This window comes from Camponotus vicinus, unplaced genomic scaffold (genome assembly GCF_025532165.1).
Source record: "Camponotus vicinus isolate PSW18456_S1 unplaced genomic scaffold, iyCamVici1.0 SCAF_3, whole genome shotgun sequence".
Lineage (NCBI taxonomy): Eukaryota > Metazoa > Arthropoda > Insecta > Hymenoptera > Formicidae > Camponotus > Camponotus vicinus.
The window spans coordinates 22,723,144-22,834,598 of record NW_028141967.1 but is presented as its reverse complement, the minus strand read 5'-3'; the positions used below and the strand labels follow the sequence as shown (position 1 = coordinate 22,834,598).

The 111,455-nt window shown below is 38.2% G+C and overlaps 1 protein-coding gene across 2 annotated transcripts; it reads right to left on the bottom strand.

Moving 5' to 3' along the window:
* Positions 1–12,245: 12,245 nt before the first annotated feature.
* Positions 12,246–86,826, bottom strand: LOC145967849 (uncharacterized). 2 transcript variants are annotated; one of them, XM_083092860.1, is made up of 4 exons: positions 86,380–86,826; positions 68,428–68,486; positions 24,185–25,152; positions 12,246–23,338 (listed from the first exon to the last, which is right to left on the bottom strand). In XM_083092860.1, the coding sequence occupies exons 3-4, from the start codon at positions 24,913–24,915 to the stop codon at positions 22,618–22,620; spliced, it is 1,452 nt and encodes a 483-aa protein (XP_082948986.1). In that variant the 5' UTR covers positions 24,916–25,152; positions 68,428–68,486; positions 86,380–86,826; the 3' UTR covers positions 12,246–22,617. The 2 variants fall into 2 exon arrangements, with proteins under 2 accessions (XP_082948986.1, XP_082948985.1); XM_083092859.1 differs by lacking the exons at positions 68,428–68,486; positions 86,380–86,826 and adding an exon at positions 49,717–50,990.
* Positions 86,827–111,455: the final 24,629 nt, after the last annotated feature.

The following is a 111,455-nucleotide window of genomic DNA, read 5'->3' as shown; positions in this document are numbered from 1 at the left end:
AAAGATATACAAGAACAATGACGAGCGAATATTTGATACTTTCTTTTTTTTATGAATGCACAAAACATTTTAATATAAACTTAAAAATCCGTACAACAATATGAAAAATTATAGACTATTATACACATGTATATAGATATATATATTTATATTTATATATGCGTCGTACTTTTTATATTTTTTCCATTTTCCAGGTTTATCAATATATATATATATTTTTTTTTATTTATATATATTATTTGTGTGCTTACTCCTTTGCTATATATCTTCTTTTTTTATCAACGGGATGGAAAACTTCCGTCTCTCACTAAGTATATGTATATTATATATATATATATTTATATATAATTATTTTATTATATGTATAAGTATGTATATATATATATATATATATATATATATATATATATATATATATACATATATTAATGTGTGTAGAAATATAAAGTAAACCGTTGAACGGTCCCGCATCGCGTCTCACACATTTAGAGTGTGTCAACTCGCTAGAAATTCAGAGATAATAATTTATGTATATCGATAATCGTACTTTTTTTACGGTAACATTACGCCGACATGTAATCATAACAATGACAGTAATGTCGCGTGACAAGACGCGCGCATAGTTTATCTCGCAACAATACGTTTTGTTAGGAAGATGTCTATTTTTTTTTCTTTTCCATTTACGACAGAGGATGGCGAAAAGAGATATATGAATGTCGCGCTCACACACATGCTCGTCGAATCGCGGACGCTCCGAATCTCCCGCTAATGTTTCATATTTTGTATTGCAACGTGTGCATACGTATGTGTATGTATGTGTGTGTGTTATATTGTGTAAGAGTGTACGTGTCGACGAGAATGTGCACGATGTCAAATGTCAAATGTGTCCATATATGTATATATAGATCTGGTATAGAGATGTAGATTTTGTATAAACATTTCTCCCTCCCCTTATCCTCCTCTCGTGGGGGAGTATTATACCGCTTAATATGTGTATCGTACTGACATGGGTAAACATTAGGTACATAACACATCGATGGAGACACAGATTAGGCCAAATTGCTCTTTTTTCCTCGTAATTTCTCTCTCTCTCTCACTCTTTCTCTCTCCCTCATTCTCTCTCTCTCTCTCTCTCTCTCTCTTTCTCTTTCTTTTTTTCTATCGTCATATGTTATATAGCCATTGCGACTTGATATGCGAGTCTCTCTATTCCAATCATTATTCTGTCTCATAATCGATAGGTGTATCCTTTCGAGATAAATTAAATGCTAAATTGCACGCTTCTATCTTAATGCTTGACTCTTTAATGGAGAAATTGTGAGAAAAATCTTATAAATCTTGGAAATTACACATAACATGTAACTCATGTGCAAAATAGAGAAATTAAGAATAAAATTTGTGAAATTTGCAAAATGATGCACTATAAATTTATTGATTCATCATCCGATGCCAAGAAATTTATCTGACATTTCCGATTTACATATTTTTAATTTGTTATTATATATTTCTTTGCTTTTCTTTCTATTAAATTTTTTCCAAAGAGTTTACTCGAGGATAACAATAATATCTGAAATGACTTGATCTGATTTAGCTCATATCAATTACAGGTGGTTGATGATAAAAAGGAAAGATGAAGATGTCGAAGGAATACACCTCTCGTTTTCGCGGTGCTGAAAATTTCACTTTCTCTCTTTCAACTCTCCCGAGAATACGTTAGAATACAAAGAGCTTTACGTAGTAAAGAGAAGAGGTATGTCGTTGTGTTCGTTATCAGGCTCGGAAGGAAATATGGAAATATGAAGAAGCGTGAGTTGTATTTCTCAAATGGATTATATTTGATTAGAGATGTACGATGTGAGCAAGCGAAACGTTCCCGGATGGATTCTCTTGTTGAGACGAAAAAGAGAAAGATATACCGAAAATAATAGAAATAAGAGAAGACCTTAAAAAAAAAAAAAATACGAGAAACGTTCTCCACGTCATATTTCATATTGTGAAATAACTCGTATCGTAAAAAAATAGCACGATTCCGATATCTTTGGCGACACGACTTGACCGATATTTTTAGCTAGCTGCAGCAAAATACAATGCGACAACTTCTAGAACGCAGTAGCTCTTTTTTTCAAGAATTATGAGCATTATCATAGAAAAAAATAAACTTCTGCAAAAATATTTGTTACTAAAATTTATAAATCAAGATCAAAAATAAATTTTATATTGTGACAAGCAAAATAATCTATTTTCGAAAAAATTCATAAATCTAAATTTAATTATAATAAATTTATTTAAACAACACGCACAAATTTTCGCTTTTTCAACATTCAAAATATCTTCAGAAAACATTCTTATATTTTGCCATCAAAATTATCGGAATCTTTCCTAAAAAAATCGTTTGTAATTACAAATATAAAAATAGTTTGTAAGGAGAGTTTATAAAGAGAATTAATTTATAAAGTTGACAAGCGGGCCCCTATCCTCCCTTACAGCGGTGACGTAACGCGAAGCTAGGAAAATAATTCGAGAACGAAAAGGGAGTCGTTAATTTTCACCTACATCCACCTCTTTGAAATATACCGTGTTTCTATCGCGGTTGTCGCAAACGTCGTCACCACTGTTCATTCTAGCATTCATTCTTAGAATGTCGCAGAGAAGGGACCTTTATCGCGAATTAATTATTCATCATACGGGAGTTGGGTCAGAGGCGGGTCTATCGATCGGCTTTTTAACTAGCTCGCCACTCATATGCTCGTCGGAGAGCCGGCTTTCTAATCGCGCGACCGCGTTCCCTTTACACTTTGATAGTTTCCGGCCCACTTCCGGTTACCCTCCGGTGATATACGCTTATAGCTATATGCTTGTCTGTCTTGTCTCTGCTAAAACCAGTTAAGTACAATCGATAGCGCTCTGTGCATGAGAAACAGTTTGACAGATCTCATTTATCTTAATGGGAACGTTTGCACTTGACGTTTTCTTCGATCAGCCGAAGCAGAACGAGTACATATTCATTTGTACAAGAAAGTACATCTAAGAAAGGAATGAGAGACATATATATATATATATATAAATGTATATAGTATATATTATTTTTTTATACACCAGAGAGACAGAAAAACGTGTCGTGATGATTTTTGATGATTTGTTTTTTTTTTCTCGACTATGAATTTCTTCAATTTTTTTTGTAACAATGTGTGTGTGTTTTTTTTACGCGCATATCCTTGCTTTAAGAAAAAGGTTCAGGAGGGAACGCGGTTTGCGCATACAAAGCGTCGTTGCGTCATTACTGACTGATCGTGTCGAGGTTGATTCGCGATATGTTACACAAGAGAAATCTCGTGCAACGAATTGTAATAGTTTCTCCCTTTTACTCCGGAAAAATTCGGTATCGAACGAGTCTTTCCGGAATTCGATTGGTAAACTCGCACGTAATGTGTTAAACACTTAAAAAATGCATATAAATATAATGAAAAAATATAATATGAAATAATTATTCCATATTAATAATAATAATAATTATTATTATTATTATTTTATATCATAAAATAAATAAGAAAAAAAATTAAACATTGAAGAATAATGTCAAACAATTATTATTCTGCTTTATAAAAGAATAATAATTATTATTATGTATCTAATCATAATAATAATATTAATAATTATCATTAATTTTTGCGTATCATAAAACAAATAAAAAAAGGGAAAATTAGTATTGTAGCTCTTGGTAATTTATCGCGATCTCTCCTTTCTCGACAATCGATCCCGACATCGACGGCTATTTTTTTTACGCAAATTCACAAGTATATTTAGACGGTCGATTATCACGAAGAATCAACCTCCGCCTAACTTTAATCGTTACACTACGGCGTAAGTGTACTTTAACCCTTAAGATCATGTACGAGGTGTAGCTGCGCTGTTCGAGACTGCCTGATTAATCAGGCGCCCTTGAGTAATGCGTCGTGTGTCGCTGCTTAATTAATTGATCGACGTTATACCTAGCTTTAATCTTACGTACATCGCCCTTGAATCTTTACTCCGATTAAACACTTCGCTTCGAGAATAAAGTGGAGAATCTCTCTTCAGCCTTGAATAAAAAGTTTAAAAATATATTCGGTTCCAAATTTTTTTATATATTTATTTGTTTTGAATAATCTTGCGTTAATTAGAAGTCATTTCTGATCTAATAAATTTCGTCGTAAATGAAAAGATTGCCGCAGGAAAGCAGCCGACACGACGATTTACTCAAGTGTAATATTTTTTGTCGCTATTAATCATATAGCGCTATTATACGCTAGTAAAACGGGCTATCGAACATTATTACGTCACATTCATTAATTCTAAAGAGATCGTAATTTTAGACGTAGGTAGATACATCGATATCGAATCAACAGTAGTCACTTTAAAGATACGATATTAGCTGGTATAAGTGTAGGTCTTTTATTAATCTGTCCGCGCTCTTAATTCGCGCTATTTAGACGGGATCGTAATTAAATAGGTGTCGCGACACTAATGCGTGATTGATCGAATGAGAAACGATCAGATCTCGCCCGGGGTAATTAAATATTAATCACGACGCATCTCTTCATTTTTCACTCACGATAACGTCGTGCATCTCTCTTGCTCAAAAAATTCACGGGTGTGCGTGTCGTGAAATAATCCTAGTCTCATAATTTCAAAAAATGTTTTCGTACTTTCTATTATAAAAATTATTATACATTACGTATCTTATATTCTCTCTCTCTCTCTCTCTCTCTCTCTCTCTCTCTCTCTCTCTCTCTCTCTCTTTCCCTGTTTCTCTCTCTAATCAGATAATTGCAAAAACCATTTTTTAACAACACAATCGAGAAATAGTAGATTGATTATAAAAAGAATCGTTTGATTCGGCCCCATGAATTCGACGCCATTGTGCCCGTGACAGGAAAAAGGGCCGCGGGGCCCGACCTCGCCATACTTCTGACGAGTCTTCTCGCATTGGAGAACGTAGAAACTCGTCGGTCCCCTCGGGCCGCTTCGATCGTTCGCCGTTTCTCTCTCTTTTTTTTCTCTCTCTCTCTGTCTCTCTTGTTCGCTTTTGCCATCCGATACTGTGACAAGGTAAATGCTGATTAAACGCAACATGAAACGCTTGCGACACTGTCCGCACGTGTCCTGCGGGTGAGTTGAGATTCCGGACGAAGGACGAGCGGATTCGATCGAAAAATGGAGATCGATTTCTCTCGCGTGATTTATTTCCCCTTCGCGATTTGCACGCTCTTTTCATTTGTCTCGATATGAATAACGAGGAATACTTGTTCATCAAAGATTCGACGCGAAATACGCATCTGTCGCGGGAAAACGGGCGGCTAATTGGCAGAAACGACGAGCGGGAATTGAAGGGTGAGTCGGATCGGACGCAGAAAAATGTCGGGATTCTGTCTGGAGCGAGTGTGTAATGACGGGGCGGAAAATTATACCGTTTCTTCCTCGCGGCGATAATTAGCGGTGTAAGATGAAGCGAGACGGAAACTGATCGCAGAGTTTGTAACTTAAAAGTTCGATCAATCTCTCGAAGCAATTCGCGGACATATGCACACATACCTCCCATTTCCATAATAATAAATTCGCGCTATAATTATACAAGCGAGAAACGAGTCGCCGAGATATTTTCGCGATTTATGTAAGATGCGGATAATGATCGCGTCTACTCGATGTTACGTATGTCGCAAGTTGCTTGCAAACTTATTTACGTAAGGTATTCGCGCATAATATTTAATTGTTAGTAATACTGACAATCTTTCAACTCCGTATATCCAACTGACAAACGAATTCGAGATTCTCCTCGCTCTAAGCTAAGATTATTGAATTTGTTGCAACGGATTTGCGTTCGAAAGCGAATGCAAATCTCCTTGCAAATCGATACAAGTTCCCGATATTCTTTGAGATTTAATTAATCGCAACAAATGCGAAGAGAATGAGAAAACTGTATACGAATCGCTATTTTAAGAGACCGAGTTTAGAATCCTAAACAACATTTTAATAAAGCCATGCATGTATAAATTAAGTATATATGATAAGCAAATTATCTGTAATATTTACAATTTATTACAATATTATGTGTACGGCTTATTTAAATAAATATCGTAGTTTCAAACTTTATTCTCATCTCTCATCTCTTCTCTTCTCACGAGCGGAACAAGCCGCCGTCTCTCGAGAGATCATCCATTCAAGTGATGCTGTTGCAGTCGCGGATGATTAACGTCAAGAGCATTCGCGCATACATTCGTCAAAGAAATCTTCCGATGAAAACGCTCTCTTTTATCTTCTATAGTTCGCCGATAAAAAGCCGCGTAAAAAAATGCCACGAAACGCTTATCTCAGCTGTAGCAATCGATAAACACCTGTTTACAATAATACAAACGTAAAAATACATCGACTTCAATGATATATATCGAAGCTATAGAAAACGACATTTCATAATACATGTCGTACTGAACAAAAGTATCGATAAGAAAATCGCCACTGGATAAATTTATGTGACATCCGGTTCATTCAGATATTATTTCCGAAAATGTTTCACATCGTGAGCCTTTCGATCGACTCTGTTTTACGAGATTAAATCTCGAGAATTCCTAATTCAGATTAATTACATATTGGAATACATGTAATTAAAGATCCGCAAAATTTTACAAACACACACACACGTACATAAACAAAATTTAAATGCTTAAAATAGTCGAAAAAACGAAGAATAATTTTCTCCATGTTTCTGACGATGTTTGGGAACGTTCCTTTTAAGTCGCTCTTGCAATTTTTTGGCACTTTAGGGTCTTCTGAAACTTTGCACGTTTCAATTCGTCTGCTTTTCGCACGCGACAAATTCCTAAAAAAATCACTTTATTCTTCTCATCTCTTTCTCCGCATTTTCTCTACGAATGTTTTCGTAAAATGTACATGATATCGGGTGATTCTTATCGAAATAATTTTGCGAGTTTCGTTACGTTATGTGGATAGACGCTTGTTCTAAGAAATTGAAACACACCGCGTTTCTTCTCTCTTTTCTTTGCCCAAGTTGCATTTTAGACAAGTATGCGAAAATCCTTTCTACAAAATTATCAGCTAAACATCTAGGTCTCCATAGACTTACAATAGCGTAACAATATATGCGATTTATTAATATTCATCTTGTTTACTTCTCTTTATCTTAAAGGTGTAGTTCTTAAAGCTACGTACAGCTATTAATAAAATCCGTGAAAAAAGTATCTAGCCGCGCTTAGAGAGAGAGCCACGGCTATCTATTATAATCTCTCCTTTCTAGTTTCGCCTCCTCTTTCCTTCGCTCTACCACTGTTCTCGTGTAAAAGTGTGCATGTATTTGCATGCGTGTGTATATGCGTTTGATATTCTGTCGCTTTGCGATTGAGAGACGCATATATATATAAAATACAATTTTGTCACATATATAATTAATTATAAGATATATCCTGAGAATTAAAAGAGCGCAGAGACACGCGATGTTCGATTAGTCCAGCAACTCTAAGAGACAATGTGTGCTTGCTCTCCTTCAGAGAGTTGACTTTCTATCTAATTAATAATATCCAGGTATAAGCTCCAGATTCTAATAAAATGTGTAGAAGAAAAATACTTTTCAATTTGCATCTATTACAATAAAGTACACGTAAAAACACGTAACAGTATGTTATAAATCATATACTTTATACACAATATTTTTAATCTCTTACGTAAATCTCTCGTAAATATCGTTATTTTCAGAAATCACAACACATTTCTCGGAGTTCCTGGCCTGGTCTTCTTCCTTCAGCCAACCTCTTTGTCCGGTTGATTTGCATTTTGATTTCGTAACGACACAAAAACACAGGTATGCAAATGTGCGAGACTGATAGGCGGATAGATATAGGTACATAGGACACAAACACGAATACGGTATAAATATCTTATGCAAGGGATACGCTTGTGTCGCGCAATCGATCCATCGATTTTTTAAAATCGTTTTGCTCGGCTCTGATAGCCGTGATCATTATTTTATTGCATACTATGTAGAAGATATATATATTATATATACATAGCCTAATATAAAATAAACTCTCGAAATTCTGGAACTCTAAATATCTATCAAAATGCCTGAACTAATATCAAAGAGAATACTTTTACCTCTTTAAAACAATTTTATATACAATTCTCTTTTTATATATTTTGATATATTTCAAAAAAATTTGTTTTAATCCCTTTAACATAGACCATCTATTTATCTATTTTAGACAATCTATTTTTAGACAATTAATTATCATCAAATTCATTACAAACTTTTCATGTCGATGCTGAGAAAAGTAATAAGTAAACTTTCAATTTTTGCGGAAAATATGATTTTTTTCTTCTCTTTTCTCTTTTGTTATATCAAAACGGAGAGATTCGATAGACGCTACGCTGAAGGTATTACATAGTTACTTCACATGTACATCTTACTTCACATATACATCTAAAGATCTGCCCATCTACGACGTAAAAAGTATGCGTCCCGTAATGTTATTTTAGAATATAAAATCGAATATAATACATGTTTACACTGTAATTTACGAGGATTTTGTTGGAGCGCGACATAAAATAGATTTCCTAGTACATATTTATGTTATATAATTATTACGTGAATGTGTATATATATATGTAAATATTTTATTATAAAATAAATTATAATATAAATAAATACATATATACATACATATTGCATATGTACATACATACATACGTACACACATACATGTTGCACAATCATTCTAACTAAATGATCACTTTCGTTCATTTTTTTATCACTTATCCCTCTCTTTTTATGCTCCAAGTAAAAAATAGAACTCGCTGAATCTCGCCCTCTGTATTCCTTCACACATTCCTTCAACGCGCAAATATTGATATAATTAAGTTTTAGAGATATATAAATGTACGCAAGAGTAGGAAAGAGATGAAAAACGCGTTTCCTTGACCGTTGATACTTAATTATTCTTCCTCTTTTATTTCTTCAGATGATAAGAACAGTATATATATACTAATTCTTTTTTTTTTCATTATTCGTTCGTGTTCCCTTTTATCTATGTTTCTTTAGAGATAGCTTAACCATCTTCGAGCTTTGCGTATGAAGACATTGCATAATCACAAAGAGTCGAACGAATGTTACGATAGAGAATGTAAACCAGGTTAACAGCTATTATGTATCTCGATTATATCCACTTATATTCATCTATGAAAAAATCAGGTGCGAACAATAAAATTTTAAATCAAATATGAATCTGAGAGTACTCCATGTTACGTATTCTGCTATGTTTTGCTTGTTCATATCTAAAAAAAAATGTAGATTCATCGAGTCATCGAAATTAAAAAATACAAGCATCGCACTGCAAGACACAATCTCTCGATTAAATAGCATGCATCGATTACAATAAATAATATCTGGTCTTTTTTTATGATGTAATTTTAAATTACTTTTGATTGCATGCTTAAAAATACGAAACGTTATCGAGTGTAGTTATGCCGAGAAAAATGATAACTTTTAAACTATTCAAAGTTTATTTTAAAATTCGTAAAAATACATAAGAGAAAAAAAACATTTCAAAGAAACGACTTTATATTTCAGCGTCTTCCAATTTCAAATATATATGTATCGCTATAAAAAAGATTACATTAAAAATCGATAATAAACGGATAATAAATTAATAGATAAAACTATATATCTCGTCGTATAAATATTATATACAATCATTACATGATTTTAATCACCGATAAATTTTTAAGACTAGAGATACAAGTCCCCCGCTTTCGATCAGCAACGACTTTAGCTCTGATTTGTCTAATTCTTCTTCGAGAAGGACGAGGAACGATTGCTCGACAAATAACTCGACAATAATGACTCGAGGAAACCGAAAAGGAGGATAAAACGCGCAACGTTCGTATATAAGCCTTACAGCTGAACACACCGATAGATACACAGAATAATAACATCCGCCGTCTACATCCGCCTTAAATAACAACAGCATGCAGCATATTTTTATTCAGTAGCTTTTTTATTGTTTTAAGTATAAAGAAGTAACAAAGAGAATAATAATTTTATGATATTACCGTACATGTTCTCTTTCGCTCGCATTCTCTCTTTCTCTCTCTCACACTTTCTCTCTTTCTCGCTCCCTCTTATATTCAGTAGATATATATAATATATATTCATTCACATATTAAATATCGTGGCAAATATATAGATAAAGTTCTCGTCGTAGACAGCGACCCTGCGAAGAAGACTCCTTCTACACGTATCATATCCTTATTTACCGATCAGCCGTTCGCGATGCACCCCCATCGTTTCCCTCTCCCTCCTCCTCTCGAAGGGAAAACTTTCAAAGAGCGAGAGTACCTTGTAGACTTTTTCGCCTCGTTCTTTCGCAAAGGGCGACAAATATCAAAAGGCAAAAAATATCAAGCTCGCTTGGAAAGTTTTTCTCATCGAGAAGTGTCGTCGGAGCTGAGCGAAGGCTGTTTGTTCTTTCGTGTGCGACAATCGATATTGTTCAATCACAACTCTTGCTTTTTTTTCGTTATCATATCACGTACACGGTTATCGAGTGCACAGGTAGAAACGCATTGGTCTCATTTTTCCTTCCCATGCCGAAATATATAATTTATTTGACGGAAATCGGAGACTCTTCGAGCGAAAGTCTCTCGCTTCCCAAGCTCGAGATTGTAAACCGAATACGTATTGGTTCGTCCAGCTCCGCCGTGAGGTGACAATCTAGTTTCTAGAGATGAGCGATCTCTCTCGCCTTTGCTCAAAACATCCGCGACTGAACATTGCCGGAAGTATTCGCTACTTCCGACATTCTTCGCTCCACTAATGATTAGAGACGTTCCATCATAGCGTTCTCGAGTGAAACAGGTTTGAAAGCAATTAAAGCCAATTTGTCATAAACATATATTATTAGACCGAAAACGGTTTATGAATCTAATTAATATAAATAATAAAATATTTTCTTGATGCTATTTTGGCTTTAAAGCACGAAATTCTTTACCCTGATTAATCAAGCGAACGCTTATTTGAATGTCATTAATTATCCATTAATCAATCTAATAATTCCTAGTAATCCAAGACGGATTTTATGATGTCATTAATCACTATTAAATTTGCTTCATTCGAAAACGCTATTAGTGATTCGAAAGCGTCGCAACTACACTACACATCGCGATAACGAAGAACGCGCCCGAGGAAAGCCTGAAAATGTGCCCTCTGATTTTTTCACAGGACGATAAGGTTCAAAATTGCTATAAATCGTGTCGTCGGGAAGGAATTTCTATACAAGACCCTTGAAGAACCGTCTACTCTTGTAAAAGGGCCTCGTGTGCAAAATGCTCTAAAAAACAATATTTTAATTTTTATATCTCTTTTCCTCTTTTTCAATAGAGACTCTATATAAACATTTATGTTTCTTAAAAAAGCGGGATTTCAACAAAAGTCCCTCTGTATCATATTTACTAAATTTGCTATTAAAGTTTATAAAGAGATTTCCAAATTAATAATAAAATACACGCGTATACAGTGTACGCCATCACGATATCGTTATCAATTTTTTGACATCGCTATAATTCCATAAATATTTCCATTAGCCAATATTCGCGATAACGTGATTTATAAATATATATTTCTATTAGCCAACATTATTTATCACGTTTTGCTCCTGTATCTTCAAAGTCATTCTTACGCAGCTCGGACGATCTTCTCGCAATTACGTCGCTCGTGTCAGATCCGTTAAAATCGCGTCTGTTCTGGAGATGAACGCCGGGCAATTAGCTCGCTGAAATTTACGGCACAATAAACGAGCCAAGAGGAACGACGCGCGCGTCCGCGCTAATGTTTTATCGATACCGAAACGGTTTCGAGCGACGAGTACTGATATTACCGTTTCAATAATTACCTTCGACGCCGTAAAATCGAAGCCTCGTATTTCCGATAAAATTTCATTTCGTCCCACTCCACGCGAGACGAAGGGGATATCGCCATTTTTTATAGAACGCTCTCTTTCTCTCTCTCTCCTCCCTCAACCCCTCTAATCATTTCGATATTTCGGCAAATTTCAATCATTGTGAGCCATGGTATTAAATTTTCATCAAAATTCTACAGACACTATATATTTCCAAACAACTGTATAAATATTGTGAATTTTTGATTGCTGGGCAAAATTCCGGCTTTCCCCGACGCACTCTCTCTCTTTCTTTCTTTCCCTCTCTTTCTCTCTTCTCTCGCCACGCTCAACTAATAGAAAACTCGACAACATTGAACTATACTCGAGAATTATCGTCTAGACTATAAAATTCCAACAACTAAGTGGGCGCCCCCCTCTAGCCAAGAAACTAATGTGTACTAATACCAGGCGCCCTGCCCTTTTTTTCACTTCACCGACGATATCGTCCCGAATCTCGTCCTCTGATCCTCGTCGTTCGATTTCTTCTCCCTCGACGTCGCTCGATCCATCGTCATTTAATTCATTAGATTTATTCAAGCGCGAGGAATTTTTTATCGTATTTTTTTTAACCCTACCTTATAATTATACATCTTCGTTTCTCTAAATCGTTTACTAATAAGAAGCTAATTACAAATTCAAAGAAGGTTGTATATCTTCTTTTAGCGGAGATTTTGACTTTTTATTTCCTTGAGAAAAAAAAATATTTTCGACGAAAAACCAAGTGTACCTTGCTGTTTCGCACTGTTTGACAATCTCGTCGATCGAGTTAAATTACGACAGGCTCAACTATAAAGAATCAGATCACGGGGAGAAATTTTGCGACAGTCTCGTCCCAAAGATGCGACATCGAAGGAGGGCGAGATCGATCAGCGACAACCCGATTTCGATCTCCAAACGATCGATATTCGTTCGGCAACCACCCTCGTCCATCGTGCTCGCATGAGAAACTAAGAAAGAACGTTCACGAGAAAAGCACACACTCTTTTTCTCTCTCTACATTTCTCTCACACGTAGACACGCACGTATGCAACACGAGAATCAAGAAACCGCTCTCTCGCTCTCTCTCTCTTTCTTCTTCCTGTTCTCTCATGCATGAAGCGAATTTTCTTGAAACTTGTCGACGGATCTTCTACAAAAGCCCACGGGTCGATTCAAGAATGAGGTGGCGAGATGCGACAACGTAATAGTGAATTTTGTTGTCGCCCTTTTTTTGATTACTTTCGAAATCTCACGCTTGTGCCGTGCCTCCTTTGCTACGTGCGAAAAGAGATCTATCTCTCGCCGACTCGTGATAACGGCGTGTAAGTATCGCTATCGGTCGCAAAAAAGAGATGGTCGGCTGAGATTTTTTTTTATCGAGCACACCACCTCTTCTTCGTCATTTCATCCTCATCCCGCGATCGAAATATACTTTACTTGTCAAAATCGATTAGGCGACTATTCCGAGCTTTGCGAGATATGAGGCAATTATCTGTCATAATTAATCAGACTGCGTTACGGTTCGAATGGGGGTTAATTTACATAAGACCGATAACATCTTACGCGCCGCACTTGGGGATAATCCGAGACCGGCGGGGACGATAAATCTTTCCTCGTGGATTCAACCCTCGACCGCCCTTGGTTTCCTCGATTGCCGATCCTCGACGTGGCAAAATATTCCAAATTATCAGTCGCATCGAAAATAATCACGCGCTAGGCGATAGCCTGAGAGATATCTCAGTATCATTTATAGCGAAAAGCAGACGTATCCTCAATAACCCTTTCCCACATCTACTTGTTTTCGCATTTTTTTTTACGAGCAAAAATATACGTATATTCTTGTCTGTAAAAAAATAAAATGTGAAAACACAAGTTAATTAGAAAATAAATAAGTAAAATAGTAATTTAGTTGAAAAATAAATTAATACAGCATTTCATACATACATGTAACGTCGTAATAAAATTTCGTCGAGTGGAAAGGGTTAAATAGTTGCGGTCGAGGGAATCCAGAACATGCTTTTCTATTTATTCGCTGTCCGCTTGATGCTCGAAAAATAATACCATATCTGGTTACGCTATTGTAATTATTTCTGCGAGGTTGCCCAAATAATCGCGTCCGAGGCCGCGCTCTCTTTGGAATTTATTATCTATTCACTAAGGATTGAATGAATAGAGATGAGAGTTCATCGCATTTCTCGACGAACAGAGAAAAGAGACTGGTACAAAAAGACGAGGTGATCGATATTTAAAGTATGTAATAACGAACAAAAAGCACTGACAAGCTGCAAAATACATACAGAGAGGTACAAATATAATCGGAAACGAGTAATCATAATCTTCGGAACTGGCGTGTGTGTCGTATTAAATTAAATGTTGCGCGCATGTGTACATACATGCGCATTGTGTGTATATATAATCGTATTATTTTACAAATGTTTTGCATTTAAGCGCGGATATGCCATTTCACATAATCATATCGATGATAATAATCTTTATCGGCGCTGCTCTCGATCAACGAAAGGACTGTCAGCAATCGATTAAGTATCGTCAGTGTTAATTAATGCGTCGCGAGATTTTTTTGTTTCTTTTTTTTCCACCTTAAACGGATTTCTTTTTGTCGCATTCTCTCCCTCTCTCTCGCTCGATTTGTCTATTTCTCTCTCTTTCTCTCTCTCCCTTTCTCTCTCTGTCGAGATTTCTCGCTGTACGCATAACACTGTTCCGCGACTCTCTTTTGTATGCTTTCGTTATTTATATATATGTATATATATAAAAATACAAAAAATAATTTACAAAATGATATTATAAGTTATATTACACGCGAGTTTTTTCGATATCAATATTTCGTGTCGGAGCCCCATACAAGTCGCTCGATAAATTTCAAGAAACGCCTCATCGTCGCTTCGTGACACTGTTAAACAAAATATAATGTAGCAGTATATATGTATATATATATATAATCAATATTTATATAAGTGTATATACATATGCATATACATACACATACATACATACGTATACATATATATATATATGTATATATTTCACGTATATGCACGTATGTGTCTATCTATATATATTCACGGGCCGTGACAGAAACAGAAACAAATCCATCATTAACAGGCTAATGTAGTTATCAAACCACTGTATTATATATTAACAAAAATATATATTATATATATAATATAGTAATATATATATATTTTTTATATATTATATTTTTGTGTCACGCGCGACACGCGCTACTAATGTAATCAAATATCATACAAAAACAACAATAACAAACTATATCAAAAGAAAAAAGTTGAACAATCTTAAGCGAGCTACAATTATAATATTCATATATATATATATATGTATATATATGTAGGTAAAATCGACGTCATCGTCAATGTCGTGTCTTCGTACAAAAATAAAGGAACAAAAAATCTAAAGCCAACAGAAAATACATCTCTAATATATATATATGTATATGTAAAAAAAGAAGAAAAAGAAAAATAAAAGAGACAAGGAAATGGGTGAGATATGAGAAAGAACCTATATATGTATAGATAGATATATAGGCGCCCAGTATGTCCGTCTCTCTTTTTCTTTTTCGCGACTAAAGGGTGGAGAATTAATCATAATCGTAATAGTATAATATAATCGTAAGTAATACACGTACACACACATATATATGTGTAATATATATGTGTGTTTTGTAACAATCATAGGCATGCGAAAATAATTCCAATTTTTCTCATTCTGCATCGAGGAAAAAAGTAATTAAGACGAACGAACGTGTCCTCACAGTTGTACATACACATACACTCGTATCTACAGACACACACATACACACACACAAAATCATTCTTTCCCATTCGTACGATCTTCTTTTTTCTCTACAAATTGCGTGGATGGGGGGTATTGGAGTAGGGGCAATTAACAGTTACATTTAGGATTCGCTTACACGTAGTGTAACGTACTTTTTTTCTTTTTTTTTTCGACACCGAGAGTGTGACTTGGGTGGGGTACAAAAAGATTTCACAGAACTCTTCCGCCTCCTCGACGAGGAAGGGTTCGCATTTCCGCTCGGCATCGATATTTACCACGATTAATCTCTCCCCTCTCCTCTCGTGTATTTCCTCTCTCGATTCTTGTGGCTCGCGGCCGAGACGGAAACGAGCAAACCGATCGAGGGACGCTCGCCGAGAGTCTTCCGGAAGACGCCGAAAATCAAAGGACGATTGTTTTAGTCGATTTTTCGCAAAAATCATTGCATATCTGTGTTAATAATGACCTTCTCCTTCGATCTTCTTCTCGCGTTTCCTCGCGAGACTTTCCGCGAGGCGGCCTTCGTCGCCGCACCCTTCTCTTTCGCGCATCCTGCGCGCATTAAGTGTGTGTATGTACAATATATATATTATATATATCTATAATTATATATATAATATATATATGTATATATTTATATATATGTATATAGTTTACATTCAGCAAGTAGTTAAAGTATTGAAAAATATATATGTAATTAATTACAAATCTAATTATCATCCTCTTGTTTAATTCATTACTTGGTAGAATAATCGATAGTTTCTTTTTTTTTTGGAAATCTCTCTTGTGTGTGTGTGTATGTATACGTGTCGTGTGTATCCGTGTGACATCTCGATGCACATTCGACGATATCGAAATACACTATCCTCTTCTCTCCTCTCGTTCGGGATAATTTTGGCGGAAGATGGAAGAAGATTGATTTTTTTTTATTCATTCGCGTCGTTCGATACCTCTCGGATGCGCGGAGATCGCACGGTCTTTCGGGCTTCCCGCAAACTGCTCGTCCCACATACACTCCTCGCATATGTGTGTTTCACCTTTATAAATGTAAGAATATATATTATATATATATTATGTCATATATATATTGCAGAGTGTGTTTGTTTTATCGCTACTTTACACGACGTTACCACGGTTATTTGTATTATTTTTTTTTGCCATTTATGTAAGAGACAATATCGATCTCGCTATAGTTTATAGACACATGATACTTTAAAGAGACAGATTACTGACTTCTTTTTTTTCTTCTTATAAACTCTTATGTGTACCCGAGTGACTTTGAACGAATGTGTACGTGTATGTATGTGTGTGTACGTGTGCGCGTATGTGTACACTTACTTATATGTGTGACTTCTGTCTGAACGTTCCCTTTCAACGAATTAGTACATCCATTTTACGGGGTATGGAAAAAACTATGCGTAACTTTTTTTTTCTCGCTTACAAAGTGTTCATTACAATCGTATCGTAAACGTATAATACTATGTTTTTTGTATCTCAATTAATATATGCTCTATCAGTATTAATTAGATTCGCTTAATTTTTTCCTCTCGTTCTTTCACTTTCTCTCTCTTTCTCTCTCTCTCTTTCTCACTGTTGATTCGTGCCGCTCTATTCGCGCCCAATTGCGCATTTTATTGCGCGCATCTCCTATGTATTTAGTATATCCCCGTTTTTTTATTCTCTTAGTTTCACTTTTGTTTGTTTGTTTGTTTTGAAGAGTATACATCATGTTTGATTCTTCGCTAATCTGAGCCTCTCGTCTCAAGCCCGAGATCCATTTGATTCGCGACTTATTGCATTGTGAGTTGCCACTCTCGTTCTCTCCTCCTATGTCTCGTCCTATCCCCGTAATTTCGCACTTTGTACTCCGTCGTTCCTTCTCTCTCCTTCCTTTCCGTCGCCCTCGCTGGATCGTGAAATTTTCGAATCGCGTACACGTCGACCGTAAGCCGACGTCTTTCATATAAATGTCGTGTGTTATTCGAGTGCCGTTCGAAAGCCCGAAGGCCCGAGATTCGTTTAAAGTCTGCAAAGTTTCCGCGGACGCGATGATTTCCAAAAGTTTTCCGTCCGCGCACAGATTTCTTTTCAACCGTCGTCTTCGTCGTCCGGCTGCTTGAAATGTCAGTAGAATGCGACGTTGAAACTTTCGGGATCTCGTGCCGGGAGAGAGAAACAACTTTTCTCTTTCTCTCTTTCGTGCCCGGAATCTCCTCTTGCGCAAAAAGTTAGTCGTGCCCAAGACTCGGATGTCAACGGATTTTTCTTCGATTTAATTTTCGTGAAAAAAACCAAAAAAATTATGCCGCTCAAGGAATCACGGTCGAACCGTTGGAAAAATTACCAAACGCCGCATTCTCTCGATCGTGACGAGGCGACAGAAAAGAGAAGCGCTCCGAGTTAAAACTTTGCTCCTATTTTTACTTGCATTTTTCTCATGATTTTTGAAAGATTTCGATATTTAATTTATATAGGAATTAAGCTACCTATTTTTGTATTTCAAATAAGCAACGAATAGTTTTCCCACTTAGAGATTTAAGAAAGGAGCTTTCGACATAACTGATTAAACACTTTCAAAGGAAAATAATCTTGTTTATAAAGTATCAAATAGATATTGGATTGAAAATTGAGATCAAAAATAGGAGAGAAATTTTAACTCAGATCCATTTCGTTGAGAGATGAATTCTCTTTGCGTCATCGTTTGCGAGACTCGTTGACGGAACGCGATGCGAAACTGATCTCGATGCAGAATGATACTCGAGTGCGTATCTAAAAAGAAAATAAATTTATCAGATGTTATCAAAAGTGATTTTTACATTACTCGCTTGGAAAATCGACATTAGTATTCTATGAAAGAATAATTTTAGAAATCATTTTAATAAGTTTATATTTCATTTTAATAATTTTGTGATAACGATTAAATTTTCGAAATCGATAAAGTGAATCATAGTAGGAAATATTTATAGATAAAGAGGCTTTATTTTCCAGATATCGAGTCGATCAATAAATCTCGAGACGCACCGAGACATCATGTTGCAATTCGATTTTTTCCAGCGGCATTTTTCCCCCTCCCTTTCTCTCTCTTCATTCATCATCTTTATCTTACTCGCATCTTCGTCAATTTCTCTTTAACAATAGCAGGTACTAGCATAGCTACCACAGTCGTACGTATCGTTAATAGTTACAATTAAGTTTAGATATTACTAAAGGGTTCTGTCCTTCATCAGCGTCCACCCTCACGTCTACTTAGTTAATTTCGCGGTTAAAACTTGTTTCACATCCACCGGGCCCGCCCGGAGATCACCGCCGATCAGCCCCGTATTTTTTCTATAGCCAACGCATTTATGACTAAATTTGTAACTATGCTTTGGATCAAGATGTCGTGTAAAAAAACGATTCCCTTCGTTTCTTTAATGCGGCTCCCGAAATTCGCGATCGCAAGTTCCAAGGACGAGGTAAGTCTATCATCTGTGTCTTACAAAATGGACCTTACGAAGCACGAAATGCTCCGATTCTTGAATCGACGCAGCAGGGAATATCGTTCATTAATTAGGGGGATTAAGAATAATTCGCTACGAGTTCTATACAAAAGTGCGCGTAAGAAAGAACGACTCAATCACACATCTCGTCCCTAAAGATCATGTTGCCGTAGAAATTAGTCTAAGGAGAGGAGATGCGTGGCCTAATCGGTTCGGCACCTCCGGCGATCTCCGGGATTCCATTCCCCGGGCCCGTTCTCCTCGATTTTGTCCCACGACCACAGGATTAAACACTTTTGAATACTTTTAGCACCTAGTGCGCGCGGCCCGCGGCTCGTGGCACCTCCGCCGCCGTTACTGTCGGCTCTCGTCAGCGAGACTGTCAGTCGCGATTGTCGAAAGAAATCAAACACATGTTTCTCGCGGACAATGAAAAATCCACGTCATCAACACCACGAAACTTTCGCTGAATCGAATTTCTCAAGTTGCGTATATACCGAACGTTATTATTATTATCTTGAAAGATTACAGTTATTTTGAATTTTTTTTTAGGTCCAATATTGATTCGAGGCACGATCTCGAGAATGGATGGAATATACAGGCTCACTTTCAAAACGTGACTCATAATTGCCTCCTTTTAATAAACGAGTTTAAAAAAGAAGACGCTTCCGATCAAGTGAGAGGGATTTTCATTACAAAGTATCACTTGAAAGTAGTCGTTTGCCATTTATATCAAAAGTTTATAGTAACGTAACAGCAAAGTGAAGCTCCGATAACGTTTTAAAAATGACAAATTAAAAATTTAGCTGTTAGACTAATTTACAGCAAGAATATTAAAACATATTTTTCTTTAATTTCATAATAAGTAAAATAATAATTGTGTAATATCGCAATTGAAATGTTTTAAAAGACGATCGAATTTCGACGCAATTCTCGTGATCAGACGAACTCGTCGACAATAACGCGCGGCCTTTTTTATGTAATCACATAATTAACCTCGTGAACACTAAGCGACAACTCGTTGCTCTCGCGAGACTGCCCTCCGCCCGCCCGATCATTCTTCTTTTGGATTGGCTCTCTTTTTTTGCGCTATCTTTGTACTTGATATTTTTTTTAGCACCGTAAAGCTCACCGTTCGGTTTGATTAAAAGGACGCTGTCACAAGAACTCAACTTCGATGCTAAACTTTGAATCGCGCTTTTAATTATTGTATTTGAAACAATTTATTTTGATCAACAAATTACGTTTTTTGCCCGTCTACGAATAATTATTTACATAAATAGAGTACTATCTATAATGATTATATAAAATAATAACAAAGGAATTTCTGGATTCGTTCAAACACATAGCGGCAAAGGGGCTGTGGTTTAACAATTCGAAGAGGTTTTCTCCGACAGCTTGGAGGGTCATCGACTCCGGATGTCAAATCGAAAGGCAATATCTCGAAAGGAAATCGATTCCCGATGGTTTTTCTGGGGCGGGCGGGGACCGGCAACGAGGCCACTCAACGTCCCTTACGAACACACCGGCTGGCTCTTTTTCTACTTCTTCCTCTCCTCCTCTTTCTCTTTCTCCCATTACATATCACTCGCCACACACTCTCTTGCTCTCTCTCTCTCTCTCTCTTTCTTTCTTTCTCTCTCTCGTTCTCTCTCCTACGTTCTACTGCATTTATTATAAAAATAAAATGTAAAATCGTACCGAGGACGAGTTTTCCGAACGGTATAAAACTGCGAGCAGTTCTTTCTTTCCCTACGCTATCACTATATTCGTGGAAGGTTCGATCCTTCGTCCCGATCGTGTTGTTCCTCTTCATACTATCGTACCGTCTCGTGCGAATGAACAAGCCGTCATTAATTTTATTTAGGTTCTTCCTTTCTCTCTATTCGAAGGTTTTCTGCGGGGAAGCTACCCGCGATCTTCAGATTCGTTTACAGACGCACGCTTTACGTATTTAGTGCCTGAATAGCTTCCGCGTTGCAATCTGAAATGCATTATCCGGTCTGCGCGAAACGCAAGCGACGTAACGATGCGGAGAAAGCTTGGAAGACACCTTTGCTTTAAATCGATCTAACATCGAATCTCGTCGGCGGTTCGCTCGACACGAGTCGGGGATAATTGTTGTTGTAGTTCCTACACCGTTTCGCGAGAACCCGTGAAGAGTGAGTGTGCATATCTTGAATATAATACATAGGCTCTACAGATATATTCATTATTCAATTCTTTCCGACTATATACCAGTGAAAAAATAAATTATTACACATTGGTAATATCTGTGTGTGGGTTAGTGTTGGCGTATATATGTGATTTCTCTCTCTTTCTCCTCAATACGTATGTGTCTCGCGTGTGACGTGTGGTGATCTACGTAGTGTGCCCGCGTGGGTTCGTATCGTATAGGATCGTTTAAGGGAAGATCGGTATGTATACATCTGCATATGCATGTATGTGTGTGTGTATGTATGTGTTTCACGTGTATTTCTATGTGTAATGCGTCGAGTGTGGCTTTACTGTCCCAGATGTCGGCGCTCGACGCATCGTTCGAACATCCGCCGGTGCACCATGTATGCGTATATCTTTGGGTGCATGTATATGTGGGTGTGTGTGTGCGTGTGTGTTACGTGTGCAGTAGTCACACGGCGCGATGCGGTTATCGTCGAACGAACGCCTCGCGCCTCGCATCGCAATCGAGTCCTTATCGGGTGTTTTAACTTTAACACATATACACGCTCTCGTTAGTCGTTTTTAGCCGTTTCCTTTCTCCTTTTCCTCCTCTTTTCTCCTCCACGCCTAAGACGTTCTGCACGCACACGCTATCTCGCAACCAGGCATTATCTCCACACGCACACGCTCTCCGTCCTATCGCGCCTTCTTTCCTCGCCTCGATCGCTTCCGTGATCATCATCGGTGTCGATCGCCGAGGCGGCTCCTTTTCTCTCCCCCTGTCTTTGCTCGCTCTCTATCTCTCGCCCGGTCGTCGATAGCTACCGATGATAGTGTGTATATACAAAGTAGTTTCTTGTATTGGCAAAAATCGAACGGAAGAGCGTCCTGAGAAAGCGTCTGGATGGGAACCGCGGCAGAGGACACATGAATCTTATCGACCGTTTGCTGGCGCGATCCGGGAAGAGAGACACAGAGACTGGGACAGACTCCAGTTATCAAGGTACGGAAGCCGGACTCTGGACGCCGTCTCGGCGACGGAGCCTCGGAGACGACGGTCTCCCGTTCTCCTTCCTGCCCGCCGTCGGACCAGCGGCACCGATGACGAGGGCGGGACCGCGCGCGTCGGGACGCCGATGCTGTCGGCGTCCCACTGCGGCAGCATTGCCGACATTGATGGTTTGATGAGCACGCGCGGCGAGGTATTAGTTGGCCACGAGCAGATGCTGATACTGGCTGGCCGGATAGGGCGCGACCGAGCCGAGGCCGAAGTTGTTGAGGCCCTCGACCAGGGCGCTCTTGTCCTGTTGCTGTTGCGCCGCCGCTGCCGCGCCGGCGTTGGTCGTCGCGGAGCCGATCGGGCCGAGGTTACCGCTGCCAGTGCTCTGGGTGCCCGCGGCCCCGGTACCCGTGCCATTTACGCTGCCGCCAGTGCCGTTGGCGCCGGTGCCGTTCATGCCACCGCCGTAAAACTGATGGCCGGCGAGCGCGGTCGGGTCGAGATACGACGATGGGAACTTGGCGCCGGCGTAGAGATCGGCCGGCAGGTAGCCGCCGTGGTTCGACGAGTCGAAGATGTTGCGATGAGGGAACTGCGCGTGATACGCCGCCGCCGCCGCCGCTGCGGCCGGGCCGTGCTGAAAGAAGTACGCGCTCGGGTCCGTGTGTTGCTGCGGGGCAGCCGCCGCGGCGACTATGCTACCGGGTGATAGACTGCGACTGCGCGGCGAGCTCTGTGAAACCGGCAGACCCGCTGCGCCGGCCGCGGTCACCTGTTGCTGCTGCTGTTGCTGCTGCGGCGGTTGCTGTTGCGGCGGCTGCTGGTGCTGCTGCTGCTGTTGCTGCTGATGGTGGTGGTGATGGTGGATCTGCTGCTGCATCGCTGCGCGCTGCTTTATATAGTTTGAGAACTCGGTGGGCGACATCCTGAAACCGAGCGGTACCGTGCGGTTGATCAGTGTCTGCGCGTGTACATGTGTATGCGCGTTTGCGCGTATGTATGTCCCAGGGTGGTAGATCGTCTCGCGGTCCGGTTAGTACGCGCGGGCGACTAAAGTTAGTTAATTCATCGTTCCTATTGGCAATGTACAATCGTACGTTTTAATAACAAACTTTCTCTATAAGCTTTGAACAGGCATGCTTAGTTGCTTCTACAATTATTTTGTATCGTAGCGTGATATTGGTTAATTGTTCACCTAAAGGCGGTCCCACCGTGCAATTTGTCTTCTTTGTACCGCGGGAGCTGAATAAAGCTAATTTTTACCGGCGGTAAATGTGAGAATATACCTGAGACAATTTCAAGCAGCATTCTATGAATACATGTAGATTAGATTATATAAAAGATTTGTGAAGAATATTGAGGACAAATACAAATAATAATTTCTCCAAATTGCATTATAATTTACTTGATATTTTTTATATATTGTGGTTAATACTTCTCGAATAGCAACAAGCTTCAATTGCATCATGATAAATCTTCACCAGGATAACTACTTTCATACATCATTATGCGAGAAAAATATCTATTATACTGTCCTTTTCTTGCAAAACTCGTAATCGTTATATAATTTAGAAAATTAATCTGTATTCATGACTAACGCTGATTAATCATACGAAACGTTTTTACCGAACAATGTTTAAAAAAATAATCAAATAAATTTTATTTCTACGATGATAAGCCAGTTAATTATCTCTCTAAATATAAGCTTCGACAATTAAACCTGAATTAGTGAATTAATCGAGAGAGGGGAGAATATTGCCTCATATACTAACCTGTTGGCGCGTTTGCTGCTAGTCTTAAGCTTGGTGCTGCCAAACTTGGTCTGGGCAAAGGTGGCGGTGGTGAAGGTAAGCGGAGCGGTGGTACGCGGGATGAAGGCCGGCACGGGGCTGGGCGAGCCCTTAAAGGAGCTGGTGATGGGCGTGGGCGAGGGTGCCGACGAGGAGCCGGACCCGTGGCCGTTCTGCTGATTGTTGGACGAGCCGTTGCTGGCGTTGCTGCCGAGCGAGCTCGAGAACGGCGACGTGGACTTGGGGCTGAGGCTGAGACCGCTCAGGGACGTGCTGACGGCTTCGATCGGCCTGAAGCACTGCGCCTCCGGATTGAAGGTCTTGGTGACCTCGCGATCGGCCGAGGTCTCGTCGTGCGGGTCGCCAGTCTCCGAGTACAGGATCTTCACGGCGTTCAGCTCGCCGATCCGGTAGCTCACCTCGCCGGGATCCACCCAGACGGCGAGTTCGGCCGGCAGGTTCTCCAAGATGTCCTGGATCGGCACGCCGCTCTCCTTCGCGGCGCGCTCCAGCACCGGGTCGACCGGGTCGCCGGTCTTGAGGCATCTGAACGCCGAGCCCTTGAACGGCTTCTCCGGATACCAGTGGCCCTTGAACTTGTCCTTGAGCGCCTTCTCGAGCTCCTCGCCGAAAATGTTGACCCGTCTGCGCGGCAGTTTGTTGTAGAGATACGATATCACGAAGTTAAGCGCCACCTGCACCTCGATATGCATCTTGGCCTTTGGTGGGAGAATCTTTGGGCTGTTGTCGTCGCTCGCACCTGGATAGCACCGAGGACGTCTGCACGATCGGCCGTTTTGCCACCGGCGGGGAATTGTTCCGGAGATGGTAGTGTGTGTTATATACACGTGCGCTCGACTAACGGAGCTGCCGGATGTGGTGACCGTTGATTCTTTACCGCGCGCGAACTGTCGTCATGCGAGTCACGATAGTCGCGAATATCTGAGGATCTGTAATCATATGTAGAAAGAAACATTATGAAAAATCTACCGTAATAAAATGATGCAATAATAATTGCTGGTATTGTATGCGATACCTTGAAAAAATATTTATACAGAGCATTCCATATAAGATTAATATTTTTATTACACGGTGGATTTTAATATGTACTTTATCAGCTTTGATAAAATTTCTTCAAATGTTTTTCATTATTAAAAAAATTATTGTATTGGCATATTACTTGAAAAACGAGATCTCGATGCATTTTGAAAATTTTGTCAAAGGAAAAGAATGCTTATTTTTTGACAAAGAATACAACAGTTTTTTATTTATTTATATAAAATACGAGATATTAAATTATTTAAAGTAATTGAATAGATTTGTACATTCTTCTCCAGTCATTCGATGCAGCTAGCTGACAAATTCCTCCTTTCAATTTCCGATTCAATTCGTACATTACAGGGTTAAACGCGCTTTCGTGGCATCTATTCTACTCTCCTCTCGGCAAATCTTAATTACGATTCACAAATGAGTGGCGCCAAGTTTGCCGACCGTCGAATGGGAACATTATCGCGCAAGGCGGCGCCCGTTCTCCCGTACGCATTATTAAGGACCGACAATGGATCGTCGAGCGCGCTCTCTCCCTCCTCTCATCCCCTTTTGCCAAGTTGTATGCAAAGATCGGGATGTTCGTCGTCGTGGTGGGGATTCCACGTGGGAAGTGCGAGATCTCGTCAAAGGAGCTCGTCCGCTTGGAGAAGGATTCGACGGCGTTTATCGGTTCCTTTCACGAGCGAGGTTCGCGCGCATTGAAACGGAACGCGGCTTCCGGTTACCTTACCTCGCGCCGTTTCTCGGCCTCGTGCGCTCAAGGAACCGAAACAGAGAGCCAAGCCGATCGTTCCTCGTCGTTGCCCCTCGAGACGCATCTGAGATAATGCTACCTCGAGGACTCGACGAAAGATGAGAGAATCTGCGAAAGACCCTTCGAGAATTATTCCCGCGTAAAATGTGTATTTAACAATAATTTAGAATCCGCGCGATTAAAGATATTATTAAACGAAGTTAAATAAATAATAGAAAATTTTAGAAAATTTCACTACAACTTTTACGATCAAGTGTTCGTTTCAATAATAAATAGTAAAATGTGAATGTAAATTTTATTAATTACACTAATTAACGACACTAAATTATTATTTACGAAATAAATCGTATTTATATTATTTTCGCTTCTTTGCCAAGAAATAATAATCCTGGGCGCGAGGTCTTACACTTTTACATTCCACCTTCTTTTTACGACTGTTTACGCGCGTCGCGTGTAAATTATGCAACGCGTGACACACGTGCCATATAAAAGTGCTTACATCTCCGTAGATGCAGATTCTCTAACGCGAACGAGTCAAGAGATAATAAAAGGGAGACTTTGTGCTCCCTTTTAGATACATCGTCAGAGGAGCGAACGTCTATTCGCGAGCGCCACCGCAATCGCGAAAGTCGCTTTTCTCTCCAAACAGCATCGAGAGCGAAAGGTGCTTCTGTTCTCCCTCTCTCGTCCCTCCTCCTCCTTCTTTTCTCTTTTCTCGCAATAGAGATTCTTGGGCGTCTACCAAGGGCTTCTTCTCCGCGACTGCCGGGGTATATCCGGCGCGACCCGAGCCGAGTCTCGGAACTCGATTCCGCCTTTTCTGGCTTCTCTCCTTCGACCCCGTAATGTCGCTCGATCCGAGAAGAGAGAGAGAAGAGAAGGCAAGCGGAGAAAGACGAGAACCGCAAAAGAGTTTCTACGACTTTCGGGCCGGTGACCCTCTCGAAGACGCGAGGCGACTTTGCTTTTTCCCGGGCTCTTCCGTTTCTCTCTTACGCGGATTTTATTTCTCAAAGCTGGCACAGAGTACACCCTATCTGTAAAAAGAGAGGTGTACGCACATGCTACACACGATTGCGTTATTGCGTCTGGGATATTTTAACAAAGATCTCTTATGCCATCTAACACAATGTATCCAGTAATTATTATTTGTTTGGGAAAAAAATAATTTACAATTTCCCGGGCGATCTTCGCTTTCTCGCTGAAAAAAGTTGCGAGCTATGGTTCGTGCGCGTGTATAAAAAATATTTTAAGATGTCCAAAGGTACGCAATTATTTAATGGAAAAAAATATCACACATCTATAGAGAATTGAGAAGCGACTCGCTCTCGTCGCGCGCTCAACGAATCAAATATATCGCGATAAAATATATTTCCATGGAGACGGAAACGAGATTTTCTCCGACTCTCCTCCTATCGAGGAGAGCATCTCGCGCTCCTCGCATCTGCGCACCCGCTTTTTTCCGGCCGCTACTCGACTTTACGGGCTCGCGAGGATATGTAGGTTAAAGCTAGCGGCGGTCTCTCTCCACTTGCAACGAGACGGGGTTGCTTGTGTAGGTGTAGGTATTGATCCCGCGGCAACACGGGGCTGCCGGAAGGTTCTCGAGTTAAAAATACACGGCCTTGCGGCTCCGAGTGCTCGCCAAGTGCCGTAATTTCCGCCACCTTGATTTCCCTGTGATATTCCTCGACCCACGAGACTCGGTCTATCCGGGCTTGCCGGTCGGGTTTGACAGAAAAATCACTGCATCGCTCCACTTCCTCTCGGCTACTCTCTCTTTCTCTCGATCGTCTGTCCAGGACTCTGAGGCATGAGACGCAAAGACGTAAAATTTATGAACTTGCAAGTTTCTCGAGCATCAATTCAACTAATCACGCATCTGCGAGCGATCATTATTTAACAAGTACCATGCATTTGTGATTCAAACATTCGAGGGGATTCATCCCGGGACGCTCGATAAATAATGCTTTCTCTCTCCCTTTCTCTACCATCGACCTCGGTAAAGTACATTTTAAATGGAAAAAAAAAAAAAAAAAAAAATAGCTCCTCTGAAATACAAATTTACAAGTCTTCGCTAGTTTTTGCCATCGATCGTTGGAAAGTCACGCTAACGTTTGTTATCCGTCCGCTAATTATCCACGAAACGGAGAGATCGATTCGCGGCGGCAGGTGTCAAAGTGTCAAAGAGATTTTTTCTCGACCTCTCCTCCTCTCGTAGAGATGCGATCGAGCTTGAGTTGCCCGGCGCGCTTTATATTTACACCGGACTGAATGGAGGTCGCGCGACAGAAGAGGTGCGCTAGTATGTGGGCCGGAGATATAAAGCGTCCTTTAGCGAATCAAGTCAATGGAGCGCGGGGGCTTTCCCCCCTCCCGCGCACGGGGCTGATATGCTCCACGTGGAGAGGAATTGTGCGCGAGGAGCGACGGCGCCGCGCGTCCTTGTCGCGACGCGACGCGACGCGACGTCGTGGCGATCGACGCGGGGGAAAGAGAGAGAAGTGGCGTGTACGGCTAATTAACCCCCTCCCCACCCTCTCGCTCCCTCCCTCTCCCGCATCCCCAAGCCACTCGTTCGCGTTACTCGCTTCGTCGAGTCATCGTGCGCGCACTAGATGCCTCGATCGCTTGATCGCGCTAGATCAATGCACTCGACGAGAGTACCTACGACGTGACGTATCGTGGTCACGCAGCTAACGCGAACAAGGTGATTCCCGACGCCGTTGTTAGTCGTCTCTTAAGACGCGGACGGAAGAGTAGTGGCTCGCAGATTAAATAAGAGAGTGCGATCGAATGGAGAAACGCGGAATCATTAAAGAAATTTAATTCTCGATAAAGAGATAAAAACACATGTACACACAAACACATGTACATGTGTTCAGAAATGCTCTTCTTTCTAAATTATTGCTGAGAATATTAAATATTTATAAAATATTTATAAATACATGTAATTGAAATTATCGAAAAGAGATAAAGAGATTCGATCGAAATCCAGAGCCGAAATTTTGCTCCAATTTTCAACTCCGTTTTTTCACACTTATAGCTTCTATGATGATTTCCTCAGTTTTAATTTATAATAAATTATATTAATTATTTATAATAATCTATTATTATAAATTTTACATGTATAAATTTTCTATATATTTATTTAAATGAAATTTATAATTTACTATATTTTTTCATACATAAAAATTTATAATTTTTTTATATTTTTTAATTTATACAGGGAAATTAAATTTATATTTTGTATCTCAAACAATTTGCCATTTAAATATTTAGAGAAATTTTTGGCAAAACTATAGATGACTTCAAAACGGAGTAATTTAACTGTGTTTAAAGTATCAAAATAAATGTTAAATTGAGGATTGAGATTAAAAGTGGAGAAAAATTTGAAATCATACGAGGGATGATACAATATTCCAAAATATAGAATTTTTTTTTAATCGAGAATCGTACACTTTTCCAAATTATTTTCTCTCATTAAATGATTAACGATCTAAAAGATGATTGAATAATAACTGTGAGCAATATTAAATAATGCCCGCTAATTCTTTTCAATATCTCGACCTTATATATCATGGATTATTTTGGACGCGAATTGGAGGAACTACTTACGACAGTCGTAATAATTTTCCAAGTTGCCGTGATTTCAAACATTAATTATCGCAACTAATTTCGAACAATTCTCTTGATTCTCGGGATTCGGCGAAGCGCATTAAATCTGTCAGAGCGCGCGCGCACTCTCAGCTCCAGCGTATACACCCGCTTAATCGATCCCCGAAGAAACAGCGGAGGACTGATTTAATTACGCCGGTCGTGCAAATTGGGTCAAGACGGCGCACCCCGATGTACCTCGTATCGGATAAAGGCGTCGTTGACGAAGGCTCTAAACCCAAAGTCACCTAAGAGGCGTTCCGGAAAGTGCCACGAGTGCCGCCGAGTAATCGAGTTTTAAACCTGTTTGAGGATTACCTGATCGTTCCGCGGCGATTATACTTCGCTCCGACGCGGGAGGAATCACGTTGCCTAATCGCAACGTCCGTCGATTATACAACGAGTCCTCGACCGAGTCATGTGCGTGCGTCCATCTATCTCTGAAAGCCGGTGTCTTTTAAGCCGGACGCGAACAAACGCATCGTATCGATGCCGTAATAATCCTGTATAATCCGTAGAATCCTAACGACGGAACTTTCATAATTATTTGACAGATGTCGTCGATGCTCTTAATTGAAAATTTCAAAACATACATATATATAATCTCTTAAAGTGAATGAAAAATATCACTGATTAAAGCAGTGACAAGAAACTCAAAGATCGGCATTTCACTGATCTTGAGTGAAAATACTTATACATTGCTTCTCCGTCTTATATTTCGATATGATTTGAATATAACAGTAATATTATGTATAATTAATATTCCGATTCAGAATTATTTGCACATTGCACTTCTTAAGATATGATAAATCCACAAAATAAAATAAACTCTCTTGATATTTCTTTAATAAAATATATATGAATTTATCTTACATAAGACACATTCTATTAAATACCACTGATTGACAGCTGATTCTTCCCAGTGAGATTTCATTTGTTTGCAGAGTTATACTTGTAAATGAAACTACTATTATCAATGATTAACAGCTACACTGATTCCACTTGAAAAAGTAATGCGTACTCCAAGGATTCATAGACGAAATAATAAAGGGTTCCATTCTGCTCCGAGATGTTTCCTATTCGTGAAATGTCAAGACGGTCGTTACTTTGGGTCTTCGTCGGTTAAACGTTTTTCATATACGAGAAAAAAAATTTCGATCGCGCGGGAAACCTTGAGGATGGGAATCCTCACGCGTGTTCAAATCCCAATCATTCTCGGGCACGTGACCGGCCGCTCGCGTGACACTCCACTTAATCTCGTTCTCGACGTAAGCGGATGATCGCGATATATTTCGCGCATTGACCAACGATCATGATAAATTCCCATTGGCAAATTTAAAAATTGAAATCTAAAAGCGATACAAACGAACGATCGATCGAGATTCTCGTTTCCCAAATTGCCATGTCGAATTACAAATAAAACAAGCGAAGAACGTTTGCGGAGTATTTTCCTCGTTTAACGCTTATCGTGGATATCTTTATCGGGAGGAACGCATTCGCATCCATTATGGATCGACCTACTCCACTGGAGGCGATTCTTATTGAACTTTATTGTGCAGGTTATAATAAATCCTCCCCCTCCCCCGCTCCCACCCCCATCTCTCGGCTACTCCCCATCGCCCTCTCCTATCCCTTCTCTCTCCTTCCCTATCTTCTCGCTCGTCGCTCTTTCTCGAGCGCGGTGCCAGGCGGACCGACAGATCAATACGACACAGTCTCTGCGGACACGGGCGCTGCTGCTCCAGATAACAAGGCGAGAACGCGGACCTGCCCTATAAGCCTCCATTTAAATAGCGCCCCAAATACGTAGGTCGGTAGGTAGGTAGGTAGGTAGGCACGTAGGGGGGCTCCTCCTACGGAAAAGATGCCGAGCCCTCTCCGAAGGGTCATCCCCATCGAGCACCCGGACCTGGGCCAAAGTGGCGTTACGTCACACATTTTTTGGCTCGCCGCCATTGCGATTCTACCTTTCGGGACATTAATCACTCCAGAGACTTTATTCTCTTTTTTTATTTAATAATAAATAAAACGCGACACATTAATTTTTATTCGCGTATATTTCAAATTTATGGTCAAGTTTATTTCACGGAAGGCACTGGAGAAATGTTTATATTTTTAACAGTAAATCATAAAGCTCATTTCATGTTACAAGATTAAAATGAATATAGCTTCTTTTTAAAATAAAAAAAATATATACTTTTTTAAAAATAAATGCCACTAAATCTGAAAAAAGTTATTTCTACCCTAACGCCGGGAATACCGGGAGAATTTCAGCAAGATTTGAAAAACTATAACAACATTGTTTTCTGAACGATTCGTTTACAATCGTCCACTTTTACAAGGTATAAGATTCAATTAAACGCCGTGCTATCATCGTGAAGCAATTTAAAAATAAAATGCACTTCAATTGTGTGCGTGGGCGTGAACTTTATGAATCGTTCCGAACGGGAATAGATTTTATTATGCTCCTACTGCTATCTTTCTCTTTTTCCTACAAATTTATCCCGTCCGATATTGCATGAAATCGAAATGGCGACGTGTCATCGTATCGCTGATTGACCTAATTATGCAGAAACTGATGCTCGCGACGCAACCGTATCGATTTATCGTTTATCTTGCGAGAGAGGGAATTAAAATTAAAAATTCCATCGAGAAAACAAAAGTTTATCGCGCGACATATTTTCAAACGCTTTTATACTCGAGATGACTTACTGTAAGTGGCCTCAATGTTTCATGATATTTGCTTTACTATTCCGATCACAAGTTATCGATAAAATACGAGGGGAAATTCGAATCTCGAGACATCTAACATTGAAAAGTTTGCGATAAAACATCGCCACGTGATTATTCGAAATATTTTTTGTCCGACAAACAATGAAATAAACTGCTCGAAGAGAACGCATCGATGAATTTGCAATCGATGACTCGGGATCGATGATAATAGAAGAAACGAAGATACCTGCGATGATGTCGTAAGACGGATGTGAAAGGATTGCGAGACGCTCGCTTTTTCATCTCCGCCGGAGAGAATGAAACGGCGATCTCTACGGATTTTCCGCCATTCGATTGCGAAGGGAATTAATTTCAGCGAGCGAGAGTGCGTTCGAGAGCGGCGCTTGTACAATGAAAATTTACGGCAAAGGATGCGACGCATGCGGAAGCGAGCGCGCAGTCGATGATTTCGTCGTCTGCGGAAACGGACGGGAGCTCTTAATGGTCGAGGAAGAATAAGAAGTCGGAAGAGACGAGGAGGAAAAGAGAGGAGGAGAGAGCTAAGAAAGCCATTATCCGCGAAAATACGGCCGATTGTCATCCTCAGAGCTCGCTCTCGGACGAACGGATTTTCGCCGCGTTATTTCCTCTCCTCCGTCGTGGCGCCTCTTGGAGAGAAACTGCATCGCCCGTTTAAGGATTTTATGACCAATTTGTTCAACGACCGCGGTCTTAAACTCCCCGCTAAAGTTCGCGTATTTGTTATCTCGCGTTATACAACGAGTAATCCCGACTCTTACGTACGTCCCGTAGATAATCCACGTGTACGGTCTGCCGCTTATTCCCCGCGATAAATCGAATCTCGAAATGAAATATCACGATTGTCGATCAATGAGGCTGCAACACGTAATACGTTTTTGCTGATTTTTCTTTCCGTCTTTTTTGTATCCGCCGCGCAAGATTACAACGTATCGCTGATCGTATCGTCATTTTTGTAGCGCCGTCAGATAGACACTCGAGGAAGGAGGGGTAGAGGGGAGAGGGTTTATCGTACGTGCCTGAAGAATAGAACTTGGGAAATACCAGTGAAATACTTCAAGAGACTGCAAAGATTTTCTATCGCCGTCTCGCGAGTAACATTAAATGTATAATCGATCGTTATTTAACGCGAGGAAAAAAACATCAAAGATTGCGTTGAATAAAAAAAGTACTATAATTAACGCACGCGAATCATGTGGTTTAACAAGAAAAATCTTTTATAAAGATTTGCACGATTACATATTATCGATTAACGCTGATAGGTACATATAAATATATTATGTCTTAATTACGCGAAAAAAAAGAAATGACTGTCTCGTTATTACATTAGGAAAAATCGAAGCATTAGAGACTTGAACATATAAAGCGTCAATTATCCTCCTCTTTTTTCACGGCGGCTTATCCTGGAATTCCCGTTTCTTTCAAGGAGATAATTACTTCATCGCTTAAATGATATCCATCAACCGCATAATCCTATCGGTATATAAAACAGTAGGTAAATCCCTCATAATAATATAATACACGCAGGTCAATAATGAACAATATACTGTTCCAAGAACGAGTATCTCTCAAGTTTTTTCATAATTATAAATGGCTATTTAATAAAAGCATGTTTTTTTTATCTATATGATTAGAGAACCGGATCTACACATACACGTGCACACAGAATGAATCATTGGAATGCTGAAAATGTTTAGAGAATTATATAATTATCAATATATTTTCAAATCCGAGAGAGATATTTAAGTATCTTGTCCCTGGGAAATTTAAACTTCCATCTAAGTACGTCAAGAATTTAATATTTTTTATCCAGTATATTTCTTTTAAAAGACTCCATCTCCGAGATGATGTTAAGTTTCCATTGTATAAAGATACGTTTACATTAGCAAAAAAAATAAGTTGTCAAAGATGAGAAATGTCTCAAAGATCATTGCAACACAGGTATTTCTCAGATATTTCTCGCGAGATCTGAATGCTAATGGAGAGTCGCTACTTTTCCTCATGGATGGAAAACAATGGGGAGAATCCCGCGATTATCGTTTGTACACAGATACACGCAATTGTTCACAGGACATTAAAAGCGCGAAAACATGTACCTCTCTCTCTTTCTCTCTCGTCCGACTATTCTTTCTATCGCGATGCGCTACAATAAACATCGATAGGATTTCCTCCAACAGGTTCGACACGGATGAATAAAGAGTTTCTCTCGCTGATTGTCGTTTACACCGACTACCTTTCCTCCGATTCTTTACACAAATTGGTCTTTTTTCATATTTCCCAAGTCCTTTTACACTTTCACCGATCGTTAATCGCTGTTGTGATCAGAAATCGACAATATATATGAAATCGATATAAAACAATAATCGATATGGCTGCTGAAAACTGCGGCTAAAGTGTATTATGCTTCAAAATTATTATAATTATTAATTAGCAACGCGCGCTGCGATAGAGAACCAAATATAACAATGATTTAGAAATTAATCGCGCAGACACAGTAATTGTTTTATGATAAGTATCTAATTTCATAGAGCCACAGTGAAATATATGCCACTTCAAATGCATTAATAAATTAAATCGATTTTTTTCATATAATATATCGAGCACATTGTTTATCAATTTGTTATCTTCAATAATTATTTTTTCATCCTTTCCAATATTTTTATTTTACGTAAATCTCTTCCTCTAATTTTTATATTATACCTTTTTTTCTTCCATTTTTTCCTCTGTCATATTTACATATGCGATTGGAATAAGGGGTTGTTTTCCAATTAACGAAAATAATCATAATTCCACACACAAAATTCAATATAAATTTCAATCACTGAGATGAAATATTATGTTTGTTATTACAGATGGATAGAATGTATTTTTTAAATATCAAAGGTATACAAAAGGGGACCTCCTCTCTTCTCGCATGTGGAAATTATATCCGTTCGCGGTGTCCATTGCAGAATGTGATCGCGATGTTATAGCCGGCTCACTTGGCTACTTTCATTGTCGAATGCATAATTAATGTATATAGATATTCTCATTATCGACTAATTTACTTTAACAGGCAGACATGGAAAACGAGAATTCCTCGATGAGAGTAGCATCAGTCTCGAGATTAACCATCCGGTCTGTTCGTTGTAAATATTACGATTTATGGTTACAATTACGATTTTTAGTTAATTACTTTATTTTTAATAAATAAAATAATCTAAATAATTCATAATTGGACAATTCTCAAAATGTTTTATCGCGTCTTGGAAAACCGTTATTAGATGAGGAAATAAGTAGAAACAATTTGCGCTTGTGTATTGCAACGTAAATAACAAAATTACAAATAATGATTCATATCTAAGATCTAACTGCAGATTAGATATATAAAATCGATATCGTTTTAATTTAATAATTATTTATGAAATATGGGTCTTATTATTTATGACACATACAATCTATGAATAAAAATAGAGAGAATAAAAATAAGAATATTGCTTAATTGTATATTTTAAATCTTATTTTAATCATAATATATGTGATTAAAATAAGATTCTTTAATTTGTTGAAATATGAAAGTTATAGTCTCAAGACTTTTATATATAAATAGCATTAAACTTAATAAAAAAAGATAATTTAACATATATACAATTAGAAATATATTAAATATATCATTATAGTATATTAGATTGATATCTAATATACTATAATGATATATTTAATATATTTCTAATTGTATATATGTTAAATTATCTTTTTTTATTAAGTTTAATGCTATTTATATATAAAAGTCTTGAGACTATAACTTTCATATTTCAACAAATTAAAGAATCTTATTTTAATCACATATTACACACACACGTACACACATATTTAGTATTTTGTATCTCACTTTTGAGAGAATCGCGTGTTTCCCGAGAGATCCGTAAGCGCTGGACTATTTGGTAAAAAAAAATCCTTTGTGTAGCTGTTCAACGAAAAGCAACGCCGTTTTCGCGAAACCGTCAATGTTGGTGCAGTTTTCATCGCGAAAAGCGGAAGGAAGAAATGCGAGAGAGCGAAATGGTGATCGATCGTCGGTGGCCATCCCCGTTGGAAAGGAGTGGAGATGAGAGAGAGAGGTGTTGCCTACAGAAAGAGAGAGAATAGTTACACGGGAAAGGGAAAAGATTCAACGATATCTCACTGATATCCGATCGCGTTTCACGATATGGATTTGCTACGCGAGGGTCACCGATTGTCATGGACTACCTTTGAGAAGGATTCAAATTGGAGAATAAGTAGAGAATTTTTAAAGTCGATGAGTTGTTGAGAGAGGATATAATTTTGATTAATTAAAATACTTTGCAGTCAATATAAACATAAAACTCCTTAAGAGTCTCCTCGATTTACTTCTAGCGCAATAAATATAAAAGCAAATATATGATTAATTAATTTTCTTACAAGATTAAACATAAAAGATTCGTATTTGTTAGATAAAGTCAAAAGCAAAACAGAATTGTTAATGGTTTCAAAAACATTTTTCCATCATGTAAAAAGGAACTTTCCAATTCTCTTCTCAAAGAAAATCTTAGATTTTTAAGTTCAACGAATTTTAACTTTAAAGAAATTTGAATAGAAGAACCGAACATCTAACATTTACGTGATATTGACGTTTGGAAGAATCAATATGCCATAAGACTGATTCCTCCTTGGGAATATTCTTCAAGAGAGAATGCAGGATTCTCTCAATCCTATGAAGAAATATGGAAGAAGCGCAAACGAGGAGCTACGAGGAAGCGGATCTCGAAATCGCCGATATTTCAACCGATAGCGCCGGATCGAGATTTGCGATGGACGCAAGCCAACTACCTCGAGGGTAGGTTGCACTAACTCAAATTGCTTCCGTAGAAACATCGTGGAATAATCTGGTAAATTACTTAAAAATCATAATAGCTCTTATATTATATTCTCAATCATCTCGAAAGATATCTGCGAACTGGTTCCTATCCGGAAGTTACCTATGCAAAATTAACGCAAGACTATCCATCGTCGAGGAGATTCATGGACTGAATATCTCGTTCCGTCTGTCTCTAATCGCGCGAGAAGAGGCGATATAACGGGGGAGGAAAAATAGGAAAAAAAAACACCTTCAAGACATAGACCGATCGATATTTCTTCCCGTGTAACGCGAACGCGCGCCGAGAGGCATCGCGATTCGGATGCCTTCGTGTAAGAGAACATCGCGTTGAAATTCCGCGCGGCTGGATCGGCGCCGCGCATTATGTAATAAAAAGCTCGTCGCTCATTCGCGCGTCTGCGAGTTGCATAAAATATTCGCGATTACACGAGGAGCTTATCTTCTTTTTTTTTTTCAAAATATCTCGCGCATAAGTAATCTAATTTCCTCTCCTTCTTTTTTTAGCGTTCTCATTCGAGCGTTTTTCTGTCTTGCACACGCGATTTAAATGTTTCTCTGTTTTCGTGCTCGCAATCAGACAGTGTATCAAGCGTATCTCGGTGTCGCCGAGATTTTAATTCGAACGGATTATTAATACTCGATTGCGAAACATTCAATTCGAGGGAAATCTGCGGTTTCTCGTCTCGCGGCGAAATCTTTATAAGCTATAACCGGCGCGCAGCGTATTTCCAAGCCAAGGTTAAAGTCGATTTCGCCTGGCACTTAGTCTGAAGAATTTCTGTTACTTCCTATAGCGATATGTAACGATCGTGTATAACCCGGAAGGGCATCGATTCGGAGGAGAGTCGGTCCTTTCGAGACGCTCGATAGAGCGAGACCGTAATCCCGCAGCCGTGGAAACTACAACTTCGCTCGTTCCGCGCACCGTAACTTTATTCGAGAGAGTTTTACCGTACGAGAAAAGGTAAAGGCGCGCTTGGGGAGCGCTAAAACGCGGAAAAATGTTGGTAAACAACGGTAATAATAATGACGGCGCGCGACAAGAACGTGACCCGACTACCTCGTCCTCGAAAAGTGCGCTCTTTCATTTTCTCGCGACCGACACTTTTCTCCCGCGAATGAAAATTTCGCAACGCGAGGTAAAAATCTTTCTAGGAAATTTCTAATTTTGTTTGTCCTTCGTGAATTAAAATTGATTATTTAAAGCAAAAAAAAATTGATTATTTAAAGCATCTCCTTGATCTTTACCGCTGAAATAACGTCACTGAAAAGTATATTTGTAGCTAATCAATAACTATAAAACTATAAATTATATAAGCTCCTGACACGCTGACACTGTCTTTTGTATTTTTAAATATCTTGTTAAATAACATATTTACGAGATAAAAATAGAGGGATATTCTCGTTCGGGCATCACTTCCTTATTCGTCCAGCTGCAGTGGATTTCGCGTCCTCAAGACCTGTTTACGTAAGTGTGAATAAGACACGCCGCATTCTAACGATGATCTATTTACGTCCACTGCTCCTCGAGATCCCGGCCCGCGGCCCGTACGCGCCTAATTTTATATTCGGAGCAAAAACTCGGCCACCATTGCCAAGTGGAGCTTCGACACAATCGATCCCTCACCCCGTGACCTTTCGTCTTTCCTCGAGAGGAGGAAAATATGAAAAAATATTTGCGGTTTGATAAAAATCCCGAGCGCGCTCCAGGAATGGTGTCTCGTATAACGATACACGAGAAACCTGAAATAAGATGCCTCGTAAAGTGAGAGCTCAGGGAAATAATCAACGGATTAATCGGGGGAAGACTGAAGGAGAAAACACGATTCTACGCGTTGTTTCGACCTAATCCTCTTTTCCGCCGTAATAGGATCACAACGAGGGAGGGAGCGAGGTCACGAATAAATTCCGCTGACCACGTGGAAAGTACCCTCGCGTTTCCAAGGACAGCCTCTGCCGGGGTAAAAAGCTTCAGGATGGACCGAGTCGTTCGAAAAAAATTCCCCCTGCCAGACATAATCGCGCTCTCGGGTCCACATTTTAGATTTATACGACGAACGTGCAGTTTCCCTCCTCTCCCACTCCTCCCTCTTATAAGACGCGACGCTGGAATTATTGCGCGAGATAAGATTTACGGGTCCTATAAAACTGGAGTAAGGTATATACTGTCCCCGTTGTCTTTGGTTACCGCGCGCGCATGACACGAACGTGTTTTTCCCGAGTAAGAACGGATTTAGAACGGACATTAATCGCCGACGAATGAGTAATACTCTGAAAATACGCATCGGATATAATTAAAATGGCCGGGTTTATCGACCACCGATTGCCGAACGTGAGCTATGCAGATATATCTTCTATATATCTGCTATATCTTTCGGTTATCGTCCAACTATTGCGCGCAGTTTGCTCTCGAAGTACGCGCGTTAGATCCGTAAAAAGATATCGCCACGATTTTTCAACCGCAGTCACGTTTAACGATATTTCGCAGCAGGTATTTGGGATCCGTTAGTTTCGGTAATTCCAGAAAGATGTACCGCGTTATTGCCTCGTGGATGTAACTTTAATTAACCGTTTCCCCGATCTAGAGACTGTAATTATCGTACGTTTGCGAGCGCGGACTATTCTTTTTCCGCTCGATATTCCGATACTCGGATAATACACGGTACGTCGAGGCGTAAAACTCGAGACGATCGATATACACACGTAGGGAAAATGTTACCGTTTCGAAAGATGCTATCCTGGATAAAACCATGAGAGAAAGGTTATCTCTCGAGCGGAAAATAGAGAATTCCTGGCACCGTTATGAAATGCCTCGCGTCAAATTGGAAGATGTTCCCGTTAAGAATGCATACATTTTTTTCCACATCGTCCTACGTTTAAATCTCTTCTTTCTCTTGGCTCGTGATACGCATCGTTGTTGGATTAAAAATAAATATGACGTGATCGGAATGTCCAAAATGACGAAAAGCATGTCACGATCACCTTGATACAAACTTATCTTCTCGACAAGAGACGATAATGAGAGCTCGATTGTCGCGCGAGAAAGAATTTCAAGTAGTCAAAATTATCGACTCGAGAACACAGATTTTCAAAATCTCTCGCTTTCGTTTAATTTCTGCTACGTGACTTTTTCCCATCACCATCCCTGCCTCGCGATGACAACTCCTACGACACTCGCCGATTAATGAGCGAGGTCAGTGGAAGATGCACGCGCGTTCGAGAGATTAATCTTTTTGATTTCCATCGGCATTGACCCTGCTTGCTCGTTGTCGATCCATCACACCGCGTACACGCGAGCCGAACGTTAATCGGGCAGGATCGACCGTCGTCGAGGAAAAATAGCGAGAGCGATCAACCCCGGATCTCTCATAAATCGATTCCACCGTCGGCGAATAATTACGTGACTCGAGGATCTAATAGCGGGGATTCGGCACCGTTTATCTTCGTTATACAACGCGCGAGAGAGAAGTCGACGGGGAAAAAATCCCGGCGGAGATGGTTCCGGCTCGGCGATGGAGAATCACGATCGGCGCTCGTCGCGGAAGTTATCGGCGAGTCGATAAAGGCCGGTTCAACGGTCGTTCATCGGTCGAGAATCGTGCCTCCGGCGCTTCCTGCCGCGGGTTGGCAACAATGAAAGTGCTCGATTACGCGCTCGTTATGTAATTAAGATTGTTACGTGTGCGCCGAGAACCGCGTCACCTTGCAGATGGATGCTGCAAGTGGATACGCATCATTACACATCCCTGATATAGTTTTCTGATTTACAGATACGAAATTTCGAGCGCGTTCAATGATAAGAATAAGCAAGCAAAGAAAAAATTTATATGTAAATAAAAATATAAAATAATATATATCTATTATAATATTAATATAATATATATAAATATATAATATAAAATTAATATATAATTTAAAATTATGTATATTAAGAAAAGAAGAAATTTTAATTAAGATATTGATACATTTATGATCTACAAGATTAGACGATTAAATTTGACTTTTATTAAAATTCCACTTCCAATATACATTTATTTATTCATATTTGATTTACAGAACAAGCGTCAAATATCCACGTATTATTTTACTCCGTTTATTCGAAATAAAATAATTGATATAGGGAAAGAATGCGATTTATTTTAATGCAATTTATATTGTAAAAGTATCACTAAAAAATATACATATTTTTTCTAATTTTAATTTTTTAATCTCTCTTTTCCATGCACTCGAAATGTCCACATTTGCCAAACGAGTGGGAATTTCGCGTCGAGCCTTTGTCTTCGCAAATTTCGAAATCGCACGTACAAGGTGAAAATTATTCTCCTTCGAGCGGAAAGTTTTTATCGCGACGCTTTATGCGCGTGCACGCACGACGGTCATCGCGATAATGGCTTTATCGCGATCAACGTCGCCCACCCGGCGAAGTCCGATATTACGCAGTCGCGGCTTCGAATCGGGGCTGAATAGACGGCCGATAGAGCAGGAGTTATAGGCGTCCTAGAGGCACCTAGGAGAAATTGGAGGATATACAGGACCAACGCATCACGCGCGATCCCAATTTCCCGATATCATCGATCGCTCTGTGCGACACGTGAGCGTCTTAAAAATTACAAGCGACGATTATCCCGAGATTACAAAACGCTGTCAAAATGTTTAACGTTTAAAATGAAAACAAAAGTCAACGGCACAGACTTCAATTTTCAAATTAGCCGTTTCATCTCCGCGAGAGACGCGGGATGCTTTCCTCACTGAAAGTGATTACGTAGCAGCTTTTATAAGTAGCTCTTTTCAAGTGCTGCTGCCGCTGCTGCTGCTAATGACTTCCGTCTAAGTTCGAGAGAATGTGTGGCCACACGCGTAAGTATCTCTTGTGTTTCTCTCTTTTTTTTTTTAAGTTACAAGTAGATACGTGAAAAGTAACGTAAGAACAAGAAAACGAAATAATAATAAAATATGCTTAAATAATATTTCGCGTAAACTTCAACTTGTACACTGCCAATTTTTCAATCGCCTCCCATCTTTTTATCGTTTCATAAAATTACGCTTTATATACAAATATGTTCTTCAAATATCCGCGATATGAGCACATCGTTAATGAACCTATACTGTTCTATGCGTAAACATATGCGTATTCGGCAAGGTTCCCTTTTTAGCTGACGCATCGATTACGGAGGTCATTGCCCGCATAATTGCTATTTGAATAATTCGAGTGTACGGAATAGCCGCAATTCGAACAAAGCTGCGTCATTACCGTTTTTTTATTGCGCGCGATTTCAACTGAAACGCGATAGCAATATACCCTCGAGCCTTTAGCAACGATATCGATTACGCCGAGAGAGAGAAAGAAAGAGGAAGAGAGAGAGTAAAAAAAAGAGAAATATAATTATTATACAATATCCTAATAAACGACGATATTTAAAAATATATCATATATTCTTCCCATATCTCTCTCCCACATCAATGGGATTATGTAACGTGATGACACTTCCGTTGATAAGAAAACAGCGAAAATTTTTATTCAGAAATATTGATTCTATAATTAGCATTAATAATGATTCGCGATGATGAAAATTAAACGCTATATAGCTTTTATTAATATTTACTCGCGGTTATATCGCAATTATGCCATTAGATGACGATTATACGTGTCTCTCCGAGGCTCGATAGTTAATTCCAAAGATCTCAAAGATTGTAGCGCGTATTTATGGCGTATTACACTCGCTGCTAACAAACTGTTCAAACATCGTCGTGAAACGAAATACGGTCAGATTCGTTATCAGCAGCGTAGATATTTATGCACCTCGTGACACGCGTGACGAACGCGTGAATTGGCAAGGTCTTTGCGACGTTTCAGAAAAAAAAAATGATAACGCTGCAGCGCACGAAATTTCACCCGATCTTTGACGCTTGACGACACTCCGAAGGAATTCAGTGTCAAATTAAAATTCCGTAGCATCCGACTTGCGATTTATATTGTACTTGAAACATCAGCGTCGCATTCGTTTAGTGTTTTAAAATAATTTAGATCGTCGTTTTAAAATAATTTTGTATCGTAAGCGTGTAAACGGCGTTTCGTTTTCGTTCGATATACACCACCCGTATAACACACGCAACATGCAAGCCGATAATGCTTATGCACGACTTGGTCCGACCGCTTTGAACTTGGCGGATCCCGCAAATCGCACGGAAAACAGGGTAGTAGGTCGAGCATTGATATCCCTCGCGTTGAACATCCGAGAACATCCGTTTGGCATTTCTTTGACAACAGAGTGTCGAGATCTGTATTCCGAGATCGGCGGATCGATAAGCGGATAAAAGAAAAAGCCATTTTCCATGGCCGTTCGATAATAATATCAAAGGGGGAAAACGCGACGACGCCTGTAAAATCCGCCGTGATTTCGGTAAACTCGACGAGAGCGTGCGCGAGAGATAAATGAAAATCTCCATCCACCGAGAACTTAAATGTAAGTACGAAGGATAAGCTCGGATAAGATTGCGAAGGAGGGAAGGTAACTCCTTCTCGAAACGAGGGGTTAAAATTACATTTAACCACAGAGCAACTGCGAGAAATTCGTTTGGCAACCCTGTCATTTTCTCGAGGATCCTTAACGAGAGCTCTTCTCTCTACAACCTTGGGGACTCCTCTTTCCTCCACCCCGAATCTTCCGTTCGCGAAAATGAAGGAAGGGGAAAATCCGAGCCTCCTCGAGGCTTGTCGAGAAATCACGCGGAAAACAGGAACTTGTACGTAACGGAATGCAATTACATTGTGATACGTTATCTATGGATGCTGTATGCATCATCGCGTTATCCGCTTTGTTGCGATAGCTTCGAATATAGGCGTGAAATATTCCATCGACTTAATTTCTCTTCAGATTTCTTATAAATCGCTTTTAATCGTTTCATGATTATCGACACTATAAATTCCATATAACTGGCATAAATTACTATATAATTAGTTATATCGAATCTAATGACTCTCTTAGTAATATCTCAGAATTCTTCTCTTCCATTTTATTTATTTTTTTTTAATATTTTACATCAAAGACGCCAAAAAATTTTGCAAAAATTTCGGAATAAAATTAGTCAAAGATGGGACAGATCAAATATTATTTAGTTATCAGAGAGAAGTTTAATTTAAGCGATTTTTATCGGTGAAACTAGTGGCTTATAAAAATGCGGCAGATACCTCTGCATTCGGTCTCTTTGACTAAATTCTACGAATCAATAAACTGCACTCACGTCACGACTCGCTGGATCTTAATGCAACGCGGCCATAATAATAACGAGCGAATAAAACGTCGTGCGCGACTGAAAATATTCTCGCGCAAGTTTCCCGCAATTTTCATAATTCGTTTTGGCGATCGTCCAATCGCCTTGTTTCCTCCAGCGTTTTGCCTCGATAAAGACATAATTCAGTTCCGTGAATGAATACATTTTTTGCGGCGCGATAATAATTAATATCACATTATAAATCGCGCGAATAAATAGCATCCTTGGACTCTTGCTGTTAGTACGAATTTTCGTGCTCGAATTTATCGTTCTGTATTGTGACTCGATGATGTAAAATACAATCGTTTAATTGGGATATACTACAAATATATATAACGTAATAAAATTTTTAAATATATTATATAAATTTTTATGCTATGTATGTAGCAAATATATTTATTATACGCATGAAAATATATATCGAGTCCGATTATAGTGTGAGATGTCAAAATGACAATATAAATTTACCGATAATATATAATATATATAATTTCACAGCCCATAAGATGCACATAAAATTGGATCTACACAATTAATAGAAGCTTAACTATTTTTTCACAAAAGTTCGTACGATAGTCGATAAATATAAATATAATTTTAAGCACATCGAATACATCGAGATTCCCAAACACTATAATGCAGATAAATAAAATTGTCGACTCGGGTTAGACGCGGAGATCGTCCAACGATCATCGAACGACGCAAAAGATACATCGTCATGCGACTCGAGAAAGGAAGAACGCGGTGATAACCCCTTTACACACCGATACATACAACGAGAACTCGGAAAAGCGGATTGCGTTCTCGAATAGAGAAGATTAACGATCCTCTATTGAGGGAACGCGCGAGTCCGTGTTCCGCTCTCGTTCGACAATGTTATTCTTAGGCGAAGCAGCTGCGAAATTAATGAAGGCGATCGTGCGAGGGGGGGGGGGGGGGGAGAGAGAGAGAGAGAAGCGTAAAATAATCTCGCTCCCGCGCGCGTCACACAAAGGGATATTTCGCGCTTCTCACGCGGAAACGTCGTCTAGCGAGTAGCGGTTTTGCGAGTGATGGATGAGAGCGTTCTCCGCGCACTCGAGACGAAAAAGTCGTAAAGGGAAAGAGAAAGAGACGGTGGTATATCGTCGGAAACGCGTGACTTTCACGCCGAGTTAGAGAATTGACTTGCGACGAAGTTGCGCCCGAGGAATTGATATAAACGCGAGCCACGACCATACCTTTAGATTTTCGCGTTGGATAGAGTAAAGAATCGCATCAGCCAAATTGACGTTTCTTCTTCAACTGGACGCAGCCTATCTTTCCGAAGAAATTAACGATCATTTATTTATTTATTGACGGAATATGCATGAGAATTTATTACATTAATAAGAGGAGAAAAATACCAAATTAATGACAGAAAAAATAAAATACAATAAAATAAAAAAATTAGAGAATTAAAATTATAAAATTTTATGTAAATGGTATCGGTTTTGAAAGGGACGCTTTTAATATCGAAAAAAAACTGGGTCAAAGACAGAGATTGCGACGTTCGTTTAAGAATATCCCGGATATTCTCGATAACGTACAATTAAATAAAAGGTGTGCGCCGGGAATTGTTTTCGTATACTTTGGCCGATCGATTCGACTGCGGCGCGAGTAGTCCGCATATCACGTGATTGCCACCGATCCCGGGATATTTGCCTATCTGCTATGGGCGACGGTATTTGCGCGCTGAGATTTTCCAATTAAACCGTGATTAATTCCGTGACAGCCAGTCGGAACGTGCGCGCTCGGTTGTTTACCGCGCAAGCGAAAGGAGCGAGGGAGAGAAAGAGAGGGAGAAAACAAGATCGATGAACGGGGCACGCCGGTTGAAATCGATGTTAATCCGATTTCGATAACCGAGAGTAACCGGCAGTTTGTTTGCCTTCCCGAGAAAGCGTCGCACGCGAAAATAACGCGTGAAACGATCGGCCGGTCGATGCATCGCGGCTCCCTCGATTAGCAATCGCTCGTTATCCCGTTAACGGGGATCCCAGCGGAGAAGTCCTCGACACCGAACGGAATTTACGGTATATTAAATTTTTTTTTCCGGCCGAGAGACGACCGCGGTGGGGATGAATGGACGCTGCTGCGAGCGCGGCCGATTGACGGACGCGTACCAGCTGTGCAAATAAATTTGCAAAGTCGTTTAAAAATACGCGTCGGCATCGTCGGTGAGAACCGCTTGTTTAGAAATTTCGAGCTTTATATATTAGCACGAGATTCCGCAAAATATTGCTGCTCGTTTTATCCGTTAAGTGAATCATTCATTCTCCAGATTATAAACACACACACACACACATACATTAACGCATGAGCAGGAAAATAAAAATAATTTATTATCATCAGCGTTATCTATTCAGTATTCAGCATCGTTATAACTTTAGACGGTTCAGAAATTGGAACAAGATCCAAAACAGAATATATATATTTATGCATAAGTGTTTGTGTATTTTATTTCTTCAAATGTTTTTATTTTGCGACACATAAAATTATAGACAGATTGTTCCGAATTATAGATGCAAGCTTTTTAAGCGGAAGGCTGTATGAGTCAAACACAAAATGCATAATAAAAAGCAGACATAAATAAACATGGATATAAATAAATTAGGATATAAATAAATTTGCAACGTACAATGCCAAGTCGCGCAGACAAACGCTTAGAGGGCGTTCCAAATTTCTCAGAAATAAAGAGCTTAAAATATCTGAGAGAATCCGACTTATATTGTCGATAAATGTCGTAAAAATTTGCCCCCAATTCTTGCGATTCAATATAGCATTCGTATAATCAATTTAACATATTTCAGGTACATTTAAAGAAGTGAAATATGCATATGAAATCTGTCTTGAATAATTATAAAGCTGATTACAAAACCGGCTTTGAGAGAATATTATCCGACAAACAAATCATGCTGATGACAATAATAAAAATAATAATAATAATAATAATGTATAAAATAATAGTAATAATAATAATAATAAAATAATATTGTTATCGTTATTATTCTTGGAACGCATGACTTATTTAACGAGAATAAAGTGACAAGCAGTATTTTATTTTATAATGCAAAACAATCAATTACAATTAACAATTATTTGCAAATAATCAATTACATCAGAGTTGTATGTGATTTCCTTCGAAGGTAAACGATGCATTGGTCGATTCAAAAGCGATGCACGATCGTCGCGTGCGTGCCGAGGATACACGTGTATCGGGGATAAGCGTAGATTCTATTACAGCGCGATAAAAACCGGCTCCGTCCATCTCGCGCGACCTTTAACGTAATAATCGCGCTCGTGCGAGTGAAACGCACGCCAAAGCTGGCGATAAGTTACACACTCCAGATAGTTATCCTCGCAAAAAATATAATAAAAAAAAACGGGAATCAATTGAAAGAAATCAATCTTGTCGCGAGCGAGTGATAGAATGAAATTGTGCGCTCGCCTCGTCTCGTATTCCACGAAAAAGGGAAAGCGAGCTAAAATGGAAAAAAAAACGAAAGGGATTTATTTACGTTCCCTATTCCTCGTAAACCAGCTACTCGATATATCCTGAAGCATTCATATTTGCGTAAAAAAATTTCCGATATAGACGCGTAAGGCGGATACAGTTGAAATTCCGCTGCACTCAATGTTTCGCTGATGGTCGGTGTTTGTTTCGAGAGGACGTAACACAACGCTACGAGGGAGCTCGACGGACAAATAACGATTGCAGCGATTTATTTCGCGTTCGTAAGATTAAATCTGCGTACAGAGCGTTTCTCGAAAATAGCTCGACAAACCTTGAAGTTTACTTTTTACGCATCGAGGCAACTTTCGCGCGTCGAAAAAAATCATTTCCAGCAGTCTCTCTAACGAAGCGTCCTTGCACAATCGTTTCCGATACGATTCCTTACTTATTAAAAATGAAATACCCTCCCAAAGTTTGTCCAGTTCGTAAACATTTGCAAACGATAAAAAAATGTAAGATTAAAATCGCGAATTCTTTTATTGTCGGATTTGAAACTTTCTCAAATCGCGTCCCTTTCGCGGGGAGCCTACGGATATCAAGGCCGTGACTATCGTCACCTGTTCGTATGTGCTACATAATTGTGGCCGCGGAACGAAGTAAAATCGAGCAGCGACGAGCATATTACGTCGTAGACGCACACGTACACGCTTTGTCGTCGTGTGTCATTCGTGGCGCGGCGCGAAACTCGAGCACACGACTCGTCACGTAACAACACGCAACCGCGTGCATGCGCGCGTTACAACGTCACGGCGTGTCGCACGCGTGACAGCCGCCACCACTCGCCGCTGCGACACGCTCGTTTCGCGATTATTCGAGAACGCGCCTCATTAATTAATTAACTCGAGACCGAGCTCGCGCACGTGAATCTCCGACGTTTCCATCCACGCACACGATGATTCTCGAGGACTTTGTACGAATCTGCTTCCCGATCATTCCAATTAACTCTTCCAATTAGCTCTATTTTAATAAGGGTCGCTACTTTTGACGCTAATCTTCAGATGCTACAAGGTTTACGTTTAAATCGAAGCATTTACAACGCGAGAAATTTCTCTCCAGGAAGTTGGAGGGAGGATATCATTCTGCGAACGATCGTAATTTCGTGTAAATTTGAAACTTAATCGCTTACGCACGATGATAAGCACTGTCAAAGTATCGATTCTCGTGAATATCACTCGCGTATCTGTAGGGATTTCGAAGATGAATTGCAAGAATCGTAATCGTAGAATGTTCGCGCGTCGTCTTATCAACGAGGCTCGACAATCGCATGCAATCGCGAGCGAGATTATATTTATTATTCGTTGACCTCGCATCATTTCCTATGCGACGTCATCCTCGACGAGAAAAAAAAAAAAACTTGCGAGATTACGCAACGCTTTATCGCGCAAGCACGCGAAATATGCCACGCGTGCATTCGTGTGTATACATGTGTGCGTTTCTACATATATGCGTGCGCGTAAATCATCATCGCTCGTCACGGCTCGCGATCACCGCCCACGCGCGTGTTCCAAGTTCGTCCCGCGAGAAGTAAGCCGCGGAAGGCCGAAAGTCTTCCGAAACGATTGCGTACTCACTCCGGAATTCTCGACGAGTCTCGCGTATATTTATGGGATACTCACGTGTCCGTCTCTCTCTCTAGCGCTGCTCCCGATGACGACGTCGCGCTCCACGGCTTACTCCACACTGCGATGAGTCCTCGGCAACGAGAAACTTCCTCCTCTTTCACTCAAACACTCGCGCGCGAAGATAGAAAGGAGGATAGGAGATGACAGATGAATCTGGGGCGGGGTAAAGTATAAGTGCTTCCGTCACTCGGCAAGATTCCACAAAAATTGCACGGTACGTGTGTATAAAAGTAAAAAAAGAAAAGCGCCGCGAGACACGCGGGAATGGAGTGGAAACGGTGGCGGACTCGCTCCCCTTTCCTTGTCTCTCTCTCTCTCTCTGGCGCGTCCTGTCGCGTTCCCTCGATTAACTGCTCTTCGACCTTCGCGAGGCGGTGTTGCGCGACTGAGATTGTGTCGGGCACCGAGACCGAGCGAGGCACTGAAAAGAACTCCTTCTCGCGCGCACGCGTACGTACACACCGTCCTCCCCGTCCTGCGTACCTGTGTGCAATAGCGAGATCCGTATAGGTAGGTTCGTATCCGTGCGTGAGAGCGAGAGAGAGAGAGAACGCGAACGTTTTATCGTCCCCTTCCTGCGATCCGTAACCACGTTTCGACGCGTACAAAACGACGCTCGCGAGTGCCGCTGCGAGACTGGAACGCGGGGTAACATGTGCGGGCTCTTACATAGCGCGCCGAGTGGTGGGGATGAGCGAGGAGTGGGGAGAGGCGAGGCGCGGTGGTGGGGGTCGCTTCCCCGCTCGCCCCCTCCCCTCCGTCGCGGCAAGAGAGAACTCGGCGGTTAGCTGGCAAGGACGCCGGTGCCTCCGACGACGACGCGTCGATCGCTCGCTCTTTCGGCGCACGGCTCGTCGCCGCCTCGACGTGTTCCTCTCGCGCGCGCGCTCCCCCTCCCTCTTTCTCGTTCTCTTTTATTATTATTATCTCTAGCTGATTATATTTTGATCCGCTTGTCGTATATTTCTGGATCGCGCTCCTCAAGCGAATTTTCTCGGAATAAAATTAATTTATATCTGCCCTCCCTCTTTCTTTTTCACATTTTCTCTCGTTCCCTTTCCGCTCCTCTTTCCTATTACACTCTTTTACGCGTGTATGTTCAGCTTTCGATCCATCTTGTTTCATTTAATATTCGATTCTTTTTACGATTCTCTCGTGTACTTTATCCCGTTGGGGGATTTTATTTTGCAGCATCAAACATGTTATTTATTTTTCTTTCTGCAATTTTAAAATATAATGAAACGTGAGGATAAAAGGTATCGATATAACAAGCGCATTTCAACGAAAAATATATATTTCTAATTAAAGGTCGAAAATAATTTTAAACCTAATTTTCTCTCGCGAAAATTGTGAAATTCAAAACTTGGCGTATCACGAGTATTTTCATACATTTACAAAAGCATAAACGAAAAAGTAAATATAAATTTATCTCGATGCATGCGAAACTGATATTTAATATCACAAACATTTCGGTTTGTATCGCAAACAGCGGATATGGAACAGCGCGAATTCCGCGAGCGACTTATATTACGACAAACAACGAGCGAATAAACAACATCTCTCGAATCGATTTCTTTAATTTCCATTTTCCGCCTTTATAAGCTCCCGCGGAGCCTCGTAGATACAAACGCGGCGAACAAGTAACGCGTGACGCACGCGAGGAGGAAAATTACCGGGCGTGCAGGAAGATGCGTATCGGAACTTCCGCGATGAACTAAGACAAGAGGTGGCGGCGCACGTCTTGCGTTGCATGTGTGTGTTTGCGGCGGCGCAACCGCGAGACGAGAGAGAAATGAATTGCTTTTTGCGCGGCGGCGCAAGAGAGAGAGAAAGAGAGAGAGGAGAACGTTTTGTTTGCCCGCGATAATGAGAAGACTCGCGGCACCGCCGACATCGTTCTTGCTCGCTCGTCGCGGAAGCAATTGTAAAATCGTTCCGCCGCCTTTATGCCGCGCGCACAAGCGTTAATTCGCGCCGCTCGTGCGCGCGAATTCACCGCGGACGTCTCGCCTTTTGTTCGCCTTCGCCGAGGACAATGATACCTCTCGCGAAAGCGACACTTTTGAATTTACGTCTCCGCGATATTTCGTTCGTGAGCCGTCGTCGGATGAGACGATTCGTTCGACGCGATAAAAATCCGATGCCCCTCTCCTTCCCCCTCTCGCTCTCCCTCTCTCTCTCTCTTTCTCTGTTTGTGTCAACACGAGGGACACCCGGTGCACGCTTCTGGTAGTTTCGCTGCCAACTCGAGATTGCACACGCAGGCAGGGTACAGAGTTCAGGCGAGTGGAAAGTTCGGAGGAAACAAACGGCAATGCGTCTTCCCGAGAAGGGGAAACTAATTTTAGATGCGTTTCGACGTCATCCTCGCTTCGCAAAGAAATTATTAATTAACGGCGCTAGAATGTTGCGTTTCGGAAACGGGGGAACAGTTTGCAATTACTCCAAAACGCTCCGGATATGTACACGAGTGCGCGCGCACATGTGTCACGCGATAAACTGCAAGATTTAATCGCGATATCTGATAATTTAATCGACAAAATTAATTTGTTGATATATCGCGATTCCAATAAAATTGATAGTTTCCAAGCATCCGTTGCAACCATCTCGAGCACGTAACAAGATATGGAAACGCACGTGTTTCCCTCCCCCCTTTTCGGCCCGAAATCACCGAGTAATTTCGTCGTCGTGAACGTTGCACCTGCAACGCGCGTCTGCGAATTTTCACCGCGCAATTTAAAGGGTTAAAGGTGCCGACACGCGCACGCCAAATGAAGGACCGCCGGCTGTCCATCACCAGGAAGAGAAGTTATATATCGTGTTTAACGAGTCCCTCCTCTCCTCCCATCCCCGAGAATACCCGCCATTTGTTGCCACCGTTGCTGCCGCCTTATCGTACTTCCGCACCGCCTGTATACAACGCGAGGTTGCATCGGCAAAGAAAGAAACGATTTCTCGCGCAGAAATAAATCGAGAGCGATAAATTTCGTTGCAGGGCATTCGATTTTCCGAGAAAATTGGGAAATTAATAACGCGTTTCCTTCAGCTCGAATGATCTCGCACGATCATTGTCGTCGAATTTATCTAGCTTGATACGTGTAAAAATACAACGGACATTCACATTTAATAAAACAACTAAAATAATCCAAGTTACCGAAGGCGTTGGATAGTAAAGTATGAAAAAATGATTTTTATTTTTTCAATAGAAAATGCTGTATTTTTTGGTAGATATATTTTCAAAATTATAAGAAAATATTAAATGTTTTTTCTCTCTCTCTCTCAGGTCGAGAATATCTTGTTTATCTAATAACGGTCGCGGCTTATCGATATAGTTTCCAAGCCGCAGTCGATAATCTCTGTGTCAGTTATTTCTTTTTTCGCAAAAATACGCGCGGAAAATAACGAATCGATGCCTCGATCGCTTTCCTTCCCTCTCGCGATATTGCAATTTTGTCCGCGCGGGTCAAACGAGAGGATCCGCATCGCGCCATCGAGAGGAATTCGTCAACGTATTCGAACGCGACACACGTTTCCGGCTCCCGTTCGCGACAGAAATAAATTGCGGAAAATTTGTCCGGCTCTTGCGAGCGGGCAGATGAAGGGGGAAAGAAAACAAAACAAAAAAATGCTCCGGAATGCGGGAGGAGAACTGCTCGCGCGGCAACGTCAAATATTTGCGCGCGAAAACAGTTGCGTGCTCGCACGTTCGAGTTTGCACTCGATCAACGATGAAAAGGGAGAGAGATTGATATTTTTTCGCATTGTCCGGAATTTCTGGGCGATAAGAATAATATCAACGGAAATGAATAAAAAATTATCTGCGACCCGAGGACCGAGATACTTATCACGGTCGAATACGTGAATGGATCTCGATTCGATGCGAGTACGAGATAAATTATGTGAATAAGAAAACTGTGAAAAAGTAAACTCCGACAAACGAGCATAATTTCATTCCTCTTCGTACTTCATGTCAAGAGAAGAAGAAAGACGGATAAGAGAAGATATTTATCTAAGAGAGTATCCATCAAGGGGGAATCCATCGATGAGAGAAGAAAGACGTTAGATTTGAACGGTATAAAAAATAAGATAAAATGGAATGAAAGAAAAATACAATTAAAAATTAGAATTAAAATTTTATATAATTTAATTTTAGGAATACTTCTGTATTTTTCACAATTTACTCGACGTACGATGAATAATTGAAGAGCGCAGATGAAACGCTCACACAGTGGGAACAATAATATACATGATAAGGCCATAATTCGCGGCCGTAAAATGCGTGACAGCGCAATTCCCGCGTGGTACCGATTTTTACGTCACGCAAATTTGCGCGCTCGTGATGGCTTAAATCACTAGCTTCCCTCTCGGTCGCCTCGTTTAACCGGCGATCGTTAATTTTCTTCCCATCGCGCGGACAAAAATTCGAAAATCAGTACCGTTCTTCGCGTTCTAGTCGCGAAACGCGGCGTGAGTCATGCAAACGTGGTCGTTCCACGTTTCTGCCGTTTCGATAAACGCAATCGTATTCCGCTGATATAGCGCCGGTGTTATCGTTCGCAAGAAATATATGTATATCGAAATCGCACACGCGTTACGGATTCGTACTGAATCGACGCGATGTAGCCATTTCGTCCGGAAATTAGGGAACTTTACACCTTTAGCGCGAGTATCTCGAAGGGTTCGATTCAATTAATAAAAATTCCACGCAAGAGTGAATTTGTAGTTCGTCGATTCCGTGTTTAATACAAAAAATAAATATACCTGATATACACCTGACTCTGTTAAATCATTCATATCGCGAGAGACCGGAGGTGCACGTCGTGTAAGAAAGTCCCAGGTAAGCGCAAGCTGAAAACGCATCGTTTCGGAACGTCCGGATTGTCGCAAGGTGCGCAGATTCGAGCGCGTCTTGTTTTGCATCTTGCGTAACGCGATACGCAACGAAACCAACGGGGAAGGGAAGGGAAGAGAAGGAAGAAAGAGGGGAGGAGGAGAAGGCGTTTCTGCCGCGAACGGAAATTGTACCCGCGCGTTGCGTAAGAATTGTAAGGACTGGTCGACCAACGATAACGACAGCGTATAATCGTATCGCGGCTAAGTAGCTTGGCACTTAAATTACAAAACATCGTGCAAATCTTCAACGAGTTTCTCAGGTCTCGGACTTGTTCCTTCGTCATAATAAGCGCCGAATCGTGCGCGAAAGAAGGCGAAGGTCCCTGGCCTGAACACAAATCTATCTAGCTAAATGTCCATCATGTCTATCTTTATCAATAATTCTTAATTTCCTCCGTTAACTCTCTTGATATTTCATAGGATATTAGCTAACAATCGTCATCGATAATTATCATAAATTATCATAAATGTTTAATACTATAATTATCATAAATTTTTAAATTCCTTCAGTGCTCTTACGTACGGTATTTTTTTAGGCTTTTACGTTTGGATACAGAATGAACCATTTTTTTTATTACACCATTATAGAATATTTTAGAATATTTTATTATAATTTTAGAATATATAATTAAAAGCCTTTTAAAAAAATACCGCACAGAAGAGCGTTACTGGAATTTAAAAATTACTAGCCATAATTACATCAACGATGATTGTTACCTGATATCGTGTCAAGAGTGTGTCACTGAAGGAATTTAATAATTATTGATGATAATTATTAATATCCCGCGATTATGGAATTAACCTTTGTTCGACTTTACTCCTATTCGCCGGACATTTCGATCGGAAGCGGACGCCTCGATCTACTGGGATCTACGCGACGTTATTAAGACACGTGCGCGTAATTCGGACGTAACGCGAGCCACGCTTCGGCGAGTACGCTTCGCCCCCCCCCCTGCCTCCTCCGCCCTCTCCCCCGTCGAATCCCCCATTCATGAGAAGGCGCGGATTCTATAAGCGGCTTCACGAGCGCTCGGCCCAGCCGAGTCGGTTCACTCGATTTCATTCATTTGATAGATAATCGTCGTGTTCCTGTTTGCGGCTCGGCAGGGACGTGCCAAGCGCAACAAAGCGAGCCGTCCCCGCGCTCAAGGTCCTGGGTTCCGGGCTCCGCGGAGCATCGCTCGCGTTGTCTTGCTGCACCTCTCTAAATAAGCGATGTAGGAAGTTGCCGAGTCGCGTTATTACGGGATGACGACGCGGAATTTTCTCGAGTCGTCGAGATTTTACGAGACCACCGTATGCGTGCGCGGAAGTCTCTTCTAGCGTTCGTTGCGTTTCAGGACGTGCCTCGCCGTGAGGCGCTTTTTACTTATTTCGGCGATGGTTTTCAATTTTGTATGGAATAAAATCCCGAAAGGATAGAGATGTGTACCTCGGAGCTGAAATTTTTTTCAAAATATATATTCATGTGTATGCATGACAGATGTCACTGATCATATGTTCGATACTTGGCAGTCACAGTTTGATGTATTTTTCGATTCTTCCGAATTTTGTAAAGCACGTAAGTATATTTAGAATTTGGGGGAGGAAATTAAAAGAGTATTTATAAGTAGACGTATTATTTTTTGATGTTGTTAATCTCCGAGTTTATCAAAAATAAATAAAATAAATTACGTGTTATCATCTTTCTATTTTTTTCATTATATATTTTTCATTTAGCTCCGATCGTTTATATAACAATCTTTTCCTCGCTCGATCGCGAAATTTTACTTTTTTCGCGACGCGCGGTTCATAAGGCGCGATTCACCAGCCGCGCGCAAAGCATGTGCGTGCACGTGCTTCGTAAACGCACACGCGCGGGCCAGCGCGGCTCGGCCACGGTCATCTCGAGACCTTCTTACGCAGCCACCGCACTCACACACACGGATACACACGTGCACACGCATGACACACGAATCGGCGAGGCGAATTACGCAACGGCACAATTGCGTGTACCGCAACGTAACAACGAGTTCCACGATATAACGACCGGTCGCACGACTTCGCCTTCTCTCCACCAGCCTAGGTCTCTCTCTTTCTCTTTTCCTCCCCTCTCTTTCTTGCCCCCTCTCTTTCTTTCTCCTTTCGCCATTCATAAACTCGTCAAGAGAAAAACTAGAGCTTTTTAGTAATCAAATAGTAATAAATTAATTAATATTTTAATTAAAAATGCTATAAAAATATAATTTTAAAATCACATCTCATCTTCACTCACAATAAATATAATTAATAAATTTATATCGAATAATCATCAAATGTAAATAATTTAAAAATATAAATTAATAATGCATGAAAGAATGGCATTAATAATGTATATATATTAATAAATATGAAATATATATTTACATAAATTTATACCTGGATAAATAATTATAATAAATATTAAAATTAATTAATCTCAATTCAAATAACATATAAAATGATTATGAAATTTATGAAAAAATATTAGAATAATCCACGTATAAATATATAGATTAATAATTCTTTTAAATAATTTTCACATTATATAATACTAGTTTGACAAATTAGAAAAACTAATCTTAAAGTTCATAATTTTAAAATAATATAATACGAATAAAAATCAAAATTTAATTTACTCGTAATAAATTTTGAAACATAAATAGGTTTTTATCTCGTATATGAATGAAATTTCGTAATGGTTAAAATAGCGCAATCGTTACTTTTATACTCGACGAAAAGACGGAGGCTTGGATGTATGTAATAAATGTTTCAGTGGTTGAGTTGTCGAGTCGATATGTCGCCATTCATTTTTCAAAAGTGATAACGCGACAATTTTACAAATAGGGTCAAAGTTGTTTTTGTATTATTTCCGAGCCACGCGCGCGATACATTTTGGAAACATTCGCTACGAATGGTTCTTCCCTGACAAAAATACCGAACTTGCGTCGTTTTCAAGTACATTACTCGTCGATAACAATTTCGCTGGCGACAAATAGATACTGGAGAACGCCCGGAAAATATGGTTTCCTTAATCGTGCGACATAGTTTTTTTGCAAATAGTTTTTTAAAAATAAAACGGTGCTCTAGAAACACGTTGAAAAGTAAACGTGTGTTATAAACGTCAACGAAACTATCGCTATCGAGAAGCTCCATCGAGCGTGGCGGAATAACATTGCCGCGCGCAATCATGCGGTGAGCCTGAAATGCGATTGTCGATTTATCGACACGCATTTATCAGAGAACGATCGGGCTAGTAAAACGATCTCACGAGAACGATCGTAACGAATGTCGTTGCTTGACGCTTATGTAATTTCGAGCGTAATATCGCTCTCACGTTTTAACGAGATTGATACCGATGCATCATCCAAGATTAATCAAACGTTCCTTAAATTCAAATCTGTGGAAACAAAAAGCTCCACCGTTAAGAGGTATATAGGAAATTTTCAGAAATATAAAAAAAAAATGAAATTTTTGTTTCTATGTTGTATTGACTTAAAATCATGAAAATTAACGTACAATTTTTAAATCGAAATTCGAAATATATTTATAAGAGACAGAGCTACAGAGACCCTATAGCATGTTATAAAGTTTACATCACAGAATTTTAAACGCATTATTTTTAATCATTAGGTTTTAGAATGATGATCGAAATAAATGCGATTTATCGAATTTACTTGAAAAATTGAATTTTAAATAACATTTCGCAACAGTTTCTTTTTATGAATTTATATATTTTTTTCAAGTTATAAAAAGAAGGAATTTCTTCAACTGAACTTAATTCTTTCAGATGTCTAGTTTTGTATAAAAGATAATTTTTTAAAATTCCTTTTATGAATTGAAAATGACAAGTTTAAAGAGAAAATGTTTATTTTTTATGTTAAATAATTTATCGATGTTAAATCTTGATCATCATGCAATTACAACATAGCTACGATACTATTATTGTTCTTTTATTTCAAAATATTTGTTGCAATTTTTCATCTTGATTTTATTATTAAAAATACATATACATTTTTTAACAAGAAATATTTATTTGTTTAAATAACAATTTTACACAATTTTTAATAAGTAACCTATTTTTCGATTCATTAAACTTCTGTAACTCCTTCAGTTAATATTCATATCGATTTATGTCTCTAACTACAATTTAAAATAAATTACGCGGGTTAATTGTTAAAAGTATCTGAAGAATCTTTATTTACATATATATACATTTATCCGAAATAATATTTCATTTTAAATAAAAATAAAATTAATCGTGTGCGAAAGAATTAAGTGTTGGTAAAATTAAGGGGAATCGGCAATTCCGGTAAAAAGATAATATAAAGTATTACGATAAAAAGATATACACTTCCACGATGCGATGATGCTGATCGTGTTAGTTGTTGCGCCAACGAGGCATGAGGTAAGAAGCAACTATCGAACGCGCGGCGGCTAAAAAGGAAAGTTACTATTGGCATCTAATAAACGGCACGTTTCTGCGCGGTGCGTAACCATGTGTCACTTGACTCGTGCTAATAATCGATCGGCCGCCGATCGACCTTCGAACATTGAAATATTGCGCACAACGTATACCTGCGGCAGTCCAACGCGTCCAAGGTCTCCGCGATTAGTGGGTCACAGTGTATACGTTTAAGCGAAGGCGACCGATTTGCAATGCGATTAAACATGCGCCGAATCTAATTAAGCACGGCGAAATTAACGGACTCGTATCCGCATTTGATAACATACGCGCAATCAAGGAAGGAACGCCATTTTTTACGAGATTTTATCGAATTGCATATAAATGAAAATAACAAAAAATTGCTGACATGTTTGCATTAAATGTGTTTTATAGACTCACGATAAAAGAGCGCAAGCGCGCACTTTATCATTTTTTTTCATTTATCATTCTTTGATAATCGCAAGGATAAGGAAAGAACATGAATTTCAAATATGCAATATGTAAAAGGAGCTTGGAGTTAAGAAATTTTTAAAATTTCAAATCGAAAAAAAGTCGAATTTAAAAAATATAGAAAGGATAGAAGGTAGATTAATAAATTTAATCCTTCATAATTATGTACGATATATTATTTTACTTATATATATTAATTAATAATAATTACTATTTTTTATTATATATATTATTTAATATTATTTTTGTATACTTTCTTTCATTTTGTAGAAACTTTCTATTCGCGCGATCGAAAAAATGAGCGAATACGATTTTCAACTTGAGCGATAACGTGGACTCAAACTAAAATTGATTGACGAATTCTCATTATAAGATTATCCGACGTTATTATCGATGCGATAAAACCCGATTTATTTCGCGAGCAAGAACAAGATTGAACTCTCATATAGCATTCTAACGATCTATAGCGATTAAAGTCATATCGCGATCACATGTCGTAACGATTGGTCCCGCTTAAAATATATACACCCCTCGAAATAAAAATCTCCTCAATTCGATTTTTGAAGATGTCACGTAAATCTAATCACCTCTCCAATTTATACTAATTTTTACATTAATCAAATTAACATCGATGTAATGGTAGATTTTACATAGATGTAGACGTAACGATATAAAAAATAAGCGTAAGAAAATAATTTCCCGAATTATTTTATTTCTTGTAACGATAGATCAAAAATGGACGAAGTACCATATATTTAATTATATTTTTAAAAAATGATGATTATAATTATAATGCATTGTGTTTAGAAAATAACGACGAGAGTCGGAAACGTTCGCGTTTTCTCGCACGTATGACCTTGAGCCGGTGCACGCTCGCGATCGTCCTGGCGATTATTTAACGCGACGGCATATAAATCGTCGACGTAACAACAGCATAATTTACGAACGTTACGCTATAGCGCGCGACGCGATGTCTCCCCTCTCTCTCTCCCCTCGATATCGCCGTCGTCCTTGAATTTTTCCTTCCGGTCGCGTCATAAATTTTGACAGTAGGAAATGAGCTTGTGATGGCGCCTATTGTTCGGCGCCCGCCGAAAGGAAATTATATTATTAACCGCATGTTTCAGCAACATTACGATAAGTACACTACACTGACAAAGCTAATTATTTTCTTATTAAATTCATTTTTTCCTACTTAAAACGGAGAAAGAAGAGAGAAGGGAGTTATATACATACTTCCTTAAATATATTAAATTCACTATAGTTTTTTACAAAAAAAGAGGAGTCGATATCAATTTTAATTATGAAAAAAGATGAAAAAGATATATCCATATTTTCTTTATTTACGGAGAGAAATCGATAATAAAATAATGAAATAAAGACAAATTGTCACTCCTTATTTTAAGCACTCTTAAAAAAAAAGTTTAGACTGTAATTTTTATCTTAAATTAAATAAATAAAAAACTATAATAAATAATTATTATAGATAGTTTACTTTATCACGTTATATATATTTTTCTTATAAACTTACACATATCTCGTCTTACAGTTGCGACTTTCGTATTCACGATAATGTTATGGAACATAATTTCCAATTTCTACATAAAACTTTTATTTTACTCAATTTCGAAGCAGTTGTGTTTTTAAAATAATGTATAATAAAGATACAACATAAAATAATAAATTTTCAAAAAAAACAAAAGACAACATTACTGAAGGAGTCTTTAAATAATTATATAAAATGTCACGATGTGACAAATATTCATTTTCTTGCCAATATCTCGAACAAATTGGCTCGACACACTAATAATTTATTACATAATTTAATGTGAAATGTGAATAAAAGATTTAAGAGAGAAGAGTCGTAAGACAGAAATAAACGAGTATATTATATGTATATGTAAATTTGTGAAAAAGGAAGATAGTTATGAATATTTTATTGTCTATATAATGATAGAAATTAATTACTTGAAGGCTTTAACAAGACAAACACACATGTATCTAAAATATTCATTTTTGACTTGTAAAATCAATCAAATATTTCACATAAAATTTTAATTTATACATAATATAATTATTTTTTTAATTATTTATATCTTTTGTGTACGTTTGTGGAGAGAATAACATTATATTTTAAATGTCCAGAAAAAATTTATATTTTTCACTTCTGTAGAATATTTATTATGCGTATCTTTGATATTAAAAAATCCGTCACTCGAAATGTTATATGCCATCTATAAAATCCACGGTGTCACCTGCGTAACAAGAAGCGAGGTCTTTTCATCCAGTGGAATAATACCGGCACTGGTCGGTCAAAGACGCGCGCGATACGTAATAAAGTACAACGATAGAGACGGTTGAATGGTGGTGGAATAGCATATACTAGATAATGGCTAGGAGCTTATGTGTGCCACACAGTCGGACGCAGTATCTTAATACGACATAACGACATCTCCTATTACGAATTTTCCGCGCGACGACGCGTTTTCGCGATTATTAGACGTAATTTCCGTGAGGAAAGCTCGTATAAAACCATCGTATTAATGACAGTCTTAATTAATTCTTTACAGCGCATCTCTCATCCAATTGAATAGAGTCGACGATCGCGACATACGACAACTAGTTATTATATAATCATCGGAAAAACTGTAAAAATTCATTCTCGAGTTACGTCATTTGCACATCGCCATTATATTTTTGTACGCCCATATATCGCGAAAGAGAATCAGCATATATTTATACAGTATCTAATCTTCTTGACGCGATCGAGATACTCTTTAATGATCCTCGCTATATTTAATCGACTTGCTTCGTTCATTACAAGGTCGAACATAATTAGAGATAAAAGTATTGTGACAGACAACGTGGCGCTACTTTGTCGCATGCCAGAGAACATAGTGGTTTCTTGGCTGCAAATAACACACATTTAGCGATATTTTACCTCACGTACATTTTACATGGCATGATAATCTATTAATCTTCATAAATAAATTCGGAAAAGAATATCTTAAGGTTTACGCTTCACGCGTTAATATAATTCGGAAAAGAATATCTTAAGGTTTACGCTTCACGCGTTAATAAATGAAATCCGATAAATCGACGTCTATCTCTTTCTCTCTTTCAATCGACGAATAATCCAAAGTCTTGGATACTTTATTCGCTGTCAATGAGATTAATTCGAGGCGTCGATCGATTCGGAAAGGGAATTAATGGATTCGTCGTCGCGTCGTATAAACAAATTTTTCATCAACTGGCGCTAAGAGACGTAGCTCTAAAAATATCTCGGCGCCGAAAAATGCGCAGCAGGGCGAGACGTCGATTCGCGATTGGTCAATCGAACATATTGTCGAGATGAAAGAAGAAGAGAAGGAGGGTAGGTGGAAAAAGAAGCACAAGATCGATCGTCCGGAGGGAGAGCCGCTGCCAAAAGCAGCGATGTGGCAATCGCCGCGTTCTTTTATGCCATGCCAGCTCAGCCTCCTCTCTCTCTCTCTCTCTCTCTCTCTCTCGCCGCTACCGTTTTAATTTAAGACCACCCCTTCAAATGTCACGAATACGCATTCCGTTCCACACCGGCTCGCCGCGGGATTGAAAACACTAGGCTTTCGCGCGGATGCGTCCGCGACAGTTATTTCGCTTCCCGTCAAATCGCTAACAAAAGCCAGATTTCACTAATTCGTTTTTTATGATGACAGTCAACGTTTCGTCAAATCTCTCCGAAACGGTTCTATCCTTCAGCTATCATATGGGGATTTATAGCAATCGATCTGTCACTTGCGCCGCACGAAATAATATAATTAATAATTTTATTATGCGAGACAAAGTAAACATATCAACGTCCTTGTCAATTATAAAGTATTCCATTCGTATAAAGTGTATCCTTGTTGAACGAATGAGGGAGAAGTAATGAAGAAGCAACCATCTCGCTTCCGGTATTTTAGCTTAAAAGAGTCTCTAGAAATCCCCGACTTTCAATGAGAACGCGAGCTCTCGGTGAGATTCGTGCCAATCCCTTTTAATCGTGTTTACAAGCATCTTTGCCCGTTTGCGCGACACAGAGATGCAATTTCCAGTTTACGAGAGAGAGAACTTGTCGCGGATTCCTTCAGTAATCTTGTCCCGGATTTCTTCAGTAATCTTGTCGCGTTGCTACGAATCGGCGTGAAATATATAACTGAGCGAATTAGAACGAGTGTATAAACATGATGCATTTTTTTTTAATCTTTAAGACGTGCGAAAGCCGATGTGCATGACGACCAAAATAATTTTGCCTTTGGAAAATTCATCTTCACAATCGCGTCAACGTGTATCGTATAAATATATAGATAACACAAAAACACGATAGAGATAATTTTATTACAATAAAAAACTTGTTTCTCGAACGCAAAAAAAAAAAGATTAATTACTTCTCGCAATTTTTTGATGCCGAATACGATTCCGACTTCCAAATTAATTCCCATTATGTCACAATTTTGAGAAATTTGTGATTAAACTTGCAAAAGTATGAGCTATTTCGTGTATTTTATTATATTTATGTGACATGTTGAAAAATATTTTTGCAATAACAAAATTAAATTATTGCTAGGAATTTCAGTTTCTAAAAGAAATTTGTAATATGTCGATTAATAAGATTAATAAAATATTCATGATTAAAAAAATATGAGGTTTATTAAGGGAATATTGCGAATTAGATCAGAATCTATCCAATAATTTTAAATTATATCTACTCAAACTTAAAATTTTTTTAAATCACTGAATATGAACTTGATGCCAAAGTGAATTATAGCGTCACTATGAAAGATGATTGTTTTTTTGTGCGGTTTTTCTTATATTGAACCGTGTTATTTGTGTTTACAAAAATATAACGCGTTATCTCCCACATCTCTCGTCTCACTGATTAATTAACTCGCTGTATAGACAACAACGTTCATGGCTGCGACGACGGCTATCTTTAGGATCGGCGAACAAAGCCAAAAACATTCGATCCAGAAATGTCGATTAACCCATCGGCGCGCGTCTGCCGCGTTTCCGCGCGTTCTCACCCCAAGCCGGATAATAATGACGAAACTGCGCCGACTGCACACACCCGTCGACCCACATTTATAAATAGAGAGATCTCATCTCCGACGAGGCGAAGGTGCGTGCCGTGTGTCACCCCAGGAATATCACGGCCGACCGAGTGACCGGCGAGTGCCAGCGTGAATGAGACTCCGAATCATTTTAAGATATATAGAACGTAAAGAAACCAAGCTATTTTACATCTAGTCGCAAAGCAAAGTCAATAACTTATCATCAATGTCCTATTTAATCTAAATAAATAATTGCAAGAAATTACAAATATTGTTTGTAAGTTTTATTTTTCTCACGTGTCTTCCTATTCCTTTCGTGAAAGGGATAATCGAATAAGCGATTAGCTAGCAAATTCGGATGCGAAATCCGCAGAGCAAAAATCTTCCTCTTGTGATATCGGATCTTAAGTATATAGCGCGAGAGCAACTATGCGCGTAATAAAATGCATAATGTTTCTATTGTCCTTGGCTATGTCATGTCGATTATGTCGATTATGTAACGAGCACGAGGGAAAAGGTCGATCTCTTAATCATGAGCTTTGTAAAATTTCGAAAATAAATTTGACAAACAAGTGATAGATATAAATAATTTTAAATGCCACAAAAATATTAGAGATCCCTGAAATAAAAAAATATAATGAGATGTCTCAAATATAAAAAATTATACACCTTTGAATTTGAAAACAATAGTAGAATTTTAGAATCTAATAATTCAATATTTTCAAAATATTATAGATTTATCGTTAGAAACGCGTCTGAATTGATAAACTAGATTTTGAAAAAATATATAAGAATAGATAAAATATGTATAAAAAATTTCATCTGCTCTCTCATTTTTACTTTCTCTTATAATTAAATAAATACATATTTTTGTATTTTCTAATGAATTCTCATTGTTTTGCACGAAACAGCGAGAGTTTTCTGGAAGAATCGCCGGAGATTCTTCCAATTTTCTTCGTCCCGTAATAAAAAGGCGAACGCGTGCCAGCTCAACACAGGAGGACACTTTGCGTTGGCGCGAGGAATGTTGGCCGCTCGGGCGATTTATCGTTGCATCGCGGGGACATTAAGGATCGTTGCTTGGCGATGGACGAAATTTAAATCAGCTTGATGTGTCGTAACGGCCGACACCGCGGGCCGTTCATAGCAGATTGGGAAGAACGATCTCGCCGTATTATTAGAGGCATTATTATATATCGGTGCGTTACGTATGGCGGGATATATATATACATATTGTATATGCGCATTTCTCTCTCTCTCTCTCTCTTTCTTGCCTCTGGCGTCGCAATCGCGAATGCTCTAAACGCTCAAAGTTATTGCTAATGGACGACCCATTAAGCCACGTACGCGTATTTTTACGCGATCGTACGACGGAATTTGTGAGTAGCCGAAGAAAGAATTCGCCGGGTGAAGCACACGTTGAAATAATAAATAAGAACGATTTTATTTTTTTTATTTTCTTTTAATTTTTTTATTTTTTTTAAAAAAACGCACATGTTGGACATACATACTCTTCAAGATAATATATTTACATTACCGTTTGACGAATTAACTCTGATAAATGTATAGCGTAAATAAGCAGAATAAAAAATTGAGCATAAATAAAAAATCTAAAATATTTTAGATCTCTGATAGAGACTGTCGCCGTCTTACTTTGAGCAATTTTATCCCGCTATATTATTATACGTCTCATCGCGAAAAGTAGAATCGCAGCTTCAATGCGATGAGAAGACACGGATGTCGAATATATTTACGTCGAATGTTACAACGCCGTTTATGGACTTCTTTCTGTGCCTTGAATTTTTATAGCTCTCGACGCTTGAGCTTTTTGCGGTAATAAAGATTATCGTATCGGGAAAGAATAATTGAATTGGATACTAACTCTCGTATATTATACCGATCCGAAAATTCAATACGTACCAATCAATTAAGAAGGTAGACTATGTCCATCGATTTATCTTAAGAAAGATTACGAGCAGAAAACGACATAGAAATGTAATTTCACCTTTCGCTCGTTTCACGCGCCGATTTTTTTATCAAACGCATATTTTCGATAATATATATCCGACATCAGAATTAGAATCTTCAAAACAATCGTTGAAACAATGTTTTCATTGAGATAAACTCGCACAGTTGTCGTTTGTTCTAGTGCCGCCCGAAATCGATTTCGCACCGAAACACGAGGATTTGATTCTCTATAACTGGTCTACCATCGCGATCACATCGCGACTGATTTTGTTTTCGCCCTGCCCTCGTTTTTGCACGGTATGCGTCGGAAACGGGGATCGTTCGTCCCACGACAGTCCGCGACTGTCTGCCGATTTCGTTAAAAACTTACGCGCCTCGCCGGGCTTAACGTGGAAGTGAAAAATATTCATCTGGAAGTCAGCCAGTGAGACTATTTCCAGAGCGAGTGGCGTAAATAGCGTTGTTGTGGCGAACGAATGCTCGTTGTGACCCTCGCGCAAAGCGAGAAATTACTATCTGCAAGGATGATGGTATTCAGAAAGGAGGATTTTATCGATTCAGGAATTACGTATGTGCGAATACTTATGCACCTTTTTCCGCCTCGATTGTAATTTACATGCGAAAACACGATAATTAAATTATAATAATACATTCAATATATTTCGAATTAAATCAAAATTTAAATTCAAATTGCAATTTTGCAATCAGGTTATTCGTTTAATAAATTCTGGAATTTTCAATCGTATAAATTTAAATTAAAATCAATATGATTAATGAAATCTCCGGATTTGACAAGTTTAAAGTTTATCTCATATACATATAGATATAAAGAGATAAACTTTTAATTTGTCAAATCTGGAGATTCATTAATCGTATTGATTTCGAAACCTAATTTTTATTCTCATTTTTGGAGGAGTGTAACTCCGCAGGAAGGGATCTAGGAGTATACATTTATATGAAAAACCCCCCTTAATTTTCGACAAAGAATCTCCTAAAATTTTTTGCACTTATTAAGAAACACCCTGTATATGTATATATATATTTGTATGTGTGTGCCTCGCGTACACGGGCAATTTATAATTTGTAAAAGAGAGAGAGAGAGAGAAAGAGATTCGCATTTATAATACACCTATCTACAGTCCCGCAAGGTTCGGGATATGCACGTATCGTCGCGGACATGTGGCGATCCGTGCGGTTAAATGTACTTTTGCCGCCGATAAGCGCGTATGATCGAGCTCGTAAATTCCGCTTATCAACCGAATGTCAAGTTGGCCAAGTGGATTTGCGGTAGACCGAGATCTCTCTTTCCTTTTCTCTTTCTCTATCTCAATGGAAACATCCCGAGCGGTTACAACGCTTTTATCGGGCGAATCGATATCGCGACATCACTGCGTGCGTTTTACTTGATAATTACGTTTCACTTTTATAATTACGACTCGGAGGAGTCTTATCAAGTCGATATACATATCGTGTTTTCTTTTTCTTTTTTTTTTGCGATGCGAAAAAAATTCCCGACAAACGCCATTTATCGCCGAGATTCAGATAGCCGGTTCCAAGAAAAGATCGTGAAGAGATAACGTCCGTATGTATCATTGTGTGATCTGCTTGGGATTTACATAACGCCCCTTCCCCTTTCCCGGATAAATGCGCGAATAATTAGCCGAGCGCTAACGAGCGTGGCATGCGCGCCAAAAGGTTAATCGCGAGGCTTTTGAGCGAGGTCACATCTTTCGTTATCTCATAGAAAGACACGCGTCGCGTGTCATGTGAAAGCTCGATCGAACGGGGGAGAGTCGCACATACACGCGGTCGATACACATTCACGCACGCACACATAAATACACTCGCGGCTCGTTTCATTATCCGAGACAGGAAAGTTACCTTATTGTTCGCTACTGGAGATCTGCCTCTGTCCTCTATCCTTGAGTTTCGTCCTTCAACTGCAAGTATAAACGGAGAAACGTTCGTTATATTGGTGCCGAATATATTGAGGTGAAAGGGGGTTACACACAGAAGGGTTAAAAAAATCAATTTTTATATTTTCTTAAAGTATGATATCTCAAAATATGTCGGAAATGACTGAATGAATTTACTTCATTTTTATTTTCTACTTATTTTACAATAAAAAAACGGACAATTTTTTGACGATAAATTGCTTTGAATTTCAAAAGTATGTCATTTTGTTAAAATTGAAAATTTCTAAGATTTATATAATGACAAAGATTGGATTTGTTAATTTCACGAATTTATTTTGTTTTGTTTCAGATAAACTGTGAAAAAGGCTACTGTAAATTATTACAGCAACGGACAAGCTAGGAACAGCTGATTGTGCCTCTAGCTTTAATATTTTTAATTAAATTAAATTTAATTAATTTTTAATTAAAAATTTTATGTGTGACACTCACTAATATACATGTAAAATATAGGTCAAAATCTTGTTAAATAAAGTTTAATAGTTTAATAGTTTGTACAAAAAAATATTTGTAAAAATAGGCATTTTTTAATCCATCTATATGTCCTTCCTTAAACTGTACATAGTATGCGCGCGCGCGGGTGAGCTGACGAATCAGCTGTTTTTACCATGCGGCGGAAATAAAGCGCGGCTCTGCTTAATAAAAAATGATAATTACGACTTTACGCTTCGCCGAATAATGACAAAATGCCCTATAAATCGAGAGATTTAATCTCTAGCCATTATCGATCAACTCGCAAGATGTTTTCTTTTTGTTCGGTCTATCTCAAATACACGTTCGTCAGATCCTCATAGATGCGACGAAGCGAGAAATAAAAACGACTTTCGCACTTGCGCAAAAAAGTTGCAATAGAATCGCAAACTGTTGTAACAGCACGCGAAATCGTATAGTAAAATTTATATCGAGCTGAATGTCAAGGAAAATTCACGAAGAGTCATTCTGTGGAATAAAGACAGCAAAAAGCTACGTTTGACAAATCGACGTAGGCGAGATTCGCGTGGCTCATAATTGCAGTGACCGTGAACCAGGCAGAGTCTTGCTAGCCAAGGTTCACGGGTCAAAGTTCATGCGGCGATGCGTGCGTCGTCGCGTGTTGTAGTCGACGCTGTTTACGTGAGTCACTGCGAAACGATCCATCTCGTTGACTTTAGATCGTATTCTTTCTAATCTCTTAATTTTCTTTCCGTAAAATATCGCATCCTCTCTCTCGTCAATAGAAGACAAATGGACAAATGATTAAGAATTCCAAATTTTAAGAATTCCAATAAAATAAATTTCTATATATCAACGTAAAACGATGCTCTAAACAATTTAAACAATGTTAAAGTAAGGAAGATCTTCTGAATACTTCTTGTTATATTGTATCTTATTTTTAATTTGAATGAATTTATGCGAGTTTGTTCGAAGAGAGAAGGCTTATGCATAAATAGCGGATAGGTATCTTCAAGCGAGGTCACGTATTCGCTACGCATTGAAATATTGAAACATTTAGAGTCATTGACACGTACATCTAATATGATACGTTTCGATGGCGCACATTGATTTTGCGACTTCTTCACGAAGGCGCGTCAATAGTGATTCAGCGCGTGTCAATGCAAACAATAGATTTCGTTATCGCTTGTTTGCGTCTTATTATTAAGCGTTTAGAAGGAATAGATGGCGATGTGCGATTAGAAAAAAAAAAAGAGAAAAAAATAAACACGGCACTTTGTTCATGTACCTTCGTGACGTCCGTCCAATGGAATGCCCGGTAATCGTAGGAGGACAATTTCGCGAGATACGCCTGTGAGTCACGTCGGGGGAACGGCTCTGTGACCTGATCCAATTTCGAAATAATCCCCGAAAAAAGATAAAAAGAATTGTCGGGCGCCTGCGCATAAATACGCAATAGGGAGTGTCTGCTCGAGTCGGAAATATACACAACGTGCGTTTGACTTTAATATAACAAAAAAAAAAAAAAATCTAAAATGGCACGTGTCATGCCATCGATTACCGATGCGCGAAAATACTCTTCGCTGAAATACCCTTCAAAATTAGCGTAGCTACCGGAGAGAGGAAGATCTTCGCATCGCATAATCTGACATTTTACATCGCCTCGAGATGCTAAAATCTCGAGAATATTTTTGACGGAATCGATATATTCTAGAACCGTGAGGAATCTTGACACGTGGATGGCTACTGTCGGCAAAAGCTATCGATACGATCGATTGGCGAGGCTTCGAAGATCAGGCCTGTTGAAAATAAACGGGAAGTCAAACGCACACTGACGCAATCGCGTCAATCACGTCGCGCGAAATTCCGGGTTTCACGCGGAGTGGTGGTAACGATCGCTTTCATAATAAAGCGAGCGTGTTACAACCGTCCGTCGTGTCGTGGGCTAATGCATTTCTTGCGGCTAGAAGTTTCAGGCACGAGTGACACGGCCTGGGGAAAGTGATCGACGTGTAGTCAATAAGGTAGAATGTCCTTTTTCTCGTGCTGTCGCTGCGACTGTGGCTCAATCGTCGACGATCGATTGAACAATAGATCGGGAAGCGTAATTTCATTTGTACCGCGAAATCGCATTCGTGCCGAGAAAAATTGTCATTTCCGTCTGTCGCCTTTTTATCCGCCGTTTTTCGTAAATGACGCAAGAGCAATACGATATCGATGATTATGTAAGGCCCTGATAATGTAATAATAATCTAACATAATGCAAGAGAGAGAGAGAAAGAATTTTTTCCTAAGATATAAATAATTGTATATAAAATATACACAAAATTGTAATAATTTTATTTGACGTGAATCAAAATTTTTTTCCTACTTTTGATTTCAATTTTCAATTTGACATCTATTTGGATCTTTAATCAGATTATCTTCTTTTGAGACTATTTAATCCAGAGCTTTCTCTCTTTCTCTCTTTTCATTTCATGCAAGGAATCGTTTCGCTTATTTAAAGTACTTGCTTTTGAAATACAAATTAGAAGCACAACTAACATAAAAAAAATTAATTTAATAATATAAAATCAATTTATCTCGAAATCTCTCTAGAATTAAAAAAATTGAAGTTTTGAAAATAGGAGCAAAATATTTATTCGGGAACTATGACTCGGAAAAATGATTTCTCTCTTTTATAACGGACGTGAAACATGAGAAAGTGAGAATTTTATTCTTGTGCAACGACAAATCAAGTGCAAAATACGACGAAAATATTCGCATAATGTATTAGAAGCGTATTCGCCATCTTTGCGGGTGGAAATACACGGGATTCATCTCGTAATCAAGCAACTTTCTCGCACTCGACTTCTCCTCAGGGTCAACAGTACAGTCAGGCAGAGGACGTCGCAAAAGAGGTCAACCAAGAGGACATCAAGGCCTTCACAGCTCGGCAATAAGGGAAAGTATAAGAGGCTTTCGACAGAATGACCCTTTAAGGGGCACGAGGGTAGTTTCGACAACGGAGAGAAGGTATAAAGAGGGGGATATATTGATCGCACCGAAAACACTCGTCCCAGAAACAGGATTCTTTTTTGCATCTACTGTTCGACGGCAAAAAGAAAAAAAACGCGATTTTTCTCGATCGTATATTCGTGTTCGGCGAAAAAATTTCTTTGGACGGCGCTTGTGCGGGATTAGATGGACGTATTCTGGAATCAAGTCGTTTCGCGAGATTTAAATCTATGGCGACAGCCCGTCGAAGTCTCTCTTTCTCGTGAGGGAGGGTAAATTAGCAGTGCTCCGGCATTTGCCCGAGAAAATTGCGACGCACAAATTGCACGTAACGGTTATTGCAGGGTGGCGGAAAAAAATGGGAAGCTAAACTCTCCATCGTTAGAAACGTATCCCTCTCCCTCGTCCGAATAAACTCGAGTAGCGGAATCTAAAACAACGTACGATTCTGTCCCCTTTATTACTGGCGCCCGACTCATTACATCATTATATTGGCGCGCAAGCGTGTAATTTTTCTGCAAGATACATAACGGTGATTGTTGCTGCGCGGGGGCGCCGAGAGGGAGAATTATGAGGAGTCATCGGGAGTGTCATATTTAGACGTACCTTCGCGCGGAGGTCGCGCGAGGGTTGGATTCTCAAGGACGCGGCGATGACGTAGACGAGGGAGAAGAGGGCGGCCGGTCTATTTTAACGGGCGGTCGCAGGTGATCGATCGCGGAGTGTCGTACCAACCCCGTGAAAAGCACGAGACGGAATATTTCGTAAAACTACTCCCCCGCGTGTTCTCTCTCTTTCTCTCTCTCTGCTCATTCCTATAATCCTCATTCGCAATTTCGGCTCGTGGCACGCGAGGGTTATTGAACTACGGCTACGAGGAGTATAAGTTTCATCACCGTCGAAGTTTAAGTTCTCCATCGAGACCGAACACGCCCGCATATCCGAAACTGATCGATCGTGAAATTTAGACCTGCTGGTGTTAGCCGCCTCCATTCGAGTGTACGACACCATGTTACGCGCCAGGAATTCTTTATTATTTCATTGTGTAAATTGTGTCGAGCTCCGTTCTATCCACGTTTGATATTTTATGGTAAATACAAAGTGTTTTCTTTTAACATAGACGTGAAAATAAACATTCTGAAAAATAATATGTTTATAATATTATACGTATAATTAGATCCTTCTTTTTTATCTACAAATTCTTCTATTAATTTCAAACTAAAATTCGGGTTTCTTAGTCTCGTTTTATATATTTTATAAAAAAAATTATAGGTTACGTTTGTCGTTTAATAGAGAATGTATTCGAAATCAATGATACAATTGACAAAATGCAAAACAAAATACGTTAAAAATGTAGAATAAAAGATTTTGTTTTCACATGAAACAATTAATGACATGTATTTATGTCTGTTTAAATTATTTACTTTTAAATTCATGTCGATAACAGTTATCGAAATATATATAAAAAAACAACATTTGATTGGAAAAATAAAAAAATAATCTCGATACCTTATTTGTATACGATCCTTTCAGTAAAAAAAATTTGTAAAAATTATTTTAGATTTCTAAATTATTATAGAATTATCTAGAGATTTTATTAAAAAGAATGTTCTATTTTTTTTTTAGTCATACACTAATAGCTACTGTCAAGATGAATTCAACGAAATAATAAGATCGAATGTGTATATATTTAACATTTAATACGTTTGCACTAGATAAAAGCTTACATCTAAAAATTCGGAAGCTTCGATAAAATACATTTCTGTCGCTTCGCGAGGGAATGTAGGACAGTCTGTGATATGTCGTTACAGAGATAACACCCGGACGACCGCTTCTTTGGAGAACCGCATTTCGATGAATGAGAGAAAGAGAGAGCCGTGTTTCTCCCTTCGGTAATTTTCTTCTCTAACTGTGCCGACAACGTACGTAGGAAGCGAGCCAGGTCGCCGGGAGCTTTTGTAACGTGGGCGGAAAAGCTCAGATCAATATCAAGCGCGAATTGGAACGTTACGTTGCGAAGATCGACCCGTGACCTAGTATGGACCCGCCCGTAGGTAGGGCGGCGATAGTGGCGCCATCCAAAAGATTATTTTGCACACACACACACACCCACACACCCACACACACCCACACACACCCACACACACACACACACACACACACACACACACACACACACACACACACGTGTACGCACGCAGGCACGCACGTACGCAAAAGTCGGTCAGACGTATTTCGCCAAGCAAACTTTTCGCCTTTGAAGTATTTACATTCCGCTACAGGCAATTATTTCACATGAATAAATTCACGTTGACGCTTTGTTCGTGATATAGATACGATACAAAACATCTTATCAGCTTCAATTTACGAGAAAAGACGTGAATAATTGCATGACAACTTATATGAAACGGAACAATGTAATATATATGTGTGTGTGTTTTTATGTGTGTACTATTTTATTGATCGTAAAGAGACTTATTTTATATCGAGTTTTAAAGCGATGCAATGTAAAATTAATTGACGTGTTCCAGATTCCAATCTGCTTCTAACGGGTGGCGAATTCAAGACACGTGTACATATATGTTTAGCTCACTCATTTATGTAGCAGAGTTTGAGGAAACTATAATATATGTATGGCATACAATCATGTAACAAGGACGAGACACGCAAATTACTATTCGTGCAGCTAAAATTAAATCTGTGCTCTCCAGATTAGAATATGTTTTCCATTTCGTATTTTCAATAAATTTATATTATTAAAAAATAACGATCTATAATATTTTTAATCGCAGTCTATTTCATTTTCAATATTCTTTTTGATATGTTTAGCTATTTTTATCTTTAAACTTCCTTATATTGAAAGGTATAATAATCTGTATCTCATAAAAAAGGATAATCCAACAAAGAAGAAAAAAGGACTTTCTGATCAAATGTACGTATATATTTTAGATTATTAAAGTCATCTTTTATTATGAGAAACGTTATTAAATTTTTTCAGTTATACATAGGATAATTTCAGAAGAGATGAATTGCGATTTAAAATGAATTAAAATGTGAGATATATTTTTAAACTTTTAATATTTTAATTACGTTTAATTAGATTAACTAATGGCGATCTGAAATGGCATACAGCGTATTAGTTTCGACAAAAGTGTCAAAATTTCTTATAATAGCGAAAATAGAGAAAGAAAACATATTTGTGAATATTAGAAATTATGTTTTTAATGTACTTTCTTAAAATTGAATTTATTAAATCCTCTTAAACCAATGTAATCCGATTAGCTACGTTTGCTCAAGAATGTTGAAGTAGTTAATCTAGCGTATAAAAATGAAAGAATTGAATCAATTTTAATTGGCATAGAGATAAACCAGTTTAAAAGAGAAGGATAAATTGTAACTTTCTTACGTAAAAATAAAAATCAAAATATTATTAAAAATATTATAAATATTATAAATATTAATAAAAATATTCTAGAGATTCCAGAACAATAATTGAAAAATTATTATAATAGGTCAAAATATCAACGACAAAATAAGATGGACACAAATTATAAATATTCTAGAGTACAGAATAGCATTTTTTAATAATTCACTTAATAATAAAAATAATAATTCGTATTTTTAATAAACTTGCTATTGGTATATTAAAAAATAAATACTTATTTTTAAATATTTTTGTTGTAATTTTTTCTCCTAAAAATTATTTAAATTTTAACTTTAAAAAAATGGTTAGTTTCTATAAGTTCATGCATCTCCTATCATATTGACTGTTTATTAAAGAGAAAATCTCTTATTTTTTATTGCGTAAATAAAGGGCAGATTTTTAGACTGCTGTTTTAGATAGATATAAAAAGTGATCTACCAAATTTTTTTGAAGATTTTATTTACTCCGGAATTCACACACACACACACAATACTTCACATACAACGCGACGATCAATAACAAAATGTCGAAATATTAAGGAAACTTGAAAATCGTGCGCGCGTTTAATAATATTGCGAAACTTGATATATAAATGTGCGAAACAACGAGGAGAAAAAAGAAAGAGATACAAGCTGTTTTGCAAAAATCGATTACACCGCGATGTAGCAGACCGCGTGTTACATAACGAGAGGAGAAAGACGCGACATCCGCGGACTTTTAACGACCTTGAGAGAATAGGTTTGGCAATGCATCTCGAAATAACGGCGTCGCGTCGGCGAGAAGGTTGTTATTGCCCGTCGTTTGTTCAGTTCGAACTAGTTTCTCCGCTCTATGTTCACGATAATGTAATTTGCTTATTCAATGTGCACGCATGCACATACACACACACGCACGTGTATGTGAGCGCATTTAACTTTTCCCAGATGTCTATACGACAATGATAACACGTGGTATGTGTGCATAGTGACGCGTATCGTACGTGACGAGTGGAAAAATGGAACAGTCACGATTCTAATTGAGATGCGCATAACTTAGCGGGCAAATCTGTCCACAGATATACGACCGTTCGAATGGTGGTGCTCCCTCTTTCCCTCTTTTCTCTATGGCTTCTTTTCCGACAAAAATTATACATTATCGAGACGCCAGCATCACGCATGGACGGTTTTTTATCTGTTTGTAGAGAAAAAGAGCGAAAGATCACGTATCTCTTTCTCCGTGAATACAATTTCGATTATAATAGTAGTATAAAGATCTATATATCGCACCCCCCGTAAAAAGATTCACGCGCGCAAACACATAACTTTCTGCTATGAATATTTTTCGCGACAATCGCGGCATGATCCAACGCATGTGAACTCGCGGCTGGTATGTATGATTATCTATAGATGTTTATTTTTGTCGATATTCAAATGTGAATTGCGTCTTTGAGAATATTAAATCGCATTATTGTTAAAAGATTTATCTGCCACACATTGCTGGTGAAAAATGAATGACTTTGGCATCATCGAAATACACCTGATTCAATATCAACGTTGCAAATGCTGCGTAATGAAAGCGTTTATTCGAATAGAAAACATTGCGTTTAGCATCTTTCAAAGTACAAAAGTCAGACAAGCGGCAACTTATTCTTTTTTTCTGTGTGTTTTTTCTTTAAATGAGTATGCAAATTGTTTTCCTAGAACCTACATTTTTATTGAGTCAAGAAAAAACGGCATAAATAAACAATAACAAATTTGTAGCGTGAAATTTGTATATTATTCAGGAACGTATTTGTGTCTTCCATAATTCAGTAATTTCACACAGCCTTTCTTTCTCCCTATCATTTTAATCATCTCGTCATCGGCCGTATTGTCTATTCTCAAGATTAAATCGTGTTTCGCGTGACTGGTAAAACTTCCAAAATAACAAAATAAAAACGGCCCTTCGTTCTTACGTCACATTATTTCCATGTGTTACCTCCTTGGCAACTATTCGACTAATTTGAATTCACGTATAAAAGTTTTCCAAAGAAAAAAGTCGATTCCGTAAAATGTTGCATATTCAGCTCCATGAATAAAAATAGTTACGACAGAATAAAATGGTAACTCGTCGCTGTATATAAATTCGTTAAACAATGCAATTCAAAAAAAAATATATACTAAATAAATTTAATTAAAATAAATTGAAATAAAACAAAATAATCAAATAAATAATTAAATAAAATAATAAATTAATTGAAAAAAATAATCTGCACTTCTCAATTATTAACACAGCAAACGCAACAATATTGGTAAACAAAAAAAAATATTTTACATCTCCATTTATCTTTTGCATGTAAAATACATTTGATATATTTTTTAGAAGAAGAAAGAAGAATTTGATTAAATTATTTAAATTATATTTATATATAACACTTTTCGCAACAAAAACATGCTAGAATCTCGTAAAACGATCCGAGCTACTTGTTTCCGTTGTAGCCATTGATTTTATCCCGTCAAGCACGATTGTCAACGCGTTTTCGGCGAGGTCCCGCGTTAATAAGGTTATCATAATGGCAAGAGCAAGTGCGTCGCACAGATAAGTTCTTTATTTATACATGGAATTAACGCAAGTACTCTCACGCGCCGGAGATATACACGGCGGCAATAAATTTCGCGTGTAGGTAATACGAACGTGTGCTTTGCTCCGTGCTAGGGTAAATCTGGGCTGAAACTGCCACTCATCGTCACGCGTTATCTCTAGGATAACACGTTCTTCCAGTTTCCGCCAACGTTTCTCGGATAAAGTCGTTTTTCTTTGTGCGTTGATAAATTATAAGCGCGCGCGGGTATCGGCTTAACGACGAGTGAAATAATTAGCGCGCGAGAAGATTTTTAATGAAACGCGCCGTTTTATGGTCTATACTATAAAACGAGACGTCTTGTTATCGCGCGGCGCGCTATTATATGCTCGAGCGAAAGATATCGTCTATCAGCCGAGGCGGTAAATTAACGCGCAGCCCGGATTTAAATTAACTTGACAACAAAACCGAATTGATAATGCGGCAAGTTATGACAAAAGCAAACGGAATTCCTTTACAAATATCGTAATTTAATTTCTTTTCTTCCATTGGCAACACACACATGTATAGTTTTTTAATTATGTATATTGTATCTCGCACAAGAATTGGATGTGAGAAAAATATGTTATTAATGTAGCGATGTTTCAAAATATAGACTATCGAAAATAATCGCGTAAACAGTTTCGTTTACAAATATTGTTTGATTTATATCTTTCACGTGGATGAGAGGTGCAAATATTTATTTGAAACGATCTATATGATTAAAATTTTATTACTAAAATAATAATTTTAAAAGGGGATTATCAGAGAAGAATTCTTGTTTGAAATAATATTTGAAATTTTCAGACACTTACATTAATCATTTCACAAATATTTTCTTTTGCATTATTTTAAATATATTATGCAAAGAAAATAAAAATGAAAAAAGTAACAAAGCACATATTCGTTTATTTAAAAGGTAATTATCGTTTGTAATTTATAAAAACTTGTAATTTATAAAAACAATTAAGATAATGAAACAAAACAAATAAAAAAAGTATAAGAGAAACATAACCCGTAAAAGAGAAAAATAAATAGATCAAGTTCGTAAAAATATTTTTTTATATTTTATTGCTTATATAATGAAAAACAATTGATTATTTTTTTGTTAAAAATATCTAAAAAAATACATATTTCAAATATTTTTATTTCTGATTTTTAAAATCAACTATACATTTCAAATAGAACTTTAATATGTGTATAAATTATTATACTTTATATTTGTATATATATATTTTCATATTCCAATATTATTGTTGCCAATCTTTGACTATTAATCATAGAATGCTTAAATTAAAAGTCTATATATAGTCCATACATACATAAAAAAACCATCTATATATCGTATACATTAATCAATATGTATCAATATAATAATCGTAATTGACTGTCCATCAAAATATTGAATGCATCGAGAATTAAATAAAAAAGAATCATATCGTAAAATATCTAGTTGAAAAAATGCTAATCTAAAAATGCTTCATCTATAAAATATTCGGAAGAATATCTTCTTCGCGAGACAAGTAGATAATCGCGAACACTTGTGCGAGTCGTCCATCACGTTTGTATAGTCTATTTGTTACTTGCATTTGTTGCCTTTTATCTAGTATGAGACACCGTTAGTTTAAAGAACATTCGGTAAACACGTTGCACACGACTTTTGAAAAGCATCCGACGACGTGGTAGTCGTCGCAAACATTGCCGCGACAAAATACATCATACGTATTCTCGTACACGGATTTATACATAAATAACGAGAACGATGGAGTCGCCTGAAAACGGCGCCGTTTTGTTCACCCGCCGCGTGTATGTTCGCCGATTTCTCGTGCAGGTAGCACAAAATATTGGCTTCCGTAAATTCGCACGGATATCGTCCCCTTCCCCCTCCCCCTCCCCGTTCTCCGTCCTCTCCCTGCCAACGATCGAGCGACGTCCCGAAAATTATGGCCCGCCGGAAAAGACGATGGACGACGCTGCGGAACGAAAACGAAGCGATCGTTGTCTTGCGCGGGCGAATGATTGAAACGGTCGTGGGAGTATTGAATCGATTAGGTTGCCCCGATCGATCTCGTTCCGGAAACCCGTCGCTATTGCTCCACTTTCGTTCGTGACTCCTTCGCTTCCTGCGCGCGATATTTTTCCTCTCCCAACTTTCGAAACGCGCGAAAGGTAAGTCGATTTCGAGAAGCTGGAAACTGCTGCAACTCGCGTTACTCCCCTTTTTTCCGTCGAATTTGATAGCAGGCATTAATATATAAATAAGAAAGTACAGCATTCAGCCTCTTTTCTTGAGAATAAAAAAAGCGATTTAAAGTAATTTAAATTATATTGAAAAAAAGTTATGTGAAAGTATCAAGATCATTAAGAAATTTTTTTTAATAGAATGTTGTTTTGCTTTGTATATTTTAATGGAGCAATTTGCGAATTGCATAGAAATTCTAATAAGGTTTTTAGAGAAAACCAGAAAATGTGTCTCATTAATTTCAGAATTAAGTCATTTTCTTTTTACGAATAAAACTTCAAAAAAATTTTATTTTAATTTTTTATTTATTTTCTCGCGATTATCTTGCTTACTGACCATCATATAATTTCAAACGCATATATGTATATCTCTTTTAAAATAAATCCGAAAGATTTTGGATGCAACTCATGTATAAAGTGTCGGGAAACTGAATCGATCAGTCCGATTTTTAATGCAATAAACCAGGAAAAAACCTTGGTTTCGCTCAAAGAAACATTGCCACGTGCATCGTCGCGACGTATATAATTGCAACCAAGAGAAGCGAATCAGCGTCGCGGCTACTTCTCATATTTTCGCAAACTAATAAGATTCTCCAATTAGATCCGCGGTGATGTATCGACCGACGATGTCACGTAACTTTGCAAACGTCGGGATAGCGTTACGCAATCGACGTTGCGGTAATCCGTCCGTCGATTTCGTTCCTTTATATCCTCGATTTCGCGAGGAGGAAACTGCGAGAGAGTCGACGCGCGCGATCGTTCCCCGTGCAATTTTTCACGTGTCAGATACGCGTGCCTCCGACTGCCGTTGGATTGTATTTGTTGTACCGATCGATAGATGCATTGCCAATATCGCTGCTTCAATATCGCTAGCTTTCATGTTAAATGCAGCGGACTTTTCGAAGAAGCGAAGCGCGAAAGTATAAATAATAGAGCGGAACAAAAGAGGGAAAGAAGTATCGAGACGACGATTTCGATAAAATTTACCGGTTGCTCTTAAATAAATAAGACGTGTGTGTGTGCGGATTCTTATCTCGACGGAAATCGACAAAGAGAATTTATTTTCTATTTTCAACAAATTCGTCAAAAGACAAGCTTTTGAGCGAGATATAAATGCCTTTACTTATGTAAGATTCGAAAATCGAAAACGTGGCGTTAGAAATTAAAAAGTTAAATTAAAAAGTTAAATTAACATAATTTGACACATGAACAAAATGATTGAAAACTGATATAAGAAATGTAAAGTATAAAAAAGTAATAAATAAGTAAAAATAAAATAAAATAAAATCTATTAAAATATCTAAATATTTTTATACTATTCCTCCTATAATTATTATTTTAATTAATTATATAATAATTATTTCAATTAATTCATCTAATCTCCATTGATGTACATATATATATGTATGAATAAAATTATATGTATATTATTTATTTTTATATACAATTATGTATATTATATGTATATTGTTTATTTTTGATAAAATATCTCACACAAGTATTATAGAATTTTAAAATTGACATAAAAATAAATTATTACTTTATATTGACCATTCAAATTCAGTAAAAAAAATAGTTATGTAATTATTTTTTACATTTCAGATTATTTATTGTTTACGTATATCTTTATATTAATGTTTGACTTAACTATGATTCGATAGTCTCGTCGAAATTAAATATTTTTAATTATCTTATCGTGAATTGCTTGTTTTATAATTACGTCTTATTGTCACCGATCTTGAACAGACGCTGTAATTTCATAACAACGATAATTGTATTTTCAACTTTTGTTTTTACATGCGCGTGCATATACAAGCGGAGTCATGTGCGCAATTTGTAAACGCCCCCGCTCGGTCGGTTCGATTATGCAAACTCGCGCGTGCGAAGGATACACAATGGCTAGAAAATGAGAGAAATAAGATGAGAGATGCGATGCGGGAGGGCGACGAAACAATCGTGTCGAGGTATAATTGGCTAAGCCAAGTTCAAACGCGATCGTGTCTCTGGTCGAGCGACATTCCGCGAGCAGACGGGCCTTTGGTATGCAAAATCCATCGAGGGGAGAAGTGTTTATATACGTGAGTGCAAAAGAGGCCAACGCGAATAAACAAAAAAAAAAAGGTTCGAAGAAGAATGGAAACTGACGCTTTACATCGACTTTATGCCGATAACACTCTGCGTGTACCTCGTAATAGGAATTACAACGTATAGTATATCGTATATGCTATTATTATAAAAGCTGTTTAGATCCCTTTTTTGTTCACGTTTTATCAAATCATGTTTGCTTTTATACAATAATTTAATATCAAATAAATAAGGGTAACTTTTGAAATAAATGTTTTATTAATTTATAACGAATTTAATGAATTTTTATTAAAATTAAGTAATTTTTTGTTTTGTATTATTTTTCTAATATTAATTTTTTTCCTTATAACGAATTTAATCGTGATGGTTAATTATGTTTAAATATTAGAAACAGTTAGAAATTTGAAATATATATAAAATTTACAAAAAATATAAAATACATATTTTTAAAATACATTTTTTAATAACATTGAATAATTTTCAATATACCGCAAGGAGGAAAAAATTATTTAACATAACAGCACAAGCACGTTTATCGAATATGCCGTTGCTCAATTCTCCTTGTTCCGCAAAGAGACGTCAACATGCACGATCAACAAACACGATCTCCGGTGGAACTGTGTAATTGCAATTACTTAACTGACAATTAATCGCGTTGCCTCGACGTTTTCCTGGATAGTCCTATTCTTTTATATATCTCTTTGCATTCGAACGCGGGAAAATGCCTCGACGAGACATGCAAGTCGACTTTAAACAACGGAGGATCCTCGTAATAGCGTCTTCGGTGACGTAACGTTAACGATGATAAAAAACAAGCAAAGAAAATGATCATCGATATGACTGGGTTGTCGTAATAATTTACCAGCAATTACGTAATTGGCATAATTATTAGCGCAAAATTCGCCAAACAACATGAAATATAATTTTGTCAACATTTGTAGAAAGCTTGCGATTTTGTTGCGAGTAAAAAGGGTTGAGCTTTACTCCAAAAATTAATTTAAGAAAAAAAATACGTGTCCCGTAAATCGATCGAACGATCGAGCATTTTGCTGTTCGACTGTCGATTCGCGGGGATAAGCACGATTGCGATTTCGTCGCGGAACTTACGAAATCGATCCGCGCAGCTGCTGGGATATATTTGCGCGAGGCAGTCCATTGGTAAATTAACCGGAATCTGGGCCAGTTACAACACCTGACGGCGAGGCGCAATCTTTGACACAACACACGACGACAACGACGACGACGACGAATCTCACGAATCGACGGCACGCTGATGCCAAATTTAAATCCGCCACTCACGACCGGCGCGATCATATCACGATCTTGTAGTAGATATGGATCACGAGCGAAAGTGATGGTACGTCAACCAGAGGAATTGTGTTATCAAGCTATTTAGCGGTCTAAATTAATTTTCCATGTGTTATCGTATCATTGCAAAATGTGCAACACTTGAATGCAATGCTGTTTAAGCAATGAATAAATGAAAAGGAAATTTTTGCAAGCAATATTTACTTTAATATTATAATTATAATATTTTTTCTCAATCTAATAATTTAAATTTAATTGATTTTAATAAACTAATATCAATTTAAAAAAATATAATTCTATTATATTTATAATTCTATTTATATTTTGAAAAAATATTCATATATAAATATATGAAATAATATTTAATATAAATTCACATTTTTAATAATTATTTTAATATATTCTAATAAAGATTTTAAATTATTTAAACTTTAAACCTTCAATATTTAATAAATAGATTAAAATAATAATTAAAAATTTCTTTAAATATTTGCACAATTTATATAAACTAAATATAATAATAATCTTTTTATATAAACTATACAATTACAATCTTAATTTATTACATAATTATATATTTAATTAAATTACTATATTTATTAATATTTTAAAAAAATTTCAATCTCATTTTATATAAAATTGAAAAAGAATTGCTTTACAAAATAGGCTTTCGATCTCATTGTCAGATTGAGTTCTTTCATATCTTGGAAGAAAAAATTGTAATTTATATCAATCGGTCGAACGCAATACAAGTAATATAAGGCTAATGTACGACGGCTTTATGTAATGGATACACACATTGCGTTTAACTTGCAATTCCTCGCAAAGAGTATCCTCAATCGTGATACGCGTGCAACACGAATATTAACTACGAGCGATACGTCGAACGACCGTGAAGCACGAATGACGATCCTCACGCCTTACTCAGGACTGTAAGTCAATATTTATGAGACATTTGCGAAAGGGCAAGGCGCGCGATCCATAAGGGAGCTTTACACAGGACGTTCGAGCAAAGTCAAAGTAAACAGGAGCAGAAGGGTACCCCGAAGAAATTGATTACAGTTTTCACGACGTAACGAGGGCGCCGGATACGTTAAGTAGTTAAGCATCACTCGATAGGTTATTTGAAGTAAAATATATAATATATAGCGTAATTTTATAGCATAATTTTACCAATTACACTTTTCGAAATGCAAATTCATATAAAAAACTTTTATCTCTTAATTTTTTAAACCATCTTTTTCACTAAAATATTATATATCTCTTTTTGGTTTTACTCTTATTTACATATTATATCATATATTACATATATATATTACTGTTTTTTATACATATTCTTCCTTTTCATTTATTTCTTGCTAATTTCTATGCACTTTATATCTTTACTTTTTTTTAAATTATAAATTTTTTTTATATTATCTATTTGTTTCTCATGTTTCAGACAAATAATTTTGAAAATGTAAGTAACTTTACTGTATGTTTAATGTAAATTTCTATTATTATTGATTTGATTTTCAATTATTATATATTTAAGCCACATTTTACATAATTATACCGTCGTCTAATAGATTCATATTTTCCAATTAATTAGAACTTTCGGATAAGAGAAAAATCGCAAAGATTAGAGTAGAAGAGCCATGCGTTTTCGAGCAAAAGCTTTAATTCGGATTGCCTAAGTGATGGCGACTTCGGAACGGCAAGGTTGAAATGCGTGGAAACGCGCTACTCACATCTTTAAAGAGGCACGCTCATTCCACAGTTAGATCCAACGATACACAAGATTGGAATTATGAGGTTAACACTCGGCGACAATCTCTCTCAGAATCAACAATGGTCATCTAATATGATTAATGCACGCTTTGACGCTTGCATTGACCTTTAAGGAAACCCCTCAGCTGGATCACGTGCACCTAACGAGAGACGAAATTCGCAAAAACAAACGAGAGATGTCGATAAAATATAGCGTGAATTTTGAAAGTCAATGTATTTAATTCTCAAAGTCTCATCATCGTTTTTAATCAACTAAAAATTGCATTAATATCTGGATTCTTATTCATATAAATCAGGCTGCAAGAGGTGTAAACAATGACACGCGTGATAAAATTAGTACGAATCGATTCGTTCAAGAATTCGAAATGTACATCGATCAGCTGATTTGCGTTGAGCATCTTTCGGCAAGGTATAAACAACAGATGGGTTTTTAATTGAATTAATCGAACAAAAGTGAGTCCAAACTAACGCGTGCGATTCGACGGTGCAGGATTCGTAACAAGTTTTCCAGATTCCATGCTTGACAATAACAATAATGAACAAAATAAAATTCCGCTAGTGTCTCGATAGTGTTCGAAGTATCGCGAACGCGAATCAAACGACAGGCGTCGAGATCTGTCGCTTCGCCTCGTCGTCTAATAACTCGGAACGTAATTAAGATACCATTAAAGTTTAATGACATTAATAATTCATTAAGGCGAGGGAAGAAAAAAAGGCGACGTTCACGGACGATGCTATCGATTGAGGCGACCAACGTCGACCGAGAGTCATACGCGATACGATCGATACGATGCCGTGCGATGCAATTAAAAAGTCCGCTCGGGGAAAAGGTGTCGAAAGGAAAAAAAAGTCTCATTTATCTCCGCGAGGTATCTCGACACGCTCTCTCGTCTACTCCTTGCCTTCGCCACACGTACACATACATGCGAGAGACGCACACACATACACACACACACACACACACACATAACGGGCACAATTGCCGTACGTCGATACACGTGCGCCCTAACGCGATGCATACACACCTGTAATGTACGTGTTACTCCTCGGGGTCGCCGGTTAAAGCACCCACACACACGTCCCTGTAAATCCGTCCCTGCGGTCCCCCGCGCACCTGCTACTAGAGAAATATCCCGCGAGAGATCCCGTGTGTTACACGCGTGTAGTGATTACTCGCGCGCGCGTGCCTCTGAACGGACGTAGTTACGTGGACGAAGGGATGCGAGAGCCTTTTTCCTTCTCTCTTTCTCCGTCTTTATCTATCTATCTATCTGTCTTTGCACTCTCCTTTTCGCGTTTTTCGTCGACTTTTCTATCGCCTTCTCTCCCTCTTCCTCTTTCTCTCTCTCTCTTTCTCTCTCCCTCTTTCTCCCTTTCTCTATCTCTCTCTTTAAATCTGCAAAAGCGAAAGCGCGAACGAGGAAGAGTAACACGCAGCTCGGTGTACCAGCGGAGACTGGCGGCTTCCCTTCGGTCTTGTCGAGCGCTGGCCGCTACAGCGGAATAGATATATAGAGCGCCACATATATCGTGCGTATACGAGTGTCCCACCGCGGGACGAGAAGGGAGGAGGGGACGGAAGAGGGTCGCGCGCGGGGAAGTCGAGTACATGAAGGTAAAACGATAGGTACCTCTCCGGGAGAGCGAGAGAGAGAGAGAGGAAGAGGGCAAGGGGAAGAGGAGAGTAGCAGGTCGCACGCTCTCGGTGTTGTGACGTAATTCGAGTCATCCTGTACTGGTGCGTGTGTGTGTGTGTGTGTGTGTCCATGTAGAGGGGTGAGAAGAAAAAGAGAGGGAGAGGAGAGCAAGGGGCGTCGCCGCGCGGCGGGGCGCGATTCTCGATCGGTGGGGGAGAAGGCAAGGGCGAGTTGGTGGGACTCGCGATGAAGAGGGGAGGTCGGAAAGGGGGTGACATGGCGGTCATTAGTGCTACTGGGACACGAAAGCAAATTCTCTCTATGTGCTCGTTTCCCTCCCCATCTTCCCCCCCTTTTTCTCCCCCACGCAGGCCTCCCCCACGATCGCAGCGCCCCCTCCTGAACTCTCCCTCGCGCTTCGGGGGTGCAAGCGCGATGCATCGACGGTGCACCGCAGCCCGGAGGTACACCTGCACTCCGCAGCTTCGTGTACGTGTATAGAGAGAGAGAGAGAAAGAGGAACAGGGAGGGAGAAAGACCCCTCCATCCCGGCGGAAGGGAGAGCCTTGTTAGGGGCGGCTCGCGTGTAACGCGGTCGCGGAAAAGAGTCGGAGGGAGGGGTGGGCGAGGAAAGATTAGGTCGCACTCGCGACCTCGTCCTTGCAGGGACAAGATCGGAGACATTCTGTTTCCGCGGTCAGCGTCATTCCGCACCGACGCGTACGCAAACCGCGCCATATGCTCGTGCGGAAACTCGACTCGGAGCACGCTCGAGAGACGCTCGTCTCTTCTTTCGAGATTCGACGTGTGGGATGCGTTGATCGCGACACTCGCATCAACTCGCGCAACTTCACCGATCTTGAAATATCCGCTTTGAAATATCCGTCGTGATGAATTTATAATATTCGCAGGGTATATTTATGTAATCCTTCTCCTTCCCTTCCGCCGGAGCTCTCCCGGTTACAACACAGCGGATCAATGTATTTGCGATAAACGCGGGCACCGCGTAAATACCATCGCGTACGGTCATTAATTATTCGCATGTTGACAGAAATAGTTGCATTGATTTTACGCGGCTATTTATCGACTTCAACAGACTATCGTATTACGTTGAAACTTTCAACAATGTATGTGTGTGTGTATCTTGATATAATTGAGAAATCATTTCACTATTTACTATTTATATATTTTTACATATGATTAAAATGATAAATATTGAGAATAATAATATTCACTAAAAGATTGTTCAAATTGTCACCTATCATAAATATAAATATACCTCATTTTCATTGACGAAACACATACAAATGTGTCTTCAATTTCCGTTTGAAGAAATTTCAGAAGATCCGAAAAGCACAACTTTCAGAGCTTAAGATAGACTTTAATTACTCAATTACCGTCTTAATAGATGGCTTGTAGTTTCAGTCAGAATCTGTCATGAGGGTATAATTAATTTCGTATTAACTCAATTTTCTTACCTTCCGCTATAAATTACCGGGGGAAACTTTCGCGATACTTTTTTCTTCGATATCAGCGAACAACATACTTTAATTATGATGTACTTGACAGTTTTCCGGCCTTGCAGTTTAATTTTTCGAATTATCGCGATGATAAAATTGTTTCGTAGATATCGGAAAGTCCTCTTCTAATTTCAAATTTTACAATCATCGTCGATTCACGCTCATGGAGAACATTCTGCCACGCAAAAATGACAAATTCGCTTTCACGTCGATCGTATTCATAGCAACGGGAGCGGCTTTCGCGTATAAATTCACTAGTGAACAGCCTGCGCGACGCGTAATTACGAAACTTCCTTAATTTCCGTGGATCCTTTATGCCTTGATTTACGTCCTGTAATGGCGGCGATTATTTCCTGCGGATTCGAACGATAGTATCATCGGCCGTTATGACGCCCGCTAGAGAGCCTCGATTGATGCAATATCCATCAGGAACGTGGAAGCGAGCCACGAGATCAGCCAGTATATCCATCGCGATACATAAAAGAAACGTATCCTTCAAAGTTGCTCGAAGAGGCAATATTGATCAACTACGCTATACTGAACTCTGACATTTGGGATTATAGCCGGGCGGGAGCCCGGGAGCGCCTGCGAAGGGAAGCCATTGGCGAAAACATGGCCGTGCTAATCGGTACACCGCGAAATTGCGAGATGACTATTTTCCTTTGGACAAATTTTCGCTAAAAAAAAATTTAAATATGACGAATATTTTCCTTGTGAAATATTAATACCTTAAACAAATATATGTCATATTTGAAAATATAAGAATAAAATTCAAACTTTGTTTCTGAGGAAATTGATTTTGAATATCTGAAAATTGATAACGTATTCACTTTTTAAAGTGAACAAATGTGTTATAGATTATTGAATTTATCGCGATTGCGATAATACACATACATATATATTTTAAACGAAATCAATTCATTATCATTGAAAAACAGTGTTTAATCACTGATGATCTTAATTATAAAGATAGCAAATTAATGAAATTTCACTGAGAAGATCAGATAATGATAGTTTTGATTTGTCATATTTTTCAATGTGCCTAAAAAATATATTATATATGTGGAATAAATTTATAGCAATATATTTCGTTAAAGAAATATCTCTGACTGCAAATTTATTTTTTATAAATTTACCACATTTTGAGAGTAAAAAAATCCAATATGCATATAATTCTGAATATTTTAATACCAGTTGTATGCGTTTTATTCCATATGTACATTGTATGCAAGCTTTTTCTAAAAAATTACAAAAATAAATGAAAAAAACTACGTCTTGCAAATATATATCATTATTATTGATTTATCAGCGAAATCTTACTGTCATAATTAATAGAACATATAAGGAAAGAGCAAAGTGTAAATATTTTCACTAAAGATTGACGAAATATTCACTGATTTTGTGTGAAATCTTTAGTCAGTTCATCAAACAATTTTCATTGATTCAATTTAAGAGAGATCTGAAATTGTACATATTAAAAATTGCAACTATTCCTGGCATGTTCGGTGATTTTACTATCGTGGCATTAATAATCAACGAATTCAGAATTATATCGGAATCGTCGTTTTTTTCATCTAGGAGAAGGAGGCAGGAGGGAAGTTGCCGAAGCTGCTCCAATGTTGATCGCTCTTATATTACACCGGGTCAAGGCTTCTCTCCGACACAATGACATTGGCGTTATATTGGTAGCGACTCATTCCGCGTGACGATACGAATCGCCGATCGTTATTTCCATGCTCAATACTGATATCAATTTTAACACAGTGAGCTGGTCAATATACATCGATACGCAGATAAAATAAGCATTGCGTCGAACTTTTGGATTATTCCGAAATATCTCGGTGGAATATTTCCAAAATCTCATACGCGTTTTTGTCAAAAGCGCAACATATGGCAGAATTAAATTTCCGAAGTATATTCGCACGATTAAAATCATTTTCCGGGATATACTAATTAACCTGTATATCCCGGAGCGTGTTTCGTTGGTCGGGATTGCGATTCGAAAATTAAACGTTTCTTTCAAAGTTTATTAAACAGTTTTCAAAGTTATTAAATACACACATATTCTATTTGGTTAGCGTACACTCAGTTCCTTTTTAAATAGTAAAAATTATCTTGTTTAAAAAGATTTACACAAACATTTTTAATTATTTTTTTTTCAAATATTGAATGCCATAACAGTTTTATTTTTTTTAATGGAGTAATATATTCATTTTATTACAGTTTTGTAAGATATTTTATAACAAATTCGATAATGTGCAATAAAGTGAGATTTTCAATTATCGTTCATAAAAGATATTATTACTTGTGTTGCTTTTATATAATCTTTATTAATTTTTAAAATACTATTAAAAATTATTTATTATTATCACATATTATAACTTCTTAAACAAAATAATTTATTCGAAACATTTTTTATAACTATTATTTAAAAAAATAAATGTAATATTTAAAAATATAAATGCATAACATTTAAAAACCAAACTTTATACACACTCACACAAAAAGAGAAGGGGGGAGGAATCCTGATAAATTTTAAGGCCAATTATCTCAAATTATTAATAAACTCGAATTCTTTAAAAGAAGAGATACGGAAATGAGAACCTTGCGATCGTGCGTGTTTATCGAGCTGTTACATCTTCTCCGAGCATTATTGAAAACAACGCCCTAGTCTCGAGTAAAGTTTGCTTTCCATCACGCGGCTAAGCTCGCGTAATCGCGTGCGCCGTCGTTGCACCGAGCATCAAATGAATTTTATCGATTCCGGGACAAGTCGCGAAGCTACGTTGTTCGACTGCTCTCCATCCAATGGAGAAGATTCTCATCAATAAGACGACGATGAGTTTCGAAACTCGATGCTGCGGCGAGTCGGGAGCTATTCAACGAGGAAAGAGGGAGGCGGGAGGGCTCGCAAAAGGACACCTACGATAAACCCCAAATACGGAGCAAACAGCGAGTTGAGAGCGAATCGACGTAAAGATCCGTCGCCTCTTTCCCCTCCATCCTATTTCGAAGTGACTCCCGGAACACGTTCTCGTGTATGTAGTTAGATTGAAAATCGACATCGTGTCGGCGAGATTGCATCGAAAGCGAGCTCGAATCACGTTTTGCGTAGAATCTCGATCTCTCGATCTAACCGTAAACCTCCGTCGTATTCTATCGGAATGTCTATAAATATAAAGATATGCTAATAATTTAAGACACGCGCGAAGAATAATAATTTCTGATAAAATATCTCGATCCTTGATAAGAGCAAACTATCGAATTTCGAGTAATATTGATAATTTTTTGTTGGCGTTATTTAAAAAATCTCACTAATTTATCAAAATTACTTTATTAAAAAGATAAAATAAAAAATATACAAATTTTAATTTGCATAATCGGCTACCAAATAAATATACACAACAATAGACGACATATGTAATCTCGAGGTACAAGATCACTTTGAATGGACGAAAGTATCCCGCGATTCTCCTCGAGGGGTTCGAAAATTCGCGAGAACACCCCCGCGCGCCAATGCCGTCGGGAATTTCACAGCCGATTGTGCACGGGCTCTCGCAGGAATGCACGCGTGTACCACGCATACTCGACATGCAACCTGTTTACACACGCACCGTTATCGCGCGACGCGGTATGCGTCACATACTAACGGCGAGATATTTCATAACGGCGGATCAGAGCACGGGGGCGGCCGGCTCCGGCGCTTCTAATCACCACGCGCGACAGCAATTAATCCCGGGATGCGCGGACGGCGGAAACCGGAGCAGCGTGAGAGCCTCGATTTACGGCGTCTCGAAATTAATTTCTCGCCTGGTATCGGCTGCTCGATCGGCGGTATCGTCGCGTCGCACAAACGACTCCGTTGTTGGCGTTTTTTTTTCCGCATCGTGCAGTTTCCCTCGGAAAATCGCGTAATGTCTCCCCGTGCAATGTCCCTGTTCCTTGTGTGCAACGTTCTCGTCCGAGGCGAGCCGAAAGGTCAAAAGTTTCGTGCGCGCGCGTTAATCGATGCAGCGACGAGAAAAGTTTGCGGCCGCCCGAGAAAGGATTTTCCATCTGCAGAGAGCTGTAACTGTCTCGGGTAGAGAACTAAGAGAGAAACGATGTAACTAGATGGTAATGGTGGAAATGGAGTAATGAAAAAAACGAAATCGCAATGTAATGTTTTATATTATAGGCATTTTTTTCTCAAATAAATAAACGTAATATTAACGTGAAATACTTTTTTCTACACAACTTTAAAGATTCAGGTGGAACAGAAAATGTGAAAATTATTTTTTTTTGTAGAGGAGTTAAATATTGCGATGACATTGCGATAACGGTTACTCATCGACATCTTTAAACATGTTTTATTTTAGGGCAACATGAAATTTCACGGATGACTATAATTGCACGTAAATCGATAACGAGTATGTTCGGGGAAAAGGGAGGATGAGCGTGATTGTATTAAAATTGGTAAAATCTGAGATGACGATAGAAAGCTGTGACTGCGTCCTTGCGGTCTCTTGTCCTCTTCTTTTTCCCCGCTCGCTTAAAATATACAATTCAATAAACGTCTCAAAGAACAAAAAGAGTTTTGCGGTGCTCGAAAATGGGCGAAGCGCGTAGGAATGTTTAAAAGCATTGCGCAAATTGCAATGAAATTTTTCGCATTAACTCGTATACTCGTATCAAAGTGTCTTACAATCTCTTCGTTTTTTTTCTTCGTAAACGTTTGACTTAAAGAGATACTTTCGCGCGAATGTTATTTGAGATTCCTATCTGTCCGTGGTTCAATTGATTCTATATCAATTTTAAGCAATGCATTATATCGACCTCCTTATGCAAACGCGGAGTAAAAAATATCATATGTTTTAATATTATAAAATAATTTTAATAATTTTAATAAAATATTCATAAAATAATTAAAAATAATAATCGACTATTTAAAAGCAAATTGAAAATAAACGCATGAAATAATCGACGTAGTAAGAAATTTTTAAATCACTATCGGAATTTATTCACGCGTTCTAATCTGCCAAATCAATTAAATGATGAATAAAAAAGCGTTGCTACTAAAATTGCACGATCTAAAAAATCTTACTAGATCTTCTCTAGATCCGATTTTATTTCTGGCTTAATCCATTCGTGACAATTTTACACGAAATATAGGTAATATTTCTGGTGTCGTCGTAGTTTTGTATTAAAAAATAATGAGACCTTATTCCGAGCTTTCTCGTTTGATCAAACCGATATTCACCGGTAAATTCACGAATGAATATTTCCGTACTGGTCTTAGTAACTACATCAAACGACGGCTCATCGTCGGTCTCATTCAATTAATAACGAATTAGACGATACCATCGTCATCGCACGTAAGGAATCTTAATTACTTCTCGCAATTTACACTAAATTAATAATTCTTACGCGATTATACACGATAATAATTATACAACTCATATTATAAAAATGTAAGATAGTGTACAAATGTATATGTACAAATATATTCTGCTACACAACATGATACTCGATAAAAATTCCTATTTTATTGAATAGATATTATAAATCCACATGCGAAAATTAATATTTATTAAATAATTATATCTAGGTTTTATTTAGTAACAGTTACATATTTGCTGTTCTAACGCATGACATGTTAACATACAATTTAATCAATTCATTTCTATAATAAATTGCTATACATAGTATTAGCATTACATAGAATTCATATGTAAATTAACATACATGAGGTTGATTATTATTGTTTTCTATAAATTGATTTTCAATCATGTCATTTGATCGGCGACATTCCAGTTCAGCAGTTATTAACGGGTTTATTAACGGGTTTATTAACGGTTTTAATGACAAATTCAATAATTCAGTTGCATTCTAAAATATAATGACAAACGAAATGTCATAAATATATAAACGTAAAACGGAAGAAACACGGAATCTTCCTTCAACAATGTTCTTTTATCGATTAAAATTAATCGACCATCGTATTTAATGATATAGCGGCGTCTTTATCTTTATTAAATCCCAAAGATGTAGACCATTGCACGGAGCGGATCGTAATAAATTCCCTTTGGAACATCTTGTTCCGATAGAATTTCTCATTTTTGATCTAGTTTAACGAGAAAATTATATTATGAATTCAACGGCGTGCGCAAGAGACTGAATTTATCCCAGAACCAGGTTTATCGATAACAAATAGCGAAAAGAAAAGATGGTGCACTTTTAATAGAATTAATAAATTTTATGATATAGGTTCTTTTTATATAAGACAATATAAAACTTATATATAAATTATACAATGTTAATATTAATGTCAAACTAACGATATCAATATAAATATTTAAATGATTAGTATTAATTGATATTAAATATAGCAGTGTTGATATTTTTATAGTTATAAAATTCAGATGAATATAGCGTCAAATCTTAAATCTCTGTTCATTTATATATATTTTTACTGAAAATAATGATTTATTTTTCCTAAAATAATTGATAATTTATAATTCATAAAAAAAATTTTTTTTTCTAATTTTCTCATTTTTCATTATTTATTTAAAAAAAAGAAAAAAAAAAGATTAATATCACACTGATATTCATCCGGATTAAAAAGCGAAACAATAGAAATCAATAAAACCTGTATTGCTGCGATTTCATAGAAATTCTATAACGCTCCGGATTTCTTTTTCTTCAGTCTTGCGTAACATTCTTCCACTTCAATCTAGCGTCCAGCCGTTACCGTAATCTGAACGAAACAGGTATACGAGAAAGAATTGCGCCTCATCCGCCCCCTCCCCCTTGATCTCTCTTTTCTCTTTCCATAACAAGAGCTTAATCTCCGCGGCTTTTTCCCCTTTTCAGGAGGACTTACGGCGAGATGCGGCCGTTTATAAATATCGTTCTTGGATATTAATCCGCAAGGAGCCGTTTCGTTCTTATATCTTCCCCACAAAAGGAATTACCTCTAATACAAGCCCATCCTATTCTTTTTCCCACTCTTCTATCTCTCTCTCAACACAACCCCATTGAAGAGAGGCTTTCTCTATTTTTACTCGTCGCAGAAGACAGAAAATACTCTCTCGTAGAAAGACGAACATGATGTTCTCTTCTCGCATCGAATCGCCGAGAGCTATAGTTGTAAGATATGGTGACTTGCCTATCTATTGACTCGTGAATTGGGTCATCGGTGGGTAAATCTAAGGGAGGAAATACATGGAGAAAAAGATATATATCTTTCGGAAAAGAGAGCAATGAAAACGAAAATGTCTCGATTTTTTTTCGCCTCACTCTCATATTCTTACAAATATTTCGAACGAATAGAGGAAAATTCTAACATTTCAACAAGAAAAAAATAAATATTTCTAATATAATCCTAATATTTAATTTTTCCAATAATTATTTTAATATTTAAATAGTAAAAAATATATAATTCTAAATATTTAACAATTTCAATGGAAAATAATCGAATGATAATTTTTTGTGTACAAAGTTACATTTTTCATACATGTAAACGTAACATTTTAAAATCATAAAGAAATTCGGCAATCAAAATGACGAAAGAAAGAGACAAATTTGGAGACGTTTCTTCTTCTAAAGCTTCTCGATACAGCGGAGACTAATGTTTCACATAAATTTCAATCATTAAAGGACATTACAGGGAAGAAGAACGTCTCGCTTGATGGAACGCGCGCGCTGCGAACATGTCATCATATTTCATCGCGAAACGCGTAACATCCGCTTATTTACGACGAGATTGTGGGCACGTCGAGGATTCGTTGCCCGGGCAGCCAATGAGGAAGTCATAGGCCAAGATGACAATCTTCTCGACAATACTCGTATTATCATAAAGAAACTCGACGACAACGGCAAACCACCGTGGTGGTAGTGGAACGTAGTTTTGCATTTACAATTATTATAACAACGAGCGACACGGAGGCCCATTATCGTGATGGCCGTATTCGCGGTTCCGCCATCGGACCTCCTTTTCCTTCCCCCCTTCTCCCCGTGCGCGCACTTTTCTTCAAAGAGATCCTTGTAATAAACCACCCGCGCGCGCACGCGGGGCTATAATCGTCTGTCGATATTTAGCATTCGCATAATCGGTTCCACTTTCTACGGTAAACTATGCAGAGTCGAGTCTTCCTATAGCTCTACGACCTACGCATTCTAAATTCTTGGAATAATTACTAAATAATTGAATTTCCTATTATAATTAAACTGTGAGGAAATTATTAAATATTGCAAAGAAAATTTCTCAAGAAAGAATAATTTTAATGAAGACTATTCTTTTATTGAGAAATTAATTATTTATTTTTAATTTTATTTCAGTTTTATATGAAAAAAATATTATTTTATAAATTATTTTATAATGTAGATATTAAATATAAAAAATGCGAAAATAGAAATAAAAACATTAAATATTATATATTTCCAATAAGAAGTAACAAATGTTTCATCCATTCTCATGTTTTAAAAAAATCCTATGTTAATGCAATTTCTTTTGAATTGAAATTGTACAGATAAATTTTGACATTCCAGCAAATATCGAATCGGACTGATCGATTAATGACGAATAGCAGCGATAAAATGTACGCATTTGTCGTCGGCGTTTATAAGCAAGTCTAACGCGTTATCGGCGATAATTCTCGTGCCGCATTACGTTTGTGGGCGGATCACGCGGATTAATTGACAAACTTTCCGGGATAGCGCTTCGGCCCGTTACCGCTCGGCAGCGGCAAGTGCGAACAGTTTAGTTATGCGCATAACGGATGCACCGCATAGTTCCTGTGTGCAAATTAAGCGGTGACCGCTTCGACGAGCGTCGCGCGCGCGCGCATCGAAGTTGATAAAATATTGAAAGAGCCCCGGATAGTATATCGAGCAAACCGAATTAGATTCCCCGCTGAATAACTCGCATCGCGTTTAATTTTCAGAAGGGGACGAGGGGGATACCGCCTTTTATTATCGTAATCGGGGGTCGCGATTGCGTGACGAGAAGGAAAACATTGTAAAAACGAGCGACGAATGATCGATAAAGATCATCCTTATGATTATTCCGCCTCTCGTTGATTTTATTATTGCTCAATATTTCATTATAAATATACTCTTACACTCCATCGTATAAACTCGCAGTTACGTTATTATCTGTGCGCTTCTCTTGTATATTTCATTTGTCGGCATCAAATAAATTTGTGAATAATAATAATGATGATGATAATGAGAATAAAAATCGAAATTTTCCCTCTCTGTTTGTTCAGCAGGGCGTGATATTTTCCTGCGCGCATTTTACGAGCCGTAGAACCTCTGACTCTTGTATAAAACGCATTGCGTTGAATGACACTTTGATCCCTAGACGACGATGACATCTCTTTTAACGCGGGACGTAACGGGCACGTCACATTCAATGGATAAAGTAGAAATTACGCGTTACGTAAATGTATGTGATACATGTCCTATAAAAACACATACGCTATCGCGTTTCGGCGAATGTACAAAGCTGTCAGCGGCATTTGAATACGGCTGACACGTCCGTTATAAATACAAAAGGCAAATCGTTTACGAGTCACACTGTCGCGTCATCTGCAAAATCCATTTCTTCGCGCCGGAAAAAAAGGAATTATTAAAAGTCACATATTTTATCAATTTTCCAACGACACCTACAACTCTATGCGTGATATCATATGTTAATAAAAAAAACATTCTCTTTTTCTCTCTCAATTTTATCGTACATATTTACTATATCTTGTTAAAATTTCTTTCAATTAATTAATGCAAGTCACATTTTAATTATGATATACATAAATACTTTGTACTCAATCAAAAAATCATTTACTTGTTAAAGATATGAATCGTATGTATAATTTCTTTTTAAATCAGACATTGTCTCCTGGTTTTTAAAATAGAATGCGCCTTTTTTTAGTAAAGAAAAACAAAGATGCAGATCTGCATTGAAGAGGACAACTTTGCATCACTTTGCAACACTTGGGCCGACTCCAAGAACTTCATTAGCGCTTTTGCTTCTTTTTCGATCGTCGACCGGAAGGTTTGTGGTTTTCATAACGCTCTCGGAAATCATTAAAAACTACGTCTTTCGCAGTTTTTCAAGGGATTCCTCAAGAGAGAGGAAGAGATGAGAGAAAGAAAGAGAGAGACGAAGAGAGAGACATGGACGGATCGATAAAGGGGTTGAAGCCACCCTTCCCATTGCCACTACCTCGGGACACTCTTAGGCGGGAGATTGCGGGATGGCGGTTAAAGGTCAAGGTCGAGCTATTTCCTGCACGAGCAAATCTCGAGTCTTTCGGATTATGTATCGAGGAATCGAGAGGGAAAAAAGCGGAGGGAAGGAGAGGAGCTAGGTCGGTCGAAAGAAATCGATTGACATGAGATGGCAGATACAATGGTGGTTTATTACTTGGCACAATTCTGGACGGTGATCCCTTTCGCGCTGGTAAGTTTCCCCGACGATCGTTTCACGATCCGTCATGATTATAAGGAGGGAAAGAGAATAGAAAGGGGGAAGAGAGAAAGGGAAAAGGAGAGAAGACGAAGATATAACCTTGATGAAAATCACAAGATAGGAGTGTGTGTGATCATGATAGAGTGTGGGTTTAATTGTATTATACGTCCTACACTTTTCTCTCCTTAAAATACGACGTGTGTCGTATTATGAGAACTTCTTGCCTAGGAAGATATTTCTGCCGCAGAATATTTATATTTCTGTACGTTATATTTTTTTTACACATTTCTAAACAAAGATTAAATTTGATATTAATTTCTTCCCGTGATTGAGCCATTTTTCGCGTCGCCATTTAATTTATATCAGATCTTATAAAAATGATATAAGTAATATAAAATGATGATTCGCGTAAAAAAATAAGAAAATAAATCAGTAGTAAAAATGCGCGAATATTACTAGACTATCTTAAACTGCTAAAAAATACAAAATTACGACGAGCAGAACAAGTGAGACAAAATGAATGAGAGAAAGAGAAAAAGAAATGAAGAGAAAAAAATATGAAAAAGAGGAAGGATAAACGAGGAGCAGATATTGCAAATGTCAAGTCTCGCAAAATGCGAAAAATGGTGACGCAACTACTCTCGGAAGACGTTTTTATTATTGTTTTTTTTTCAGTTTATATCAATTCGTTTTATTCGCGGTACGAAGCTAGACCTTTTCGATATTTCCTTCCTATGTCTTTTATTGCTTTCCGTTTACGTGACGTTCATAAGATTCGAAAACGATCGAGATACTACGGATCGCTCTTATGGGAATATCGTGGAGCTTACGATGCTTGATTTTACGAAGCGTGCTACTCGTATTCGTTTTGCGAAAATTTCATCGACTTTTTCAGAAAATATAGCTTCTACGACATTTGACGATGGGAAAAAAGATTACCACTATTAGTCCCATTAATTTTATCAGCATTAAATTTTTTAAAATCATCCGCTAAAAAATTCGTAGCCTGTAAAGGAAAACGAAGTGGAAAATTTGATGTCGTCCACGCCTGTCGCTTAAGATCTTTCACTCATCGCCCGCTATGAAGCTACGCGGGATATAAACGAGATGAGCTTTAGTTATCCTTGTCCGGACATGGAGCCCCGGGAAGCCTTTAAACTACCAAGATGGCTGACGATACATAGGTGCACGCCCACGTGATCCTGCACAGCCACCACTCTGCTTTTTCATCCCCCGCCGCGTTCATCCTTTCATCCGTCTCTCTTTCGCATTTCTCTCGCAACCTCGATATCTCCCTCTTTCTTACCTCGCTACGACGTATCCATCCATCGGCGAACGGGCAAAAGCGTCTAGTTTTGCATAAGAGAGAAAACAACGGTCGCTCGTATCCCGATTTCGGCTAATGCAAAAGCGATGTAGTCGACTCACGAGCTTTTCAGGAGGGGGCGCACATTCGGGAGGATAGAAAATCCTTTGCACGCGTGGGATATGTGGTCATGCGTACGGTCAGTGTAGGACAGAGATTCGACCTCTAATCTCAAACTCATGTCAGAAATTTATGGAAAATTGAGTTATGGAAGAGATCTGGTCGACTTTGCACGTTTCGTCCTGTTCGAGAGACATTTCTATGACATTTCGTGACACGTAATGTAACATCGGCGTTTAAAGATATCGCATCATGCGACATCTTGCATTTTATACGAGCATTCGCAAAATTAAATTCGAAATTGAAATAATTCCGAAATAAATGGATTGTTGATTGATATATTATAAATCGATCACGAATAAATTTTAATAGATTATAAATGGATAATAAAATATGTTGTGTAGAAAAATAAAAATAATGCTATATAATAATAAAAAATCAATCTAGAGAATTCTAAATAGAATAAAAAATAGAATAAAAATATTTAATTTATTGTTGGTTTCTCTGAAGCATAAAAATAGAAAAATAGAGTATATTGAGATAGATTTCATATAAATATTAAAGTGCTTCTATATTTTCTGACTTTTTTAAAGTGGTCCATGTATATTTCGGAATTATACCAAAATTTTGAATTATATTAATTCAACTATGCACATCAGTCATCGGTAAAGCCTCTAAAAGTTGCAAGTCGATTTTATATTCCTGTATCGAGAAATTCATCGTCGAATCGTGGTGAATTTAAATCTATAGTGACTTGACAACGAGACCGGTATTTCCACCATGTTTCGCCAAGTGATATAATACGTATAAAATATTTAAATTGTTCCTATAGCTGAAAATAAAATATTTATAAATATTTTATTTCCGCGTATAGGAACAATTTAAATATTTTATAAGTGTTATATAAAAATATGCGTGAAAATAAAATATTTATAAATATTTCCCAAAGCTTCATTTTTCTTTCTAAAAAGCTTCCTCGTAATTCAAAGCTCTAGGTTGCAGGTTATTCGGCTTATATGTAAATAATGCGTCCGATCGGAATCTCTCGAATCGACCTATTGAATTTTACAATATCGAACACGGAGTTGAGACGATGATAAATCGCCGTCAATCATGAATGATGATGCCAAGAATGAGGATAGATGACGACGATGCCAAAGCAAAATGGTAACTGTAAAGGGAGAAGCGTCGGAGGTAGATGAGCGCAGTTACCAAATACGGGTCACAGCGCCTCGTCAATAACGGCAAGCTACGTCGACGCGGCATCATCGTCGTCGACGACGACGACGACGGCGACGAGATCGCGTTTTACGAACGCTTTAAGGACGCCCGTTTAATAGCGGCTCACGACACAATGGAACTACTGACACAGTTTCAGCGAATATCCACGGTGACACTTTCGGACTCATCGTTTATCCGCGTCGATTTGTCACACCGTCTATCGTTTTGCCAAGATGGACGACGGTGAAAGAAATGGGAGAAGTGAATCGAAGAATAATATTTTTTGTCGATTGACAAGTTCTTCTCCCGTGGGTGCTCTCTCGTCCCTCGATGATCGGAATCGCGTAATTTTATTTCAGCCAGACAGGGATACAAGTGATGTCTCTGACATGGTTTTAGCTCGAGGGAATCCGCGGCCACTTCCTGGACAGTTTATCCGCGAGTCGAGGGTGAGAATCCCCATTGGTCAGAAACACCTGCAACTCTCCCGTGGTCAAGTACGAGGGACGAGATTTGATTCGTTTCTCGGAAAGGGACGAGAAAAGAAAATATTAATGCAATGGCGCGATATCTCGCTCTGAATAATATAAAATAGCCTTCTATTATTATCACGTAATATTTTCCAAGACCGCCGTTTCCTTTTTCCTCGCAAATGGAGAAAATAATAAAACTCCAGAGCGAAATAGCAACGAATGAGAGTAATAATAGAAATCTTACTTGTGTATCGGGCATGTGAAAATTATTGTTCTTAGTTTTTCCCTTTGTAAGATGCAAACCAGGAGAGAAGGGAAATATCGATAGTAACTCGTAGTTCGAGATGGAGTCATACATCGTGGTCTCGATTGCGCCCACGTTGAAGAATGGAGCAATTTGTCGAAGCTCGAGAAGCAGAGATCGCGCGCTTCGATCATATCGAGTATCATCTTTTTCATCGGCATTTCCTTCTTTCCATCTCACCGCATATCTTCCGCGACATCCGAACGTAATATTCCGACATTTCATCCGCAAGATATATATTTTTATATGTTGTACAAAAAATATATATATTTTTTAAATTTATATTTCGCATATATATTATTTTACATATATTTATGAACACGATCAAAATTTAATTAGAACAATCAAAGCAGTTGTTTATATATTTATTAAATTAATATTAACAACTAAAAGTCTATATTTTTTTAAGTATAGAGATGCATATAAAGAGGACTAAAAATGCCGAATTTGTTATTCAAAACTCGTACATGATTTGATTCTAGAGTTATAATATAATCAAGGCATCAATCACGTCGCACGACATCCTTTAATATTATTAAAGCGTTAGAATAACTAAAATAAATTACGGATGCCAAACCCCTCCGAAGATGAGAGAGTTTGAGTGAGGCGGCAATAAACTCATAATTATTTTCGACCCACAGAGGCATTTGCGACGACGCGGGTTTATTCTTGATGGAAAACGTGCTTCCTTCGATTTAAGCAAATTCATCATCGGGTATTGGGGGAGATGGATTAATGTCGTCTCTCTCATCGACTATAGAAGCTGAAGCATCGTATCCTTCAACCTTGTCAATGCCGGAAACTTTCCTCTACTCAGCAAGTTCGGGCCCGGCCACTAAATTACTTCGAAGATGCACTTGAGGATCTCACTTGCCATCTTTCCTTTTCCCTTTTCCTTTCATCTCGTTTAGAGCCTACGACGAGCTTGGAGAATAAGCTCTTATCTGAGCACCGGTAAGCTTCAATTCAGTTCTTTCTTTAGTTATAGTATAAGATTATCGATTTTGTTTCATCGAGAAAAATAGGAGAAAATAGGAAAAGATAACAATTAATTACATGTATTTAAAAGCCTTTTTCAAATTTATCAAAAGAATATTATATTCTATTTTTTAATGCGAATTACATTTAAATGATTCAAATTTTGTTATTTCTCTCATTTTGTATTATTTTTCTTATAAAAGGGAATTTTTTAAATATTTTAGACAGATTTTTCTTTTATGGAAAATTGTTATCTTTGTTTTAATTTTATTTTTTCCTCTTTCTTTGTTGACCCAAAAATTTCATAGAAGGCAAATGAAAAACGCCAATTTACCTGACTGCTACTCTGCCATTGAAAAGAACTTTCTGATTACGAACGGAAAATGCTTTTCACACTTTCTCTCCTTCTTTCTCTTTTTCTCTTTCTCTCTCTTTTGATTGGGCTTTCAATGCGAAAATGGTGACCCACTGATTTGCGGGGTATTCTGACAGACGCATTTCACGATGGCCATTCCCATTCGACATTGCTGAGGGGCTAAGCAATTTTCATGCAAGCGAAATTTAGTCGACAGGTCATGTGTCGCGATTGAACACTATGCCCGAGTAATTAAACTCAAGTTTCTCCCGATGGAAACCGATAGTCGACGATGCGGAAGAAGCTAGAATGCACTCTACTTTCTCAAATGACGAAGCGTCATCCCAAGTCTAATTGCGAACATATCCGGGAAATATTTAATTAGAGTGCTTTAATAACTTTTCCGATCGCGAGATATAATTAACTCTCATTAATCACGGTTCATTATGCGCATAGAAAAGAATAACAATCAATATATTTTATACACGTATGTATAAAAATTACGTATAATCAATTTACCAAAAAAATATGAAAAAAATAATACATATGTATGTCATAATTAAAGAATTAAAAAGTCAATATGAACTTAAATCTCTTGAAGAGATCGTTTTCTCAATTTTGCACAATTTATACAAGTGTAAGAACACGGTGGATAGATATTTCTGGCACACAAGAGACGTCCTTTCGGTGGACGACGCGTGTTTCGTTCGCATACAATGGCGGCATTATCTCAGTGGCGGATTAAGAGCTCACCGCGCGTTAATCCTCGCGGGAATTGTTCGGCCGCGAGTGAACTTGGGACGATATCCAGTCGTCGGATCGGCCATATCGGTCGAAAATTTAAGCCAAGTTCCATTTAACCGATCCCCTCCTCGCCTCGTCGTGTCATCGGTGCAGATTCCGGGCGCTCCGTTTCTGGTCGGCGAGCACGATTCCGCGGTCGCCGCGAGATCGTTCCGAATATTACCGTAATAGGTGCAATCGGCGTACGGTGTTCTCGATTAAACGATCAAAATGCGACGTGATACACTTCACGAGTAGAAATGTGAGAAAAGAAAAAAAATCATTTAAACGTATAAGGTAAGAAAAATGTGCTTTATTAAAAACTAACGGAAAACTAGGAGAACGGGAATAATTTAGCTGTAATTTATTCTCTCCCTTTCTTATAAGAGCTTTTTAATAAAACATTTTTAAAAGTTCTCTCTCTTTTCCCTCTATTTTGTATAATTTCCTCTTCTTATTTTTATTCAAAATATATGACTTCAAAACGTATTGTCACATTCTGATTATTTAATCTGAGAGCACTCTACGTATAACTCTGTCATGTCGAGCTTTTCGCCAAGATTCCGCTCGATTTAACCGCCCTTTTTCTGTCGCCCGAGAAGCCGCATTGTATTCCGGCTGAATTATATCCTATGACCTACTCCCACGATTGGTAAGTATAGCCATTAGCAGAATTTTTAAGCGTGACACGAGTACCAGAAATGGTCCAGAGCAGCGGAGAGAGCGTGTTACGTGATGGTAGATAATTTGTCGTTATCTCAGTCGCGCGATATAAAGTGTCGCTCTCTTATCTGGAAAGTATATTTGTACGTTTTACGTTAAGAACACAATTAGAGTCTCGTGAAACGTATTACAGAAAACTGTTTCGCAGGCTAATAACAATTCCAGGCGAGTACATTCTTTCATTTAGGTACCGCAAATAGAGTAAAATAGTCATTTCATTAAAGGAATCTAAAGCAAGCTATCGTCATTTGCGTTTATCGAATACAGTCTTTCGCAAAAGACGAAAGAATTACGTTCTCGAGCTTTTCTAACAGAACACATGGTATTCGTAAAAAAGTAGTAAAAATTAGGAATAGAGGGGCGCTGATCAGCAATGATTGACGTCCCCCGCGATCCAAAAAGAAGTTATATATAAAAACGTATCTTTTCCTCCTCTTTTATCGTTTTCTTTCCGAAAACTTGGTTCGTTAAATCACGGCAAGTATTGAGCGATAACGGGCGGCTATCTGATGACCCAGTTACAGAAGCTCTCTCTACTAAAAAAGAGAAAGAGAAAGAGAAATTTCTCTACGTTACTATTTTCATCGATCCCCTGTGCCAGGTAGTATACGAATGTATTTGGACGACTTCCATATTCATATGACATCTCAAGTTGCTCGCGATATCGAGAGGTGCTCCTCTCGCAATCAATGCGAGCCGCAAAGAAAGCAGGCCGAGTGCAGTAACGAGCATGCGTGGGTGTCCCTCGCACCCTTTCTTCTTCTCTCTCTCTCTCTCTCTCTCTCTGTCCTTCCAAAACCACTTTAGTTTTATTATCTTCATGACCTTTCGGTGTCCCACGTCCTTCTCTCTCTTCTTCTTTTTCTCACTCTTTCTCTCTTCGAGGACAAGCCGAGAAGCAAAGATTAACGTGGAACCGCGCGTCGCATTTAATAACGCGGAACGTGTTGAATAATACAAAATATGGAGGTCGCTGAAAAGATAAACGGGCTGACGCGGGAAAAGGGGTGAAACGTGTATCAACGACCCTTACCCTATCTCTTCCATGACTTTGCGTCAGGAATAGCGATAAGCATATAACTAAACCGAGTGATGTCTTATAGATCCCTCTTGAACGGAAAAATGTATTTCTCTCTAGAATATCATCTTATAATGCGTAAGACAACCATTATATTTTATCACACACGCCGAAGGCGAGCAAATTGGGTGAGCGAATCCTCTCTCTTCGCGCAAAACTTCTTCTCGCAAAGAATACCTCGTTTTCGCAGTTTCTTCGAAATTTTTCTATTCGCTCAAAACTTTCCTCAGCGAAATTCGATCAAGGAATAAACTCGAACCGTACGGTGCTCCTCGATGTTGTCCGATCCATCAAGATAAGTCAAGGATCAAATTGACGTAGCTATGAGCTACGATATAAGCTTTGGGAAAGATGCGATGAAGAAATTCCCCTATGGCTCCTTTAAGAGGCAAGTGATTTTTAAAGTACTGGTAATTGTTTTTGCATTAGGGGAGCAATATGTTTCTCGTGTTACAAGATGGACTATTTAGTGGCGTCTCTCGTTGATATTTATTCGTCGTGTTTCCTATTTCGTTCCGCCGCGAAATATCTCCTGCCACGTTTTGAGAACGAAGACGGCATTACATGGGTTATTTCCGCTCAACTATAGATAGGTGCACTTTCCACTAAATTTGCGTGCTGGTAAAAGGCTCTTAATACTAAAAATAACATCTATCATCGTTTCTTTCAAGCTCTGCTGTCTACGAGAAAGATATCGAATTAAATATTCTACATTTGTTCGCGTATTTTTATTCTATTTTTGTTCTAAAGTAAATTTTATTTTATTAATTTTTATTTATTATATTATTTAACTTATTAATATTTTAAACTTAATTTATTAACATTTTATTATTAAGTTATCTTATTAATAGTACTGAATTTTAGTCATTTTATGTGCACATTAATTAGGAAAATAACAAACAACTTAATAGGAAATGAAAATCGGAACAAGCATTTGTGTATTATGCCATTATCAATTCATTTCACCCCTGCATCATTTCTAACTACAATTGTTTTCTCTTTCTTTCACGTATGTCATCAAAACTAACGTAACAAAAAAAGCTTCTTTGGCGAATTCTAAATTGCGTAAAAATGTCAGGATAAAAAATCTAACATATATTTGGATAAATGAATTTAGATCATTGTAAAAAAAATTTGAATTAAAAGAATGTGAAATCTCTCTTTCTCGAAAATAAATTTTAAAAAAGCGATAATTTCCGGCAAATAAACGATATAAAAAAATAATATCGTTATTTACAATCGTGTGTGCGGAGAGCGCGTTTTTTTTTTAATTTTCTATTTAAATTTCTTTAATATAAACGTATACAACACGTGGATAAATTTCGTGTCAATGAGTTAAACAAAAAAAGAGAGAGAGAGACAGACAGAAATTAAAAGTCGTTGTCGTTTGTCAAAGTAAAAACGCGATTTTTCTCTTAAAGTTTTTTTTCTTCGCTTAATCGAAACGAAATTTATCGTCGTGACAGGAACATTTCCGCCAAAATATCAGCGGAAATGCACGAATCATACGAACGTTTCATAAACGGAAAATTTGAAATTTACTCACGCAAGCGTCCTTTACTTACAGATCCGCTTTTAATACGTGATAACGCAATCAATCTTATACCAATTAATTTTCTGTTTATAATCGTTCTAGTTTTTATTATCTTTATATAAATTAATTTTCGCGTTTGCCTTGACCATCTCTCCTTCCATTGGAAATTATCCTCCTCTCTTTTCTCCTTGCATCATTATTAAAATTCATCCATGAATGATCTTAAACTATGAGACTTAACTTTATTAAGAGGATAGGATGACCTCAGAAATGAATGTAGAGTTATCGTCATAATCAAGGATAAGTTTCCAATACAGCGAATAAAGAGTGATTGCTAGCTAATGCAATATTTTATCTCACTATATGGATTCGGCAAAGTTAAAAATGAAGATCACAAACTTGGAGAGAGTATCTTCTTTAGTCTAAGTTCTCATCGAGTCTCTACTACTTATCCAAGACTCAATTACGAATAACTTCTGTCGATAAGCTCCGGGATGAGAGAGAGGAAGAGAGATGGACCCCCTTACGTCCGAAAACCGAGAACGCGACTTAAGCCGCATCGAGGGATCCCAGTTTCTCGGGCAAATTTATTCATTACCGAGACACGGTGAGACACTGAGTAATATCTCGAGAGGGAGGGATAAGAAGCCGGCTTTTCGTACTAATCTTCTCAAAGACACACCAAGGACAGATGCGATTCAGATGCTGGAGACTCAGACCGTAAGAAGGACGTGAATTCTTTGGAGAATTCGATACACGAAGGATGGGAAGGAAACGTTTCATTTTCAGCGCTTGACGATTAAATGATTGATGAATATTTCCACATCTGATAATTAGATCGCTCTTTTAATATTCCATTAGAATAGTTATTTTAAAAAATTAATTTTTTGGAAAATGTCATTTTGAGAAAATATATATAACTTCTCGAAAATATCTCGTGGATTATTTAACAATAATCGAAATTGATTACAATATCATACATCGGATAATAGATTAGTCGGATGTTTCGCGGGAAAACTTGTTTCGTCGAGCGATCAGCTTCGCGTCCGGCGTACATCCGGTCGACGTGTCCGCGATACGAGCGATTTTAAGGGGTGTATATACGTATATAAATATAGCGAGAAAGAGAGTTCCTTTCTTTCCAAGAAAGAGCCAATTACTTGTCGGACGATCGGAATCGCGCGGCGGGCAAACCGAGAGATGGTGCTTGCGTTATCCGGGGTCGGATACTGCAATGCAGCTCTCTCGCCTCCCTCTTTCGTGTCCTCTCGCTTCGCCCCGTTCCCGGTCCTCTCTCGCTCTGCTCGTCCTGCCGCCGGGCCACCTTCCTCCCACCCTCCCGTTTCGCCCCTACAACCACCATCGCTCGTGCACTTCCATTTTACGCGATTCTCCATCTATTTCCCGCGACCTGCGGCCTCGCTTCCCTCTCTAAATGTCACCTCGTGGACGATTAACTTTTGCGTTCCCGCTCTTCTGTCTCTTTTTCTCTTTCTCTCTCTCTCTTTTCCTCACACATACATGCACACACACTCTTTTTCTCGTTTTACCCTTTTCACGGCTGTTTGATTGGAGGAAGCACTTGACCATCGGCTGGCCATTAACCGTTCGCTCCTAGCATTGCCGACTATATCCTTCGTGGTATTCTTTTTCCGATTCATTGTAACCGCCGCCACGTGCTTTAAAAGAGGTTCAATGCACTAGACTTTTATAATTTCAACGTTAAATTATCCTTAAATATATTTTTGGCATTTAAGAAAAACACATAATAATATGATCTTTTATATAAGAAATAATTAAAAAAAGAAAATAATAAAGAATTATAATATACGCCCTTCAAATTTATTTAATTATACAATAATTTCCTTGTTACTCGATAATGAAATCTTCTTCACAAAATAGCTAAAAAAGTAAATCGTATGTTATCGATTATATCAAAATTCGGGTGTACTTCCGAAAAACCCATACCTCCGATTGGGTTGAAATTTTGCAGAGACCTTCTTCTCAACGATATAAGAAAATCGTCCAAGAGATTTTTGGCGCATCGGCACCGTTCCGTCCCCACCTCCTCTCAAAGGTAAAAAATATTTTACTCTGTATCTTCGAAAATATCGATTTTAGAGAAAAAAGTTTCCAATAGAAGTTGAAGCTCTTGAAAAGATCTACAAGAAAGGTTATATACATTTTTTCCGTAAACTCGTTATTTTGGGTACTAAATTAAAAAATAGTGCGCGCGCGCGCGTGCGTACACATACGCGGGGGGTGCAAGGGGGCCTGCGGCTCCCCCTGCCGCACCACCCCGCCGGTAGGTAAGGTGGACTTCGCTTTACAACTTACAGCATGTGTCTATTGTGGCAAAGCGAGGTCCACCTTGCTTACCGGCGGGGTGGTGCGGGAGGGGGGCCGAAGGCCCCCTTGCACCCCCCCCGCGCGCGCGCGCGCGTGTGTGTGTGTATTCCATATCTCAGCATGGGTTGGGGGGAGGGGAGCGAAACCCACTGCGTCTGCGCATGTACTATAGAAAATGTTAAATAGATCAGTAGGATGTAAACAAACCTATAATGTTGTTAATAATAATCTATAATGCCTAAAAGAAGCGTTAAAATTGTCAAACATTAACTTGTTATATCTTCTAAATTAATGCCGTCCTCCACTTATTTTTTGCGAGGAAGTACTCAGGACAACCTCCTCTATAACATTGAAGTGGCGATAAAATCGGCGAGGTCTGACCTTTTATGCATATTTACCATACTGGTTTTGATTTGTTAAAAAAAAAAGACTAGCCCACTATAGGTTAAAATTACTATTTTCAAACATAATAGCCAAAATAATGAGCTTACGAAAAAAATGTATATAACCTTTTTTGTAAATCTTTTCAAGAGCTTGAACTTTTCTTTGAAACTTTTTTCTCTGAAATCGATATTTTCGGAGATACAGGATAAAACATTTTTTTAACTTTGGGAGGGGGTGGGGGCGGAACGGTGCCGATGCGCCAAAAATCCCTTGGTACATTTTCTTATATCGTTAAGGAGAAGGTCTGTGCAAAATTTCAACCCAATCGGAGGTATGGGCTTTTCGGAAGTTTATCCAGCAATAGTTTCAATTATAGTACTACGAAAAGTGAAATCTCATTGAGAATAATTAATGAATAAGATGATCGATTTTTCAATGAAATATTAATTAATCAATGAAAGACAGAGAAAGAAAATATGAATATTTCCTGAGGCTCAAATAAAATACTCATTGATCTTCGATGAAAGCTTCTCATCTATTTTAATCAATGACAATATATTATTTATTCAATTTAAAAGAGTGCTTCCGCGGAGAAGAATCGTTTCCAACAAGCATCACCAGCTCCTTATGAAGAGTATTTCGAGACATATTACGTAATCATGAAGCGTGAACTCTCACCGAAAATTGGCGCCACTGATGAAATGACAGAAACCGTAAAGACGGACAGGAAACACATAGGAATAGATATGGCAGCGATTGTCTCTCTTAAATAATGAATCACCATGAAGGCTACGTACAATTGCGTTTTTTTCTTCTTCTCTCGCGAGCATCAGCGATCTACTGCCTATTAATATTAATAACTCGATTGTCGCAATCGCGTATAAAT

What these genes read in the sequence shown, in the direction of transcription:
- LOC145967849 (XM_083092860.1), bottom strand. Translation starts at nt 24,915, where the DNA reads ATGCATATCGAGGTGCAGGTGGCGCTTAACTTCGTGATATCGTATCTC. An exon ending in AGCAGCAAACGCGCCAACAG is followed by an intron (nt 23,339 to 24,184) that starts GTTAGTATATGA and finishes GCTCGGTTTCAG; the next exon opens with GATGTCGCCCACCGAGTTCT.